The sequence below is a fragment of the Taudactylus pleione genome, unplaced genomic scaffold (genome assembly GCF_031769625.1).
Source record: "Taudactylus pleione unplaced genomic scaffold, aTauple2 ptg000683l, whole genome shotgun sequence".
NCBI classification, from domain to species: domain Eukaryota; kingdom Metazoa; phylum Chordata; class Amphibia; order Anura; family Myobatrachidae; genus Taudactylus; species Taudactylus pleione.
In genome coordinates this window covers 2322103-2466281 of record NW_028285085.1, presented here as the reverse complement: position 1 = coordinate 2466281, position 144179 = coordinate 2322103, and the positions used below count along the sequence as shown (strand labels likewise).

General features: G+C 43.5%; 3 protein-coding genes across 4 annotated transcripts in view; 2 read left to right on the top strand and 1 right to left on the bottom strand.

The window, feature by feature from the left end:
• Nucleotides 1–37787: 37787 nt before the first annotated feature.
• SIDT2 (SID1 transmembrane family member 2) lies at nt 37788–98766 on the top strand. Of its 2 annotated transcripts, XM_088456003.1 has the most exons (28): nt 37788–38031; nt 39445–39752; nt 47957–48078; nt 48289–48447; nt 48539–48584; nt 52216–52317; nt 53912–53995; nt 56904–57003; nt 57095–57160; nt 57243–57336; nt 61287–61345; nt 62503–62514; nt 63894–63944; nt 70896–70976; nt 81090–81208; nt 84197–84270; nt 85747–85813; nt 85899–85972; nt 87728–87851; nt 87974–88091; nt 88450–88586; nt 89169–89277; nt 89369–89445; nt 90347–90393; nt 91420–91525; nt 91927–92037; nt 92372–92485; nt 94548–98766. In XM_088456003.1, the coding sequence occupies exons 2-28, from the start codon at nt 39579–39581 to the stop codon at nt 94608–94610; spliced, it is 2490 nt and encodes an 829-aa protein (XP_088312129.1). In that variant the 5' UTR covers nt 37788–38031; nt 39445–39578; the 3' UTR covers nt 94611–98766. The 2 variants fall into 2 exon arrangements, with proteins under 2 accessions (XP_088312129.1, XP_088312130.1); XM_088456004.1 differs by lacking the exon at nt 62503–62514.
• Nucleotides 98767–121794: 23028 nt separating this feature from the next.
• TAGLN (transgelin) lies at nt 121795–135263 on the top strand. Its single transcript, XM_088455975.1, has 5 exons — nt 121795–121931; nt 124229–124423; nt 125898–126075; nt 134743–134845; nt 134948–135263. Exons 2-5 carry the CDS (start codon nt 124241–124243, stop codon nt 135090–135092), a joined length of 609 nt encoding a protein of 202 aa, XP_088312101.1. The 5' UTR covers nt 121795–121931; nt 124229–124240; the 3' UTR covers nt 135093–135263.
• A 2553-nt stretch (nt 135264–137816) lies between these two features.
• PCSK7 (proprotein convertase subtilisin/kexin type 7) overlaps nt 137817–144179 on the bottom strand; it is an 86885-nt gene continuing 80522 nt past the window's right edge. Inside the window, 1 exon segment of the mRNA XM_088456007.1 lies at nt 137817–141047. Within this exon segment, the coding sequence (XP_088312133.1) occupies nt 140622–141047 (426 nt within the window). The 3' untranslated portion in view covers nt 137817–140621.

Genomic DNA, 144179 nt, shown 5'->3' with positions numbered 1-144179 from the left:
ACAGAGTGGATCAGCAGACACTGAGCGTTTGGTGAGAAAGATCAACCTCGCAGCTGCATTCAAAATGCATTGTAGCGGGGAGACCAATAAGGAGACTATTGCAATAGTCAATGTGGGAAATAATGAGTGCGTAGAGTTTTTGCAGTGTCTTGCATAAGATATGGTCGAATTTTGCCTATGTTTTTTTATATGTATGTAACAGGATTTAGAGACAGATTGAATGTGGGGAACAAAAGACAGTTCAGAGTCAAGGATGACACCTAGGCAGCGAGCTTGTGGGGTGGGGTTGATTGTCGAGTTGTCAACAGTAATAGAGTTATCAGGTTGGTAACTACTATTGGCCGGTGGAAATATAATAAATTCTGTTTTGGATATATTAAGTTTGAGGTGGTGAGATGACATTCAAGATAACATGGCAGATAGACATTCAGTGACACGGACCAGCACAGATGGTGACAAATCTGGGGAGGATAGGTAAATTTGAGTATCGTCCGCATACAGATGATACTGAAAACCAAAAGAGCTGATTAGTTTGCCAAGAGAGGAGGTATAGATTGAGAATAACAGAGGCCCTAAGACAGAGCCTTGTGGTACTCCAACTGATAGAGGTAGCGAAGTGGAGGTAGAATCAGAAAAGCAAACAGTGAAAGAGCAATTATATAGGCAGGATGAGAACCAAGAAAGGGCAGTGTCTTGAAGACCTAGGGATTGTAGTGTTTGTATGAGAAGAGAGTGGTCAACAGTGTCAAAGGCAGCAGAGAGATCTAGAAGAATTAGAAGTGAATAATGGCCTTTAGCCTTTGCAGTGACCAGATAATTTACTACCTTATTCAGTGCTGTCTCAGTGGAGTGCAGGGAATGAAAGCCTGACTGAAGTGGGTCCAATAAGTTGTGGGTGTTAAGAAAGTGTGTGAGGCAAGTGTACGCAAGTCTCTCCAGTAGCTTGGAGAGGCAACGTAGCTGGGAGATGGGACAGTAATTTGAGAGAGAGTTAGGGTCAGAATTTTTTTTTTTTAAATGGGAGTGATCACTGCATGCTTGAACAGTGATGGAAAGATACCAGTAGAGAAAGAGAGATTACAGATTTTAGTTAAGTGTGGAAGGAGAACAGGAGACAGCTTTACTGATTTGTGAGGGTATAGGATCAAGTGGAGAGGTAGTAGAGTAGGAGGATGAGAAGAGTGTATATACTTCATCTTCATTAGTGGAGTCAAATAATGAGAACGTGCCACTGGGTTCAGGTAGGGAATTGAACAAGACCCTGGCTGAGGAAGTGCATTCCATTTCATTTCGGATATTATCAATCTTGTTCTTGAAATAGGAAGCAAGATCTTGTGTACTGATAGTAGCAGGTGGGTTGGGTGATGGAGGGGTAAGAAGTGATTTAAATGTATTAAAAAGTCACTTGGGGTTAGACGCTTGGGCAGAGATAACAGATTGGAAATATGTCTGTTTGGCATTATTCAGTGCATTATGATAAGAGTGGTAGACCGTCTTATATGTGAGGAAGTCACTTGGGGTATGAGACTTTCGTCACTAACATTCTACTTTACGTGAGAGTTTTTGTAGGTGTCTTGTGAATTTGGAATGCCACGGTTGATGTCTAAGTCTACTCGGAATGTGATGGGTAGCTGGAGCTACTTCATCAAGGGTTAGTTCTAGGGTCTGAATCTTTATGTATCTACAAAGTAGGCACTTTGCTCAAACAATAGCCCCCGCTTTGCCTGTTGCCACAAATGGTGACTCTGATAATATATTGTCTGTCTTGTAGCCGTACCAATACATTTAGGCTTCTTTATTTATACCCATCTTTACTTAAAAAAAAAAAACAGTGCCCTTTGGCTGGTATACTGAAAAATTGGGTCACTGATATCCCTTCCCTGGAGACTTCTGAGGTGCTGATACAGCATTGTTCCACTTTTTTGAAATACTTACACTCAATGGGTCTACAGAAGGTTCACCTAAAAGTTCATCACAGAGCATATGTCTAACAAGCACATAGAAAACACATGGTCCAGAGTGAATCTGTTACTGTCCAAAATGTGGTGCGATGGATGCTTCATTCTTCCACAATTTCTGGGAATGCTGCAAAATAAGGCGTTTTTGGGATAAGGTAGTAGCATTTAAAAACCAAGTCTTTTCTATCAATCTGATCAAACTTCCTATTCCCTGTCTGTTTCTAGATTATGCACATTGGAACTTGGGTTCTAATTTTATACATATAGTTTTTAGCCTGGGGGGCAAATGCATGCAGGCGGCCCTGGCAGAGAAGTAGCGTGTAGACAGGGTACCCGAGGAACGTGCGTGCTACGGTGCCCCCTCCCCTCAAGTGTTCCAGGGAGAAGGCAGGTCCATATGGGATTAATGTAAAGTAAAAATAAAGATTAGGGACAGCCCTGTCGTGGTGCCCATATGCAGTGCCCCCTTATGCAGGCCTCCAGTAGTGCCCCCAGTAGTGATCCCCCCTATGCAGTGCCCCTTATACAGTGCCCCCAGTAGTGGTCCCCCATGTGCAGTGCCCCTTGTGCCCCCAGTAGTAAGCCCCTTATATAGTGCCCCCAGTAGTGGTACCCCCTATGCAGTGCTCCTTATATAGTGCCCCCAGTAGCAGTCCACACCCCATGCAGTGCCCCCAATAGTGGTAACCCTTATGCAGTGCCCCTTAAATAGTGGCCCCAGTTGTAGTCTCCCCCCTATGCAGTACCCCCAGTATTGCCCTTTTTATAGAGCCCCAAGCAGTGGTCCCTCGATGCAGTTCCCCCAGTGGTAGCCCCCTTTCCCCTATGTAGTGCCCCTAGTAGTAGTCCCCTCCCCCCTATGCAGTGCCCCTAGTAGTTGTCCCCTCCCCTTGTAGTGCCCCTAGTAGTAGTAGTCCCACCCTTGTAGTGCCCCAGTAGTAGCCCCCCCTAGTAGTAGTCCCCCCCTTGTAGTGCCCCCAGTAGTAGTCCCCCCTTTAAAGTGCCCCCAGTTATAATCCCTAGTAGTGCCCCCCTGTAGTGTCCCCAGTAGTGATCTCCCCCTTGTAGTACCCCCAGTAGTGGTCTCCCTCTTGTAGTGCCCCCAGTAGTAGTCCCTCCCACTCGTAGTGCCCCCAGTAGTGGTTCCTCCCTCTTGTAGTGCCCCCAGTAGTGGTTCCCCCATTGTAGTGCCCCCAGTAGTCCCCCCCCTGTAGTGCCCCCAGTAGTAGTAGTCCCCCCCTTGTCTTGCCCCCATTAGTAGTAGTCCCCCCCTTGCAGTGCCTCCAGTAGTGGTTCCCCCCTTGTGGTGCCCCCAGTAGTGGTCTCCCCCTTGTAGTGCCAGCCTCCCCAGCCCAGTAGACACATGTAGTAAAAAAAAAAAAACACTTACCTGAATCCCCGCTCCCGCTGTCGCCATCTGCTCCTCCGTCTGTCCTTCCCGGGCCGGGCCACTCTGCATTATGGGAGAGACGTCATATAACGTCATGACACCTCTCCCATTGCCCACTGCGGGAGCCGGAAGATGGAGCGGCTCCTGCAGTGGGCGCAGCAGCAGCTAATGAGAGTCTGTCAGACTCTCATTGGCTGCTGATCAAAACAAACACACAGCTGCCGGTGCCGGCGGCTGTGTGTTTGTCACTTGTGTAGCACTGACCGAACTCCTTCGGTCAACGCTACACACGCGGTGCAGTCTGTGTCAAAGTGACACAGACTGCCCGCGGCCCGAGGCCCGCATGATGCTGCAGCCCTGGGGGCAGATGGCACCCTGCCCCCCGGCCCAGCCCGCCACTGGTTCCGGCACTCTCTGTTATTTTAATGGTGGCTCAAAAGATGATTTTGATGCATTGGATTAAAAATAAAAAACCTCCTTTACTTGCTGAGGTTAAGGCTGTAGTGCTAAAACTGATCTATTATGATCGCCGGGCCGCATTGCCGGAGATTGAGATGAGGGTGAATCATTTCTATAAAAAGTGGGAAACATATTGTTAAGTTAGACCCTACTGTTTGTCGAAGCTGGATAATTGGCTGAGACAGAATCAGTTTAAAATTAGATTGGAACGACGCCATCTTGCGAATGGCCGCAAGATACCATCTTAAAAATGAGATCTGCACGACGCCATTTTGCGAATGGCCGCCAAGCGCCATTTTAGAGAAACTCACACTTAAGTACATACGGCGATGCTATTATTAGCATCATGCGATCGCATATTTCACCATACCCCATACACACATTAAAATATGCACATTAGCGAATGCATAATATCCCGCATTCGAACGCTGTTTATTAGCTTCATTCGTACGCTTCTGCCCCAAGTTAAAAGTCCTCACTACATAAATCTAACTAGCATCTTTTCCCAAACCCCTAATACTTACACACTGCACACTCACATAAAAGGTTCCATAGCTTCAAAGTGTAATATTCAAGGTTTATTCATTTATTACTAATGTTGTGAAATAAAGACTATTTGATATCTAAGGTTTAGTACATAATAAGCAAACCGTGTTTGGTGTTGTACTGATCTACTCTGTCTCAACAGCTTTCCGGTGTCATTGGTGAGAAGATCGCAACATGCGTTCGCAACTTATGGACTGTAGAGAGTTAAAACACTAAAATGTACTATGTAATGTTCGCAGCTTAGATTTGCATGCGGCGGGAAAAAGGAGACAAAAGGCTGTTAGAGGCTGACCTGTGTCCATTTGAATCGACCTGTTAAATGTCCTGTAACAGGAGCACCGTGACGGATAACCAATGGAATCATGCCAAACTTGCCTATTGTATTGCTTATCCCTGTAAGGGTATATATGTGCATTCAGACCCCAATCTGGAGTCTTCTTGCTGATGCTGTTGACGGAGGTTTTTTGTTGATGCCAGCAACTGGTCCCAGACTGTGTGTGTATTTAATAACTGTACCTTGGGTCTGTATGATTTCTTTTTGCGCTAAATTGTCTTTAGATCACAGCGTGTAACCTAATGTTTTTATGTTGAACAATAACCTTTTTGCGTTGGAAACACATTTCAAAGTCTGAAGGCATTTATTTACTGTATGACTGCATACGCAAATAGCGACAATTCTAGAAGGTATAGGCAGGATTTAGAAGGTATAGGCGGGAGCGTACAGAGGTTTAAATCCAGTATCGTTAGTTGGGGGCTCGCAGTGTTAATCACGCAACCAGTCTGTAACACTCGGTATCAAACTCTCAGTAAAAGGGTGGAGGCGCCTGACAGGAGAACGCATTGTGCGTTCGGAATCTGTTACTACCATTGTTGCTGAGAGTGCGCTACCAGTTACTGTGACTTTAGGAGCGCTGATTGAGAATCCAGGGACGGAGGAGGAAAAAGTTTGTTTTCCTTCGTCGATAGGTTGTTTTTCCGTTTTTATTTTGTGTGTTAAAAGGGGGTGTCGCATTATTGCGTACGCGCTGGGTCGCATTTTTGCGTATGTAGCTAAGTGTAAGAGTCATAAAACAGTTGTGTAATAATTGCATTATTGTGTATGCGACTAGTCGCACAATAGCGTATACGTATTTCCGGTCTTGCTGCCACATGTTTTTAACAAAGCTGTTGAGATTACATTATCAATTGTTGCCAATAACTGGGTTAACGGGTATTTTTTCTGCGCATGAAAAAAGTGTGTAACTGTGAGTATTTGTTTAGGGTGTAACACGGGACCTAAATGTTAAGGGTATCGTAGGATCCTTAAGTGCTAGGTGTAACGAATGGCCTAGTAACTCAGTAGCAGCTTACCGTTTACTTTACACAAGGCAGGTGTATGGGTTATTATTTTTGTTAGGGTTCGGCTCCCAGTGTGATTATAGTATTCAGTAATCGGTTAGGCTTATTTCAGCACTATAATTGAACCGCATAGTTTTGGGCTAAACTGTGATTGTGAACTGGTGAGAGGGTGGACAAAATCAACTGGAAAACAAAGGGTATATATTGCCTCCTAGTGGTTGAAACGTAGTCAAAAAGGGATTTCTGCATGGGAGCAGCTTTTCTTCCATAGGTGAGTGGAGGCGTCTAGAGGTCTTCTATAGGGTTTGTGGATACACCCTTTTTCCAAGACGTCCACAGGTAAGTGAAAGTATCTTGACTGTCTTTCACCAGTTTAAATCTTTATTGAAAAACGTAGGATTTTTCCGAGGATGGGAGCCACGCAAACAATAGAGATGTTAGACAATGATGTGCTGCTAATGGAAGCGCCTCTTGGATCGGCACGTCGTATTATGCATACTAAGTATGGTGTTTATACAATTAGGTACTGTGATATATGGTTTAAGATGACGATAAAGAGTGTAAGGCCGTTTCCCAGAATTGGTAGTTTTGATAAGGATGTATTGAACAATGTCCGAGATCACATCAGTCTGGTGTGTTCTCGAGTGAAAAAGGTAAAATATAACAAATGTTTAAAATTATGGCAGCATGAAGGGGATGTGTGGCTTAAAAGTGTGCAAGCGACGCAAACTACTGTTGCGAACACATTACCAGAAAGTACACCCTAAATTGCAATGCGTGCGAGCCGCGAAATGGCGCGCAAGTGCAGCAAGGTAGCGTTGTGGAAGGTATTGCCAGTGGTTCACGCGCACCACCACCGCCCTATGCGGACGGGGGTGCAGGTACAGTTGTTGAAAAAACCCATACAAATGTAACAAGTAATTTCTACCCTCTCTTTAGTAACCATAAGGAAAATGTTTATGATGTGGATGATGAGCCTATTGTTATGTCTGCCATTTCCCATGCTGTACACATGTTAGATGCTCCACCACAATCACAAGTGGTGTAGCCATCTCCATCAGTGATAGTACAAGAAGTGTTAACATCCACTGCACCCGTAGAGGAAGTTGTTACCCTATACGTTGCAGTAACAGACTAAACCCCCAGCCAGGTAATAAGGTCAAAAGCAGCAGTGCGGCCAGTCTGCATCCTATCCGGACAATAAATGTTCCGAATGGGAATGTAGATGCGAACAGAGTAGTGCCCACAAGGGAAGGAGTAATGCATTGTCCATGGACAAGAGCAGAACTAAATTCCATAATAAATGATTTCCCCGATCCAAAAAAAGAATTAGCCAAATGTCAAAGATATTTGAGAAATTTGGGTAGTTCTCATGAGCCAACCAACAAAGATTGGTGAGTGGTGTTAAGGGCCTGTCTACCACGCAATACCAACGTGACAAAATTTATCACGGATTGTGTATTGGATGGAGATGTTCCCTCAACAGACAAAATTAATCAAGGTAACATTTCCCGCATTGTAACTCAATTGGGTGTATATTTTCCAGTAGTAGTTAACTGGACCAAAATCTTCACCATAAAACAAAAAGAGGGTGAATCTGCAGAAGATTATTGTGACCGGGCTCTGCAGGCTATCACCCAGTACACTGGGTTAGAAGATATTAAAGATAGCACTCACCACAGGGGAATGATTGTCACTGTACTCATGGATGGTCTTAAAGAGAACCTAAAGACCCGGGTTCAGACCTCACAGCCTGGCTGGAGGGGAGTCACAGTAGACACCCTCATAGAATCCGCAATTGAACATGACAAGAACATCTCTAAAAAGAGAGAGACCCAGAGCGAGAAACTAATGGCTGTCAGTATTCAAGCTCTAGAAGGAATGACGGTAACATCACAGCCAGCAGACACACCTGCATCCACACCTGCACCTGCACCTGAACAGTTACACGTCCTCACTAGTCCTACACCACCGCAAATGCAGCCCTACCCCACTTATCACACACAGCCACAATTCCCATGCTATCCACAAACCCCATATCTCCCACAATATCCTCTCCCTCAATAACCTTACCCATACCCACCACCTTTCCCTCCTGCTCAACCCACACAACAATCCTTTCATCCACCCCACCCACAAAAGTGTTTTAATTGCAACCAGCCAGGACATCTAAGTAAGAACTGTACGGCAAAGAGGGTAGGACCCCCTAACCAGGGAGTACCTGGATATCCTCATAAAGGATATACACAGAGACCAGCAAATGTCTAACAGGCACCAGCTCCAATTGTGGCCGTTAATGGTTTATTGGAGAGTGGGAGCCAATGCTAGGGGTCAGGTCATACTTGTAGTCTATAGATAGTCAGGTTAACCGCGAAGTACTAGGGAAGAGCCGGTAATGATGGTTGATGTAGCTGGTACTAAATATCCTTTTTCTTGTAGACACAGGGGCAACCAGGTCAGTGATAAAATCTCCCGTTAATTTACAGGTGACCAACGAGACAGTACCAACAATGGGTGTAACAGGTAAAGTGCAACATTATCCTTTAACAAAGTCCACAGAGGTTACTATTGGGCCATTGCATACCGGGCATTCTTTCCTCCTGGCAGCAGCAGCTCCTACTAACCTACTGGGAAGGGATTTGTTATGTAAGATGGGATGTGTCATATATTGTACCCCTAATGGTGTATTTTTAGACATCCCAGAGAGAGTTACACACGAGGTGAGGGATATGTTGGACACACCCCCAAAGGATAATGTATCACTCTACCGGTTTAAGTGAAAATCCATCTCAAGTAGATCGAATGTTATCCCAAATTCCAGATTCACTTTGAACCAAGGATGGACAGGACACTGGATTAATGGCAAACGTAAGCCCCGTAATAGTAAATTTAAAAGGCGGTAGGCAAGCTCCAAAAATTCCCCAGTACCCACTAAAACAGGAGGTAGAATTAGGGGTTCATCCCATATTTGAGCGATTGTTGCAACAGGGAATTTTAGATCATATAGCTAGTGTAGCCAACAGTCCCATCTTTCCAGTAAAGAAGAGTGATGGGAGGGGTTATAGGCTGGTACAAGACCTTAGAGGTGTTAATAAGGTGGTAGAGAGCCAATTTCCCGTAGTGCCAAATCCAGCTGTCATTCTCATGCAGATCCCACCAAATGCAACCCATTTCACTGTCATTGACCTCTGTTCTGCTTTCCTCTATGTGCCTCTTCATCCTGATTGTCAGTACTTATTCGCTTTCACATACAGGGGTGTACAATACACATGGACACAATTGCCCCACGGTTTCATAGACAGCCCCAGTATCTTTTTCCAGGCCTTGCACGACTGTTTACAATCTTTTCAACCTACCAATGGGTCTGTTCTAATACAATATGTAGACGATTTATTGCTATGTTCGGATTCGTATACTAAACTTTTGTTGCTTCATCTCTCGCAAACAGGACACAAGGTTGCTAAGGACAAACTACAGCCATGCCAAGCCAGAGTAAAATACTTGGGACATTGCCTAACCCAGGGGTTACGACATCTAACTACTGATCGAATCCAGGCCATATAGAACATGACACTGCCGCAGAACCAATAGCAAATTCGCACCTTCTTGGGAATGTGTGGATACTGCAGAATGTGGATCCCAGGTTTTTCTATTTTGGCCTTGCCATTACAGAACTTAGGACCTCATTCATTCATTTTTTCAACTGCGCATGCGCACACATGGCAGGGCAAATGCGCAAGCCTGGCTTTCAGACCGCAATCCTCTTGTTCGCTAGTCACTATGAGGTCGTAGCTGTGATTGACATTTCGTGCCGTTTGTGGGTGGTTACAGGGGAAGGTGCTTGGGAACGGGAGTGTGGTGGCACGAACGCAGGCGTGGTTGACCTTAGAAAGGGCATTTTAAGGACATGCATATATTACTGAGCGAGTCATCACACACGTCATCTCGTTAAAATAACAATGCTACTGCTCGCAGTGCTAAAGGTAGCCCAGGGTCTACCTTGAGCATTGTGAGTGCAGGCGATGGTTTCTGCCTCAACCGATGTCTGTAGGCAATTAACAATGTAACAGGTGTTAATCTTGCTGGCGTAGGTTGCCGCCTGCGACAGACTCTGAATTAGCACGTAGAGATAGGAGGTGTGCTTTCATTGTTGTGGGTGTTTCCGTGCTTACGATGTGCACTGCGATTGAGCACTCGCTTTGCATATTCTCGATCACTTTGGGTGCGACCGATCGCTCCCGAGCGACCGCCTCTGAATTAGGTCCTTAGTCTCTTCCTCAAAACCCGACCGTGTCATACACACAGAGGAATCAGAGCAGGCTTTCCTTAATCTTAAGGATAGTCTGACAATAGCACCTGCATTGGGAATACCTGATTATGAAAAACTGATGGTTGCTCAGCAGGTGTCCTCACACAAAAACATGGTGATGCCATTAGGCCCGTAGCATACTACAGTGCACAATTGGACACTGTGGCAAGATCACTCCCAACGTGTTTAAGAAGTGTAGCAGCAACTGCTCTATTGGTCAGTAAAAGTGAGGATGTGGTACTAGGTCATGATATGATTGTCTATACTCCCCATGCTGTATCTGCTCTGCTGAACTCTGCCCAAACCAGACACATCTCTTTGGCTAGATTTACCAAGTGGGAACTAGCTCTAATAGCCCCTCCAAACATCACTGTTAAACGATGCAGTACGTTAAACCCAGCAACGTATTTACCATATGTGCAACATGATGCACAAAGGGTGGAGGGAGACAGGTTGCTGGGAGTTCAGCGGACATAGTGATGCGCATGATTGTATGGAATAACCTGACATACGTGACACACCTTTAGAGAATGTGGATGTGACATTTTACATGGACGGGAGTTGTCATGAACAAACAGACAGAGGTGAATTATGTACAGGTTATGCTGTTGTAAATGACACAGACATCATAGAAGCTGAATCCCTTGGTCCTCCTCACTCAGCCCAGGTGGTGGAGATAGTAGCACTAAAAAGAGCATGTGAATTGGCAGCAGGCAGATCTGCTAACATTTACACTGACTCTAGGTATGCGTTTGGCGTGGTACACGATTTCGGAGCTCTATGGCGTCTGAGAAATTTTAAGACAGCAGCAGGCACACCAGTTGCACGTTCCAGACATATAAAACAATTACAAAAAAGAAATTCAACTGCCCAAAACGGTGGCAGTAATTAAGTGTAAAGCCCATACATGTGAGGATGATCAGGTGTCACTGGGCAACAACAGAGCAGATGAAGCTGCAAAATGGGCAGCAGGGTTAAAAATGTTTTCTCCAACTGAAACAATTATGTCATTCCAAACTATTGATATGCTGAAATTAATTGAGATGCAAAATTTGTGTTCAATTCAGGAAAAATCCATTTGGAAGTCCAAGGGATGTGGGCCAGAGTCCTCTGGACTCTGGAGGGATGGACAAGGTAAGCGAGTAGGTCCCAAGGCATATTACTCCAGCCTGGCTGAGGCAGCGCACGGTCTGACACTTGGGAAAGCAAGGTATGTGCAAATTGGTGAGAGCATACTGGTGCGCACCGGGTTTCTCTTCTCAAGTAGAAAAGAGAGCAATGTCCTGTTTGACCTGCTTGAGGAAAAACATTGGGAAAATGATCCCTACCGAACCATCCCACATTCCACTGACTGACGGACCTTTCCAGGTAATACAAATTGATTTCATCCAATTACCACCCTGCAGGAATCTCAAGTATGTATTAGTGTGCACTGACGTGTTTTCCAATTGGGTTGAGGCAAACCCAGCGGCCACTAATACTGTTGCGTTTACTGCCAAGAAAATTGTACAGGAGTTTGTATGCAGATACGGTATCCCTAAAATTATCGAGAGTGACAGGGGTACTAATTTCACAGGTGATGTTTTTCAAAATCTGTGTAAACTGATGGGTATTAATAGTCAACTTCACTCCTCCTACTGACCGCAAGCCAGTGCCAAGGTAGAGAGGATGAATGGGACTATTAAAAATAAATTAAGTAAAATCATGGTAGAGACTGGACTAGGATGGCCAGAAGCATTACCGTTGGTCCTACATAGCATAAGGACCACTACTAGACCCCTCTAAATCTGTCCCCCTTTGAAATACTGTTTGGTAGACAACCTCATTTGATTATAAGTCCACAAGAAGACTTGAAGGGTAACAACGAGGTAACTGTAATGTATCTTATATCAATGAGTAAACAGTTAAAACAGCAACAGCAGAAACTGAAATTGTTGTCACATGATATGCCTGAAACTAACTGTCATGATGTTGAACCTGGAGAATATGTTATGATCAGAAATTTCTTGCATTCAGGTTGTTTGACTGATCGTTGGGAAGGTCCGTATCAGGTGTTGCTGACAAGTACCACGTCTTTGAAGGTGACTGAGAGTGATATCTGGGTCCATTCCACTCACTGCAAAAAGGTCAACCAACCGGTGGAGAAACAAGGTGGAGACAAGGCTGATAACATGGACCTGTCCATCGCGAGCTTGTTCTGCGAGGATTAAAAGGTTGTAGTGAGATACCTGAGCTAAAGAAATTTGCAGGTCCTTGATGTGGCAGTGGACTGGTCTGTGGTCATTTTTATATTCTCTTCCAGAGTTTCCATCATCCTGGTTTGTCCGGGAATATCTGGTTTCTGTGACGGGGGACCGATAGAGGAGATGGGAGCTGATGGCAGTGCTGATGGAGTGAAGTCAAGAGGAGGAGTGCTATGCCAATTAGGGGAGTGTCTGACCAATCTTAGTACTGTAATTGTTAAGAGATCTGCTATTCCGGATACTCGGAGACGGTGTGGAAGTTTATCGTCTGAAGATTCCTGTATTTGTGAACTTTGTGGGTCCCTAGTTGATGAGAAATGTATCCAATGGTGCCAGCCTAAATATAACCCGTACTGGGGTGGGTATCCTTTAGAGGATTATCATAGCATGGTAGGCAAAATTTTAAATCAGACTGATTGTTGGGTGTGCTCACACGTGCCACAGGGACAGCATAATGTAGGGTTGGTGCCATTTCCGCTGAATATTATGGAAATTTTAGAACTGCAAAAAGGGAAAACGTTGGATGGAAAATTTCTCTCATCCAAAACCGCCTCATTTCAAACTCCATCAATTCCAAGTAGATAGATCACTTTTGTGTTTAAACCTAACCAACCCCAATAAACCAGGGAGTTGGGAAGTGACGGGGAATAACCAGACGATGACCTTCTCACTGAGAGCTGATAATGAGCCTATGAATTATGATCTGTTACGCTCAATTAGATCTAATGGGAGACACTTTAGGTATCGGTATACACTAAGTTCCACCAAAGAAATGATTGGTAAAGTACCAGACGGATATTGTGCTAAGATAATACAACCAGAAACTTGCATGTACCAGATGGGAGAACCTGAGATAGGATTATTTGCAAGGGAAATGTGTTTAATGATAATGATGCATACTATTCCTTATGTTCTCCCTGGTGATGTATATTTTATATGTGGAAGGAAAGCGTATAAGTGGCTCTCCCCGAGTTCCAAAGGTTTGTGTTACCTGGTAAGAGTAATCCCAGAGGTTATGACCCTCACACATGTTGAAATGCTTTGTATTCATAAAAACACACCATCACCATATCTTCACACGCAGTATGAACATAGAGGCAAAAGAAATATGATACCTGGTGATGTGCGTAAAGCCACTCAGTTAATTAGTGAGACAACTGGCTTTCAAGTTTTAGTAGCACTGGATCCCACCAGGATCACTCGGGGTACACTAAATTTTAGATATATCCAAGATCTTTGCTAAATTGATAGATAATATCACCGAGATGTATGATGACACCTTCAGGTATACAGGCAGGGAATTGTAAGCGTATAAGAAAGAACTGGTGCAAGACAGACTAGTGTTTAATTACTTAACAGCTGTCACTGGAGGGTACTGCATAACTATGGCCACCCAATTTGAAGTGAAGTGTTGCACTTATGTCACGAATGATACCAGCGACCCTAAGGAGGTGATAGACCGGAAGATGGATGAAATTCTGCAGCTAAAATGGGAATTTTGAAAGAACCATAATGCTTCAGTGGCTGAAGTGGAGGAGAAGGTAGATGAATGGGTTTCATGGTTGAACCCAGGAAAATGGTTCTCAGGTCTAGGAGAGTGGGTCCAGAAAATGATCACAAGCATAGGTAAACTCCTGATCCTCATACTGGTTGTCATCATAGTAATTGGCATATGTGTCAAGTGTGTTCCTACTGTCTTGAAGTGTAGAAGATGTAAAAATAAGGTAAACTGGAAGAACAAAATTATGATAGTGGTCAGTAGTGACAATATGAATACTGAGGTAAATGTAGAACTGCATTACAACCCTGAACTAGGAAATACCATCATGTAATGTATTATATTTAGACATACACAAAATGTATTATTAAAATGTTACTTTAAAATACCTCAAATAATGTAAGTCCCTATTCCCCCTCAAGACTTCCTTTATAGGATTGGTGCATCCCCACATCTCTCCCATGATCTTCCAAGATCCGCGGTGTGCGTATAATGGTAGTTTTATGTCCCCTCTTAGAGACCCATTATTGATGGATTAAGAACCACTTTGTGCCATCCCATAATAACATTAAATAATATGTCAAAATGTAAGCCTAAAAATTAAATGTAAGATCAGTGTATGATAGCATGTTGGTTGCAATAAAAGGGTGGACTGTCGAAGCTGGATAATTGGCTGAGACAGAATCAGTTTAAAATTAGATTGGAACGACGCCATCTTGCAAATGGCCACAAGACACCATCTTAAACATGAGATCTTCACAACGCCATTTTGCGAATGGCCGCCCAGCGCCATTTTAGAGAAACTCACACTTAAGTACATACGGCGATGCTATTATTAGCATCATGTGATCGCATATTTCACCATACCTCATACACACATTAAATTACGCACATTAGCGAATGCATAATACCCCGCATGCAAACGCTGTTTATTAGCTTCATTTGTACGCATCTGCCCCAAGTTAAAAGTCCTCACTACATAAATCTAACTAGCGTCTTTTCCCAAACCCCTAATACTTACACACTGCACACTCACATAAAAGGTTCCATAGCTTCAAAGTGTAATATTCAAGGTTTATTCATTTATTACTAATGTTGTGAAATAAAGACTATTTGATATCTAAGGTTTAGTACATGATAAGCAAACCGTGTTTGGTGTTGTACTGATCTACTCTGTCTCAACAGCTTTCCAATGTCATTGGTGAGAAGATCGCAACATGCGTTCGCAACTTATGGACTGTAGAGAGTTAAAACACTAAAATGTACTATGTAATGTTAGCAGCTTAGATTTGCATGCGGCGGGAAAAAGGAGACAAAAGGCTGTTAGAGGCTGACCTGTGTCCATTTGAATCGACCTGTTAAATGTCCTGTAACAGAAGCACCGTGACGGAGAACCAATGGAATCATGCCAAACTTGCCTATTGTATTGCTTATAGGGTATATATGTGCATTCAGACCCCAATCTGGAGTCTTCTTCCTGATGCTGTTGACGGAGGTTTCTTGTTGATGCCGGTAACTGGTCCCAGAGCGCGTATGTATTTAATAACTGTACCTTGGGTCTGTATGATTTATTTGCGCTAAATTGTCTTTAGATCACAGCGTGTAACCTACTGTTTATATGTTGAATAATAACCTTTGTGCATTGGAAACACATTTCAAAGTCTAAAGGCATTTATTTACTGTATGACTGCATACGCAAATAGCGACAATTCTAGAAGGTAAAGGCAGGATTTAGAAGGTATAGGCAGGAGCGTATAGAGGTTTAAATCCAGTATCGTTAGTTTGAATACACCACTTGGTACCTTTTCAGACAGGTCTCATGATTATTTATGCTTCAGTTTGCAGTACATTTTTTATTTTTTTTCTCTTTTTAAGCACCTTATTACATTAGACATCTAGTTAATGGAAATCATATGCTTTAAGCTAAGACCCTTTGTCTTGTCTCCCCTCTTCCCCATTTCCCCCTTTATTGCCTACATCTTTCTATGTTATTTTTATTATCTTTTGATGGTGCTGCTGGTATTGGTTTGTGTTATATGGGTCGTTAAAACTTGTGTCTCACATACAGAGCCGGATTAACAATCGGGCGGGTGGAGCTTCACCTAACGCCCCGCTCACTTGAGCCGCCAACTCCTCCTCCCCTCACCTCTGAGCCAACGCGCCTACCCAGGTTTCAAATATCTTACTTACTGGGCATTATACAATGGCAGCGCAGTATAAGGCGTCATAGACCCTCCCTGAGTTGCGCATGTGCCTTCTCTGCGCTGTGTGACGTCACGCAGCGCAGCCGCTCCACAGTGCCCAACAGCCGGAAAGGAAAGCCTCAGCCCTGTGAAGGCTGCCCTTATGATTGTGACAGGGCTGTTACTGCTGAGGGAGATGACCTGCTGGCTGCTGCTAATCCTGCAGCCTGAATCTCCATGCTGTTCCTGATAAAAAGGTATGTTCCTTCTTATCAAAGATTTTAATAATTATATTGTTTAATATATGTGTATATGTATATATATATATATATATATTTATTAGAGATGAGCGGGTTCAGATTTACTCAGTTCTTTTCGCCTCATTAACGCAAGTTCGGATTAGTTTGGATTTATTTTATTGGCTATCCAAAACACGTGATAGCCGATAGACAATAAAATGCTGTTTTGAGATCCGAGTAAATCCGAGTAAGTCTGAACCGCTCATCTCTAATATATATATATACATATATATATATATATATATATATATATATATATAATCTGTGGTGTGTATGTGTGTATATATATATATATATATATATATATACACACACAGTCAGGTGCATAAATATTGGGACATTGACAGCATTTTCATATTTTGGCCTCTATTCACCACTACAATGGCTTTGAAATGAAACAAACACGATTTGCTTTAACTGCAGACTTTCAGTTTTAATTTGAGGGCAATTACATCCAAATCAGGTGAACGGTGTAGGAATTACAACGGTTTCTATATGTGCCTCCCACTTTTTAAGGGGCCAAAAGTAATGGGACTATCAACTCAAAATCTATTTCATGGACAGGTGTGGGATATTCCCTAGTTATTTCATTATCAATTAAGCAGGTAAAAGGTCTGGAATTGATTCTAGGTGTGACATTTGCATTTGGAATCAGTTGCTGTCGACTCTCAATATGAGATCCAAAGACCTGTCACTATCAGTGAAGCAAGCCATCATTAGGCTGAAAATCAAAACAAACCCATCAGAGAGATAGCAAAAACATAAGGTGTGGCCAAATCAACTGTTTGGAACATTCTTAAAAAGAAAGAACGCACCGGGGAGCTCAGCAACACCAAAAGACCCGGAAGACCACGGAAACAACTGTGGTTGATGACAGAAGAATTATTTCCCTGGTGAAGAAAAACCCCTTCACAACAGTTGGCCAAATCAAGAACACTCTCCAGGCGGTAGGTGTATAAGAGTGTATATAGAGGGTTCACCACAAGATGTAAACCATTGGTGAGCCTCAAAAACAGGAAGACCAGATTAGAGTTTGCCAAACAACATCTAAAAAAGCCATGACACATGAGACAAAGATCAACTTGTACCAGAGTGATGGGAAGAGAAGAGTATGGAGGAAAGGAACTGCTCATGATCCAAAACATACCACCTCATCAGTGAAGCATGGTGGTGGTAGTGTCATGGCGTGGGCATGTATGGCTGCCAATGGAACTGGTTCCCTTGTATTTATTGATTATGTGACTGCTGACAAAGCAGCAGAATGAATTCTGAAGTGTTTCTGGCAATATTATATGCTCATATTCAGTCAAATGCTTCAGAACTCATTGGACAGTGCTTCACAGTACAGATGGACAATGACCCAAAGCATACTGCAAAAGCAACCAAAGAGTTTTTAAAGGCTAAAAAGTGGAATGTTATGCAATGGCCAAGTCAATCCCCTGACCTGAATCCGATTGAGCATGCATTTCACTTGATGAAGACAAAACTGAAGGGAAAATGCCCCAAGAACAAGCAGGAACTGAAGACATTTGCAGTAGAGGCCTGGCAGAGCATCACCAGTGATGAAACCCAGCATCTGGTGATGTCTATGCATTCCAGACTTCAGGCTGTAATTACCTGCAAAGGATTTGCAACAAAGTATTAAAAAGTGAAAGTTAGATTTAGGATTGTTTAGTTTGACCCATTACTTTTGGCCCCTTAAAAAGTGTGAGGCACATATAGAAACCGTTGTAATTCCTACACCGTTCACCTGATTTGGATGTAATTACCCTCAAATTAAATCTGAAAGTCTGCAGTTAAAGCACATCTTGTTTGTTTCATTTCAAAGCCATTGTGGTGGTGAATGAGGCCAAAATATGAAAACTCTGTCAATGTCCCAATATTTATGCACCTGACTGTATATATATGTATAATGGGATCTCATTTGTGAGCCATAGTTTACCCTATAATTACAGTAGGTTTGAGGACTCACTTTTATATAACGAGTGGATCCATACCTATCTGTGACCGTGGCCAATCTCTGTCACCCCATGACACGCTGCACCTTATACTAGCATGCCGCCACGTCTCACCCTCCAATAGCTGGCAGTAAGTCAGCACTTGCTTAGACTATAAGAAGCAGAGGAGGTGGCTTGCGCTTCTCAGTCTCTTCAGCATCACCTGTGCAGATAGATCAGCCATGGCTTCACTAGCGCAAGGAGCGGGAGAAGAGACTTTCACCTCCAGCTGCTGGCAGCATATGACTGCCTGCACCTTAGCATTTCTACTATTCTGCAATAGTCATGTAAAGGCTGGAAAAATAAAACTGATGTGTACAGTAAATACTGTTCTTTTGGGGGGGGGAAAGCAGAGTGTGCTGCCTGTCGCGTTTCATATACAGTTTATGGGGCACCTTTTTACTTATAAGTTAACTGACCACAACCCCTTCTTAATGTAAGCCAAAGCGTCCCCCAAAAAGGATTTGTGTGTATAGCATACACTAGCATGTAGTATATAGCATATGCTATATGTATTAAAACAGCCATAGACCGATACTCCAAATGCTTTGATGTCAGTAATTTGCACCCAGTGCCCTCCTGATTACCTTTCCTTGCAGGGAGAGGAGAAAACATATAGCAGAAATAGGCAGCACTCCTGGCATCTTAAGAAATTAAACCATATACTCGCAGAGTTATTTCTCTCATATTATCTATCAGATAGAAATTACTCTGCGAGTGAATGGTTTATTTCCTAAGGCGCCGGGAGTGCCGCCTGTTTCTGCTATATATTTATTATATACACACATTTATGCGCAAGAGTGGGTTAAACATACATATATATGTATATATACACACACTAGTATGTGCCAGGTAAATTCAGTCCACAACTCCCTTCCACCCGGTCCCGCCTCCCCACAACCCTTTAGTCATCCCCCTCTCTGCTGCTCTGCCCCACAACTTCTGATCTAATATCTTCTCAGAATAGCTATTAATAAGGAAAGGTCTTGTTTTTAATATATAGAAATATTTCACATTCATGACATCACTAAGTGACCTATAGACACTTTAGTAAATGGGTTTTACATTTAAATAAACATTCTCTTTATTAATTTGTAGATTCTCACATTATACTATTGATAAAAGGGAAGAGGGGAGGGAGATTGAGGTTTTCAAGGTAGGCGTTAGTCACTCACCTTGGCACAGGCCACACCCCATTTGCAGACCACCCCCCACAACTTCAACCACACACCCCGCATCACTAGTCACACCACCACAGCGCTAGTCACATCACCTGTGGTGGCACACAATAGGCCCTTCATAAATTTCAGTTCCAGGCCCATTTGGACCTTAATCTGGCACTGCTCACATATACAGTATTGCTTCCTCATATCATAATCCTGTGTTATGCTTCAGCCCATGCTACTGCAGGAACACCATAGTATTTTCTTTTTGTTGTGACTTCTGCCTTATGGACCACGAAGACTTTTTTACTGATACATGAATGTGCCATGCGGAGTACTTTTGCCGTTTAACTGCTTCTTGAGTCATCCTTATGTTTGTACGCTGTATTATTCTTTCATTGTTTACCTGTTGATGACTAATTGTATGGTCCCAATGTCAATACATTCTGTTTTGTACTATTGAAAAATTAATAAAATGCTTTAAAAAAAAAAAAAAAAGAGCTGTATGTGCTCCCTGCTCTTTAATATTAGGTCAGATCATTTATCAGATGATGTTCTTACACTGTTACTGTGATTTGGTATTGTGACTGATTCTGCTATTCTGAGTTCCTTATATCTTGAGTTACTGATATCTTGAGTTACTGGTATTCTGTTCCTGCACACTTCAGTTTCTGGTGTTCCCAGTGTGAAATTCTGTGTTCATTGCATCCTGTTACCAGTGTGCAACCCTGAGTTCCTGACACTCAGGGTTCATGATGTTCTGCTACCCTAATGCGGGTTTGCTACCCATGTGCAGCTCAGATTCCCTGTCACTCTGCAACCAGTGTGCTACCCTGCAATCTTGTCACTCTGTTACCTTTGTGCAATACTGACTTTCTAACATTCTGCTATTTTTATACTCCTGATACTCTAATACCTATGAGCTGCTTGACCATAATCCTGAGTTCCTGACGCTCTGCAACCTGTGTACAAGCCTGAGTTCCTTACACTATGCTGCCCATGTGTAATCCTGGTATACCTCTCTGGGTCAAGAACTCCCAAACAATAACTCTTTTATAAAAAGAAAAGTAAGTGGGGATCAAAGACGATATACCTCAATCATAGCCAAGAACAGACAACATGGGTATAAGAAGTCCCAGAAAAAAAGATTGGAACTTAGGAAATTTCTTCTTTCTTTGATTTAAATTCCAGACCCCAATTCTGTTTTAGAATTTCAACTTAGTTTTTTTCAAACTGGAATTCCAGTTCTAGTCTCTTCATTAAATCATCCATTAACAAATTTCAATATAGGACATGGTGCCCTGTGATCTTCAGTCTATATAGCTCTGAGGAGCAGTCTAAGGACTTGAAAAGTGTTGAAGACATTTGGGCTTACCTGCTTCTTGTGGAAATAAGGAAACAAGCCACCATGGACAGGGGCTGGCTGGCAAATTTTAGCCTGGGGGCATGTACAAAGCACTGGCCCATGAGTAACAGCCTATTCTTAAAGTAACCCCCTTGAGAGTACCTATTTTTCATCCATCAACTATCAAGGTGGTACTCCCTGTTCTGGTAACACCATCCCCAGATGTGCTATCATAATAAAAAAAGAAAGCCACTGGTGCTCTCCCTGAATGCTGAGAAGGCCTTTGACCGGATCTGCTGGCCCTTCATGCTTTAACCTTTGAGGGCCTTTGGCTTAGGTGGTAATTTTCTCCAGGGCATCCAGGCCTTATACACTACCTCTTCAGCTAGGGTCTGCGTCAATGGTCTTCTCTCGTCCCCTTTACTTATAACCAATGGCACAAGACAGTGTACACCTGACAAATGTCTTATAGTGTGCCAGACATAGTTACATAAGTATTTATATCACTTCTATCACCATCTATTACGAGCCTATGACTCTTTTGGTTAAAAGGGTAGCGCTTGTGTCGGTTTTCCAATTTTTTTGGTTCAAAGTTTTATTAGTCTTTGGGGAGACTGAGAACTGACAAGAGCAGCTCTCCCATTAGGTGTAGCGCTGTAAAAGAATTCCCGTCTTTTTTTTTTTTTTCATTTTTCTAAAACTGAGTCTCTCGCACTCAATATATCACCTAGGGCCTTGGATCTCCTGCATCACAATTATAACTTTGCCTGGCGCCCCCTAAAATTAAATATTTAGGAGTTTATATAACAAACAGGTATGACACCCTATACTCCATGAATTACCCCCTATGCTTAAAAAAATTAAACTGGACCTCCTACAATGGTGAGGTCTAATCATTTCCTGGTTAGGTAGGATAATGGCAGTTAAAATGAACCTTATGCCTAGATTACTCTACCTCTTCCAGACCCTCCCTGTGCCTAAATCAACTTTATTGCAAATACACAGGTGGTTTGTCCAATTTGTATGGAAATCCAAGCCTCCCCGCATCAGTTTTCTGACTCTCCGTCGTCCCACCACCAATGGGGGCAATGGGTTTCCCGATGTCAACCTTTATTACTATGCTACTCATTTAAGTCAGGCAATAGCTTGGTTTGCATCTTCCCAGACACCCCAGTGGGTGGAAGTTGAAACTAACATGTGCAACATCTCCTTTATGTCTTCTATTGTAGGCTTGGCTACACCTGATAGGCCTCAATCTGCTCACTCACACCCGGTTATCACCTTTATATGCTCTATATGGGATTACTGTAAATCTAATTTTAACATTACCTCCTATTCATCCCCCATTACTCCTATATGGTCGAATCCAGCATTTACCCCCAGGTTTTAACCTTGCCCGCTATTCTTCATGGATTAAGGGTGGGGTTAGTGTGGTATTTGATGTGTTTGAGTCGGGTGGATGCACCTCTCTGGATTCCTTGCAGAATAAATTTGATGTATCTTCTGTCAACACTTTTGCTTATATTCAAATACGACACTTCATTAACTCTTTTCCCATGAATTCAATTGATAGATCTCTAACACCTTATGAGTCTTTGTGTCTCCGCAACCCTCTCATGAAAGGCATTATATCTGTCATTTATAACCTTTTACTGTATGTTCATTTACCAGATACACCAGGCCATGAACTTCAGTGGGAAAAGGATCCGGGGAGTCCACCTGATGAGGGCACTTGATCTGTGGTACGGGAGAGGGTATCCAAGTCTTCTATTTCCACCTTAATAAAGGAAAATGCCTACAAGGTATATTATAGATGGTACATGGTACTTGCCCGTCTGCATAGAATGTATCATCTAGCCTCTGACCGATGTTGGAGAGGTTGTGGCGAGATGGGCACCTACATACACATATGGTGGTCATGCCCTAAAATAGTAAATTTCTGGGATGAAGTACCACTGACTAAGTCTCCCTGGTCTTTCCTCCTTGGGTGTCCACTTGAGGGCCTTAACCCGCATTCTGATAAGCTCTCGTCACATATTTTAAATGCAGCTCAATACCTAATTGCAAGGCACCAGAAAGATATTGACCCTCCTCCTTGCCAACAACTTATAAATAAAATCTGGCACGTGGCGGCCATGGAGAAAATATCAGTTTATCTCCAACACCTCCCATAAGTTTCTCTTAGTTTGGGGTGACTGGTTTCTATATAATAACACCACACCACATGGTACCCTTCCCTCAGGCTTTTCGAACCTACTACTTTAGCGACCATAATTTATTTTTTTTTACTCTGCAATGGTCATTTTTTAAACAGCCTTTCCCAATATACAATATAAACCTGTGTGGACTTTGCTATAACTGTTGTCAATGATAGCACCCCCTACTAAGAATATATGAGAATACTCTATATGTAACATTAGGGGTTTATAGGAATACTCTCTATCTACAATTGACCTGTGCGGAATATATCTCCTCTATCCTTTTATACAATATAAACCTGGACTCGGTCTCCTCTTTACTTCCCCTGTCCCCCCAACATATTTTTCCCCTTCTTTTTCCTCTTTCCATTTTTCTCTTTCTCTCTCCATCTCCTAAGTGGATCTGTTTTCCACTTATATTTTCTCAATATCTTATATTTTGTATTGTTCTATACGATCTATTCTAATATGTGTTTTAGATTAGTTAGTTGATAAATGTGTCAAAATGATACCATGCTATTCTGTTTGTCTGTATATTCCAAATACCTCTTTTCTTGCTTATGCACGTATAATTGTATTATTTTACTTTTGTAAAATCTCAAAATAAACTTGTTAAAAAAAGAAAGCCATGGTCTGAGCAAAGTTTCTAGGCGTCCCAGGTGAAGTTACTGAACACTAACCCTGCTCCCCCCTACATTGTGAGAGGGGTCCCAGGGGTACTGTACTGTGTTCTGACATTTTCCTATTAAAATAATGATTTTATCTACCCTGGAGGTGCGAACTAAAAGCTTTCATTTACTTGTGTTAACATAAAGTGATTTTCTAATTGAATAACAAAAGGTTGTGGCTAATTGAATTTACCCAAAAATATAACATTAAAGTATAAAATGATCATTAAGGCCAATTAAAACCAGGCTGGGATTTAAATACTTGACAGGTATTTATAATACAAGCAGGAACAATACACAGTGATTAAAAAGACTGCTAAAAAAAAAAGAAAATATCATATAATGGCCTATTTATCAAATAATGGCCCTCATTCAGAGCCGCACGTTAACAACAGTACGCTCGTTGCGTTCCGATGTTGACTAACCGCGCATGCGTCGGTGTTACACTGCGCATGTGCGTACGGCAGATTGCGAGCTTTTTTTCTCTCGTTCCTAAAATAGCGTACAGGAAGTGACATGTCAAATGTGATTGACAGAACAGGGCGTTTTTGGGTGTTGACGGGGGTGGAGATGAAAAAACGCAGGCGTGGCGAGGCGTTTTTGGGGCGTACATACATTAGCAGATGCGAACGTCAAATGTGTTCGGACCGTCTCATACGTCACTGGAACATCCGCTTTCCCTTCAAAATGCTCGCACAGCTTAGGGTCAGGATTACTCGACCACATTGGCGATGGCCTTCTCCTCCGTCCCGGGACTCCACGATGGTGCAGCGATTAATCGCGGCTGGTCAGTAAAGTAATTAGTGTTGGATTGAAATCCGGCTTGGTATGTGTTTGGAAAGCAGTTTATTGGGATAGCACAAAAGCGTACGCAGGTGGAAATCAGAGCTGCTAATGTCATGATTACACAATCAATTAGCGTACATTTTTGGGGTTTTATTTTGGCCACAATTTGGTGGTTATGGCCTATTGTAACAATAATGTCATCATCTTTTAATTAGCTCCCCTTTTTTTTGGTTTACTGTGGAATTTGCATCGCTATGTGATTTTTTAAACGTTCCTTAAAGAGGCCTTTTTTTTTTTTTTAAGAGGGTCAGTTTTTGCGTTTAAGGCCAGGATTAAATGTAACCCATTTGTCCAATAATGTCACAATACAATGTCAGTGTTTTGTTTTTAATTTATTGTTTACACACAAACAAATTGGCCTAATATTGTATTGCCTTTTTTTGTGGCCAAGATATTTGATCCAAAAAAAACAAAAACATAACTGCTAACATAAGCGTAAATACAAAATTTAAAAACATTTCACAAGAAAGGAGAGGGAAGTTTTGACCAGAAAGGAATATGAGCCAAGCACAGAAGGAGTGTGGGAAAAGTCGCCATTGCTGTCACCGTTTTCTCGCCCGTTTGGCTGGGTGAGGGTGGGCGCCAGACCGGGTCCGGGATGCCATCGGGCTGGCCTGTCCAGAGGCAGATGTTGTGGCCTCTGGACTAGGCACAGGGCTAGGCACATTTGGAGGATTGCCTGATGTTGTGCCAGAGGTGGAGGATCCGGATGTTCCGGCAGGAAGGGAGGTCGGCTCCACCATGTGCTGGCGAACGAGCTGCTCCAGGGCATCGGCGATGCGGATGTTGGCCCTGGTATTTTCCGCCAGGGCCTGACCAATGGTCACGTTGGCCGCAGCATTTTGCTCCAGGGCCTCAGCCACCCGTATCAGACTGGCGTCCATCCTCTGCAGAATCTCCGTATGGCAATCCGATTTAAAATTGAGTTCTGTGAGGAGGCCCACTGCCTGCGAGGGGGCACGCCCTGGACTGGCTTCTGCAGGGTCCTCAGCCGGATGTACTGGTTCCTCCCCTGCAGAGTCAGCAGAAATTCTGCGGCCAAGGCTCCCCTCTGGAGCAGACTCATCCGCCTCTGTCTCTGTTAGGAAATTGGAGAAAAGACTCACATTAGAATCTACATATTGGCACAATAGCATTTCTGAGTTGGTGACATCACAAGACTTACCTTGGCCAACATGAGGAGCCGCAAAGTCTGGCATGTCCGTATCCATGTTGGACACGCCAAACACCTCCACAGCCTGCACACACCCCTGTGCCATCTCTTCTAAGTCTGTCAACTCCAATGACACAGGGGTGGGACCCCCACCTGTCCCCCTTGCATGCCTAGCCCTGTCGGCAAGTTTTTGTTTGAGACGATATTTGAAGTCTGCCCATCTGTGGAATGAATTTGGAACCATTATCCTTTTTTTTACAATGGGGTTTGTTTATAGGATGGGAAAGTGTTTACTTACCGCCGTTTGACATCCCGGGCTAGACGGACATAATCACCCACCCTATTGACAGCAACGGCGACCTCCTCCCACATTCTCCACTTCTGGCTTTGGCTCATATTCCTGGCTGCCTGGGGCAGGATGTCAACGCACTTCTGGATCAAAACCTCCATCTCCTTGCTTGTGAAATGTGGCTGCCTTTTTTTTTTGGCAGCTTTGGCGGGTTGACTGGGGCCAGCAGTCTCTTCCATGTCATCCTCCTCACCTATTTGGGTAAATATGCAGATTTAGCCACTTCACAACTTGCACAATATTATGTTTTAAAAGAATCATTGACACAAAATGCATGAAGGCCTTACCGCCGCAATTTTGACCATTGTTTCCCTGGTTTGAAGCCATGTCTCTGCTTCCAGCATGAAATCATCCAGAAATTCTATGTGATTTCGTGACGTATTTATACATGCGTCCTTAGTTTGCGGCCGCATCATTGATTGTGCGTCCCTATGATTCATCCTTAATTTGTGCGGGAAAATAAACACTATTTATGGCTTGGTGTGTGTGGATTCGAGGTGGGGTTGTTGGAGTGTTGTCGGTTAAGTGGTTTGGATTTGGTTGGTTGCGTTTGGAGGATTTTGCAGAGTTGTTTTTTTGTTTGTTTTTGCTACATTTCTTTGGTTTTTCCGTTCGCATTTTTTGCATTTTTTCAACATCCTTTCCTGATTTGGTAAGTTTTGTGCATTCAAATTTGTGGCCAATTGGTGTATTCTTCTGTTTTGTGGTTCGTTAATTTGTTTAACACTCATTTCATCTTTTTTAGTTTTTTTGGGTTTTCGGACCCAAAGAAGTTTTTTGTGGAAATCTTATATATTCGAGTTGGGTAAGTCCATTTTTTGTCTTGCATTTGCGAATTAATTACCGCATTTTTGACTGTTGGTGTAGTGACTTGCATTTGCGAATTAATTACCGCATTTTTGACTGTTGGTGTAGTGACTTGCATTTGCGAATTAATTACCGCATTTTTGACTGTTGGTGTAGTGACTTGCATTTGCGAATTAATTACCGCATTTTTGACTGTTGGTGTAGTGACTTGCATTTGCGAATTAATTACCGCATTTTTGACGGCTTATTCATCATATAATCCAGTTTTGCTTTTCCCTTTTCCATTTTTTGGGTCCATTTGAACCCTATTTGACGTACGGTGTGCAATGTAGTTTTCATCGATGGCCAAATGTGTTTTTCCGCTATTTTCTGTGTTGGCTTGCAACAATTTTTAAACAAAAAAAACACCCTCTAAATTTTTGAAGTCTCATTGTTGGCTTTTTTACAGTTTATACGTATCATGACAATACCCCGGCATGTAAGCAGCTATGGATGGTATCAGAAAGCTAAGTTGTTTTTTCTTACTTTTGGGGTGGGTCAAAAGCCTTAAATTGTAAACTTTGAATTTCAGGTAGATCTGGGGCGAATTGTTCTGGCCCTGCTCCCGGAAGACGACCAACCTCAAACTCGTCCCAGGCGTAGGCATCGTAGGCATGCAAGGCCCCAGATATTTCGAACACGTGTCACCCTTTTTGGAATGCCCGATGATGAGGTTTTAAGACGCTACCGTCTACCTCCCAAAATCATCATAGACACTCTCTCAATAATAGAAAGTGATCTTGAGCGGCAAATTGACAGTCCAACAGCAATACCACCACTGACGCAATTTATGGCGGTGTTACATTTCTGTGCCTCAGGATCGTTTCAAACAACGGTTGGAATAGTGGCGGGCATCTCCCAATCCTCCTTTTCCCGGATCCTGAGGGCAGTGATGGAGGCACTTTTCAAGCACCTCCATCATTTTATTAAAATGCCTTTGGATATGGGTGCCCTTAGTGTGGCCAAGGCCAATTTTTACCAAATAGCTGGCTTCCCACACATCATAGGGGTTGTGGATGGTACTCACATACCACTTCAGCCTCCAGCACGGCTGGAGGCAATATTTAGAAACAGGAAACACTATCACTCCCTGAATGTAATGGTGGTATGTGATGCCTCCCTCCAAATCCTGTCCCTGAATGCTAAATTACCCGGAAGTGCTCATGACTCCTTCGTCATCCGGCAATCAGGGATATGGCAGAAATTAACCAACCTACAAGCTGGTGATGCGTGGCTTCTGGGTAAGTGGAGACCTTTAGTACATAACAATGTTAAGCTTGATACACAGTGTTCCTGATGTGGTCTATTTTTGTTCACAGGAGACAGTGGATACCCTTGCATGTCCTGGCTGCTCACTCCTTATTTGGCTCCCACACCAGGGCCACAAAGTGCGTATAATTCCGCACTTACAGCCACCAGGCAAGTGGTGGAGCGCTGTATCGGCCTTTTAAAAGGCCGATTCAGATGCCTCCACCGCTCTGGTGGCGAGCTCATGTATGTGCCGGATATGGTGTCGAAAATTGTGGTCCTGTGTGGGATATTTCACAACATTGCCATAAGGAGTGGTGTCCCAATGCAGCCAGAGGATGCCTTACCTGAGGATGGCCCCCCCGAGGTTGGTCGAAGGTCAGTATGTGGGGGGGCCATACGCGATGATGTGGTGGCCAGATTTTTTAGGTAAGTTTGAACAAAACTCCAGTGTTTATACCTAATGTGTTTGTGTTTTTTGGCGAACATCTAATTTATTTTTAATTTTCTCACCATCTTCTGTTTGTTCACATAATCTTTGGCACTCCAACGCTCACTACTTCCTGCTACCCTTACCAAACCTGGATCTGTTCCTTTTGGGCATATATTCTTGAACCCATATCGCAACGCCATGTTTGTGGAATCATGTTGGCATGGTCCTTCGTCAACCAGTTCTTGATTTTGTGTTTTTATTTAATTATTTCTTGGTATGTGTTGTATTTGAATTTATCACTGTGTATTTTTTTTGGGAGTGACCACTTTGTTTTCTCTGTTATGTTGTCAATAAATGTTTGAAGAGTGAAATGGTCTTCCTTTTTTGGGACGTTAACAGCAAGTGTAACCAGGTTAACACAAGTTACATTTGACTAAGGGGTAAACCAGTACTGACGCCAGTTGAGCAAAACTGAAATATGTTTTCAGCTTCCCAATCCACACCAAAAGGAAGCCTGGCCCAACCTTGGGATTTGTAAGATTGGCCTAAGCAGCTTGCGCACCAAGTAGGAACCTGGAAAATGTAGAAATCTGAAATTGACACTACACCCAAAAAGGGAAATGACATTGTTACTGTTATGTGTTTCTGGTGTCTGTTTGACATACAAAGACAAAACACAATCTAACTTTTAAAAAAGGGAAATCCTTGCAGGAACTTATGTCAGGCTAAACTATCTTGGTTTTGGTTTTTAAAAATGATCCACAACGTATATTTGTCTTAATAAATTTATTTGGAAAATAGAAAAAAAAAAAAAAATCTAATGCCGAAGGAGGCCAGACAGCCGGTCGAGGGCCACCAGAAGGCCGATTACATGGTGGCGCATCTGCCCCACAACATCCGCCACCTCTTGCCGACGCCTCTGTTCCTCTGTGGGTGAGAAAAGTGTGTGGGTTAATACAACAATAGGGACTCCACAGAAAAACATTAAAAAAAAAACAAATCACTCCTAAACCCAAAAACAGAAATAAAAAGGGTGGGCTGGCAAAAATACAAGGCCTAGGTACAAATTCCCACAGGTATGATATGTGTATGCTTAAATCACCAGGAAGAGGTAAAGGCAAACCTTCACAATCAACAAAAGTCAAGCCACAAAAACACAAAGAAAGGCACGACACATGATTACATACAAACAGTTTGTGCTTTATAAAAAATAAATAAAAAACATACCGGGAAACAAATCGGGAGCTCCGGCCAAACCTCCATGATCCTCCTCGGAGGATCCGTCATTCCCCAAAGAATGGGGCGGAGTTATGCTGGACTCCGGGGAGGGGGTAATTGGAAGAGGGGTGGGTGGAGGAGAGGGGGAAGTGGGACGGAGGGGAAGGAGGCCCGACATTTCCGGGAGAGGGTCTGGGAAGGATGGGGAGGAGTGGGGAATAGGGGAAAGATTTGGGGTGGAGTGTTGGCTGGGGGTTGGGGAGAGTGGGCGGGAACGCCGACGTTGACGGCGGAGTCTTGGCTGTCCCCCTAAAATATGTCAAATAAATTGCGTTTAGTTTATGGACAAATCCGGGCAAACAAACAAAAAAAAATAAAAAAAAATAAAATAAAACCAAAAAAAAAAGCAGTAGAATTAAAAATTCAGAAAAAGAGGGGAAACATGCAGACGCAGATATGAGTACAAATAATAAATAGAACAGACAGGAAAACATGCACACGCAGATATGAGTACAAATAATAAATAGAACAGACAGGAAAACATGCAGACGCAGATATGAGTACAAATAATAAATAGAACAGACAGGAAAACATGCAGACGCAGATATGAGTACAAATAATAAATAGAACAGACAGGAAAACATGCAGACGCAGATATGAGTACAAATAATAAATAGAACAGACAGGAAAACATGCAGACGCAGATATGAGTACAAATAATAAATAGAACAGACAGGAAAACATGCACACGCAGATATGAGTACAAATAATAAATAGAACAGACAGGAAAACATGCAGACGCAGATATGAGTACAAATAATAAATAGAACAGACAGGAAAACATGCACACGCAGATATGAGTACAAATAATAAATAGAACAGACAGGAAAACATGCAGACGCAGATATGAGTACAAATAATAAATAGAACAGACAGGAAAACATGCACACGCAGTTTGCCCCACAAACACAAACATGAAAACCACAATACATAACACTTACTTGCCAGGATCTGCATGCGAAAGCATGCCAGCAAGCGGGGCGTTCGCCGTTGCAGGTCGGACCACCTGCGCTCCAGCTGCCCGATGTTTCGGCGTGAGCCGAAGGACCGCAGGCGGGACCGTACCTCCGCATACGCGGAGCGCTTCTGCCGGTTGGTCATGGGTTGAGGCTGGCTGGTGATCCGGCGATCCATGACCTCCGTAAGCACCAGCAGCTCACGCCTGGTGAATGCGGAGGCTCTCATGATGGCAATGGTGTTTTTCTTAAAAATCATTTTTGATAAAGTGTGTAAAAATTTTCTGATTGGCTAATGTATTTTGGAAATTAACAGGAGCAATTTTATTGGTTAGTGTATGAGTCATGTGTTCGACAGGGCCAGAAATCTCTGGAGAGTTAGGATAGGCTTGATGCAGTGACATGCGTAAGCAAATTTAAATAAAGAAATGAACCCAGGGAAATATGCGGGGATCCACAGCAATAGTACAATTGTTTAATTGTGGTTCACATGTTTTTTGAACAATAAAAGCGAATGTTTCATCCGTACGTATTCTGCGGGTAAACACAAACACGGACAAGAGTAAAGTTTCTTGCATTGTGTTGAAAAAAAAAAAACAATTAAGCTAATTGATACATTGATTGCCATGATACGATTGATGGAGGTAGGCAGAATAAAGGAGCAGGTAATCGACATCTGACAAGGCCACTTCCTGTTTATACGTGTGCGTGCGTTCCTTTCAAGCCATTTCGGGGATGTACGCTCGCTATTTCGTACGCTCGTTAGTTAGAGGAGGGGTCGTCAGAGTTTAGGGAGGAATTTTAGATGCGAACGAAAATACGAGCGAGCCATTGAATTTAAATATTTTTGTACGTACGCCTAACGTACGTGCGCCCGCTTGCGAGTGGGTCTGAATGAGGGCCAATATTAGGATCTTGTATGATGGAGGGACCGAAGCAGATATCTCCATACTTGCAGCAGTTTCTCCTTTACCAACAGCAGCCGCAAAACTGTCAGATTTCCCAAGGTTGACCCCGGCAGCTAACGGTGTCTAAATATGGCGTTGGCTGCTGTAGCCTATGGTCTGCACTCAGCATAAATTTCCGGGGAGAGGGTTCCACCAGAACTCTTCCCGGTAATGGGGGCTGCATATGTATGGTCAGCAATGGAAGTGAAATGATGGCTTTTACGATCATCACTTTTTACACATCACCAGAGGGTGCGAGCAGAAATCCGCTAGTTGTAGTTGCTAGTTGCAATCACAGCACAAGTTTTGAATACGTTTATTGTAAAATTATGGGGTTTGGGTCAGCTCCAAGTCCACTAGTACCCTGTGCAAGAAATTTCAGAGCGCCGTTTGCCTCCCCCCCCCAATCCAACTAGATCTACAATTAATACTATTATAATTATTAATAATAATAATACAGACACACATTTTGGCCCCTACAAGGAAAATAAACAAACATTGTCCCCCGCAGGGAAACGGGAAACAACACATTGACCTCCACAGGGAAACAAAAAATACATATGGGGCCCCCACAGGGAGAAAAAGACACAGAAAAATCAAACACTTTGGCCCCCATAGGGAAAAAAATATCAACTTGTCTGACCTGTCAGACTCGCACAGCAGAACTACTGGTTGCCGGCCCTTGTACCTGCAGATACTGAACCTGAGATGCAGTAGCAGAAGAGAGAGAGGAGCACCGGCACGCATCAGCCACAGTGCTAAGGGGTCTATATACTAATAATCACGGCACAGCCGCAAATATTATGTATCCATCTCGCTGGGAATATTTTCGTTTTTAATGAAAATATCCCCGCTATGTACCAAGGGGAACTCGCAGGGACAGCAGCTGCGGTAATCGCTGTCCCCGCGAGTTAAATCCATGTCATTTAGGAGAAGTCTTTCACAGAAGTGAAAGACTTCCCCGGGGGGAAGCTGAAACTGCGCATGCGCACAGCGTCAGCTTTCGCAACTGGCTGCGGGGGACAGATCGAAAGATCTCTCTCCTGCACCTGGAGCCCCCATAGGCTAATAGTGGTTTACACCATCTGACGATGGTGTAAACTAACGGGACTAAACTTTGAAAAGCTTTGCTTTTTGTAGTTTAGTACATAGGACTGATAATGGGGACTGCGATCTGACTACATAAGTACAAGAGTGTGTATATATATATATTAAACCATCCAGCCATAATGTCTCCACCAGAGGTGGTCCAGTTGACAAGATGTTTTGGGACTTGTAGTCTCAACACAGCTGGACAGCCAGTCCATGGCCTAGTAGCACCCATAGGACCCCTAGACAACTTACCTCTCTATGTAATCTCCAGGTGATCCGGTCTACCAGGGGAAGCTGCCGGACATCTGTGTCAGCACAGCCACTGCAGGGATCGCTTTAATTCTAACAGGCTGACAACACTGGTGGCAGTCTGGCAAACAGACCACGCGGTACAGCTGGGAAGGGGAGCAGAAGAGAAGGTGCCTCGTTCCCTCCCCTCACCCGATGGCGCACCGCCCACGTGTTAATCCGGTGGTCATGGTGAAAGATCTGCCCCTGATTCTTTGCTTGCAGTGGCCGCTGCCCGACTGTGCACACCGGGACCGAGGGTAATCCACTGCTAAGGGGTGGTCCTGTACACACCCTTGGTTTTGCCTAAGCTGCTCATCCCTGGAGTATGTAAAGCCGCTGTATGGGCTCGCACAGCAGCGGCTGCAGCGCAGCCATCACTGATGCCGGCCAGTGTAGAAGGACTGGAAGAGACAGCAGACTGGGGAGAAGAGAGGCATACACAGGGGCGGGGCAATGTTTATGCACTTGCAGCTGTACTTTGGACCAGGCAAACAATGGGTTTATGTTGCTCCCGGCTTCAACCGGCCCTCTGGTAATAAACAGGGCGCAATGTAATGCTGTCTACAGGTGCCAGAGGCCAGCCCACAGCACTGAAAATAGGACCGGCCCGGGGGCATCTGGCACCTTGCCCCGGCCCAGTCCGCCACTGACCGTGGACACCCTGGCAGTTTGCCTGAAGGGAGAAGGGAAGAATTCCAGATAACGCTCACATAAAACTCTATTCTAAACTTCTAGCCAGGTGCTAGTCACGGTACGGTTCCAACCTAATAGCACATTCATTATTTATATCTTTTGATATACCTTCTAATATTTATCCACATAATATGGCCGTTTAGTGGCCTAATGTTGTGAGTTTTTATGACATAATAAATCTTGCTTTGGATGTATTACACTATTGCTGTTTTAATTTCCATCTTCTTTGAGTGCCGATTGCTGTTTTTGGGAGATTAGATATTACATCATCGCTACACTGAAGATAAGATCCTCTTTGATCACTTATAGCAGGGGTGGGGAACCTTTTTTCTGCCGAGGGCCATTTTGATATACAGGTTGAGTCTCCCATATCCAAATATTCCGAAATACGGAATATTCTGAATTACGGAATATTTTTGGTATGACTGAGAATGTGAAACCTTTGCTTTCTGATGGTTCAATGTACACAAACTTGTTTTAAAGCACAATTTCAGTAAAATACAGTATACAATAACCTTCAGGCTGTGTGTATAAGGTGTATATGAAACATAAATTAATTTCATGTATGTACACAAACTTTTTTTGATGCTCAAAATTATAAAAAATATTGTATAAAATGAGCTGCAGGCTGTGTGTATAAGGTGTATATAGAACATAAATGCATTCTGTGTTTAGTTTTGGGTCCTATACCCAAGATATTTCATTATAGTATGCAATTATTCCAAAATACGGAATAATCCGATATACAAAATACCCCTGGTCCCGAGCATTTTGGATATGGGAGACTCAACCTGTATATATATAATTATTTGCGGGTCTGCTCTAGGCCATGCCCCCTCCACGTGATATCACATGGGGGTGGCCACAATCGCCGGTGATTACAGCAATGCCCGGAGCATCCTGAGGATGTTCCGGGGAGCAGTAAGGGCAGCGGTGTGACCGTCTGAAGCATCCTAAGGACGCTCCAGGTAGTCCTGCTGCATAGATTCTGGCTGCAGTGTGCCATTCTAGGCACCCTGCTAGCCAAATGAGGCTAGCAGAAAAAAGCTCTGAGGGCCAGACCAAATGATACTGAGGGCCTTTTAAGGTCCCCGGGCAGGAGGTTCCCCATCCCTGACGTACAGAATTTTTTCTTGGGATTGTTTGATATAATAGATGATCGACTGCAACATCGACAAGAACATTTTCGTTGTGCATAGACTTTTTCCCAGTAGCGCTTTTAGAGCCCCATTTATCAAGGATCATTTTTGCAATGCGATCAGGGCATGCCAGTAACGCCACTGATCGCATTGCAAAATGCGATCCTATCTGCTGTATGTATTATCTGGGACATGCAAGGAGACGGGCTCCGAAAGGAGCCCATCCCTGCGATGTCACCGGAGGGCAATCGGGGCTGCTGCGCATGCGCAGTCCCACGGACTGCACATGAGCGGCTCTCATTGCCGGTGGAGGGTTCGTGAGATACCTCCGCTGGCTAATTATGCGGTAAGTTGCCATAGACTACAGCGACTAACGCTATCTTCAGATGGCGTTAGCTGCTGGGGACAATATCGGGAATGCTTCGCATTCCCGATATTGATACATTTGGCAGCATCGCATCCCCCATAGAAACCTATGGGGGAGGCGGCTGCCAACAGCATGGGAGGGATCACAGCAGGTATCGGAGATACCTGCTGCGGTCCCTCCTTCATACATCCGGGGGATACTTAGTATTTGAGGTAAACCCCCGAAAACAGGTGTTTTCGGAGAATTTACCTCAAATTCACTTGATAAATGGGCCCCATAGTGTGTAACATATTTACTTATGATCACATAATCCCTCACTGCCCTGACAGTTGTTCTTAATCCAGATTGCGTGGTGGATACCCTTATTGTGTAGTTGTTAAAATCAACATTTGTATGATAGGTCTCTGTAATGATTGGGTCTTCAATTTATATAAAGGTGATATTCAGATAAATAATATGTGATATGTAACAGGTGCTAGTGAACACAAGATTAAAAAAAATTGGGGCAGAAAATAATTTTCAGCAATTACTCCACTAACTAACATTAATAAAAATGCTAAACATCTATGACCAAACGTTAATACAGATACCCACATAAAAGCATTATTTGATTTGTGCGTGCCCTGCACATACAAGGAGTGATTGAAAAGTTCATGGCCTAAAGGTATGAAATGTGCTAAACAGTTATCATTATTTTCACATAAAATGTAACTTCTTTTAGGATTACATAATAAGTTTCAAGTTAATAACTGTTGTTTTTCTTTTACGGACATTCGAAATGGACAGGATGACAGATTTAAAAAAAATGGACGTAATTGCTCATCGCATCGTCATTCACTAAAGCGTTTATCGCCCACAAAGATCCATGAGGACATGGTCATGACACTAAGGGAGACTGCTCCTTCTTACAGCGTGGTTAAGAAATGGGCAGCAGAATTCAAACGAGGAGGGGAGAGCCATGAAGACGATTCCTACCCCGAGAGGTCCATCACCGTCACCACACAATAAACTATTGACAAAATCCATGACATGACATTGGAAGATTGAAGAATAACACAGAGTTACATTGCCAGACATCTGTGTATCTCCCAGGAACGTGTTCATGCGGTTATTTACAACAAACTCCGAATGAGAAAGGTCTCAGCTCGATGGATCCCAAAACTTCTTAGCGGGAACGTCTCATTATGGCAAAGACCAATCGGGCTCTGTGTGATGCAGATCCTGAGGTTTCTTTAGCAATTTGTAACCATGGATGAGACTTGGGTGCATCACTTCCAACCTCAGACTAAAGAACAATCAAAACTGTGGAAGCATCAGGGATCTCCTGCTCCAAAGAAGGCAAAGTCAGCGCTGTCTGCTGGAAAGGTGATGTGCCTCCATCTTTCGGGACTACCTTGAAAAGGGTAAAACTGTCACCAGGATATAGTACGCTGATCTTTTGAAGCAGCTACAACAAAAAAAAATCAAGAAGAACCGACATGAGAAGTTGACAAGAGGGGTGCTCTTCCATCAAGACAATGCTCCAGCTCATAAGTCACTAGTGGCCATGACTGCCATCCAGAATTGTGGATTCCAACTGCTTGAACACCTGCCTTATTCACCTGATTTGGCACCCTCTGACTACTACCTCTTCCGTAAACTGAAGAAAGAGTGCGGTCGCCATTTTGCCATGGACGATGACGTCATTGAATCATTGATCAGCTTTTGAGGGTACAAGATGCTGACTTCTACAAGACAAGCATATGTATGCTCCACGACCGCTGCTCTAAGTGTGTACATCTACAAGGGGATTATGTTGAAACATAATGCAGTTAAATTGCCTACAAATAAATCCTTGTACCTTAGGCCATGACCTTTTCAATCACACCTCGTATGCCTTGAAGGCTATGGCAGGGCTTTACTGCACATGCCCAGAGGAGGTCTGCACAGGGCAATGCCTGGGCCCTTACACAAAGGATGCCTTGGGACCTGGCGATCCATGATCCGTTCCAACCCTGATGCCACGGTTTTTAATTCAAGCAGAGGGAACCAACAATTTCTGCAGAGCTGTCCACGTTCTTCCTTTGCTTGGCTGATAGTTCAGTTGTACCTGTATATCCAGTCCAGTAAAAACGAATGTGCGGCATTAACAGAGTGATGGGACTGAAACGTTACATTATTAGTCAATATTTACTACACATGAGACAAATAAACAACCCTCCTTGCTCTTCCTGACACTCCCAAGTGCAGTGATTCCCAACCTCGGTCCTCAAGGCACACTAACAGTCCTGGTTTTAGTGATATCCATGTTTCAGCACAGGTGGTTAAATCAAAATAACTGAGGTACTAATTGAGTCACCTGTGCTGAAATATGGCTATCCTTAAAACATGGACTGTTGGTGTGCCTTGAGGACCATGGTTGGGAACCCCTGCCCTACCTAGACGGTTGCTGCTATTTCCTAGTTGGAGAAAGGACCTTTGTGACGTATCCACCACGTGACCGCTACTGTCTAGGTGGCTGATCATGTGATCAATCCCCGATCTGCTGTAGAAATTGGGGGGTGACGTCACTGTACGGAACTGATCATGTGACCGACCTGCCTGGACGATGGAGGCCGACGTCATTGTACGGAGTTCTCTCCTCTTCCGGCTACACTGAGACAGCCAGTCAACGCTCTCTGTGGTGCCTGTCGTACTCGGAGACAGCTGGTGGGGGAACAGAGGGTACCGGCTGAGGTAGAGACACGGGTACCCGGAGAGGGACGTATGGGAGCTGGACGGGCAGGATGATGATCGTGGGAGTTATTCACAGGAAAGGGCGTAAGTGTCCACACAACCGTCCCTATATCCCAGTGTCTGTGTGTCATCCCCCAGTGCTGGGTCATGTTCCCCCGGGCACATGACTGTGTGTTGCCCTAATGCAGGTCTATGTGTGCTGGAACAGAGGTGGGCTCTGCCCCTCACCGGTAACCCTGGCACCTGCTGCCTGTCACTATAATCCATAGATAGGGACTGTAGTTGTCCGTTTGGTGACTCTGAGACAGGAGCTTTTTCCTCCCTTACAGGTGACCATGAGATGCCAGAATGTACTGTATTAGATATACGAATATCCCTATTATTCTTACTTATTTATTAGTATTATCTACCTTATGAAATAGTACTTAAAGTTAGTTCATTTGTGTATTATTATTATTATTATTATATACTTGGTTTGAGTCCGGAGCCCTTTCAGCTGCCGCCTCTTAGAGGGATATTCAATATGGGAACGAAAAGTCCGTACTGGACTTTTCGCTCCACATCAGAGATTTTCCTGGGATAAAGTATCGGGCGCGCGCCCGCTTTATCCCAGCATTCAATATAAAAGCTACGAAAACGGCAAACTGCGAAGTGGGATCTGCGTAAAAAACCGAATTTTTCCTTGAATAAATTGTAGGACCCCCCTAAAGTTGTAAAAACATGGGGGATCACTGTGTACCCCCGTTTTAGCCTGCAAATGAAAGTTGGGGATTTAATAGCCGCAGCAGGTGTTTTTACCCGACATTGAAGTAGTGTTGCAGAAGAGCACTTAGGTTATATTTTTCTTTTTTTTTAATTGGTCCCATCAAATTTGGGGTACACGAAAATGGGTACTAGCATATTTTTATGTCCCTAAAGTAAGTTTTAAAAAATTCTGCAACTATGCACCTGCCGCTAATAATCTATTCTAGAATACACCTGCCGCATATTTGCAGAATAGCCCTGAACCTATTTCCCTATTTTTAAACACTTTTTTTTTTTTTCCCTTTTGATTTTTTTTTTTCCACCCCAATTTTTTAATTAATTCTTTTGGGTCTCCCTATTTTTTTTTTTTACTTTTTTTGACACAGTTATTTTTAAAATCTTATTCCCAGGGGAGCAGGCTATTTTTTTTAAGCCTGCACCCCTAAACCCCAATCCTGCACTTTTTTCCCCACCTATTCAACCTATTCAGTGGTGAAAAGTTATCCCCGTTTTTTTTCAGACTTTTTGAACCTGCGAAAAGTATTTGAAATTGAATACAGTGTAAAACCAAAACCAGCGAAAAATGACGTCATTTTTTGCGAAATTATCGCAAAAAATGACTGTTCGCTCCATATTTAATACCCCTATTAGTGTATTAGTGTATGCATGTGATGTATTGTAGGATTTGTTTTTTTACCTTGCATTGTGCCATGAGTGTCTAATGGATGGATCCCCTCTATCTGTATTGTGCAGGTGCTAATCCGTCTGCTGGTGACTCAGACATGCAGCCCTGTGATTGCATAAGGTGTGGTGTGAAGTCCTGCTGATGTTGGAAGGTGCTCAGGACTGCAGGAACTCTGCGCTCCTCCACAGTAAGCCACAGGAAAATGTCACCCCTCTGCCTCTTACTGCTGCTGCTGTGTCCTGTGGAAGGGGTCAATGACGTTTCCGGCAAAACTATCCAGCAGTGGAATGCTGAATTCAACCGAGAATATGTTGACTCTGTAAACAATGAATTGCAAAACATTTACGCCTTCAATCACACCATGCTGAGGAACAAGGTAAGACGGACTCTGGGAGGATCTTTTACAAGCTGCCAAAAAAGGGCATACAGTGCTTTATACAGTGTTTTCATTATGTGTGTTTTATGCTTTACATTTGCGTAAATGTGTACTTGTCCACTGAGGTGGCCCTTGAAACTTGCAATTGTCTGTAGTAGTTAATAGGTCAGATAAGGAGAGGGCAGTATGTGAAACCCCAGAATACAGGGCTCAACTGGATTCTCCTGCAGACAAGAACATTGCCTGTTTCTGTGTGGATTCACCATTTTTTGTAAAGAAAACAATAAAAAAAAAAAAAAACCTTCTGTCCTGAACGCCTAGGCTGGAAGTCACAAAATCGGTGGAACAAAAAGCGTGGGTTCCCCCCAAAATTGCTACTAATAGCTGTAGGCTTTGGGCCTGATGCATTACAGATCGCAACTGCAATAGTGATTACGCACGTAGTCTCACTGCGATAGTATGCTAATCCAATGGGATTGCAATGCTGTCGCAGCATAATATAAGGACACCCACTTTACCTTACACATACAGTGATCGCAAATATGCGCTATAGCGCGTATTTTACCCGATATCGAGGGCCCGGGGACTCACTTTTTCGCAAAGGGTGGATGGACCTGCTCCGCTGCGGCCAATCCCTGCCTCTTTAAATGATTGGCTACCGCCAACAAAAAGCAGACAGACCTCTTTGGCGCCCCATGAGTGTCATGCTGCTGCACCACAGGGACTGACGTGATGACGATGGCCCCTGCACCCTTGAGTGAAGATATCATCCGGTAAGTGTAGGTGGGCAGTGGCTTAATTATGAGCGGGAGACTGGTGCTCCAGGACGGCTAGAGGAAGAGTGGCTGTACAAGCGTGCTATAGTGCACGCACCAGGCCGCCAGGAGTGTTGGGGAGGCCAGCTTATTATGTTTGCACCACGGAAGGGAGAGTTGCCCACATGTGTGCCTCTGCCCCAGCCCCTGCTACATGCCGTTTCCTGATACAGTGATGCAGTGACACAGCAGGGCAGGCTGCAGTGCAATGAATTTGAATCAATGTGTTTCATTTTTTTTTTTTTCGTGTGGGGGCCAATGTCATCTGCTACAGACTTCATGGGATGTAGCTGCTAGATTGTTAGATTTACAGAAAACCTTAATTTAGATGGGAACCAGAAAAGCAGTCAGGAACCCGATTTGTTTTTTTTTGTTTTTTTTAATTTATTTATTTTTTTTAACTAAAGGCTCCCTGGGACCCGCATTTTTTGCGGGCTCAGCGCGATGACACAGTAAATTTCTAAATGATCCATGTAGGTCCCATGATATAGGCTGGGCAAAAAAGACATAAATGACAGGAACGCACGCCTTTTTATCTCGCCTGCCTGATGCACCTCTGTTGTTTCTGTGATTTTTTTTATTTTTTTAAATCTGCTTTTTCTGTGACTTGAAAAATGTCACGTTATTACATCTGGCAACTTGTACCTTCAGCATTAAAAAAAAATAGGAACAGCAATATTTATAAAAAAAAAATGTGGGGTACCTCCTGATTTAGTGACTATTCACAGCCTGTAATGGCGATTTGCAGCACGCCAGAAAGCCATGTCTTTTGCAAAGTTGGAGGCTATTGCGTCCCAGCCAAGAAGTTATGAAACCCCTTCTCCAGTGTGCGTCTCACGCTCCTGTAGGCAGCACACAAAAAAAATAGCAGCCCATATTATCATGTCCAAAATATGTTTTGGTAATTTGAATCTACATAGATTGTAAAATGGTGGGGCTGGCAGGAACGCGGTCAAACATCGAGGCTTCGTAGTGTGATCAGATTTGTGTGTCTAAAGGGCACATCAGCAGCTGAAATTCATCGTCAACTTGTCGAGGTGTCCGGTGATAACGTCATGTCACGGAAACAGGTTTGACGATGAATTTCAGATGCAGAAATCTGATCACACTATGCACCTCAGTGTTTGACCATGTTTCCGCCAGCCCCGCCATCTTACAACTGATGTTGGGACCGTATGACTGATATGAGGAGCAGTCTAATGGCCGTGAGAAGAAGCAGTGGTCTTTCCCGCTCTGGCCTGGTGGGAAATTAGAATGAAATAGAGAACATTACACACGTGAGGGGTCTGGTTACCTTACTTATTGAACATCCCTCATAATATGCGGAAAGGCTTTGCCATTTCACAGTGACATTGGCTGACTAGTCACAAGCAAACATTGACTTAACACAGGCTGAATATTTTAATTGGTGGCTGCATTGTTCTCAGTGACCTTCTTTTCATAACTGATCATATCAACAGATATTGTAAGCTCTGCATATATTAGCCCAAACTCCTAGCAACTGCTTTGCTGAATCTGCTCTTGGCAAGCATTAAAGTGTATGGATGTGTATTAAAGCTTTGAGAAATTATAATCTGACAGCGCACTCAAGTCTCAAGACTTGATATATTTTATTAGATTAGACCCAACCCTTAGCAGAGCGTTATAAATTCACTTCCTCACTGCCTAGAACTGTTTAGTTAAACTTCACCTGTAAATGGCAGCACTGCAAATTCACCTCTGCTGCTAGCACACCTCGCAGACAGTTTGCAATAAGTAATCAAGCTTTGATACAAATTAACTATGGAGAAGTAGAGGAGAGCTTTATAACTGCTGCAGTCTTCATTTTATGGGCAGAGCTTCAATGCTCCAATCAAATATGCAAAGGAACTCCTATTGGAGTTCTATAACTAAGACAGATCCACACAAACTTATGGTGCAGCACACGGTCGGATCTGTCAGATGAACGATTTTACCAACGATTTCAGACAGTATTAAAATGAATGGAATCGTCCAAATCTGACTACAAACACATCAGATGTCAGATATCGTTCTCTGACAAACGGGAACGCTCATCGTTGCAGTCACACGTCAGATTTTGTTTCAGATATGAACGATTTTTACAGTCGTTATCGTTCAGAAGTGACAGAAAATCTGACCGTGTGTATGCGCCATTACAGTCGGGACTCTGCGCTGCTTCTCTGGAGCTGGCACCTGCCTAATGGTTCCACGATTGCCCTATGAATACCCTTAAATCTCTAGAGAAAAATAACCGCTGTCCAGACAATAATTGTGTTTCCAACGCACAAAAGTTCTTATTGTAATAAAAGAAAGTTACACGCTTTCATCTAGCACAATTAGCGCAAAGACAATAAAATACATAATACGATACAGCCCAATGCATACACTTGCGCACTGGTCCCAGGAAACAGTCATCAGTCCAGAAGCCTGTGGTCATCCAAGAAAGAATGGCTGTAGACTAGAACCAGTATGCAAGCTATATAGCCTCCCAGGACAAAGAAACTAGATAACTGGTTTCCATTGGGTCTTGCTCCTGGACATTCTGGTATGATGCAGGTCATTGGACAGTTAATATAGCATCACTAGGGGCATGTCCCAGTTCCAGTGTTGCTTTGTGTGGTTTTTCCGCCGAACTGGTTTAAACTAGTAAGCAAACACTTCATACAATTTCACATTCTAACCACTATATTCATATTGTTCATATCTTGCGAACGCATGATGCGATTTCCTTGCTTGTCGAACTGGAAATCTGCAAACAAACAGTGCTTTAGAATGGTGCCAAACATGATATGTTTACTAGCTTATATACCTTAAATATCTTGTACATTACATTTCACAACATAAGTATTCGCTAATATAACCTCTAATATTAAGCCATTAATGTGGAGGAATCTTTTTATAAGTTTCGGTATATGTAAGTGTAAGGATATTGCTTGGAGTCGCTAATATGCGTGGTGCGTTTATGTGTAGAGTGCTTTGATAAACGGCACAACTGTGCGTTGTACGTCTTGTATATTATATGTATGATTTAATGTGCGTGTGGGGTATGTTAGGACTTTTAACAATATGCGGTAGCAATGCAGTCGCACAATGTTAATAATAGCATATTAGCATCGCACACAATGGTTTCCTGCTGACGACGCAAGATGGCGTCGTCGGGCAACATAAGATGGCGTCGCCCAATATGAATTCTAAGATCTAGTCTCGGCCAATCATCCGCTTCGACAGCCCGACTACAATATACTTGCGGGTAGGAGCTGAAGCTCCCATTTCTACTGACCCAGGCGGAGGCCTGACAACTGGCATATCTCTCACACAGAGTATATAACCGACACTGTAGCATATATACCACCTTCTTTTGTATTTGCACTTTTCTATCATCCAGAGAGACTGCAGTATACAAGCTGATGAAGTATACAGTCCATTCAATACCTTTTTTATAAGCTTCAGTATACTACTAGCTATCACAATTTAGTTGTTTTTCCTGAAACTTTTAACAGATTTATAACTAGCTGTATGACATTTTACTACTGTTTTAAAAAGTGTTCAATATTTTTATATGTAAAGTCTATCATCATTACCAGGTTTACCCAAAATCTAATTAATATATATTTTTTCCATCAATAGTTTTTTATTAGAAATTTGTCCGTGAACTACAGAGGGGAAGGGGTACAGAAAGGAGAAAAGGAGGGGGGGAGGGAAGGGAATCAGGAAAAATTACAACATTTCCAATCATACAAACAGTATATAAAAAGCAAATAGTATTAACAACAGACTGATCTCATACCCCATAATTACATTGTAATAAAACAACATTGGGAGAAGAGACAGCAACAAACCTTTCAATAAGATAGGAAATTAAGGGGTTTCCAGGAGAAGTAGTGCTCCTTCCCCAGTTGTAGTAAACTTGGACCAACTGGACCAGTTCACTAAATGGGAAGAGATCGAAGAGGAATATGGTAACCCTACAGTTTCCATTAAAAAGGCAAAATTAATCTTACGGATTATTTTAGAAAGGGGGGGAGGAGATGAACTTTTCCAATTCTGAGCAATAGCTGCTCTTGTGGCAATGAATATATGTCCTAGAACGTAACAATCCGCCTTAGATAGACCCGAAGGGTATATATGTAACAGTGCCAAAGCAGGGGACTCCTGGAGGCATATCTGTAAAACTTTATAGGCTAATGTTAACAGTATCCATATGACATCGGGTATGCATCAAATCTAAAACTCTATAGACGCATACCCAAAGGTATCTTAGCCAAGAGCTGGAGTCGTCATACCAGTGTCTTTTAGATGACATTTCAGTCCGGGAGAATTCAATCTGAAGAGGTAGATTTAGTAGCTGATATAGGAATGTCCCAGTCTGCCAGAAGTTTGACTCCTGCTTCAATAGAAGAAATCACATATGTGGAGGACTCATATTGTATCACAATCTTGACAAGGAATCCCCAGCGATAAGAGATGTCGTTCTCTCGGAGAGCAGCAGTGATGGCGTGATATGAGCGCCTTTTAGCTAAAGTGTAGGGGGATAGATCTGGAAAAATTTGTAAGCCACCCAAAGCGTCAGAGCCTTCCGTTAATCTTGCCGCCTTTAGAATATTTTCCTTAACGTGGAAAAAATTAATCCTAATCAGGGTGTCTCTCGGAAAGTTAGAGGATCCCCCCCTTGGTCTTGGTAGGCGGTGTATTCGATCGATAAGCAGATCATGCTCAGAAGCTGATGGGAGTAGTTTCTGGAAGAGCTTGATCACGTATTCCTGAAGTTCACCAGGCGCGACAGAGTCTGGGATGCGTCTGATCTTTAGATTGTTTCTTATCGATCTGTCCTCGAGGTTTGCCTACTTATCTCTGGTCAGGGGCTGGCTGGCAACTTTTAGCCTGGGGGGCAAATGCATGCAGGCGGCGCTGGCAGAGGAGTAGCGTGTGTAGCCAGGGTGCCCGAAGAACGTGCGTGCTAAGGCGCCCCCCCCCCCCCCATGTGTTCCAGGGAGGAGGCTGGTCATATGGGATTAATGTAAAAATAAAGATTAGGGACAGCCCCGTCGTGGTGCCCATATGCAGTGCCCCAGGAGAGGACCCCCTTATGCAGGCCTCCAGTAGTGCCCCCAGTAGTGATCCCCCCTATGCAGTGCCCCTTATACAGTGCCCCCAGTAGTGGTCCCCCCTGTGCAGAGACCCTTGTGCCCCCAGTAGTAAGCCCTTTATATAGTGCCCCCAGTAGTGGTACCCCCTATGCAGTGCTCCTTATATAGTGCCCCCAGTAGCAGTCCACACCCCATGCAGTGCCCCCAATAGTGGTAACCCTTATGCAGTGCCCATTAAATAGTGTCCCCAGTTGTAATCTCCCCCCTATGCAGTACTCCCAGTATTGCCCTTTTTATAGAGCCCCCAGCAGTGGTCCCTCAATGTCCGTCAGCGCTACACATGCGGTGCAGTCTGTGACACAGACTGCCCGCGGCCGCATGACGCTGCGGCCCGGGGGGCACATGGCACCCTGCACCCCGGCCCAGCCTGCCACTGTCTCTGGTGGAAGTCATCTCGGTCTGTAGCTCAGAATGAGCTGTGAGAAGGTCATTGTGGGATTCCACCAACTCCTGCATCTTGCACTCCAAATGATCTGTACGTCCCGCAATTCCCACAAGATCTGCTCGGAGAGATTGGACTGATGTTTCCAAACCTGTGAGGATATCCGTACGAAAAGCAGTAAACAGCTGGAGCATTGTCTGGGTAGTGAGGGGAGCTGACGGGTCTAAATCCAGACTCACTCCTGCCTGTGAAGAGGATCCCATTGTTAAAGGCATTACCGCAGATCCTGAGGGTTTCACAGGAGTTGTGAGTGTTTCATTTTTGGATATAGCTGGTTTAGGGAATTGAATAGGGGCTGGCTGGCGGGGGGTTTTCCCCCCTTTCTTCGTCGGCATGGTATTCCAAAATCTAATTAATATTTAAATTAATGAGACTTTATATTTTCTGGGTGGAGTGCACACCACTCTTTTATCAGACGGCTGCACCAGTTCACTATTGCTCGTGCTGTTATACGGCTTTCCCCTGCCTTTCCATAGATACTTATCAAAGCTTGATTACTCATAGCAAACTGTCTGTGAGGTGTGCCAGCAGCAGAGGTGACTTTGCAGTGCTGTCATTTCTAGGTGAAGTTTATAGAAGCAGTTCTAGGCAATGAGGAAGAGAAAACAAATATCTCCTATGTGCTTACGATGTTTCTACTAAGGGTTGGCTGGCTTGACTGGTAGTTGTGTATAATTCTATTCCTTACAGATTCCTTTCTCATGGGTTTCTCAACAGGGTCAATATTGTCCATTGGGGTTGTTTTTGCGCTATAAATCCTGGGGTAACAGGCCATTTGCCCAGTAGTGGTTTAGATATTTTATCTTTCTGTTAATCCCCATATAGGCATTGTCAATGTTTATTTATGACGCTTTTTTTTTTTTTTTTTTTTAGATGCGCAAATGCATTTACTTGTTCTTTAGGCACATTTTCAAGGTGCACGCCCACTTCAGGGACCTCCCCTGAGGAAATATTCTGCGCCTATTTTTGCGGATGGTAACTAAGACTCCTTTATGGCATTTGCAAACTACTCACAGTTACTGATGCCCCACTGTGAGATCTGAATTCATTGGTTGCTTTGGACAAACCAAACTTTTTTTCATGGCACTAATTTGTTAAATGCAATTGGATATGCCCATAAATCAATTTTTTTTTTAATTAAAATGTATTGATTGCAAAGAAAAAAAAATATATATTTTTACTTTATTTTCTCAACTTCTTTTTTTTTTTTTTTTTTAAGTCTTAGCTATCTATTTCTCTGGCTATAGCCATTGGCTTGATCTAACGCCTACCAGAGCTTTAGGGACAAATTGTTTGGATTTAAAGCAAAAGGTGTGTTGAAGTCACTAATGTTTCAGAATAATATATATATATATATGTGTATGTGATTAATTTCAGCAAGAAAAGAAAAATAATCAGAAGGGAAGAAAGACTTTCACTACAAGTGGTGGAAATATAAACACTTTTTGTGCATGCCTAGCGCATCCTGCATACTCTTACATACAGCATACACATTACGGCAGGCTCTATTTTACATCTTCATTTTAGAGTTAATCTAGCTGGCACCCTCCTCACCCCTGTAAATCAGGCTGTGCATTTTACAGTCCGCACCCCCTTGTAGTGTTTTTTTTTTTTTTTTTTTTCCAAGAGCGTCTTTTACAGTTAGATGCAAATTTTACTGGGTGTAAATCAGTGTTTGGATTTGTGTTTGAATAACCTGAATGTGCCAATGTTGGCTGTTAGCTTGCAGAGTTGTACAGTTATTTTAAATCTCTAACTTTACCAATTACTATAACAGTGTCCTAACTGTTTTATTTTTAGACGGAAGGGGTGAGAGTGTCTGTTAAAGTATTGTCTGAACAGAAAGGAACGCCTTTGCTCTTTGTCGTTCGTCAGAAGGAGGCTGTGGTGTCCTTTCAAGTACCACTTATCCTAAGGGGGTTGTAAGTACTGTAGCTACAATTCTTCCTTTTATTTTACCCTGGTACATCTTCCAATTGCCAGGCTGTACTGGCACTGTACGATCACGCTGCAATGATCATTTTGTATTTGCTTTCCCTGTAAACTACTCTACAATGCTCTGCTTCACATTATTTCTCAATACACACCTAAGGAGACCTAATAATATTTACAAACATTCCTGTCTTCCTTAGGTACCAGCGTAATTACCAATACCAGGATGTTGGGCGCACCCTGTGCCAACCACCAACTAGGGCAGAGACTGAGTCCTTCTATGTGGATGTATCCACCCTGTCAGAAAAGAACACCACCTATGGTTTGCGTGTCACACATGTGGAGAGTTTTGTCCTGCGGTGAGAAGCCATGTCTTGGTATGATGCTTAGTATGTAGATACATGTGTTTTGTATCAGAGTGAATCTCATGAGGTTTTTTTATCTTTGTAGGACAACAGAACCATTCAATTTTAGTGCAACTCCCGCTCAGCCTCAGGTATAATGTTTAAGAGGTGGCAAGTGCATGTTGTTCTATTAGGTGAAGATGAGGTTTATGTCTGTGTTTGATGTTGTTGTCTATTTTCTGATGTATTGTGTTTGTGCATCTGGAAGTTAATGACTAGATGACTGTTAAAGACAAGAGGCACTTCTTTACACGCTCTGGATACAACCAGATGAGTGCCCACGGGTAATTAACATCTTATAGATGTCACTGTATGCAGCAGTTTTGCTGTTCTCTGTTAAACAGTTGACGCCTGATTTTACATTCTTTGGAAAATAGAGTATGTTTGTCAATGAACCTTTCAGGAGATGACTTACTTTTTTCAACATGGTTAGATCCCCATAGTTCATCTTACTCATGCAGTTATTGGTGCAAAGTTTAAATTAAATGTCCCCTGTATGATATAACTGGAAGGTAAATGAAATGCTGGCTGTCTGGATACTGGGGCTCAGAATGCCAGTGCCGAAATCCAGACACCAGTCAGAATCCAGGCACTGGCATCCCGAAGGTAAGTAGTGAGGCAAGGGGGAGGGTTAGGGTTAGGTACTAGGGGGGAGGTTAGGTTTAGGGTGCAGGGAGGGTTAGGTGTAGGGATTTGGTTGGGGTACTTACCGGCCGTTGTCAGTTTTTTTTTTTTTTTTAACCCTGTCGCGATGCTGGCGTTGTGATTCTGACTGCCGGGAGCCCAAGCGCCGGCATCCGGTACCCCCCACCTTCCCTCCCGCGGCTAACAGCTTACCTGGGCCGCTATACTTACAATCGGGATGCTGGCTGTCAGGATTCTGGCACCGCAATCTTGCCGGCCGCCAAGCCGATCGCAGGTAAACTGAATAACATATATGGACTTTTGCATGTGAAAGTTGTATGGTACTTGATGAAAGTGTGTGTGTGTATATATATCTCTATATCTCTATCTCTTTTTTTTACTTTTCTTTTAGTAGCCTTGATATTCTCACCCTGCATTGAGGCAGGGTGAGAACTCTGTCTGATACTGCAGCATTCTATAGGCAGCAGAGAACCTCGCCTTACTTCATTCCCGCACCTTTAGTTACCGGTTCCTCTACAGCAATTCCGTTTTATATCTTGAAATCTCTGTAGTAAGGTGGCTGATGGCTTTGGAGAAGCTGGGACATGACAGAGGAAATCTTTTACAATTGTGAAAAGCATGGGGGAGGGAGGCAGGGTTTGAAGTGCAATCAAGAAGTTTAAATGGAGGGGCTGAATGCCCAGAGCAGTACCCTGGTATTTCTCTTATTTGGGAATTCTCTGATGTTACAGAATTTAGTTTTATTAATGCAGCAGCTTTGGCTTGTGGGCAGCAGTTGGGTGGCCAGGAATACTGAGTAACAGATCCTGGGCACACCACTAGAACTTTGGGCAGTCCGCGATCAGCCACAGCTTGAAGTTTGCAGAGCTCAGAGACTTTGGCTTCTGTGGTATCCAATCTTCTTCCTATAAAGAAATGTTTTCTTTATTTTTTAAAGAAGGAAGGGGAAAATATCATGGGAAAGTGGGTACAGACATACAAAGCCAAGTGAGCATCACAGTCCACCTATGGCTATTAAAATACTCATTACAAACTCTAAACCGCTTTGAGTTAAGTTTGACTTGGAAGGAGAAAGACTAGTGCCATGATCTGCACCCAAAGGTGAAGGACATTTCCCTCCTATAGCATACTCATGTGGAATAGGTATGAATCACAATACCTACCCCGGAAGGCCGGCAGCTGAAGACCCCGACTAAGGTAAATAACACCCCTAACCCCTCCCTTATGGGTGCCTAACCCTAACCTCCCCCCAGGGGTGCCTAAACCTAACCACCCCCCCCCCCCCCCATTCCCCACAGCCTAAACCTAACCCTCCCGTGGGGGTGCCTAATCCTAACCTTCACCGAGGGGGGGGGGGGTGCCTAACCCTCACCCCTCCCCGCGGCAAAGCGCGCCCGGCTCACCTACGGTCGGTAATTTCGGTGTGTGGCTGATGATAGGCTTCGGTGTTTAGTCCCATGCCAGCTTCCAGACCACATCCCACTCATGCCACGGAAATCGGTTAACAATAGGGGAGAACCTGCAAGTAGCTTACAGTACGCCCATTGTCTCCATTGTAAAACTAAATTGGATTTTAGCAGCAATCTTAGAAAAGGGTAGGGGGAATAAGAACTTGTCTAGTTCCGAGCTATTGCAGCTCTAAAGGCTATAAAGAGATGAACCAAGGTAGTATTGGTGTTTTTATGAAGCTGAGAAGGATAACGGTGCAATAAAGCAACCATATGCATATGGGTGTTAATGTAATGATAAGAACAGAGCTCCATTTTAAGCTTTCTGAAGCTCCTGGGAAGTGTAGTCTTGCTGTCTTATAGGAGGACAATTAGCATCCTCTGCTTGCCTTGGCTCATTTCCTTCAGGGAGAAATCCGGTACAGGCGATGCCCACGGGCTGTGGCTGCAAGATCTGATTTCCTTTTGCTTCTTGCAGATCTGAGTAAGTTTTCTCTCCTTTTTGTGTCATCTCAGGGAAGGATGGAGGAAGGTTAAATTGAAACAGCCCCATGTTGTGTACTTGAACCATGCATGCCTGGATTGCCCTGTGTTACACATTACCTTCCTTAGAAAGTGTGCGCGCCTCCCTCCCTACCCTGTTGTACTGAAGGGTAGCATATGGGAATCCAGTACAGCAGAGTGGTGGCTATTTATTGTCTAGTTTAGCTCTGCATTTTGTGTAGTTGACTGGGGATGTAACAAGAAATAGTGCAGCTTATATCAATGATCGAAGTGAGAAAATAGCTTTCATACTGTGGAATAGAAGGTAGATTAATAGTGTGTTTAGAGACTTTAAGTATTAATTAGGCAATAGCGGGGCTAGGGATGAATTCTGCAATGCGAAACGCTTATAAGAATAGATCAGATTTCTAAATCTGTGGAACATGTACCCCAGGGCTACTTGACCGATTCAATGAGAACTTAAGTTTAATTCAACATATCGCTTTGCTGCATTACTGGGAGTTAAATCTATGTAAAATGTATGGTGTTGGCATTAAAAAAAAAAAAACATCAAGGGGTACAAATGAAAGTGTTACAGGCATTGACATTTGGGGTACCAGGTAAACACTGACATAAGGTATATGATGATGAAAAAAAGTGCAAGGAGGAATTGTCTATATTACAGAAAAGTGGCTCATGTATAGCTGACTGTACACCTAATCATCATATATGTTTTCTAGATATTTCCACTTTAATGATCGCTTATTTCTTATTGTTGGTGGACTGCTAATTACTTCCTGCTGCCATGTTACATATGAGTTGTGGCCTTGTTTCAATGTAATAGTTGAGGATATATTTATTAAATTCAATTAAAAGGAAAAAAAATTAGTCCAACTGTGAGTAAATATGATGAATTTTAAGAACTTTCTGTTGCCTTATTTTCCTTTTGCTAAGGAACGTATCCATCTGTGGGGAACAGATGTGTAAGAAGTGTCCCGATATTTGTATACTTTAGCTGTGAGCGTGTCCGTGTTTTGCACCTAAGGACGTATGTTTGTTTGTATGGAAAGATAGTTTGAAGGGTTGTGTTGCATATTAATGTCTGACCTCTATTTATTTTTTCCTGTTCCTTATTGTCCATTTGCAGTATTTTAAATATATTTTCCCAGCGGAAGTGGATTCCGTGATTGTAAAAGTCTCTTCTCCGTCCGCATTCCCCTGCTCTGTCATCTCTATACAGGATATTCAGGTTTGTATAAAATGGCTATGGTTTGGGTTATATTATGGAGTTGTGTGTTATGTTATGGGTTTATGACCTTATAGCTATTGGTTTCATATTTACATGCATTTTTACTGGTGGTTCTAAAGCTTTTCAAAGCATGTAATTGTTTCTAATGTCACCATTTCCACTCATGTTTGTACTTTTATTTAGGAGCCTTGCCGCGTAGCTTTTCAAACGCAATCTGGTCCGTGTTTTGCACTCGACAGAAGTTGAATTTTTTTTTTTCGCTGCACATGTTTCAATAAATGTCTTCAAATGTACTGTATGGGGCATATTCAATTGGTGGCAAGATTTTTGCTGCAAAAAATGTGGCTATCTCGCTCAATGTCTGATTACCGCTGCTATGCGTGTTCCAGATTCTCGAGCTATACAAGTGAAAAAAAATTGGGTGTGATAATTTATTTGCCAAAATGGGTGGAATAGCCTGTGCCCTAAAGAAAAAAAAAAAATCAAATGTTGGATAGCATTGTAGATGTTTATTATTTGTCGCCAATAAAAATATATAGGGGGGGGGGAGAAATGCCCGGAAATCAGCCCCGTTATCGCAGCCAGGGCGTTAAGGCGGATCCTATGTGTTTTCGCCACCCAAAATATATTTTTTTGGGTGGGAAAACTGGAACCATTTGAATAGGGCGTTGAATTCAAAATGGCTTATATGGCATATATGTGCATTTTTTAATAGCAGTGAAAAAATTTTATAAAGCATTTTTTTTTTCGTTAAAATAAATGCTGTAGGTAAATTTGGGGTGCATAAAAATGAGGAAAGCGGTTCAGTTTTAACTCTGTACTTTTCGCCAAATTAGTGTAAGATTGGATTTATTTTATTGGCTATCTAAAACACCTGAGAGCCGAATAGCCAATAAGATACTGTTTTTGAGATCCGAACATAGAGTAAAACCGAACTGTTCATCTCTAGTAAACATGGCAACAAGTTGATTGAGTCATTTGAAGCCACTTTAAATTTAAATTAAAAAAACACATGTAACTCTCACCTGCAGTGTTTAGAACACCTGTCCCATCCATACAACACCCCCATTATTCAGCACTTTACAGAATTTTACCCCAATAATGACATGTAATTATTGGCCTAATGGAGCTACGGTAGTTGAAAACTTCCGATTGCCTAAATAATTATTAGTGAGGTGTCCCAGGGGTTATGAACTAAGTGACGGCATTTTTTCCTGTAAAATAACGATTTATCCATCTTTGCAACTGCTACGAAGCTGCTGGAAAAAAAGCAGCGGTAATGTCTATAGGAACATTATTGTGCCTTGCTGAAATGCTTGCGGAAAATTGATTAGGAATAACATTGTGCCTGGCTGATATTGCATACGGCGCCGGGGTAAAATAAAAATTGCGGACAATTGAATATGCCCCTGTGTGTGATCTATGCAGGTGGAAGTACTGATGATGCCAAATTATAATGTTGTCCGTACTGAGTATTTGATGAACTATGTTACATGTTTTTGAGAAGCTATTGCCACGAAAAGTTACCTTTCAGATTTCAGAGATTACCCTTCAGAGTTAGGAGACCATTATCATATATTTTTTTTCTTTGCAGTGCCCAGTGTATGACCTTGATAACAATGTGGCTTTTACGGGCATGTATCAAACAATGACCAAGAAAGCTGCTATCACGGTTCAGGTGATTTATACCTTTTGCATTACATTACTTTTATGTTAACATTTTCAAGTGTCTCCATCTCCCTCCTCCCCCTCTGCCTGGGGCCCCCCTTCATCAAACAATTCCCCTCCCAGTTAATCTGCATATTCCAAATCCCCCCCCATCCCACCAGTCAGTAAGTGTATGGCCCCGCCCCGACCTGTTCCCCCCCCAAATCGAAAATTTTTAGATATATGGATATTACAGAGAAGGACTTAAGTCTACATTAACTGATGTGCCAGGTTTACCCCCCAAAATGGACTGCACCCGCCCCACCCCCAACCACCCAATTGTAACAGGTGAGTGTAGGTAAAAGCTGGAATCAGTAAAGGTGCTTGCCAGTGTAAGGAGGGGGGAGGGGTGTTGCCAGCCCAAAGCACCCTGACCATCCTCCACACTGGCAAGCGCCACAAACCCCACACCTGCACCGCCTTCCTCTTCCCCCAGTAAAATCAAAGGCAGCAGGCGCACCTCACCTTCTAACTTCTGAGCTCCCCCTTCTCTGTGTCACATCACACGCAGGCAGACAACACAGTGGAGAGCAGGAGAGGAGATGGAGCAGCACCTGGCACCTGTTCAGAATCAATGAGCTGACAGTCTGCCAGGGCCCGGAAGTAAAAAATACACACGGACACTCCAATGAACAACCCTGTCAACGCAGTGGCAGAACTCTTGAGTGGTGGGCCCAGGTGCAACAATATGCTTTCCTGCCCCCACTGCAAGCAAGGGACTATCTGCGCGCCAAAGGCGTGCAGGGGTGTGGTCTTGTGGGGAAGTCTCATATAATGCAGGGAGCGTCACAGTGAGCGCCATATAATGCAGGGAGCGTCACAGTGAGCGCCATATAATGCAGGGAGCGTCACAGTGAGCGCCATATAATGCAGGGAGCGTCACAGTGAGCGCCATATAATGCAGGGAGCGTCACAGTGAGCGCCATATAATGCAGGGAGCGTCACAGTGAGCGCCATATAATGCAGGGAGCGTCACAGTGAGCGCCATATAATGCAGGGAGCGTCACAGTGAGCGCCATATAATGCAGGGAGCGTCACAGTGAGCGCCATATAATGCAGGGAGCGTCACAGTGAGCGCCATATAATGCAGGGAGCGTCACAGTGAGCGCCATATAATGCAGGGAGCGTCACAGTGAGCGCCATATAATGCAGGGAGCGTCACAGTGAGCGCCATATAATGCAGAGAGCGTCAGTGAGCGCCATATAATGCAGAGAGCGTCAGTGAGCGCCATATAATGCAGAGAGCGTCAGTGAGCGCCCTATAATGCAGAGAGCATCACAGTAAATGCCATATAATGCAGAGAGCATCACTGCACGCCATATAATGCAGAGAACACTGGTGACCCACATATAAGTTATAAAACAGGTCATATGAATACATCTCCTACACACGCAGAAAATTAATACACCACCCCCACCATAGACAGAATTAAAATACATTCCTACCCCTCCCTATTACATGCATATACCACCCCCCTAGATGACACTGCCACTTACTTACCTCAGGATCTGTGTGACCCCCTGCTGGTCTCCAAGGCATAGAAAAGGAAGCAACTCAAGGAGAGAGACCATGGGCTAGACTAGAAAGGAAGGGGCAGGGTCTTGATGTTAGGGGGAATGGCCTTTGTTCAGTGATAGAAGCGTAACTTTAGAATAGACAGAGAGGACGCCAGGGACTCAGGGGAAGGGGCAGGGTCTTGTTGTTAGGGGACGTGGTCTCGGGCATCGTTCTGGGATAGGAGGGCCACTATAGAATAGACAGAGGAGGGGGTGGGGACTCAGGGGAAGGGGCTGGCTCATGGGCTGTCTAGTGACAGGCAGAGTGATAAGAATGGGTGGGACCCCCTCCTCTCCTCCACCCAGACCAGCTCCTCCTTCCTTGCGGTCAGCCACAGAATACTATAATAATGACTCAGTGTGACTCATTATTAGTACTGCCTGGCTGCCGGCCCCTACATTGCCGCGGGCCCCCTGGGACCCGCCTGGCTCTAAGTGCCCGCTTTGGTAGCCTAGCGGTAAATCTACTAGTGGGTGTAGTATAACTAGTTTGACACCAAGATGTTGACAGGTTTTGTATGTCTATGCATGCAACTACAAGTATCAGCATGGTAGCATCTTATTATATTTAAAATTAGGATGTGCAATCCAGCCCTCCTATTTTCCTTAGGCTCTGTATATCGACATGGTCGTTGGGTCGACAACCAATATGTGGACATACACTTAGGTTGACTTGCTTAAAATGACGACACGATCAGTTTGTCCACAGTTTAGGCTTGTTTTAGCCTAAACCTAACCCTAAAAAAATAAAAAAACATGTTGACATTCTGGTGTCAACCTGTTAAATGTTGACATTCTCATTGTGTCAATATTTTAACCATATCGACCTAAGTGTATGGTCTAGTGTTCATTCTAGCAACCTGCACCTGTGACAACCCGTGCAGTTCCTCTTTCCTGCCTGGGGTGTCACTCTCTGCTCTGGTGCTATCATACTCAGGTGATGCAACAAACTGCTGAGAACCAGACCAGAGTGTGCTAGAAGCACCAGAGAGCGACACCCCAGGCAGGAAAGAGGAACTGCACGGGTTGTCACAGGTGCAGATTGCTAGAATGAACACTTTTGGTTTGTCAACCTAACGTCCATGTCGACATTCTGAATTGCTGACTACCTGACCAGATACCTGATATATTTTAATTGTTTTGTATATCAGAGCCATGAGCCTAGGAACCTAAGAGCATACTGATATTGCTGGGACAGTTCCTATGAATCTGATTTCATGTATATGACTGACTAGTTCCTAAGCTCTGCACACAGACAGTTATTGTGTTTCTGTTTTTGTTTCTTTTTTTCTCTATTTGTACTTTTTAATACTGTCTTCCAGAGAAAGGATTTTTCAAAAGGTGGTTTTTACGTTGTGGTTGTTGTGAAGACTGAGGATGAAGCCTGTGGTGGGGGGCTGCCTTATTATCCAATAAATCCAGGTGATACTTTCACATCTTGCCCCAAGCATTAGCTGTCAGCCCCTGTCTACATGCTGTTGTTCCCTCTAATGCTTATGGCTGTGCCTTTTAGATACTCCTGCTGAGCATGGGAGTCGCCAGAAGACCCTGGAAGTCTTGGTCAGCCCAGCAATTAGCCGTATGTACACAATTTAGGGGATCATTTATTAGGTTTCTCTTTTTTTTTTCTTTGATCATGTCTTCTGTGTTTTGTTTCTCAGGGACTACGTATGTTGGAGGGATGCTGTTCTGTGCAGGCGTTTTCCTTTCTTTCTACCTGTTTGCATTAATGATATATTTCTGGAAGAAATGGAGGTAAGAGCTGACACAATCTGTTATGTTACATGTGACTACTAAAATAAGGGAAATCCGTAAAGAGGGATACAAGCTAACCATTATACACAAGTGTGGTTAGCAGTTAGCGTCTCATCACATTTTGGGGTCACTGCAATTACGAGCGAGCAAATGCGTGCGTATATCGCAGTTATGGAAGCCCCAAGATCGTCAATTTTTGTGCACAGCTCCATGGGGTGATTTCAGGGGTAAATTGAGGAAGAATGGCGTGATTTGTTGTGCCGTTGCTGGATTTTTCATACTATTGCATCTGCACGTCACGGGCATCGCCCGCAATTAAATTAAACCCTTAGGGGTCTATTCATGTAGTTTTTAGTGTAAATTAATTGTTACTTTTCACTATATATCACATCAGTTCGATGCAATGTATTGCTTTATTAAGTAGCAATTCATGTATACTTACCTTTCCGGCGATGTGATCCGGTATCCTGGGCTCCGGTGGTCCTGTCTTTAGCTGTGGTCCTCTCTGGAGTAGCGTATGTACTTTAGAATTTGTCACTTGGGCAGAGATTTAGTTAATCTCAATGTCCTTTAGGAGCCTTGCGCAATGTGGCTCCAGAATATTAGTGGTGTGATAATACGTGTAAGTGTGCACAGCAGCATATCACTTGAGACACTTCCAGGACATTGAGTATAACTGAATCTCCTCCTTAATGAGTGATATGGAAGCTGCTTGGCACCTTGTAGTCGCCCAACGTTCTGTGGGGTTGATGTATCAAACAGTGAAATGAGTGGACCAGTGGAGAAGTTGTCCAAAGAAACCAATCAGCTTCTACAGTACCTATCATTTTATAGAATGTACTTGATAAATGCAATTTCGAAGCTGGTTGCTTGCTATATGCTATACACCTATAGACTGGCTAGGAGGTTTATTGCAGTCTGTAAAGCCTTGGAGCTGCTTTCTGCTGAACACAGAGTGTGGGTTCACATAACATTCTGTTATGGAAACTGTAGAAGAGTGTAACACATCACCCGAAACATAACAGCCTAGGCGATGCAATTCCTATAGGCAAAGTATAATTTTGTACCTTTTCAACCCATGAAGTTCGTGGCAGTTAAAATCCATGAGACAGAGGATGCGCACAACAACTTCAGTTCTGACAACTAACCTCCAATATAGACATTTTGTGACATTTTCCACCATAGGCATTCTGCTATGGGCATGGTGGTGTATGCATGATCAGTTACTGGTATGGAAATTTACACTTCCTCAAATACATCTAATGAAAACATCAAAGATATTTTCCAGTGTGGATTAGATGTGTGCTCTTCCTCTTCTCAAGTAGTGTAGCCGATTTGTCTTCATATTTAGTCTTTTGTGGCACTTTGGGATTTTCTCAGTGTTGTCCTAAAGTCTGATCTATTTGTGCCTTGAAGGATCCATTCCTCAAGTAGCTTCCATTTAAGGTATATTCTGCTAACAATCACGTCTGTCCATTGAGTGGTAGGATTAAATTTCCTATTGTGTAAAGAACATCTATACGGTCAAGGTGGTTTTAGCACCTAATACTACTTTCCTACCTAAGGTATATTCCACTTTTCTTTCAATGGAAGTCTCCTAACTGCTTAGGGCTGAGGCCTCAGCTGACTATCTCTGCAAAGTAGCAAGGGGTGGTCATCACTTCACACCTTTCTCAGCATTGTCTTCTGAATGTGTCCTCTGTTGATTCTTAGTTTGGAGGTAGTTTTTCAAACTGCTATTCAATAAGAAATTACATTTTGCACTCTCACTGTTTAATATGATTGACTTTGATTTTTTTTCTTACGTATTTTTTTGTTTACGTCCCATTCATTTAGGGTTGCCATAGAGCAAAAAGGAAATTACAGCATTTATTTACAGTTAATTTAATTTCCTCAAAATACTCCATGATAGCCCAATTTTTAGGGATAGATTTATACAGGTGACTTTTGTCAGTTATCAGTAATATTGGTAATACCGTTTTCTATATTCAAAATGTAACCGTTGAGTAGTTTCATCACAGTATTACTCATCTGCAACTGTATATTAAATACATATTAGCAACAAATAGGTTTATTACATTCTGAATGTAGAATATTACCAGTATTATTGCTAACTGACATAGGTTTGCATACCCTGAGATATATAGATAGATATATAGATAGATATAGATAGATATATATATATATATAATATCTATCTCCTATCTATCTATCTATGTTTTTTTTATCTTTTATTTGTTTTACATGAAGAAAATAATTTTGTCAATTAGAATTCATATAATGGTCTAGCAAATCTTTATAGATGGCATACTGTCAGCCCTCCTTACTTGTGATCGTGTTGTTATATATTCTAGGCAGGTGGTTGCATAAAAAATTGTATTTTTTTTTTTTTTTTTTATTAAAAAAAAAAAAAAATCAAAAACTGATTTATTTGTTTTAAATAGGATTTGTTATAAAAAAAAATTTAAAGTAAACATTTTAAATTTTTAAACGTTTATTTAAAAAAATTTGAAATGAAAATAAATCCATTTTTTTTTTTTTTAAATCCAATTTTATGCAACCCTGAAATTTCTAGGTGCCCAGATAACCTTATTAGGAGGCTTAAGGTTTGAGATCTTTAAATTAACTTGGTTTTTAGTTTCATCATCATCGGTTTGGTGTGCACCCATTTATGATTTTATTTAGTCTGTATAAAAATCAATATACCATGATCAGTAACGCCTCATGGGTACACAATATAAATGAGAACCCTCGCCAAAAGACCATACAGTCTAGCTATGTAATGCCTTATAATGAGGTTTGTCTCTATTGGACCTTGGATTTGGCCATATATGTATATGAATGCAGTTTACTTATGAACTCTTCTGCGTTTGTCCCTGCTGATTGGGCGTGATAACATTGTCTGTAATGTCATTGTGTGGATTGGTTCCTCCCCTGATCCTGAGTGCCTCAGCACAGAGTGCCAGTATTAAGAGTTCTTGTGTGTGGGTGCTTTGCGGAGGGGAAAGTCCTCTTCTAGACAAGTCCATTTTTTTTCTTTGAATGGGAGCCATATCGGTTGTCTTGCAGATGCCACAGCACTCTGCTGGCGGTGCTTTATGATTTAACAGGAGATCCAACTTCTCTAGAATGGTCAAAGCCTGCTTCTCTCAATGCTTTAGGGGAGATATCAATGTTAATACATGTTAAAATTTGGAGCACTTGTCTTTACTCCTTTTGTCTTTTTCTCTTGTCCTCTGTTTTTGTTTTTAGGTTTTTTTTTTGGTTTTTAAAGGAGACTTTCACAAAATTATTAATGTATGACCGAAATAATTATAATTCGGAGGTTTTTTTTTTTTGTATTTATAGCAAATACTGACCGCATTAGTTTGTTGCAACAACTTTATTATTCATTTTGAAACCATTTTTAGAATTTCCGTTTAATGATTTCAAATGGTAGGAATGTTTTTTTTTTTAGTCCAACTTTAGTTCAACCAAAAATTACACTATCTTATATGTATGTGCTAAAGCTGGGTACACACTATGCGATGTAACAAACGACACGGCGGTCATTCCAATTTAGCAGAATCCACGATATAGAGCGTATACACATTTCAGTCTGCTGTATGACGGAAATATATATCTATATCTATGTCGGGATGGTGTACAGTTAATCGCTTTTCCTATAAACTAGGTGCGGTTGTGCGTACTCACTACACGATGTGTACTGCATCGTTTATCGCATCGTCCCATCCGACGTGCAGCACAGCAGATGATGCGATGAACAATGGCCGGAAACTACGGATTGGGCATGCACACTATACGATGTGTACGATATATCGTTCTGATCCGTATTTGAAAGATATATTAGACGATGTATAGATTGTATGGTGTATATCCATCTTAAGAAATGTCTTTCATTAATGATTGTATGTATCTAGTTATGTATTTATTTTTCCTTGTTTATACAGAAAGAACAAGAAAGAAGCCGGTTTGCTGAATTGTGTGGGAGCTCTAAATGATGAGACAGGTAGGAAGACATAGAAAGGAATGTGCACATGGATTAGTAATGTAATTGCCTTTTTAAAGATAGTGATAAATATACTGTAGTGATAATTTAAGGAGTCTATAGCTGTGTTACTGTGAGGAAAGGATGATATTACTAGCGGTAATGAAATAGGATTATTAGTACAGTACCTGCAGATTGAGTGTTGTGAATAAAGCATATATAGAGAGAATTCTGGAATATAAACCTCTTTTCAGTTCACCAATCTCACTATCACATCTGGGTATATCACTCCAGGCCTAAGGTGTCTAAGGCAAGCCATACACCACAAGATTAAGCACAAGATCTTACCAAACACTAATTAGGGGATGAGCGAATAAACGATTTTCCCGTATCTCCATACACTCTGATGTTTAGGCATGATGACGGTAATGGAAATGGAAGAACGACTGCCGGGGCGATCAAACATTTTTGATAATCAAATGATCCCGACTGGTTTTCAGTCGTTTTCATGTGTTGCACAATTGACATTCGTGTATATACACTAAACAATAATAGTTCAGAACTGTTATGCGTCTGCTGGGTCTGAACGATTATCCGTTTATTGTATGGCAGTATAAGCCGTGTAGGACTTGCGTTATTTTGAAATGGAAAACCAGTACACGCTTGTGACATGACAATTGTTTAAGCCACAAAATCCACATCTTTGAGGAATGAAGTCCAGCTTGTCCTGCTAATTTCTATTCATCAGTAGTATAAGATATGTGACGCAAAGTATAGTGTGTAAAAGGTAGATGGAGGAGTCTACTGGAAGAACCAGGACACTTGGGAAGACCTAGCTTTGACTGCCCTATGACTCAGGCTGCTATGGAACTAGATACACTACACAAATAAGGCAGTAGACAAGCATATAATTATGGACCTATAAAAGTCACGGCAGCAGTAGAAATGATGGAATCCTTTTAAAAAAAATCATTCTGCTGTAGTTCTTAGAAAGTTAAAAGACCAATTTTACCATTTAAGATTCGTATCTGAAAATTTGTATTTTTTTGGATCTTTAGAGGACAAAACAAACTTTAGAAGGTTGTTAATTACCTTGTATATGAACTGTAACTGCATTAGATTGTGCTACCAGTAGATTAATAATTTATTTTTCTGCTTTTAATGTTTACCGTCTCCAGCCTCACTGCTCGGTAAGATGCCTTCCGGGGCCCAGGTAGTACTGTGGGCAGCACTGCATGCAGTTTAGGTGCTTGGTAAAAGTCTTGGCAGACAGAGAAGACTACGTTACATACGGTTTCCTGAATTACTAATTATTTAATAATGCCAATTTAATACAAACTAATTTCTTGCATGGTTTTACGCCATAGTAAGTGTTTTTAACAGTATTCCAACTCTGTCTGTAGCATGTGCACACCTGATTTATTAATGACCAAATGATGTGGTTTTAAGTTGGCATAAGTCACGTCAGTTAGCGGAGAGGCTTCACCAAGTGTTGTGTTCTGAAACTAAACTGTAATGTTATCTCTTCTATGCTTCATGGGTCACCTGTTGTACTAAAAACTGGGGGATGTGAATAATTAAAGACAAAATAAGAGCACATTTTTAGAAGAAACTTCTAAATGTTTTATTTAAAAACAAAAACAAAAAAAAAACACCCTCTAGAAATGTGCACATAGTCAATAAAAGTAACAAATATTAAACATTCGAGAAAAAACCCTTATGCTGGGCATACACTATACAATTATCTGTTTTATATCTGTCCAATCTGGCTGGTTGGAATGAAAATCTGGTAATGTATGGCAGAAAATGATAATCGAACATTTGTTCACAAACACTGGAAAACAGACAAAAATTAACGCTCAGCCAAATTGGTTAAATAAAAAAAATTTAACCAATTTGAACAATCGTTTTTGTCTGTTTTCCAGTGTGTAAAACCATATAATCGATTGTCATTTGCTCCCATACATTACCAGGTTTTCATCCCAACCAGACAGATATCTGGCAGATAATTGCATAGTGTATGCCCAGCATTACAGGTTTTAAAATCTGTTATCAGTCATATTAAAAAATATATGCAATTTATTCTCTACTGACTATTCAATATTTACATATTTTGTCTTTAACTATCCGACATATGTTTTGTGTTGCCTTTTCCCTCCCTGTGTTTTTTTTTTTTTTTTACCTCTGAGCGTTCGGGCGTTGATGTAATAGAAGTGTATAGGAGAGTGTTTTCTGTGTACATACTGTGATTCCCCATCGGGAGAAGGCCATTTCCCCCCCCCCCCCCCCCCCCCTGCAAAGGGCAAGGCCACATGATCATCTGGGAGTGGCATATCTCCAGTGTGGCCTACCTAGTGCTTCTGCAATGCTAGGTCACCCTTAGTGCTTACCTCACCTAAGTATTCATCCTTGCATTGTGCATCTAAACAATCCATTAGAATTGAGACCAACTTACCTAAATTGTGACAGTTGGGAGGTATGTGTGTACGTTCGTACAAATACTTTATACGTAATCTACAATCCAGCTCACTCGCCCTCTTTCTTTCCTCTGATTCATCTCTCCTTTTAGGGAAGTCATCGGTGGCTCAGAGATATGATGGGTGTGCCTACGGGTCCCTGGGTAAGTGTTCGGTGACTAGATGCAAAAATATATCTGTAGTGTCTTGGATTCAGATTTTATCTGCTGACTTTTTTTGCAAGTGACAAATATATAAATGCCGTGTTTTGATGTCATACTGTACTGAGCTCCCCAGTTGGTTTCTAAAGAGGCCTCGGTGTGATCATGTAACCGCCTTGTAAAGGGCTGGCTGTGCTGTATTCTGTGACCACCTCACTGTTCGGGGCAGTATGTGAGTGTCTCTGCCTATTCCAGACATGTCATGGTGCCGGGACCAGTGAGGAGGTGAGAGGACCTGGCAGTCACATGGTCAGTACTAGAAGCTACGTTCTACAGACGTATGCCCGTGTCCAATGTTTTGTTTGGTTTTCAGCATTTTTTATTCACCAACAAGACTGAGAAAGAAACTTAGCATTTTATACCTGGTTTGCTGTCAGAAATACACATTGAGATTGCACAATCTATGTCAGATAGAGCTAGTAAGCATCTCCGTAAAATTAATGGGTCAAATCCTCGAACCTGATGAATGGGCTGCAAAGAGAAAAGGTCTCAGCACAAAAATCTAAACTGTCCAAAGAGTTATCTAAGGGGCATTTGCTGCAATATTTGTATACCTTTTATTCCTGTCATCCATATATAACCAGTAAATGCAAATTAGTGGCATTTGTTACGTGTTCTGTTTGTAATCGGACATAAATAAGGTTTGTACATGACTAGCATAAATATAAATACATGTGAGTACTGTAGTCTGTTCTGCTGGTGTTTTGTGTCACTGATTAAAATGTGTAAATGTGAGTCGAAACCTAAAAATATAATAATGTCAGTTTTCGCAGAGACTCCAACAAATGTCTCCACACTCCTCATCTAGCTCTGTACACTGCTCTGCCCTTCATCTGCAGGAAACCATTCTGTACGTCTGATACAAAATATCATAATTACAGTCTGTGTGGAGTTACTCGCTAAATCCTTCTCTGCTGTACTTAGGGCCTGATTCAGAGTTGTGCGCTCTTCTCATTGTTGCTGCGTCTTTGGACAATGAGAAAATATTCTAATGCTGCAGGAGGCGTCTGAGCTTTGTCAGGGGGGCTGCATATGCAGCTTCTGATCACCATCAGCTTCTGATCACCATCGTGGCTCAGACTGGCTGCCGGAACTGCTCATCTGGAGCCAGGAAGTTTACATCAGATGATACAGACCCTGGCCTCTGTACTGCCAGAAAACGGCTTAGAAGCACTGCGAGCGTACTAGCAGATAGAGACCTGCACATGCGTAGTGCGAATCACAGATCTCTAACAATCGGACTTGTACATAAGTTATCCAAACCATCAGGTTTGTGTACAAGTCTGAATTTGGCCCATAGTAACTAGCCCAAGCTACCAGTGTGTTAATGGTGACATTAAAGAAAGATCAGTGTGTGTATGTGTGTAGATAGAGATGGAGAGAGAGATATAGAAAGATAGATAGAGGGCCTGATTCACTACGGATCACAATTCTGTTTACACGCACGCAACGCAGTTGCTAATACCAGAGGTGATATGTAAATGTTTGCAATCGCATTGCGATCACAGCCTGACCTAAGGACGCCAACTTCCCCGTACTCACATCCGTATACTTTGTCAAAATAGCGAAACAATCAGTAACATCGGACCCAGATGTACAGTTCAGGAAGGTCAGACCTCACTCAGGAATTGCTTACTTCAGCGCAAGCTATGAGACCTCAGGCTACGTATGGTATTGCAGTGGCTAATTTATGCACGCCCCTGCAACGCTGTTGAAATTGAAACGTACTAGAACGCCCGTGTTCGCCCCGGCAACCCCCCTTGTCACCACCCACAAACGGCACTTCCTATCAATAACTCTGCCATGGGTCTGCAAACACACTACGATCTCATTCCCGAACGCAGTGACTAGTTCGCGCACCGCGATCCATGCGCAGTACGCACCAATTGGCCGATTGCGTGCATCTTGGCACTTGAGATCCTTGCTGAATCAGGCCCAGAGATCTACACATAGTTAGAGGTTCCACCGTTCTGAACTGGGCAAAGATTGGCCGTGAGAAAACAATTGAATTCCAACCCCCCCAGTTCAGCATATAGTAAGCAGAGCTGTATAGAATGGATGGACATTAATTTAGTCCTGAGAAAAAAATGTCGCTCATCATTCATACCTGTGTGTTTATATGAGGACGAAACAAACAGCCTAGTCCTCACCAAGTCCCAAAGTTTGCAGACTGCAATCTTGCAATACAAAGAACTGACAGATTTTACTTAGTCATTGTTTATTCAGCAAAAACAAATGAGAGAACCTGAAGAAGCGATGTGAGAAAATCAGACGTACACCCTTAAAGCTTCCATATCAAGGCATATAATAATGCTATGGAAGCTGTGATTGTGCTCTTCACAATTACTTCATTATGTGGTTATCGCGGAGTACCACCACCTCTGTATAAACGTTGAACCTTTGTCAGCTTGGTCTGGAGCATTCAGGATTATGTTAGTACTATACTAAGCAGCAGAGCCGTTGTGGGACTAAAAATAGGCCACAGCATTTGTCACCTCACGTCTGCATCTGGCTCCTGGCATAGACACCTCCCCTTAGTATTCCTGGCCCCTCCCACTTCTTAGTCTATGCTCTTACAAATATAATTAATATTAGAACAACATACAAGTACACATCATTCTCTGTATTAAAAATGTCATACCTACAACAAAGCTCATCCTGCAAGGGATTCAAACATGTGCTTTCGTACGATTAAACAGGGCGATATGAACGATAACGATATTGTTCATATCGTCCTGTTTTTTGGCCCTTCCAACCCCCAAACAACGGTCGATGCGCGGGCACAGATGATCATTTTCGACCAGGTTAGCCTGGTTATTATAGGGACCTGTGATCGCGGGTCGTTAGTCGTTTGGTGGTTGGTGCATGCGCTGGGTATTCGATATCGAACATGCAGGACGATCAGACAACGATATCTTTATAGTTGTCTGATCGCTCCATGTACACAGAGCACTAGTCAAACATTACTGGTGTAGGTCACACACAAAGAAAAGGCAAGACATTTTCCCATATGACCAATCGCCAGTTTAGCAGTTGTAGAAGATTAGATAGTGTTCACTGTAGGAATTTTTTTAGGGCAGGGGTGCGTAAAGCAGAGGACACATCTGTCATTTGCCAGAAGTGCCCCATGGCCATACATATTACCTCCGTGCACTACAAGTCGCGTTAAACATAACGCAAGAGCGCCATGCATCTTGGTAGCACCGAGCATCTTTTCGTGCAACTTTTTACCTTCGAATGTATCACATATGCAAAGTGATGTGAATATACTGTATAGCGCAAGCAACTTCTGTTGATTAAAATGATCTGCAGCATGCCTATATTCTCTGTGCATCTGCTGGTGTATCTGCATGCGAAATTCTACGTTACAGTGACACAGCCGCTTACACTGTAACATAGCATTTCACATGCAGATATACCTGCAGTTGCATACATAATATTGGTATGCCGCATATCATTTTTTTAATCAGCAGAAGTTGCGAATAAAATGCATCTTAAGGGAAAATGTCACGCTACCGAGTCACTTCACGGCAGGATGCGATTAGGAGGAAGTGTGGATACATCTGTATCTACAATGATCCAAGAGAAGCAATTGTAGCTCTGCTTCAGTCATGGTTTATAAAGCCATTTAAATTAAATTTTAAGTCCATCATTTTACGGTGAGACCGATCATTTACAAATGGATAAGATAGTAACCGTCATCACAGGGGTGAGCTTCCCAGCCACATCACACAAATATAAAATGCTCTGAGAGATTGTAAAGAATACAAGAGCTATATCCAGGTATCTACAGCCCTTGTTTAGATGTCTGACTTTACTGTCGGAAAAGTATTGAACTAAGTAGATCCATCATGGAAGGGTATTCTTCAGAAGGCCACACATATGCCCCAAACAGTGTAATATGGCTTGGGTTTTATTTTAAACCAAAAGACTTGTGGACTGACTAGACACAAGTGGATTTATTTGTTCTTAATGCACAGCATGTTTAAAGAACATTAAAAACAGTCCATCACCAGAAGGTCCTTCTGGCTATTAAGCACAGTGGTGGCAGCGAAGATTAATGGATGATTTGCATCCCCTGGGTGTGGAGTCCACTTTGCAACCTTAGGGGTCAATTCAGTTAGACGCAAGGGGGATGAGTTGCCATTGTAACGGTGAAGAAATGCTGCCGATAGCACCTCAATTTGCTCCCCTCGCGCCTTCTTGCGGGTAACTGAATTGATTCCATAGGGTCCATCTTGGTCTCAAATTTTATAGCAAAGTTTTGTACAGGAAACTGTCTGACAACTGAAGCTGGGGAAAATGTTGTGTTACACAGCCATTCCTATTCAACCACATGGCTGAAAGAGAATAGCATGACTCTTTTGTAATGGGCAAGAAGTAATATATAAAAAATAGCATATCGTGAACAGGAGAAAGAGACTGTATAGGACACACAGAGATGGACTAATACAGAGTGAATACAAACCTGAAAACATACTAAAGCAGAAAGCACTTTCACTATCCAAAAGAGAAGTATAGGAGAGTATAATAAATAACACAAGATGGGGAGGGGTTTAAGGAGGGGAGAAAATAAATGTGGAAATGGTGAGGAAACGGCTGCCCAGCTGAGTTTTTTTTTAATTTTTTTTTATTGATTTTGAATGATATATCTGCAGATCGAGTGATCTGTAGATATGTTTAGATCATGGGCGTTCATACACACTGAACGGCCATCATCTATCCGGCAGACCGCCGCCCGTACACACTTGCCGATGGACAGATATGTCTACAGACCGCCCGTACACACTTGCCGATGGACAGATATGTCTGCAGACCGCCCGTACACACTTGCCGATGGACAGATATGTCTGCAGACATATCTGTTGGCTGTGCAGCGCAGCCAATGCAATATGTCTGTGAATAACGCGGCTTACAAACATGTCGTCTGCACACACTGGCCGATGGCCAGTAGATATATTGTGTGTACCCAGCCTTACTCCTGGAGGAATACAGTTTCATGCGCTTCATTTAAAAGTTGGCGCAGTAGTTATTCTTCTAGTGATCTTGATCCTGTGCAATGGAACGAAAATGCTGGGTAGAAGTGTAGTGTCCCTAGGAATGTACTGACCCCAAGTGACCCTGAGTTACACATTACAGCAAACACCATTTCCTATCAGACTGACTTTTGCAGTGACCATAAATAAAAGCCACGGTCAAACCTTGGACTCTGGCATATACTGTATTAACCTTCTCTGGTATTTATTTAGTCATGGAAAACTGAATGTTGCCCTTTTCTGAATATAATCCTTTCAGCAAGTCAGAGTTTTACCAACTGGTGAACAGGATACACTAAAGCAAGGGGGACGAGTATTTACTCATAATGTCATTTACAAGGAAGTCTTTGCACAGTAACTCAGCATCACCAGACATATTGGGCATGTTTAACAAAAAGTGTTCCACGTCCTTTGCCTGGAGTGGACTCTTTACTTGTCTTCAGCACACACTACCGTCCTTCATCTAGTTCACTTTTTCTGTGCATTTTGTGTGCTTGTGTGAATTTGATGTTATTTATTATTATTATTATTATTATTATTCATATACAATAAAATGGATTTGCACCAGGTGGTTTGTCCAAGGAGCAATTTGCTCTTTTTTTTTTTTTCTTTCTTTTGCTCTTACTCCTAACTGTGAACCGGGCAATAAGTGAATGGTAAACTGCTTGATTTCCCATATTTGGAGAAAGGTAAATGTTCACAGATCCTAATACAGTTGTTATTCTGCTCCTGCTTATTTAAGCAGCAAAGCACCTGGTTGAATGGTACCTGTTCATATTAATCTCAGGAGGCATAATGAGAATACAGTGTTACATATGCATCTCACAATGGTTTCTACTCTCATGTGATTAAACACGTAACATAGCAGAGAAAGTGTAAATAAGTTCAGTGTGTGAAATCTCAGTACAAATAGGACCACTTCATAGACCTTGTCCAATTTGCAGTAACCGGAGTGGCCTCACCACTTTGTGTTAAGCCAGTGCACACTGCATAATGTATGCAGCAGTCCTAGATGTTGATCATCTGTTCCCTCCCTTAATGTACAAAGGATAAAGCTATTTATCGCCTGTCTTATTGCCTGATAGGGGTTTCTCTTGGTTACCAAAGGTTAGGACTTGGTGACAGATAATGTTGGGAGAGCAATGTACCTTTTACCATAATGATTTGACCACGGGATCACAGGTTACCTTAAAATCTGTGGATTGTCACTCACTGGACCTTAGCAATTAGACAAGTGATGTGTTTCCATTTGAATATTTACAGAAAAATCATGTGAAAATGAATCCTAATAATTGTGTTTAATGATTGAATCGATGTTTCAGTATAATAGAACGTTGCTCAGTTGGTTATCGCCTTCCAAGCGTTTGACACCTGCTCACGTTGAGTAATAAAAGCTCTTTTTTGCAATGTTTTTGCATTGTGACGCTGTGGTTACATTCTCTGTTGAAGTCTTTGAATGATGCAGATTTCCTGATAGCTGCCGGGAAAGGGATGTAGTTAGCTTGGCAGTTAAATTGTGGACCAGCAGCAGGGGGGCAGCGCTATATTGAACCGACTGATAGTACTAAGTTGTACCGCATCGTCTGTATTAGAAATCTATACATGATGGTAAAGCCTCAATGGTTAAATTGGTTAGGGCGACACGGTCCCGATGTTGCACTGCGCAGTTCTCTCATGCCAACATGTTGGGTGTTCATTCTGCTGTGCCCCCTTTGCTTATCGACATTCTAACTCAGTCAGCTTTACTATACCCGCTTTTAATAGTGCTAAAACATTTCTAACCTAGAAACTTTGATGTTTCTTCCCTCTATCTCCATTAATTTTCTCAATAATATATATTTTTCCCTCCATTGTACAGCTGAGAACAGTTCAGTTGCCAGTCCAGAGGATGGTACAGACAGTCTGGTGTCATCAGCCGAGGTTCCGTACAGTTATATGGGTAACTATGAGTGCATGTTCATGTGTGTCACGTCTGCGTTTGTATAATGGTTTTGTATTTACATGATCTGTATTGAAATAAAAGATAATATTTCTAATACGTGCAAGTACATTACAAGTCTCTTTTTACATACAGAAGTTGGTCAAAATGTACTTTAACGCAGTTTTTTTTTAAATAACTGGGTCCGTGATGAACCACTGGTTAAACAGTTCTCCTATAATTGGCCGACGGGGGCTCAAGTTAAACACAGCTATTCCTGGTACTGTACCATATTGGCTTACAATGGGGCAGATTTAATTGAACGCAAGACGCCATCAGCGGCAGATGTTGCGTGTTTCTCCACCTATTATGGAAGGGTGATTCTGCTCACACCTCCGTAGGCTGGCAGGAAAATTGGCCTCTGTTAGTTAACGCATGGAGGCCGGCATAGTAATAATGGAAACATAGAAACATGAATTTGACGGCAGGTAATAACCACTTGGCCCATCTAGTCTGCCCTTGGCATCACTTAGTCCATCAGTTCTCGACTGCTTCCACGTTTAAATATGCTCGTATGGATCTATATGGCGTTTTTGTAATTTCATTTTATTTTGTGTACATGATATATTAATACGATATTGTCCATATAAATTCCCCGGTAAAATTTTGTATTGTCAGGTTTAATCTGTCTAGTTTTTTCAACCTTATGTATATATGGTTTCATTTATGGAAATAAATCTGGTCTTGTTCGGGCTGCAATGGGATCATTATGTGTAGGGCAGACCACTAATGTACAGTATTATTTCTCATTCTCAAGGTCTGGAGCAGTTCAAACGCCGCTACCTGTCTGCTATCCAGCGGCCTATGAGTGGTATTTCATAGGATTCCAAAAATCTTTTATACCTAATAAAACTTCTGTGGTCACAGTCTTGAGAGAACCAGAGATTGTGTGTTTGTGTGTGTGTGTGTGTGCGCGCGCGCGCGCGGAATATTAGGTGTGGGGTGATATGTGCAAGACCATGGGGGTTGAATGACAGATGTTTTTGTAAAGTATTCAGGGTGGTCATTGGGAGGTTTGGGAACAATGTGTAATGTGTACATTTATTTTTTCATCTAGAACTCTGTGAATATGAATATATGGAGCTTAATTAGCAATAGGTTATAGGAAATAAATGGAAAGAATATCCTGGGTACATAAAGAGGGCCCCTGTCTATTTTGGGTTAGTGGGTTCCAGCCTCCTTGTGTAGAGACAGAGAAAAAGATATACTGCGCTCAGCTAGCAAACATTACTAACGTGCGGTATCTATGAACCAAGTATGGAGTTAATCTATGTTTAGCACGTATGATATGATAAGACAATATGTAACAAATACTTAGTAGACAATGTGGATATTATGTAATAAAAAATGATTTATTTTCAAAGTTGGCTAAACCATATAGAGTGGAAAACCTGCACATGCACACAAACAAACAATATCCTACCAGATCAGTTAGGAATGAAAACAAATCAGCATTGACTATTCAAGGACCATAGGATATGTGTGTCAGAATATGGTAAATGGATAGTGAATATCAGGCCAAGGGGTGATATTACTAAAAGTGATAAGGTGCACGATCCCAAATGAATCTGGATGCTTGATGTCAGTCTTTTAGTCAGAAAGCGGCGTCCCGCTGTAGTGGCAGCAAGAAGTGGTAAAAAGTACAGTCTGAGGTATGGTGCCCGGGATGATCTTCACGGGGACAAGAGTACGGTGTATATGCCGGGGAGCAGTAGCCTCCTGGTTTGCAGTGTGATCCGCTCACCGTGTCAGTATCGGAGTTTGCCTGAATGACCAAGCCGCCTCCGAACTGCAACACCGGGGATGACACTGTGTCCAACGGGAGACTGCCCGGCACCGCCGCTCACTTGAGTAGCGTGCCGTGCGTCTCCCCCTGTGTAACCGGTGACTTACCTGTCTCACCCTGGGATTCACCGCTCCTTCCCCTGCCGGCTATGTTCCTCCAGATGGTAGAGTTGCTAGTAGTCTCCTCCGTGATGTGATCACCTGATCGGTGGTCACGTGTGTTGAATGGGTAATTAATTCAGTGTGGATATTCTTAGTCTGCAGCGCACACTCGTACTGGTAGCCACAATAAAAACAGCAAATGCTTGGATGTGTGGGATAACTCCAACGCGTTTCTGCCTGGATGGCCTTTCTCAAGGAGTAATGTGTTCTGTTCCTGTCAGTGTTAAATAGCAGAGTTTCTTCTCTCTGATTGGTCACATGCACACTGGGAGGGTTTAGAGTGCTAATTAGCAATAGAATAGGCTTGCATCAGTGTAAATATACTCTACACCTAATTCAGTATACGTATTAATTAATAATATATAATGCTACGCCAGTATTCTACCAAAAAGAGTACCCCCATATTAGCAGATACTAGATGAAAATTATAGTAGTATCTGCTAATATGGGGGTACTCTTTTTGTTAGAATACTGGCGTAGCATTATATATTATTAATTAGGACATGTCTTCTGTATGATTATCATATGCATACCCAATTTATACTGTCCCAGTACTTAATGTAATAGATTCTTACCTTTGCTTTTATCTATAATGGACTTAATACGTATACTGCTGTGGATTAGGTGTAGAGTATATTTACACTGATGCAAGCCTATTCTATTGCTAATTAGCACTCTAAACCTTCCCAGTGTGCATGTGACCAATCAGAGAGAAGAAACTCTGCTATTTAACACTGACAGGAACAGAACACATTACTCCTTGAGAAAGGCCATCCAGGCAGAAACGCGTTGGAGTTATCCCACACATCCAAGCATTTGCTGTTTTTATTGTGGCTACCAGTACGAGTGTGCGCTGCAGACTAAGAATATCCACACTGAATTAATTACCCATTCAACACACGTGACCACCGATCAGGTGATCACATCACGGAGGAGACTACTAGCAACTCTACCATCTGGAGGAACATAGTCTGCAGGGGAAGGAGCGGTGAATCTCAGGGTGAGACAGGTAAGTCACCGGTTACACAGGGGGAGACGCACGGCACGCTACTCAAGTGAGCGGCGGTGCCGGGCAGTCTCCCGTTAGACACAGTGTCATCCCCGGTGTTGCAGTTCGGAGGTGGCTTGGTCATTCAGGCAACCTCCGATACTGACACGGTGAGCGGATCACACTGCAAACCAGGAGGCTACTGCTCCCCGGCATATACACCGTACTCTTGTCCCCGTGAAGATCATCCCGGGCACCATACCTCAGACTGTACTTTTTACCACTTCTTGCTGCCACTACAGCGGGACGCCGCTTTCTGACTAAAAGACTGACATCAAGCATCCAGATTCATTTGGGATCGTGCACGCCAGTGCACCTTATCACTTTTAGTAATATCACCCCTTGGCCTGATATTCACTATCCATTTACCATATCCTGACACATATATCCTATCGTCCTTGAATAGTCAATGCTGATTTGTTTTCATTCCTAACTGATCTGGTAGGATATTGTTTGTTTGTGTGCATGTGCAGGTTTTCCACTCTATATGGTTTAGCCAACTTTGAAAATAAATCATTTTTTATTACATAATATCCACATTGTCTACTAAGTATTTGTTACATATTGTCTTATCATATCATACGTGCTAAACATAGATTAACTTCATACTTGGTTCATAGATACCGCACGTTAGTAATGTTTGCTAGCTGAGCGCAGTATACCTTTTTCTCTTTCAATACTTAAGGATCTGGTCAGATATCCTATACAGCAGCTCGCTTGCATCCTATGCCCTCTAGAAATCTTGGTGCGCTACTATCCATTTGTTTTCTTCATAATCATTCCTTGTGTAGAGGTGTACAAGTCTGTATTGTGCAATGTAAACCCATAAGCACAGTAACATGTTTTTCCATATAGCGCTGATAGTGTTTCGCATTTTAGTATAATGTGGCGTTGTTTGCATAGTAATTGCCTATCTATCCACCACGTTTGCATTGGCATTGCCATAATACATATATTGTATGTATATGACTGATATTAAATCTGAAATGGTTTTAAAGTCTTTGTGTGAATCAGGGTAAATGTAAAAGAAGGACTGGAATATTAGAGAAGCGAGACTGTCCTCTGGTTCTCATTACAGACTGTCTAATCGTGCTGTCCGGTGCAGCAGTAATAATACCACACTATGTATGTGCCCCCTGATACTGGCAGAAGTGTCCATCAGACCCCAAATAGTTTAAAAATAAAAAAACTCAAAAAGGATGGTGTAAGGGGGCTGGGAGGAATCCAATGGTTGGCTTAGTCCAAACGGTAAGATTTCTGTGTACATTCCATCTGCAACAAACTAACATCCATCCATGACCTCTTTATTTCAACTAACCTCACCCTTCTGGCAATAACAGAAACATGGCTCACACAATCAGACACTGTCTCTCCTGCTGCACTTTCATATGGCAACCTACACTTCTCACACACCTCCAGGCCTGGTAATTGTAAAGGAGGTGGGGTAGGAATATTACTCTCCCAATCTGTTACATACACAGTTCTCCCACAGGTACCTTCACTCACATTTACATCATTTGAAGTACACTGTATCAGGACTTTCACCCCTTTCTCTGTGCGAGTTGCTGTTATCTATTGCCCACCTGGGCCACCTCAACAATTTCTGGAACATTTTTCTGCCTGACTTCCTATCATCAGACATCTCCACCAGCGTTATGGGTGATTTCAATATCCCCATTGACAGTTCACAATATCCTCATGCCTCCAGACTACTCTCTCTAACCTCTCCCAATGGACTGACTCCGCTACTCATCAGGAGGGCCACTGCCTTGATCTTGTATTCACTCGACTATGCTCAGTTTCTGATTTCACTAATGCTCCTTTCCCTCTCTCAGATCACAACCTTATCACCTCACACTCTCCTCCATTACATCAACGTCCTTGAAATTAACCAAACCTAAAACCCTCAGAAATATATTGATGCTATTAACTTTCAACAACTATCTACCTCTCTACAACAGCAACTCTCACCTATTTCTACATTCACTTCTCCTGAGACTGCGGCATCACACCTAAACCAGATTCTAGAAAAAGTTCTCGATGAAGTAGCTCCAGCTACCCATCACACACCACGTAGAGTTAGACGTCAACCGTGGCATTCTAACCTAACAAGGCATCTACAAAAACTCTCTTGTCAGCGTCAGTGGCGAAAGTCTCATACTCCAACTGACTTCCTCACATATAAGACTATGAACAACTGCTGCTCTGGACACTGCCAAACAAAGATATTTACAATCTCTTATCTCTGCTCAAGCCTCTAACCTCAAGCGACTTTTTAATACATTTAAACTGCTTCTTACCCCTCCTTCACCCAAACCACCTGCTACTATCTGTGCGCAAGATTTTGCTTCCTATTTTAGGGATAAGATTATTGAGATCCGAAATGAAATGGTATGCTCTTCTTCAGCTAGTGACTTGCTCAATTCCCTACCTGAATCCTCTGGCACATTCTCTTCATTTGATCTCACAAACGAAGATGAAGTATCTTCCCTCTTCTCATCCTCCTACTCTATTACCTCTACTCTAGATCCTTTACCCTCACAAATCAGTAAAGCTCTGTCTCTCTCTCTCTACTGGCAACTTTCCATCACTCTTCAAGTATGCTGTGATTACTCGTATTCTGAAAAAACAAAACTCTGGCCCCAACACTCTCTCAAATTACCGTCCTATCTCCCAGCTCCCTTGCCCCTCCAAGCTACTTGAGAGACTTGTCTACACCCGCCTCACACACTTTCTTAACTCCCATAACTTATTGGACCCACTTCAGTCCGGCTACCGTTCCCAACACTCCACAGAGAAAGCACTGACTAAGGTAGTAAATGATCTGGTCACTGCCAAGGCTAAAGGCCATTACTCACTCCTAATTCTTCTAGATCTCTCTGCTGCTTTTGACACTGTTGACCACTCTCTTCTCATACAAACACTACAATCCCTAGGTCTTAAGAACACAGCTCTTTCTTGGTTCTCTTCCTACCTATCTGATCGCTCTTTTACTGTTCGTTGTTCTGATTCTGCCTCCTCTTCACTACCTCTATCAGTTGGAGTACCACAAGGCTCTGTCTTAGGGCCTCTGTTATTCTCAATCTATACCTCCTCTCTTGGCAAACTAATCAGCTCTTTTGTATTTCAGTACCATCTGTATGCAGATGATACTCAAATCTACCTATCTTCCCCAGATTTATCACTATCTGTACTGGTCCGTGTCACTGAATGTCTTTCTCCACAATTTCATCTTGGATGTCATCTCGCCACCTGAAACTTAATATTTCTAAAACAGAATTAATTATATATCCACCAGCCAATAACCTTTACTAAACTGATCTCTCTATCACTGTTGACAACTCGACAATCCACCCTGCCCCACAAGCTCGCTACCTTGGTGTCATCCTTGACTCTGAACTGTCCTTTGTTCCCCACATTCAATCTGTCTCAAAATCATGTTACGTACATCTAAAAAAATATATCCAAAATTCGGCCATATCTCACACAAGACATTGCAAAAACTCTAATCCATGCACTTATTATTTCCCGTATTGACTATTGCAATAGCCTCCTTACTGGTCTTCCCAAAAACAGGCTATCTCCATTACAATCAATTATGAATGCAGCTGCAAGGCTTATCTTCCTTGCCAAACGTTCATCGTCTGCTGCCCCGCTCTGTCAGTCACTCCATTGGTTGCTGGTTTTCTACCGTATTCAATACAAAATACTCTTACTTACATAAGGTTATTAACCAAACCACACCAACATACATCTCTTCACTCATTTCTAAATATCTCCCTACCCGACCTCTCCGCTCAGCACAAGATCTGCGTCTCTCATCCCCACACATTACTTGCTCCCATTCACGGTTACAGGACTTTCTTCGAGCTGCACCCACTCTATGGAATGCCTTACCACGCACAATACGACTTTCCTCTAGTCTCCAATCCTACAAGCGATCCCTGAAAACTCACCTCTTCAGGCAAACGTATCAGATCCCAGAACCACCCACATAACCTTCATAGCCTCCATATGTAATTACATCCCCTTTCACAGTCCACACACAACCTCACACATCGTCTTTCTCCCACATCCTCATGACATTTGGCCGACATTCCGGTGTAAATGGATCATGCAGCCAACCAAGAAACTGTGCATTCTGGCTGGACCAAAATACAATATATAGCACCTATCCTTGTGTATCAATGCCTATTTCCCTATAGATTGTAAGCTTGCAAGCAGGGCCTTCCTACCTATATATCTGTCTGTTATTACCCAGTTTTGTTCTATTAATGGTTACAATTGTAAAGCGCAACGAAATATGCTGCGCGATATAAGAAACTGTTAATAAATAAATAAAAATAAATCTTCATCCATTTAAGTAGTGATATACTAAAAATAATATATATTAAGGAGCTAATGCAGAGAAGGCTGCAGGGGTAAAGTGCATCCACAAATATATAATGTAATTACATGCATATACAAAGCTTCTACTGTTGCAAGATGCATGCCGGTCAGCACAGGTAGCGTATCTGCCCTGTATATGCCAGGCGTGCCTCACATACACTTATGCCAATGATTTTAACCATATACTTTGCTAGCAAAATACTTGCTTACTTTTAGGCACCAATAAAATTCACAAAAACCTCTCTAACACAGCATGAATAACTGTCACATGTATGCTTAACACAATAACTTCTCTAACACAGCATGAATAACTGTCACATGTATGCTTAACACAATAACTTCTCTAACACAGCATGAATAACTCTGTAACGTGTGCTTAACACAATAACCTCTCTATCACAGCATGAATAGCTCTGTCACGTGTGCTTAAACACAATAACGAAAGCCTAATATATGCCTGAGCAGGTTGGGTTCAGGATGCCGGCACTCTGGATCATGCCAATCAGAATCTTGACACCGGCATCCCGACAGGGTTAGGATACCGACCCCTACCGGTAGGGTAACCTAACCCCCAGTCTCTAAACCTAACCCTCCCCTCTCTAATCCCACTACTTACTGTTGGGATTCTGAATGGGTGTCGGGATTCTGGCACCAGCATTCTGGGCACCGATAACCCGCGCACTCCGATTATCACTACATCCTGCCTGAGCAATAAGTAAATCCTCTATCTTCATCAGCGGGTCACTTGCTATCGGCCAATAACAGCAGTTCGCTATTGCTGACAACCATCATTCTCTTCACTACCTGTGCATTCTGACCACCCGCAAATAATACGCCTATCTCAGATGCATATGGTCTGTGTTTTGGTCAGCATGTGTCTGCTATTGTGCCTTTCCCTCCTCCATTCTACTTCTCCAAGTGCAAGTGGTCATAAGAGCCAGAATCACGTGAGTTATCATAGGCCTATATGTGCGTATTTCCATTTCTGGGCATGCTGTAATCCATTTCACATAAGATATGGGCCCTCATTCAGAGCCGTACGCTCTGAGCAGAGCGCACGCTCTGAATGAGGGCTGCCCTCCATAATTATGGAGCGTCCTCCTGGACGCTCGTATAGCTGTGGGTCACCACCCACAGCCTATACGAGCGTGCAGTTTGATGGCCGCGATGGTCTTGACCATCGCGACCATCGCCACTGCGTGCTGGAGCCTGCGGTTGAGTTTTTCAACCGCAAGGCCCGGAGTGATTTTGGCTCTATCAGAGCCAAAATCACTCCCACTGGCATCACTAGTGATGTCAGTGGGCCGGCTTCTGACGGTAGGCGTTCCCTTGGGAACGCCCCCATCAGGGAGGCACGCCCCCGGCACGCCCACCAAAGGGGGCGTGCTGTCAATCAACATCGACAGCACGCCCCCTTTGATCAGACACAACGAGCGAAGGAAAGTCCTTCGCTCGTCGCGTCTGGCGCATGCGCATGACGGAGCTCCCGCCGTCGTGCGCATGCGCAGTGCACAACATCGACCCACTTGCGAGCGGACAGCCGCTTGCGAGTGGGTCTGAATCAGGCCCATGGTACATAATCTTACATAGTACTCCCTCTGCATCAGCCCCGAGGTGTATAGTATTGTAACTGTAATTATATAGTAGCATCATATTGGATGAGTTTTATGTCGATATTCAGGAGACAAACTGACATAGTGTAATGCAGCCAAGATCTATGTGTGATTCAAAAGAGCAACTGTAGGTGAGGAACGGGACTATATTGATAGTATAGAAGTAAGGTCAGTGATGCACACTTTTGCCATAGCTATCTCAGGGCACCCAAATTCCATCTTCAATTCATGCTCTAATTTGGTTAATTGGATGATCACCAGCCTTTAAAATATTGTTACTGTCTGAAAGGGAGTTTTGGAATATTGAAGTGAAGTGACAGGATGGATAAATGATGTAATGTACTGAACAGGGGGTACAGACAAGAGTGGTGTAGATGCAGAAACACTTTTGTGACCTCTCTACAAGGTTGATCAGTAAGTTTAGGCAAGAAGTTCACTGAGTACATTCTTCATATTTCACATTTATTGTAAATTCTAGAAGCTAACAAAGCATTTACCTATGTAATAATTCTACAGCAAATGTTTTGTTTTTTAGTTTTCTATTAGAAAGCATCGTGTAGGTCTCTTTGTCTGGAAAGATCCTGTGTGGCTGTCTGATCTATGTTATCCTGCTATATATTAGCGCTATACCCAGTACTGGGCTAAAACGGCCAAAGCTCACTATATGCACATCATATGATTACACAGAGCAGAATAGGCATGTATTCATGGGGGGGCGATGGCTTTCAGGTGGGCCAAGTTCTTTACATCATGTGATTCTACAACAATATTTCTCAGTCCTGCTCTTCCAGGCCCTAGTACAGTACATGTTTTCCACATATACTGTGTAGAGTTCAGGTGCATTAGTGACAGATTAATTTTAAAACGTCCAATGCTAGCTACTTCCCCAGTGATCCTGCGGGGAAGCCTGGAAAACATGCTCAGAAATGAGGGACACTGGGCTGAACCAATCTCCCTCTAGTGTAAGCAGTGAAAGGAATATAGGAGTGAATGTGAGTGGCAGTAGTGCGTTTCCTGTGTGCGACACGTCCCTACGCTCTACAAAAAGAGATGGTAACTGGTGATTTCTCTCCACAGACAGATCTCTTGAAAATCTTGTGTCTCGTCCACGGTTGGAGTCGCTGAGTTCTGTAGAGGAGGATGATTACGACACACTGACTGACATAGAGTCTGATAAGAACGTCATCAGGACAAAGGTGAGCTGAGCAGGACCATGGTAAGAGAATTTATGGAATGAGCTCACATTAAGTGGCAAACCCTGCCAGCTATGTTCTCACAGGTTGCACTTATCTTGCAGTAAAAGCAGAAGTGCAGGTTCCTTTTTCAAAAAAGTGTATTGTGGGCGATTTAGAAAAAAATTTTCACTTAGGATATTTTTTTTATGGCTTAAGTTTTCAGTGCACTGTTTTAGTATTAAGATAAAAATGAAATAAATATGTTCTAAAAGAAAAAGGATTTCTGCTTACGGAAACCTGATTTGAATGCAGAGCATTTCTTTTTAATGCCTATAGCCGTATTTATTCAACCCCTCCCCCTAACAGCCGAAACACTGATATCCAAGTATAGCACCAAGGGGAATGAGGGGAGCGCACTAAAAGTGCCCTGTCTACCCTGTTATGTCTTCAACTAGCTTAGGGGTACCTCCATTTGAAAGACAATCCCCTCTGTAACTATGTGACCTTTTAGTGGCTATTGTCTGGTATCACCCAGTACTACAGAAATACTAACTGAGCCAAGGGATGGAGGTTAGTGCATGTAACGTACCCAATCGCTGCCATCTGGGCACCTACACACGCTTTGATACACTTGTTGGAAGGGGAGAGTCCTCTCTTTCAAACAATATTCCTCTAGTTGTTGTCTTATGGTCACCAGACAATGACACCCTACACTTTAAGTCTAGAGATGGGCGTTTCCATTGCTCAGATCTCCCCATCCTGACATCTGTACACACTGGGGACCCCTCATTTGATGCGGTACTAATTGATCGCTTTATATGTCTGGCCAGATATCACAACTGGGCAGGCTTTTTTAAATTTGCCCGACTAGTTGTGATGTCGTTATCGTTGGTTCCTGCTGCCAGCATAACTGGTTGGTTGGTCAGTCACTATACACACAGGCAGGTGTGCATGCTATGGTATACAATCGGGAAGCCGGCTGCCATATCCCGGCGAGGGATGAAATGCCGGGCATCTAGATGTAGACGCCTGACATTTCCCAGACGCCGGGAGACCGGCGCCCGGCATTCCGATCGAAGGGATGCCGGGCGCCGCGAGCGAACAGCCGCGGGGGGGAGGGTTAGGGTTAGGCACCCCCCCAGGAGGGTTAGGCTAGGTGGGATGGAGGGTTAGGGTTAGGCACCCCCCCGGGTGGGAGTTAGGGTTAGGCACCCCCCCCCCGGGGGACTTAGGTTTAGGCAGCGGGGAAGGGGGGATTAGGGTCAGGCACTTGGGGGGGGGAGATTAGGGTTAGGCACCCCTAAGGAGGGTTAGGGGGTTAGGTACTTACCTATCTACGATAGGGATTACCAGCGCTGTCGGGCTACCGTTGCCGGGAACTCTGCTGTTGTCGACCAGGCGTTGCCGGGAATCGAACCGGCGGTATTTCATACTGATTCCCATGCTATATCTTTCACATATATCACATCTGCTGTGCTGCACGGTCAACACAATATATCTGTTAACAACATTGTTCACAGATATCTTGTGTGTACGCATCCACAGATGCAGTGTATACCCACATTAGTAGTTGATTCAGAGAGATCAACCACTTGTTCCGGGAAGCTGTATATGTGTGTGATTCCAGAATGAGCACAGAACCTGACAGCGTTCTGATTTGGAGTTTGTTGGATAATGTTTGGCACAGAAACAGACAAATCTCAGGTGCACAACTCCAAATTACTGATAATATATTAATGCAATAACATTTTGCAATCAATAGAGGTTTTTAGCATAATCATGGCCAAGGTTATGGGCCTACCCACTATATCCAGGTAACCTCTTTAGGGTAGGTCCCTAACACGTTACCTGGATATGGTGGGTAGGCCCATAACCTTGGCCATGATTATGCTAAAAACCTCTATTGATTGCAAAATGTTATTGCATTAATACATTATCAGTAATTTGGAGTTGTGCACCTGAGATTTGTCTGTTTCTGTGCCTGCAATTAGTCTAATCAGGTAGCACCTCTGATTTATATATATATTCAGGTTGTGCAGTCCAGGAATCTTTCCTATATACTCCATTTAATGTGCTTTATTGCACACCTGAGGGAAAGGAGACGCCCTCAGTCTGGATTAGCACCCCTTCCTTATTGGTTTAAAAGCATGGAGTCTGTAATGTATATGCACTCTAGTATTAGGCACAATTCTAGGTAAGTCCTACATGTTATATACTGTAGTGCAACTTTGGTTCATTTTTGGGGAGTGGGTCCCCCTGGATTGCTTTGGTTGATCTGTTTCAGGGCACCGCATATAACACATTTTTCTTTAATAACACATTTTTAACCCTTCACTGTTTGTTTATTAAACATGTACCTCACTTTTTTATTTTCATTCTTTATATGCAGCTGTGGCTGCTCTTAACTATCTCTTTTACAGTGCGCTTTTCTTACTATGGCGGTGCCCTGGGGCAACTTAGCTGGGATAGTTTGGGGGTGTCGTACGCTCTGGATTTGAAACCTAGTATGTTAGGGACCTACCCTAAAGAGGTTACCTGGATATGGTTGGTAGGCCCATAACCTTGGCCATGATTATGCTAAAAACCTCTATTGATTGCAAAATGTTATTGCATTAATATATTATCAGTAATTTGGAGCTGTGCACCTGAGATTTGTCTGTTTCTGTGCCTGCAATTAGTCTCATCAGGTAGCACCTCCCATTATATATATTCAGGGTGTGCAGTCCAGTAATCTTTCCCATATACTGGATAATGTTTGGACATGCTGGTGACCACTAGTGGTCTGAAATTATGGTCATCTGCTGACTGCGCTGACACAACCTTATGTGAACAAGCCACTATGCTCAAGTGTGTGCATTATGCATGATGAACAATTTGACTTCTAATAAAATGCGCAAATTATGGTATATTCCAGTTTTCCCAGACGGTGTCTTATCTGTGAGCTATGTATATTTCCTATGGTTATTAAACTTACTGCCATAGCTTCAAATTCCCATTTTATCTTTTTAGAAGTATTTATGTGTTGCTGACCTAGCCAGGAAAGACAAGCGTGTGATCCGAAAGAAGTACCAAATCTATTTCTGGTGAGAGACATCATATATATATATGTACAAGATCATGGTGTATGTGTTAAATACGTTTTGGCAGTCATGGGGAAAATGAGCTGCAGTTACAAGTTCCCAATGCTTGAAGTGATTGCCAAGTAATGACTTCTATACCAATGCACCATTTAAGCCTACTGCTTTGTGGTCTTCCCTAATAACCTTTGTATAATTTCCCAATTGTATAAACTAATCTACCTAGATCATGGGCAGACTCCACTTTTGCTAGTAATGGATGTCCTAAGTGCTTGGAATCCCTGGTGTCTCTTACTGTACAAGTATAGAAACAAATTTGTGGTGTAAACTAAATCTATCTATCCTTTGGCCTGTGTGCATGTTATATTTACTATACGATATGTCCGATTTCCTCAGCTGTATCATATTTATTGAAAAAACATTATTCTAATTTAGAAAAATCAATTTTGAAACTAGCACATCAGTTACTTGGGAATAGGTCATTGTAGTTGTTATTGATGATAGATAGAGATAGAGATATAGATATATATATATAAATATAATCACAAATTACGTTTAAAGGAAGGTGCCCAAAAATATATTATATCACAACAGGTGTCTTTTTATTTGCTTACTCCATTGTTAGATAAATATTGTCGTTTTATGTGGGTTTGTACTGTAATACATGTATTAATACTGTAATAAATGTCATTTACTTTTATGTTGTGTTTGTCATTAGCCTATTTATTTCACAGTTCTTTATTTTTTCAAGTCTCAAATGTTTTTAGCCATTAATATTTACACTAGAACAATATTTTTAAGGGGATAGTTGTACTGATCTTGTTAGAGACAGTAACTTATCATAGTAGCACATGTTATATCGTGGTAAGGGAATAGAGGTACGTAAGCATAAATCACAGACTAAGGGGTACATTTCATTAAAGGGGGGTGAGACAGCACTATATGTAACAAGTCAGTTTTTTACTAGTACAGATTAAAACTAGGGATGTGCAGGTTCGGATTAGTTCGTATTTTCCCGCCAAATTCTGATTTTTCCCGCCAAAAATCAGGTCTCAGAAAGAGGCAAAACATCATCTTTCGTGGACAAACATCATCTTTCATGGACTTTTGTCCAGGAATAATGATGTTTGTCCATGATAGATGGCGGGAAAATCTGAACTAATCCGTGCCTGCACAACCCTAATTAAAACATTAAAGCAAATCAATGTTGCTTTGAGGGCCAGATATTGTACCAGTCCTTGTGCACAGTTTTTATACAATAGTGTTTTATCAGAAATGACCACATTTTGCTTTATGTTCCATGTAGCCTATTATGCACTTATGTAAGCATGCGTGTTAGCTTGCTGAGAATCCTAACTAGAGAACATCCAGTTTCCTAAGGCCTTACATGTTAGCAACCCAGATAGTGGGATTCTATGTCCTCATTCCTTTCCATCTTCTTCTGCCTGTGCACATCCTAATCTTCCTTTTTCTCTTGTGCAGGAATATCTCCACAATAGCGGTGTTCTACGCCCTGCCTGTTATACAGCTTGTTATAACTTACCAGACGGTGAGAGAATATAACCACATTTATATCGGTATTATTAGTGTATCGGTGCATCTGAATGTCACATTAATTCTCTGCTTCTCTGCAGGTGGTGAATGTAACCGGGAATCAGGACATCTGCTATTATAATTTCCTGTGTGCTCATCCCCTCGGATCTCTCAGGTACTCTGCTCTGTGGGAATTGCGGCACCTTGGCCAGTAGGCACCTGGAGCCATTTAGAGTTGCACACAAGTCTGTTATGCGGACAGATCTTGCAATGGTTTTCACACTGTGCATGCTCTATAGTCCAAGAATATGCAACTAATGAATATTCAGAGCTGGGTGTAATTGGCAGCGGGAACATAAGTGTCCAGAGGGCGTGACGTGGGTGTGTAGGTGGAATTGCAGGCTATTCAGAGATGAGTTTATGCAGAGATTTCTCTGATTTCCGAGGTACAGCTGGTGCAAATGATAATGAACACAGTTACTTCCACAAGCACAATTATAGGGGTGGGCCGTGTGCATAGATGCAATGCAACTCTGCATGCAAGCGAAGCTCCACATGTATTTCTGAGCATGCAAAGTGGATCAGGACCTTTGCTAGCAATCAGTCTGGTCAGCCGGATTGTATAAGCACTAACTGTGTGGGCTATCAATAATATTTAAATGGTACCGTAATAAGGTAGGTATAAATGATGATAAATACTAAAACTTATTGCTATAATATGTAGAAATACAGGCATAGATCCTAATCTATCTCTAGCTATTAGTATCAGGGATGGCAAGTCTGAGTGTAGCTATGAGTAGGGAGAACTAAATGTATCATAGAGAATGACCTAATCCCATATGTGACTTGGTGATTTATAAAGAGATGATGAAGTTTCAGTAGTAGCGAAACGCATCAGAGTGTTCACCCAGCACTATTGTATTTATTTTGGACCTTGTTGATACCACGTTGCTTTATCTGGCCTATGAAGGGCTTTTACGTCACTACTCGTCACTAGCAGTCCACAGTGAGCGAGTGATCTTCGCCATCAGAGAGCTTCCTTCATTGTGTGTACGCGCTGAATGCCCATACAGGACTCTGGAGCCATACAAGGATGGTATTTACAATAAGGTTTCGTGTATATTCAGATCCTTATATAAAGGAGTATTGCACCTGGGAATACTTTCCACCTACATTATTTCCATCTATTTCAGGCTCCATTGATTAGTCCGTGCAGGTAGCACTTATACAGTCTGGCTGACAATACTAATTGGTGCCTTTTTATATTCTGCGATCTACATCTAGCTACATTTTATATTTTTATTTACATTTTTATCATTTAATTGAAACTGTCTACTTGTGCAATACATTTGTGTACAATTTTACATATCGATCCGTATTTGGTATTTCTACACGTTTCCTTTATACTATAATACATTATAAATACTTAGAGGGCATCTCCATTTAGCCCCAGTTAATTTTCTACTTGGTCCTTCTGCATACCTATCACTGGTATACCTGGTTACCTAGCAGCTTGATGCCATGTATAAAGAGTTTTATTAGTGAAAATGACATTATATATATATTTATTTACTTTTTTTTATTTTTTTCACATCCATTTACTAATTATACAATTTATATGGTGCTTCATAGACCGAGGGGGCATATAGTGCCGAGGGGACATATGTTTGTTTTTTCCTTTTGTTGGTTATGGTTTAACTTCCAAAATATTCCCCACTTTGTTGCAGGGTGTAGGGGGCTGTAGACCACCTAATCAGTCTGGTGAAGTCATTATAAACAATTTAAAGTACAGATTGGACAAAATGTTAATTTAGATGTCGACTAAAAGACTGACACAGACTAAAATGTGGCCCATTCTTAGCATATACATCCTTTCTTGCCCGGTTACTCTTTATTCTTACTTCTTGTACCATTTGTTCTCTTTTTTCAGTGCATTTAACAACATTCTGAGCAACCTGGGGTACATCATGTTGGGGTTGCTGTTCCTCATCATTGTTCTACAGAGAGAACTCTGTTATAACCGCAGCCGCATGTACACCAGGGGGCAGATGGAGGTAAGAGCTGCCCATAATAGGAAAACATTGTAGGTAAAGATGACGTGTTTCATCTTATCTTATGGAAATATGGAAATGTCCCTCTGTGAGTCCTCATCAAGTCCTTTCACTTCCATGCACAGGAATGTGGGATCCCTAAGCACTTTGGTGTGTACTACGCCATGGGCACTGCTCTTATGATGGAGGGACTTCTCAGCGCATGTTACCATGTGTGCCCAAACTACACCAACTTCCAGTTCGGTAAGCGGCCACCCATTCACCCTCCCCCATTCGCCCTCCCACATACCACTCATTCACCTTCCCCCTACACCATATAACTTCCCCATCCCCCCCCCACCGTTCCGCCAATTCAACTTCATTCCGCCCCCGTTCTGCCCATTCACCTGCCCCCTTCTGCTCAGTCACCCCCCCATTCCGCCTGTTCACCACCTCCATTCCGCCCATTCACTTCCCCCCCCCCATATACCTTCCCCCAATTCCATCCATTCAAACTCATTACATCTTTCTTCAAACTCCTTCAGCCATTTAACATTCTCCTGTTTATTTCCTTGTAATCCTACATTATTCATCTCTTCCTCTTGTCCTCTTTCTCTTGTAGACACCTCCTTCATGTATATGATTGCTGGCCTGTGTATGTTGAAGTTGTATCAGAAAAGGCACCCAGATATTAATGCCAGTGCTTACAGCGCCTATGCCTGCCTAGCCATCATCATCTTTTTCTCCGTCCTCGGTGTGGTGAGTATATATCTCTTCATTGATGAGTGAGCAGTCCGCGATTCATCATAAACGGTCTAAGACTTAGGAATATGTGCCAGAATGAATGAATACTACTATACATTGTACTGCAGGTCCCCTCCAGGATCCGTGTGTTCTCCCTTTCCCCATTGGTTGGTGCCAGTGTTCCCAGATTGGCACTTTTCTCTCACAACTCAATGACCGCCATAACTTATAGGTTAACTCCTTATCGAGGTAGAGACAGAAAAAGAACACCCCCTCCCCAAGAAGGTGCTATATATAATGTGACTCCTCCATCTTTATGATTGAGGCAGGTAGTGTTAATGTAGTGCTTGGTAAGTTCGAACGAACTGGTTTCCCTTTTCCCTGGCAAGTCCAGGTGGTCCCAGAGAAACTTCTCAGAAAAGGGCATGGACACGAGGCTGCAGAAGTAATGTTCTCACTCTATAAGGAGGGATCATTTATTTTTGTAGGTGATTTTTTACACTGTCAGTTTGGCCCTCTGGTTGTTATCTGTATCTCTGTACCGCTCGTATATTTCCCTAAATCCCTCCCTCTCCCTGTCCAATCTTCTCCTGCCAGGTGTTTGGGAAAGGAAATACCATTTTCTGGATTGTGTTCTCTGTGATTCACATACTGTTTACTCTGCTCCTGAGCACGCAGCTGTATTACATGGGTCGCTGGAGACTAGGTAATGGTTGTGTTACATCTCTCCAACACCTTTTATCACCTTGGAACTTCTTCCCAGATGTATTCTTTGCTCAATCTCCATTTACCTACAGACTCTGGGATCATACGCCGGATACTGCAGGTTCTGTACACAGACTGTGTGAGGCAGTGCAGCCCCCCAATGTATGTGGTGAGTTACTTCCTATGTTTAAAACCACTTCTGTATGTTTGAGGATTACGTATAGGTATCTTATTATGTATCATCATTTATATACTAGTAAAATGGGCCCGACATATTCCAGGTAACCTCAGTCTCTGTATCCCCCACACACACACACACACTAGGCCCCACCCCCTCTATTGTTCCCCACACACATCTCCCCACTCAATCCGTTGTGACTCAGTCCCGACTCCTCCAGCTTCCATACTTACTCCGACAGCCGGTACTTCTCTCAGAACTCTGTCCCAACAGACCTTCTAAAATTAACATATAGAGATAAAGCGGAAGAGTGAAAAAAAAATTGGCATGTAATGACCATTAGTATAACCCCCTGACACCTCCCATTAGCGTCAGTGTTGACACTTTTTGAGACACACATCTACAGTCTCCAAACACTTCCATTCGCACTTTATACCACCAGGGCCGTAACTAGAGGTGTGCAACCAGTGCCTCAGTGCAGGGCTTTGTGGGCGGCACCAACACTGTCCCACAGCCCTTGCTACTGACTAGCAGGGTTCCTTTTTGTCTATGAAATATACCTATTGTATATACCAGTAGTGGCTTGTATTCTTCTATTCCAAAATTATTTTCTGCAATGTTCTGTTCTACAGCAGAACAGGCAAAATGCTAAGTACAACTCCCTATATTAAACTTGATTAAGAAGGGAAAAAAACAAAACATTTTAGTTTCTATTATTTGGGAGACATTTTGTATTTGCGTTAATGTACTAGTGTAGCCCTTTGGGGTTAGGGTCACAAGACAGATGTTGCTTTTTACTTGTTTTCTCTCTCTCTCCCTTTTTCTTTCTCTCCCTCTGCCCCACTTTATCATTTCATAATCTAACTTGGTTCTACTTGTTTGATATTTCCAGGACCGCATGGTGCTACTTGTGATGGGAAACATCATAAACTGGTCTTTGTAAGTAAATGGAACATTGTGTCCAAATTCGTCATGAACCCCTTTCACGATACTAGAAAAACCATTCGGGAGTGGATGAAATTGTCGCACTTGGTGATCCGCATAGAACAGACTATTCGTAAGGGCAGGTGCAGGCAATAGCAGCTTTATTGGACACTTAAGGAACATCTGGAGGGAGATTACAATGGTTGTGATATCATATTTAACAAAGATATATATTGTGCTGCCTCCAACCGCAATGCAAGAAGGGAAGGACCACATGCTAGATAGTATAAATTGATCCTCTGCATTCACCTATGACCATTTTAATGGAATTCTATATAATGTCATTACAAAGGCCTTAGGCGAGCGCAGAGGCCCCATGTTTTCCTACATTAGGAAATTGGCACAGTATTAGCTCTTACAGGCCCCCATGGCAGGTAGGCCACCCTCGCTCCTATAGGCACAACGTTGTCAGTCTACAACCTGCTACTGATGAGCAGGAATAGCCCCCCCTAACTACAGCAGATGTCAGGACCCTTTAGATCGGGTGGATTGCAAGACACATGTAAGCAACACTTATTAGCCTTATATTTATTAATGGCATCTTCACTCAAACAAGTTTGGTTTGTGAGAGACAACAAAAAAAAGTGTGTACTTCCCTTCCTTATGCCTCATGGCTGACACTCATTGTGGTCACTGTAGCGGAGCATGGGCATAGTAACTGATTACAAACCAAACTCTACTGTGGGATCTCCCAGTATTCTGTATGCCAGTGGCTGCTGCTCATATAATATCCGAAGATGCCACAAGTGTTTCTCAATTTGGTTGGTCAAAAATTATCTTTGAGTGGAGGCACCTTTTAACTTATGGGAACGTATTCAGTAGAGTAATCCATAAATGGTTTGGTGTGTGCAGTGCACATATGTGAAATGTTTCCTCTCTCTAGTTCTTGCTATTTGCACCCTAACTGAGGCTTTGTGTTGTTCCTACTTTCCTACTCCGTTTGCCTATGCTCGAAGCCTCATGTGCTTACTTTGTCTACAGGGCAGCATATGGCCTAATCAAACGACCTAATGATTTTGCCTCCTATCTCCTTGCCATTGGGCTCTGCAACCTGCTGTTGTACTTTGCTTTCTACATCATCATGAAGGTGAGACATTGGGAAGTATTTTATATAGCGCATAAATATTCCGCAGCACTTTACAGAGAATATTCCCTGTCTGCCGCAGTGGAGTCTATAATACCTACCACTTTTACAGAAGTACACATAAGGGTTCATTTGTTTGTCTGAGGCTAATTAACTTACCAGTATGTTTTTGAAGTGTAATAGAGAACGTGAATAAATACTGGGAGCACATACAAACTCCACACAGGTATAGCCTTGGTCTGGAATTGAACTCATGACCTCAGTGCTGTGAAGGTAGTATTACTAACCACTATGTCACCGTGCTGCCCTAGAAGTTTGGGGATGTTTGTGTATAGGTTCTCATTATACAGTTATCCAGAATTACAATGTCTCCTTGTATCTTTCACTTTTCCCCTCCACCATAGTTGCGCAGTGGAGAGCGCATACTTCCAGTTCCGCTTCTTTGCATCGCCTGCACATCTGTGGTTTGGGGATTTGCTCTGTTCTTCTTCTTCCATGGGCTCAGCACCTGGCAGGTAAGGGTGGGAGATGTTCACTGTAGCTCCTTCCAGTGAAGTGTGGGAGTTCAGGTGTCCTGCTGCACAAGAATATAATGTAGTGGTACAAAGCTCGGCAGCCATCTTGTCTGTTTCTCAGGAAATGGCCGCCTATAATATAATCTATTTCTCAAAGATTGCAGACCTAGGTAATCCTTTGTAGTGATCAACGTGGCCATCGCTGCTTTGCAGTTTAAATGGGGATTTGTGACTAACCCATGATATTGAGTGCAGAGTTTATCCTTGTGGTGCTCTGCTTTGTGTATGGGCTGTCTGATCTTGTACAATTTCTGACCATCTGTTCTGTGTCCAGAAAACTCCAGCTGAATCCCGAGAGCACAACAGAGACTGTATATTGCTTGGATTCTTCGATGACCATGATATTTGGCATTTTCTCTCCTCCATCGCAATGTTCGGATCTTTCCTTGTGAGTATGACTCTGCCTTACATGGTTACGTTATTCTTAATATGTCAGAATTTATGGGCACTATTTTATTATGTAATATAATTAATACTACTTTACATTTTCCTGTCTGCAAAGGTTTGTTAACACAGAAGCTCATTTCATAGGTGTCCTCACTTCCTGTAAGGCTGCCCACAGTCTGGACTACAGTGTGTCCGGGGTGTTATTTACTGTTGTCCTGCTGTTTGATTAGCAGCCTCACCTTATACAGCTAGTGCACAGGTCACATTTATTTGTGATATACGAATTCAATGTTTGATTTAAAATGGTTTGCCTTTGTAGTAAATCACCTAAAGGAACACATATATGTTCATATCGCTGTTGTAGCTTGAAAACACTGAATATGTTGGTGCTTGGGCACCAGCTGATATTGAAGGTCTTAACTTGAGGTAACCTATAGAAGTAGCACTTTGGACATGGATTGTCACAATATGACTGATCGATGTGATCTATAAGACATGGAAAAAATCTGTGGAATGGAGGTGGGGACTTTGGGGCAACTGGTAAAACATGTGAAACTAGTCTCCCTTATCCTACAAGGTTTATACCTAGAAACTGTAGAATCCATTGCATAATAAGATAAAGGACGAGAGACTGTCTACCATCAATGGAAGTGGCAGATTTGTAGGGTATAGGGAAGAGCTTATACAAAAACTGTGGAATAGGGTCTATACCATTTTAATACATGTTGCCTGTTATATGTGATTTGGACATTGCTAAAATACTTCTGTGAGGACCAGATCTCACCTAAGACTGTTGTGACACCTATGACAAAGGGTTCATCAAAAACAACCACCTGGTTTGTCTAAAAATAATTAAAATCTCACTTTCTGTTCATACCAATAATATTACCTTTGCCACCACCATTAAGATTTGAATCAAGTGCTCGCCCTTAGGGAGTTCCTCAGTTTTCCCTCTACTTCACCATATACTTCCAAAATGTACTTAAATCAGAGATAATGTTACCCAAGCACTTTCCTCTGTTGGTATTATATAATGTTAAATATATAAATATATATATATATATATCAAGCAAGAATTAGACACATGCACTATAACAACACAGACTCGGGACTTACTAAATTTAATACAGAAAAATAACCACAATGCTTAAGTACAAAAACAGTGATCGCAAATTGAAATACAAGAATATACAGTGTACAAGGTTCTTTTAAATAAACTATTAAGGATAAAATACAAAAAACTATCGCACACAAAAGAACTTGTTTCTGCTGGCTGGGGTTGCAGTGAAGTGAAAATCAAATCCCAATATTCCATTTACCCCCATAGGATATGACAAAGTCCTGTGAATCTGACATGGCATTTTATCGGGCTTCACCCCCTTCTCTTGTATTTGCTGGTTATTGTAAATGCAAATTAGCCATGACTGCCTTTTCTTAGGAAACTGCGTGTTTAATACCTGAATTCTTAAAACGACATAATTCTTCCCCCATTTATGATACAACCATATGAGACTCCTTTTGCACAATATGCCATATAATTGTCTGTAACAGGTCCAATTATGCGTATGTAATAATAATAATGTTTTATCAAACTGAGTATTTATAATGACTGGCTGGAATGGTAGAGTGGATCTTCGCTAAACTTAGAGGCTTTGTAACAATCACCAGATACCAGTATTCACAGGTCTGAGTGAAATGACTTAAGAGCTCCACTTAGCTATTAAGAAGGTTCTAGGTATTTATGACAAACCATCATTTTTCCAGTATCTATCCTTCTGATTAAGCTGGCCGTCAGTGGAGTATGCATGAATCTCTCTGCCGCCTCCTGAAATGCCATCCTCTCCTCCTCCAGCACTGATCACTCTTCCTCTTGGTACATTTACAGTTCACTCTGAAGTTATCATAACTTATTCATTAAACATGAACAATGGTGTAATGCTGCACAATGTCGTGATCAGTAACCTATTCATGGAAACGTCTATATCCTGTTCTGCAAAACAACATGGTTTATTTATGTATTGTTTCCTCGTAATACTTTTGACAGATTTTTACGCTCTCCACAGGTTCTGCTGTGTCTGGATGATGATCTGGATGATGTTCAGAGAGAGAAGATTTATGCATTTTAAACTACGCTTTGAAGGACACTGAAAACAGTGCAGGACGCTAGCTCTGAACAGCCGCGGATAGGGCACCGGAGACATAACTATCTCCACAGTTGTGACAAACCTAGAATGAGTGTCCAGTGTCCGTCCAGTCATTTGTACTGTACTTACAGATGGTTTCCCATTGACTAAACAAGGAGGCCTATAACTCAGAATAAAAAATGTGCCACCACTTTGTGCTACATTTATAACTAAAGGGACATGAAGGCCTTTTTTTTGTGTGGACGCTATTCCCCCCATTGACCACAAGGTGCCAGTGTTGCGCTTTTGGTTGCCAAACTGAGCTTATTGTGGGCCCAGCATCTCAGCCATTATATGGCTTTTTGCTACGTTGTCACCTAAAGAAAATGAAGTAGTAAGCAAGCTGTGTCATGTGATCAGCTGGAAACAGAGCTGAGTGTAATAGTCGGTGACGTGGGGACATTGCCACTGACTTGTGTCTCGTCACTGGAAGAATGCCAATGTTCTCATGCTGCCGTGCCATAGTAGATGATTGTAAACACGTCCAAGTTTTATGTCGGGTTTGTGTTTATTCCTGCGATATTGTTTGAATCTGCTGGAGATTATTTTTATACACAGACTTTACATGGCTTTGGCATTAAATGCTTTTGAGAAGTTATAAACTGTGGGATATCTTTTTTTCTTAAAGGAAACTAACTTTTCTGGGCGCCTTTTTTTTTTTTAACAGGCTAAACCTGAAGGTCTATTTTGCAAATAATAATCATCTAGTTATTTCCTAGATACTCTTTAGGAGAGTGTATCTTGCCCTTACTAGTCCCGGAGCTTGTACCTTCAGTGAACCAACACTGTGTGGTCTTGAAAGTGTCCTGTGGCTTAAATTGAGTACTGCCAAAAGCTGTTGAGGTCTGTTTTTGCACATTTATTCCCGAGTCCAAGAAAGCAAACTTGGCCTAGAACATGTAAGGAAAAACTCCTATAGCTGAGTGTACGGCAAAGTTGTAATCCATACATTATTTGAATTATAACCTTGTACAGATATGGCCATATTCAATTAGGCTGCGAAACCCCGTTATCGGCGATACTTTTTCACCGATGACATTTTCGCCATTTTCACTTTTCCCCCTATTCAATTTCAAAGACTTTTCGCAGGTGTGAAAAGTCTTTGCCAAAATCCAGGGATAAGTTTTCACCATAGAATAGGTGGCAAAAAAAAGTGCAGAATTGGGGTTTTGGGGTACAAAGTAAAAAAAAAAAAAAAAGTACCCTGCACCCCTTGGACTGTCCCCCAAAGGTATTTGGTGTCAAAAAAATATTTAAAAAGTTCAACAGGACACCCCAAAAAATGTATTTTTGTTTTGGGGGCAGAAGAAAAAAATTGGGTGACAAACTCCTAAACTAGTGAAATAGACTCAGGAGGGGTCCCCAAGTATGTGGCAGGTGTTTTTTGGATTGCAGGTGGTTGCGGCAGGTGGATTTTTCACGATTTTTAAAACGTCACATTAGCCACTTTTAAAATGCTGACCCCCATTTTCATGTACCCCAAATTTGATGGGAGACCTTATTTTTCCCCATAAAAATTGGTAAATGCTATTCTTCACTATCCCAAAGATGCTATACAGCACCAATTGAGACCGTTTAAAGATCCTACATACCTTTAGCAGGGCTATTCGGGGGTACCCATAGGGATCCCCTATGTCATAGCATCTTTTGGGGGGTGTCGGGCTGATTTCCCAAAAAATTACAGGACTTTTCGAAATGAAATTGAATATGGAGAATAGCGGGGACGAGCGCGATACTTTATCGCTGTCAAAACCTTCGATGATGGCGAAAAGTCCAGCAACGGACTTTTCGCCTCAAATTGAATATGGCACATAGTCTTAAATTAGCTTAGAGTTTTGGGACATTATAAATATAATAAGAAAGCGTAAAATCCCATCCAATACTAGTAACATTCACAAATATTTGAAGTTTCAGAATGATGTCAGACAGTAAAGATGTTTCCCTTTTAGTGTGTGAGGCTGTGTATATCTATATGCACACCAGACCTACTGTTGGGTTCTTGCCAATCCCTCACACAGAGAGAGAAGAAGATCCAATCATGGAGAATGGCACTTCTCTAACGAGATTGAAGATGCCAATTATGTAGCTTTTATGTTTGTAATTTTTATATATGTAAACGTTACAGGCCTATCGTTTTATAAATGTATTAATGTATTGTAAGTTTGTTTATCGTTTATTCCAAATGCATTTTCAAGGATTTATTTTAGCCCTTGGGATATTCAGCAAAAAATAATTGTTTTGATGGCCTCTGTGTGTTATTTATTATTAGTATTGTGTCCTAAGTAGTATTAATACTACTTTACTATAATGGTGGTCTAGCACTCCCGTCAAATGTGACTGTAGGGAATTATCGCATCAGACCTGTTTGCAACCAAAGGTTCCATATTGAATTGCATATGATTGTCGTTGCCTGTTGAAAAAGAGCCGTCATGACCTCAAAAAATGTGATACTATAACTGCTGGAGTTTGTTTTATGAAAACTCCCTATGATTGCTTAAATTCCAAACTCTCCAAAGTTGTCTGGGTAATGCTGCCCATCCACTACTAGATGCGGGGACGACTGCACGATTACGACATCATAATCGTGCCGTCGTCCCGCTAGGGGTGATGTGCATACACTGAACGTTGACGTTTAGTGCATGCAGATCAATCATTCCCAAACATAGCAACCTGACGGCGTTCGTCAGGTTGACCGTCATGATAGATGTTAAAAACGACCAGCGGGCACGCGCATCGCTGGTCGTTTTTAACATTTTACTGCCCAATTTGCGGGCGATCACCAAGCAATTGAGCGATAACGACTATGTAGACAAAAGTGATTGGACACTGACCGCAAATAGATCAACGAGATGTTATTGAGGTCAGTACTTTGTAGGGCCACCACATTCAGTGGTTACTGCAGACACCCTTCTTGGCAAACTGTCCACAAGTTCCTGGACAGCAGCAGGCGGTATGTTTTGCCATTCCGCCTTACGTACAGTGACCAACTGTGACACTGAAGAAGGCCGAGTCAGCCTAGAGTGCACCCGTTGCTCCAGTTCGTCCCAGAGGTTCTCAATGGGGTTAAGATCTGGACTCTTGAGCTGGCCAGTCCATCCGCTTTACCACATTTTCTGTATATCAGTCCAGCATCGCCCTGGAAACATGGCAGGGGTAATTGTCGTCCTGATATAAAAAAACATTAATTGTTTCCGTAGAACTGCAGGTGCATGGGCCTCCCTACAAAGTGTCGAAACCACCACATTATTGGCCATTTGGAACTCTTGTGCAATGCGTGGGGGTGTCCAATCACTTTTGCCTACGTAGTGTACCTTTAACTATAATAGGGAGGGAGAAACGGCTGTAATGCATATTACTTATCCTATTGATGTATATTGGCACTGTAATCCACATAAATTAGGAAGAGCTTTTAAAAGTTGATGCATTTATTTGGCTTTATCTTGCTTGTTCCTTATCATTTCACTAACCCACAGGTTCTCAAACTCGGTCCTCAGGACCCCAAACACTGCATGTTTTCCAGACTTCCTCACAGAATCACAAGGGAAATAATTGGCTCCACCTGTGGATTTTTCAAAATGTGTCCGTGAGTATTGAATACACCTGTGCTCCTGCTGGGTGACCTGGAAAACGTGACCTGTCTGTGGTCCTGAGGACCGAGTTTGAGAACCACTGCTCTAACTTGACTATGGAAGTTCCTTGGTTTCTCTTTCCAACCAGAAGATTTCCTTTCCCAGAAGATACATGCTCAGATGCAGCTGACTGATACCTATTGTAGATTGAATAGGTCTTTCTGTTTTCCATTTGCTTGATCTAAATTTACTGGCATTGAACTAATGCATTAACATGTGTTATAGGCACAGACCTCCTTGCAGCATATAAAGAAAAGGTATATCAGTTGGACAATGGGATTCTTGTGCCAACATGATGCCTTTGATGCAAACTTTTCAGTGCAAAGTACCACATCTGTTATAAGCACATGAACCTCCCTGTTATGTATCCATCCCATCTGTGGCACTGCTAGTGTCAATGACTTCTCATTTTTGTGTTTTGTTTTATACAGCTGAAATAAAGAAATTAAATATATATATTAAAAAAAAAAAAGTGGTTAATAAGATTGTCTGCAGAGATCTTGTTTTTCTATTACTGTCTCTTCATCTTAGGAGAAGGCTACAGTAGACTAGGTGGGAGATGATTAGTGCGTGGATGAGAGTTTTGGTGGCCTCAAGGGAGGGGAAGGGCTGGATCTGAGAGAGATGGTGAGAGAGCCTGTGGGCCTGATTTGGAGCTGCAACCACTGCCAATGTTCACTTAGTTGAACGATTTGTTGATGCTGCGCGTGCACCAAATCCTGTACACCGGGTGTAGGCACAAAGGCTCTTTTGCAAGTGAGACGCAAGGTATCGCTGGTCTTGGAAAGTGCTAGGCGTTCTGGGGAGGTGGCTTGGCACACACACTGATGTAATCCGTCTTATGGGAGTGTCCTAGGCCTGTTGGTGAAATTGGTTACATCCACAGACGCTCATCCGCTCCAAAACATTTTTAGGTTATGCTGTGACATAAATAGAGAGATGTCTAGAGATTGACAGCGCTTCTGATGGCTTTTTTTCTTTGGTTAGTCTTTATTTTGGGGGGAGCTTCAGGTTTTCTCCTTTGGGTGATTAGAAGCAGCAGTCTTCATTGATATTGATGAAGTACCGATTAATTGCCATTTGTCTCATTCAGGAGGTTTAGCGCTTTGTTTTTCTCGTTTGTCCGCTCACAAAAGTGGCCATACACGGACGGAGAAGCTGCCCCTGCCACAGAGCTTAGTGCAAGTTATGTTGGTGTGTCTAAAGACGCAGCAATCAGTATCTCGGCGCTGACCGTGGGCATCTCAGTCCTTGCATTTTCGGAAGCATGGGTGGCAGAAACGAACAAGAGAAAGCGCTCAGCTTGAGACAGTTGATGAGGCCAAAAAGATATCCGCACCTAAGTTACATCAGCAGTAGAGAGTGGTAGATAAAGGACATTTGTACATAAACAGACACCACTTAATAAGAATGATGCAAAAAAGACAGGGATGAGTCCGCACAAGTAAAGAAATCTACATTGGTAGCTATATAAGATAGCTATAGAATAATCAAAACACTAGAAAAGACCAACATGCTGATATATCACTTTGGAGAATCCTGGATAATTTAGAGTTGGTGGTGCACCCATAGACTTTGTGCTGTACACATGCAAAAAAAAAAAGTGCCTTTGCTCTAGGCAAAGACGGGGAAAGACAAATTTTGTCTATACTGGAGCACTCTTAAGTAAAGTGTAATGAAATATAATAGAAGAGATAATAACAGAATAAAAAATGAACTTTTATTTATGAACCTTAAAAAAAAATGGCGTACAACAAATGAATGACGTACACATATAACCGCTAATAAACATACAAATCATCCAACCCGGAAGAACATCCAATCCGGATTAATAAGAGTAGATAGATGATACCTGGCGTAAACAGAGTTTCTTAATGAAGATTATTTTTAACAAATTATAGTCACAGAAAAACATCTGTTATGACATATATATTGACTGTCGCACAACATATATCAATATACATCATATGGCGAAAATATCTATTATATGCGGCCCTCTGTTGATAAATTATATTCGATAATGGAGAAATAGCACACACAAAATGAATATATAGTGCAATAAATGCAAAAACAAATACATCCACTAAAATACAATATTTGGCACTGCCTGGTTAATGTAATTTAAATCTGTAGATAGTGTTAGGAAATAAATAAATAAGATGGATGATGCTGTAGCTACATGCTGGGAACTCAACTTACAGAAGAAAGTAAGGCCTGGGATATAATTGCACACATACTTCTACTGTCACCTGTCTAAATCAAACCGGATGAGAGAGTGTGTGATACGTTAGTCCCAGGTGAAGAAGAAGGCAATGCTTCTACTTTCTGGGATATCCAATATATCTCTCCTCTGGTACAGATTGTATTGCAGTGGAGATGAAAAGAGGGAACCCAGATGAGAGAGCTTGATGGAGGAATACAAAAGGGTGTAGGATTGAGTGTGCTAAGGAGATATCTACCAAGATTATGTGTAATAAAGCATGTGCAGAAGTCATGGCTCCTATTTGTAAAAAAAGAGATACACAGATGTATGGAAAATTATTATTAAACGTTTGTCAAGAGTGTAGAAAGTAAGGAAGAAAAGTAAGTCCTGTGATCCACAGAAACCAGAAACTCCCCTCTAATCTACCCCGTCTAAATCAAACTGGGGATGCAGGAGGAGTGGCAGCGTGGTTCACAGGGCAAAGAAAAAGTGACGCTGATGGAAACTGAGATGTGACCAAGCCCAGCGGGGAAATGCGTCCTCTCTCTGCTACTCCAGTAGCGTGCTTGCTGCTCTCCACACACACCCACCGCATGCTGCTTCCTTGGACCTCAGGTACTGCACTTTCCCTCTACACCGCGCTCCTGTACTGAGTACATCAGCGGGTGACTCTCCCTGCAATGCCGTTTGGCAACAGGGCTGAGACACAGCTGACATCTCAGTTTCCATCAGCGTTACTTTTTCTTGCCAAATATTGTATTTTAGTGGATGATATTTGTATTTTGCATTGACACGGGCTCCGAAAGGAACCCATCCCTGCGATGTCTCCGGAGAGCTGCCGACCAGTGCAGGGGGTTGTGTGTATGTGCAGTCCCGTGGACTGCACATGCACAGCCACCATAACCGGGGAGGGTTCCGGGGGATCTCTCCACCGGCTAATTATGCGCGGTGTAGCCCATAGGCCACAGCAGCTAACGTCCTCTTCAGATGGCGTTAGCTGCGGGGGCCAATATCTGGAACGCATCGCATTCCGGATATTGGTAAATTTGGCAGCATCACATCCCCATCAGAAACCTATGGGGGAGGCGGCTGCCAGCGGTAATGGAGGGATCGCAGCAGGTCCCTCCTTAATACATCCAGGGGATACTTAATAACAGGTGTTTTCGGGGATTATACCTCAAATACACTTTGATAAATGGGCGCCTTAGTGGCTTACAGGAGATGTATTGAATAAAGGACCTGATTCAGAGTTGGGAATAGAGAGAGAGATAGCACTTAACTGTGTACCTGGACAAACCATGTTGCAATGCAAGGGGTGTAAATACATATTTTTTTTTTTGCATGTAAAATTATGCTAATTAATACAATTGCAAAGCCGTCGCACAGCCAGCATAGAGACGCCCACTACCATTATCTCACATCCGTAATACCTTGCAGTCCTGCGCACTCATCGGTGACATCGGCCCCTCACGCAGAAATACAGCAGGTCTGATCTTACTCAGAAATTGCTAACCTTGTTGTACGCACAGGGCCGGTTCTAGACATTGTGGAGCTCAGGGCGGAAGTTCACAGTTGCGCCCCGCCCCCCCCCCCCAAAAAAAAGATAAAACAAACAACTTTTCGTAGATGACGTTCCTCTGCACGCGCTGAAAGCTCACGCGCTTCCGGAAATTGGGCGTGTCCTTGCGGAACACCCCCAATTCATCAAACTGTGGGGCGTGCCCAGCACTTATGAAGGTGCTGGGCTTCCCCCAAGCTCTCCCCTCGTGGCGAATAATTGCCATGTGCAGTAATGCGCCTTACATAGTAATGCCCTTTATAAATACATTATGCCACATGCAGTAATGCCCTGTATAACACATTATGCCACACGCAGTAATGCCCTGTGTAACACATGCCACATGCAGTAATGCCCTGTATAACACATTATGCCACACGCAGTAATGGCCTTTATAACACATTATGCCACACGCAGTAATGCCCTGTATAACACATTATGCCACATGCAGTAATGGCTTTTATAACACATGCCACATGCAGTAATGTCCTGTATAACAAATTATGCCACATGCAGTAATGCCCTGTATAGCACATTATGCCACATGCAGTAATTCCCTTTTTAATACAGTATCCCCAATTCAAATTACGCCACACATTAGTCCCTTATTCATTTTTATTTTATTAACAGTTTCTTATATAGCGCAACATATTCCGTTGCGCTTTACAATTGGACACACAGTGGTGCCCCTTTTACACAATGCCCAAATTAGTGCCCCTTATACACAAGGCCCACAGTACTGAGTAGTAGTGCCCCAGTAATGATGCCCCCTATAGTAGTGCCCACAGTAGGAATGCCCCCTATAGTAGTGCCCGAAGTTGGAATGCCCCCATGTTTTTTGTTTGTTTTTTATTATGGGATTATTATTTTTTTTTACCTCCTGGGGACTCAGTGGCACCCTCTAGAACCGCCACTGTGTACGCAGTAAGTACTCAGGCTGTGTATGCCGTCGCAGTGGCTAACTTATGCATGCCCATGCAACAGCGCTCAAATGGACTGGTACGCTTGCGTTTCTCTGACTGCCCCCACATCACCACCCCCCAAACGCTGACCACCTGTCACTCACTGTGTGAATGAACGTAGAGCGATTGCAATGCTAACTCGCACACGCGCACTGCGATGCATGCCCATTAGTCACCATCGACCGATCTGCATACGCTGTTGCGATCCGTGATAAATCAGGCCCTATATAACAAGCCAAGCTTGCTCATGCGCTTAGATCGGGGGATCCAGAAAACAGAGAAGACCAACCGTATACTAAGAATTTCAGACTCCATGAAGGAGAAGATGTTGCAATGTTCTGGGGTTGCTCCAGAGTACACATTGAGCACTATTTTTTGGCAGTCAGTGGAGCTCAGGCATTCACCTTATTACAAGCTCTGTAGAATAGTTTGGTATAAAACTAACCTTGTCTGTGTGGATTATGTGTGGGTATATACTTTTGCATAAATTTTAAGGTCAACGTTTAGGAGCGTAAGTAGTCTAGAATGTGAGAATGGGATAGGCTCTTAGTTTAGGAATAATCAGAATATTAGTTTATTTTGTTGCACCTTTTAAAGTGAGTCCTCTCACCACTTTTTTTTTTTTTTTTTTATAGAAATCTCTCAAAACCTGTTAAAAATCTCTGAAATGTTAATTGTAGTTTTGCAGAGACCATCTCTGAGGACAGGAGCTGAGGATGATTTAAGGAATTTAATTGCTGTGTTGGTCGTTGCTGTGAGCTATATAAATATTCAAAAAGCATTGTGCTCTGCTGTCTCCATAGGGAGTAACCTGTATAGATAAGGGTTGTGTGTCCAGCGCTAACCTTATGAATCTGTAGTATTGGAAACAAGGGATGTAGTGCGATATGAATGTACAATGAGCGGGTTATGTTAAAACAATAATTATTTACTGGAATTAAATAATGGATTGATAGGTAAATTATATGGAGTCTCATGGGAAATGTCCAAATGTCCAGTATCTACAACGGTACATCTATGGAAGAACGGCTTTTGATGTGTTGAATACACAGATAAGAGAGCTCCATTAGAGTGCCTCTTTCCGTAGGTCACCAATGGGTGTCTACGTGACCCTGCGGCCAAGCTGGGTGATGCCCCTGCGATGTAGGGAATACCTCTGAGTGAGGTTACATAAGGAGACCCTTTTAGGGGGTCCCTTTCCGTATGGCACTTAGGGCCTAAACATCGACCCGCTTGCGAGCGGGTCTGAATCAGGTCCTGCTCACGTTCAGCGGCCACATTGCGCGTGCGCAAGCCCCGGAACGAGAGAGAAATTCTCTCACTCCGGAGCTCACTACAAAAGGGGCGGCTGTCGATGGTGATCGACAGCTCGTCCCGTTTTGTAGGCGTGGCGGGGGGGTGGTTTCACAAACGGAGGCGTTCCTTAAGGAACGCTTGCCGTTTTGTGGGCGGCTGCACTGACATCAGCAGTGATGTCAGTGGGGAGCTGCCTGCTCGATAAGAGCAGGAAGCTCCCTGGGGCTTGCGGCTGCCGAGACCCAACCTTAGGGTCTCGTCGCAAGTCGCGATGGTCTTGACCATCGCGACCATCAACCTGGCCGGACGCTAAAGCTGTGGGTGGTAACCCACAGCTTAGCTAGCGACCAGGAGGCTGCACTTGAAAACACAAGCGGCCGCCCACATTCAGAGCGACCGCTCGCATTTTGCGAGCGCCTCTGAATGAGGGCCTTAGTGCCTACGTCTCCCTCTTATCACTATTGTGACAACCCGTTTGTCCGTGGAACTAAATGCAGTCTCCAGTAAGTGTGTAATAAAGGAGAATGCTGTCCTGTGTGAATTAGTGAAGGGTGTGGGTATGCCCTAGAAGAGGGCGTACCTACCGTATGAGAGTATCGTACCTCCCCTTACTAATGGGTATTGACACTACAAGGTAAGTGCATGCAGGTGACAGTAGATTAATTATCATCATGTTTTTAATCACGTTTATCAGACCAGCTGCCGGCATTTTTTTTAGTTGGAGTTCATTTGCCAATGTTGAATCTGCTTTGACATAAAAACATTGCTAGAGTTTCTTCAACATGACAACAGCTTTATGGGAGAGTAAAGTGTTTAACTGGCCTTTTGTGGGCATTGATCTGACTAAGGAGATGATCAGAAGGAGAGTTTGTTGCGTGAGGAAGGTCATCATTTGATTGCTATTTTACAGGCTGTGTTTGAAAAATGACAGGAGCTGATTGATTGGTACTTTATCCCTCTCCACGTTATCTCTCTCCAAGGTTTGATACATCTCCCCCATTGGGGCCTATGCATCATGACATAATTATCACTAGTGTTAATTATGTTTTAAACTCGCCGCAAGTTTAAAAGATGCTTTGGAGGCATTCATCATGCCTCATTCATCATCTGGCCCCCTAACAAAAGTATCACTTCCGAAAAGATGCTCTTTTTGTGGAGTCAGCCTTCGGAAAAATTATACTTTTCCCCATACAGCTAAGGTCTCCACAAGGATTTCCTCACTGCTGCATGGCTCACCCCCCCCCCCCCTCTAATTCCCCAGCTGGCTCATCCCCTTCCCCCCCGCAGCACTTCTGGTGTCCGATCCGTTCCCCCTCCCGCGGGTGCCCGATGCCCGCCCGCCCCCCATGGAAAAAATAAGTGATGATGATTAGGCCCCTTTGTGTGTACTGGTTAATTCAGATAGTTATTTCTAGTGTCACTTCAGTTAGTGCTTCCTTGATCTCTTGGAACGTAGTCTGATTAAGTAATAGCCATCTAGGTGCCATCGGCGGCTACAGAATGAAGATGGGATAGTAAATCTAGTAAAACATATACTCCACATGATAAGTCAAAAGAAGAGGCTAATACAGGCAGCAGTGTACTATGGGCCTGATTCAGACCCGGTCGCAAGCGCTGAGCGCTCGCAACCGGGTCAATGTTTGCCCACGACGAAGCCGGCTCCGTCGCGCGCATGCGCGATACCCGGCTAGCGTCTGGTGCTCGGTCGCTCCGGGTCTCGCGCCAAAGGGGGCGAGCTGCCGATGGTGAATGAACGCTTGCCATTTGGAACGCTTGCCACATTTGGGGGCGGCCCCACTGACATCACCAGTAATGTCAGTGGGAGAGCTTCCGCCTCTGTTAGAGCCGAAAGCTCTCTGGGGCTTGCGGCCATGAGACCCTACCACAAGGGTCTCGTCGCAAGCCCGATGGTCTTGACCATCGCGATCATCAACCTGGCCGCTCGCTATAGCTTTGGGTGGTCACCCACAGCTATGCGAGCGGCCAGGAGGCTGCTCCAAAAAAAACGCCCTGATTCAGAGTGAGCGCTCTTTCAGAGCGTCCGTCTCTGAATCAGGCCCTATGTGTACAAGGGATTGTGAAACAAAAAACATGCATGTGCGAGAAGGATTGGGTTCGGGATACTGGCAACCGGGATGCCAACTGTCAAAAAGACCGAGAGGGGAATCCCGATGCTCAGAATCCTGACAGGGGCAAGGAAAGTATCCTAACCCTCCCCCCTTCACCCCCTAACACTAACCCTCCCTGGCTGCATCCTAACCCTCCCTACTCTGCATCCTAACCCTCCCGGTTATTGCCCAAACCTAACCCTCTCCTCTTAGTGCCTAACCCGGCCCGCTATACTTACGATCGGGATGCCTGTTGTTAGGATTCCGGTGTCGTTCTGCCCACGCATTGGGATTCCAGCGCCGGGATTTTGACCGCCATCATCCCATTCGTAGGTAAATTGACTACATCCCGTATGAGAATCCACACACTGTTGAGCCTGGGTGAAATCTTTAGCAGTCAAATGCTTGAGACACCATGTATCATAGAGATCAAGCTGTTTAAGAAGACATTGGAATCATTTAGGGAGTGCTGACCATTTTGGAATGAATGAATGAATTAATGAATGAATGAATGAATGAATCTCCTCCAATAATTAAATGTCCCTGTGCGACTTGTTGATTGCAGTTGAAGGTATTTTCAAAGAATAATCCTGTGCCTTGGATGGCAGCATAAAGTGAAGGAAAAGTACCAGCACCAATCAATACACAAACATCTGGGTCAATATAAGCACTTGATACTGTGAAAAGAATCTGGTTGTTTAATAAAATTACAACGCCCCATTTTTTACAGGAGTCAAAGCCAAAACAGATTTGTTTAAATTTCTTATCTGGAAGCTGCATGTGAGAGCCCGTGAGGTTGGCCTCTTGTAGAATCACTTTATTGCAGAGATTTGCACTAGATTGGTTTTAGAGATAGCCATGGTTGAGCACAGGCAGGGCCGATGCTCCCATTAGGCACCTGCCTAGGGGCGCCGGCCACTGGAGGGTGCCGCTGACTCTATGGAAAAAAGGATGTTTCTTTCAGTCCCAGACAGGTTGGTTTAGTTGTGTATGGGGGTGGTTTTATTGAATGCTGACAGTGTATGTATGTGTAGGTTTAATGAGTGCTGGCAGGGTAAGTGTGTGTATGTGGAGGGGTACAGTAATGGGTACTGACATATATTGGAGCACAGATGTTTGTCAGAAATATATTGGGGCATGGATATGTGGCATAATGTATTTGGGGGCACAGCTTTATGGTATATAAAAATTTGGGGCAAATGTGTGGCATATGTACTAAGGGCATTGTTTGGTATAATTCATGGCTATGTGCAAAACAATAACTTTGGTGCACAGCTGTGTGGCACATTTATTAGGGGCACAAATGTGTGGCATATGTATTGGGGGCACAAATGTGTGACATATTATGTATTGGGGGCACAAATGTGTGGCATATGTATTGGGGTAGGAATGTGTGGCATATTATGTATTGGAGACATGAGTGTGTGGCATATTATGTATTGGAGACATGAGTGTGTGGCATATTATGTATTGGAGGCATTGATGTGTAGCATAATTATGAATTGGGGATACAGCTGTGTGGCATCCTGCATAATAAATTGTGGAAAACAACATTAAGAATTTGGGGCAGTGTTATGAGGAACAGTATGAATTTGGGGCTCTGCTGTGTGGCATATTATATATATATATATATATATATATATTATAGTATAAACTGGAGGGAGCAGAGGGCGGTGGGTGAAATGTTGCCTAGGGTGCCCAGATGCCTTGCACCGGCCCTGAGCACAGGTGACTTAATTGGTACCTCAGTCAATTTAATTAAACCACCTGTGCTCACCCATGGATATCTCTAAAACCTAAACTGCTGGGGAGCCTTGAAGTCCTTGTTTGGGAACCTCTGGTCTACAGGCCTATTTATTATGAAGACTCAATAGCTCCCCTGCTAATTAGCTAATCAACTCACCACAAGTTGTGACGGTGCATACCAAAGTACCAGAGCAATTCATTATTGCTCCAGTTCCGGGACAGCAGCTATAAAAAGTAGCTGTCCCTTGATCCCTAGCATTGCCATATTCACTGCTAATAAGCTGGTCTAAGTAAAGGCATTGTAAGTGAGCGTGTATGAGCGAAGTTCACGCATGTACCGAGAGACTTGAAGTACCGCTCTACGCACTCCGGAACGCCATTCTACCAGGGCCATAGCATGTTGGAACAGACGCGCTGGCCGCCAGGACTGGTAGGTTGTGGCATCTAGGACATATTTTTTGTTAACAGACCACCAGGGAAGGAAACTAGCCCTAGTAGTTCCCAATCAGATGACACCTTGCTGTTGTATCACATGACTGTTGTAGTCACATGGTTCACACGATACATGGACACTACTGCTGTTCCAGGTCCTGTGTAGCTGACACCCCTGCAGGAAATAAGGTATGTAAAAGTCTAATGAGAGGACTCCATTGCTGTGCAGGGGTGGACATTTTGGTGTGAAGGGGGCAGTGTTGGTGGGTTGGGGTCATGGTGGTGTGCAGGAAAAATGTTAGTATACTGAGGAGGCATGTCGAAGTACATGAAGAGTATATTGGTGTGCAGGAGGAGTAGGTTGCTATATTGGGGGCATATTGGTGTGCAAGGGTGGTATGTTGGTGTGCAGTTGGAGTGATAGTGAGAAGGTAATTACAGTGGGAGAGGTATTGAGTCAGGGAGTGATAATGAGTGAGATATTTGTGTTGGTGAAATATAGGGTCAGGGAGCGATGGTGAATTATGGGAATTACAGTGGGTAAAGATTGGGATTATTTTGTAATATATAATTCAAAAAATGCAGTTGCACAGTTATGCAGTACTTCAAATGTTTAGTTAAAACATACCTATTGTACTATATACAGAGCCGTAGCAAAGGCAGCATGATATGTGACACCAGCAAGGGTGACTTCTAAAATAGAAGGGAGCGGTGGTGTTAAGCCATAGCATGCACTTGCTCTGGGCGCCATGGCTCCACACTACAATACCTCTGCTTCCTATAGGAAAGAGGCAGGGCTCTGGGAACTAACACCATCTAAAGTTGGCATCCGTTTCCTTAAGCAAACTGAAGTTTTCTGAGCTTGATGAATATGCGGCACCTACTTCAGGCTCCTAATGATAAATGGGCCTGTTACTTAAAAACCACATGGGGGACTACTGTTTCCGAATGTGTAATGCGTCTGTTCACCTTAATGAATGGGAGCTTGTTTCACAGAGTTTAGTAAGCCAGTAAAATGCTAAGTAAACAGATTACATTATGATGTGTGAAAACGTAAATGTTCCTTGCTGTATTATTTTTCTCTTTTATCGTCTGGTACTTGTTAGCTTTCCCTTAGATGTCTATGGGGATGGGAGATGACTGAATATGATGCATAAGTATGTCTCAGTAACTTTCTCAATAGGCCCATACCCAGAATTCTGATTTGTGACTCTGAATGCTCATATAATAAGAATAAACTTAAATATGTTGAAAAAAATATATACAAATGCAAGGGAGGGATTTACTAACTCATATCAGCTTAATGACTTTGCACAGGTGCTTGTAATGGGCGGGGTTTACACTGAACCACAGAAAAAAAAAAAAAAGATTCCCTCCAGCACACTGGAGCAATATCAACAAAAACAAAAAATACTTAAATCCTACATGATTTGCAAATATATGAATAAGCGCCAGGCCATCGTCAAGGCTCCTCTATACTGGCGTTCCCAACATTAAGTGGTTCACGTCCGAGAAGCAAGGTACCAAAAAAAATTCCAGCCAAGGACCATCCCCAGGGAATCGCACAAAATCGGGAAAAAAATGTGATAGTAGGTGTGTAAAGATAAATCAATAAGTGTTAATGAAATGAGAAAGAATTAAAATGACATAAATAATAAACAAACAATTAGAAAAGTGATAAAAAAAAATCTATGTAATTAAGTGGTGATGCCCTGAAAAAGGTCCAGCCAGAGCAACTCCGGGGGCCCCACTCCCAAATGCTCACCCCAAAATAATTATTGCTACATAATAGTAGCACCCACTCTGGGTCATATAATTACAAAACAAGAGATAGGGTAAGAACTTACCTTTGTTATGTCTGTTTCTACAAAGTCCATAGGGTCCACAGGGTGACCTTGGGGTATAGCTGGATCCTGGATCCTCTGGCACCACGGAGTTAAAGCTTTTAGCTGCTCCCAGGATGCTCTTGGGTCCATCCTCCTCTATACCCCGCCCCCGAGCCACAGGCACCTCAGTTGGTAAGCAGCCAAGGCCGGAGGAGGAGACAAAACAGAGAGAAGAAAGACTGGAACACACAAGAACCATACTCACAGAAATGGGAGACGGAAAACCGGTGACCAGTCACAGAGCCCATATGAAGCCAGGTGCGTCAGGGCCATATCTCTTGTTTTCTACTTCAGGGTCCATAGGGGTCCACAGGGTGACCTTGGGGATGTCCCAAAGCAGTCCAACTAAGGGCGGGGATGCTCCTGTGCTGATAGGAGAACCCGGCGCCCAAAGGATGCATCCTGAGAGGCAAAGGTGTCAAACGCATAGAACCTCAAAAAGGTCTGAATGGAAGACCAGGTGGCCGCCTTACACAGCTGAACAGCAGAGGCGCCATGGCTAGCAGCCCAAGAAGGGCCCACAGACCGAGTGGAATGAGCCTTAACAGAGGCTGGAACAGGTAAACCCTCCTGCATATAAGCCTCAATAATAACAGAACGAAGCCAACGGGCTAGAGTCAACCCCTCTTGTGAAAACCAAAGAGGATAAACAAAGAATCCGACTTCCTCACAGAACTAGTCCGGTCCACATAAACCTGGAGTGCACGGACAACGTCTAAGGAAGCCTCCCCAGCCGAAAGATCAGGCTACTAAAAGGCTGGTACAACAATTTCCTGATTAATGTGGAACCTGGAAACCACCTTAGGCAGGAAATCAGGACGAGTGCGAAGCACCGCTCTGTCCTGATGAAAAACCAGAAAAGGAGGACTTGAAAGCGCCCCCAAATCCGAAACCCTCCTGGCAGAAGCAATTGCCAAGAGAAAAACCGTCTTAAAAGTTAGCCTCTTGAGCTCCACTGACTCCAAGGGCTCAAAAGGAGGACCCTGTAAGGCCCGAAGAACCACCGCCAAATCCCACGGGGCCACAGGTGGCACAAAGGGATGCTGGATTCTTAAAACACCCTGGAAAAAGTTGTGCATAGCAGCAATCCTGCGCTGGAACCACACCGACAGAGCAGACACGTGCACCTTCAGTGAGGAAAGACGTAATCCTAAATCCAAACCCGACTGAAGGAAAGCCAGAATACGCGAAACCCGGAACACCTGGGGATCATATTTTCTGGCCTCGCACCACTGAAAGTAAGTGTGCCAAACTCTGTGGTAGATTCTCGCGGAAGCAGGCTTGCGCGCCCTCAGCATGGTGGTAATAACGGAGCTAGAAAAGCCCCGAGACCTCAGGACGGCTGTCTCAAGAGCCACGCCGTCAAAGATAGTCAACCCAGATCTGGGTGAAGACAGGGCCCCTGAGACAACAGGTCCCGCTGTTGAGGTAGGAGGTACGGAGCGTACCACGGCCTTCTGGCCCACGCTGGGGCCACCAGGATCAGTGTGCCTCCATCCTGCTTGAACTTGCGCATGACCCGAGGCAGCAGAGATATCGGAGGGAACAAGTAAGCCAGGTGAAACAGCCATTTCACCGACAGCGCATCTATCAGACTTGCGCCTGCGTCCCTTGTCCTTGACCCGTACACGGGCAGCTTGTGATTGTGACTGGATGCCATCAGGTCCAGCTCTGGCAGCCCCCACTTGTCCACGAGTAGTTGGAATACCTCTGGATGAAGCGACCATTCCCCAGGATGCACGTCGTAACGGCTGAGGAAGTCTGCCTCCCAATTGAGAACTCCCGGGATGAAGACTGCCGAGAGAGCTGGAAGATAGCGCTCTGCCCAAGCCAGGACGCGGGACACCACCGACATTGCAGCTCGACTGCGAGTCCCTCCCTGGTGATTGATGTACGCCACCGTGGTGGCATTGTCTGACTGCACCAGAACGTCCCTTCCGTGAAGAGCGGTGCCGGACAACTGCAGGGCTCTGTACACTGCCCGCAGTTCCAGGATGTTGATGGGAAGAATCGCTTCCTCCGCCGACCAACGACCCTGAAGTGACAAGGACCCTGTCACCACCCCCCAACCCCGGAGACTGGCATCTGTCATGAGCAGAACCCATTCCGGGATCCAAAAGGGGCGCCCCTCGAGGAGATGAGCCGTCTGTAGCCACCAGGCCAGGGACAGACGCACCTCCGAGGACAACACCAGCATCTGAGAGCGGATCCTGTGTGGCAATCCGTTCCATTGCAAAATAATCAGCCTCTGCAGGGGCCTGGAATGGAACTGGGCAAACTCCACCATGTCGAATGCCGACACCATGGACCCCAAAACTCTCATCGCTGAGTGCACCGACACTCTGCCACTGCTCAGACAACTGTGAATCCGCAGCTGTAAGGAGGAGACCTTCTCTGGAGTCAGAAAAATCTGTTGCTGACGAGAGTCCAGCAGGGCCCCCAAATGAACCATCCGCTGTGATGGGATGAGGGAGGACTTCTTCCAGTTGATCAACCACCCGTGCACCTGTAGACAAGCGACCGTCAGGTGGAGATGCTGGATCAGTACCTCCGGAGAGCTTGCCAGCAAGAGGAGGTCGTCTAGATACAGTAGCAACCGTATCCCCTGGCTCCGAAGGTGACCCACCATGACCGCCATCACCTTGGTAAATACCCTTGGTGCCGTGGAGAGGCCAAAGGGTAGAGCCTTGAATTGGTAGTGGTTGTGGAGAATAGCAAACCACAGAAACTGTTGGTGCAATGTTGCTATAGGCACATGGAGGTAGGCATCCTGGATATCCAGGGGGAGCCTTTTAATCCCCCGGTTCCATCGCCAGAATGATGGAACGCAAAGTTTCCATCCTTAATTTGGGAACCCTGAGAAACCTGTTCAGGGACTTCAAATTGAGGATGGGGCGATGAGAGCCATTGGGTTTCTGCACCAGAAACAGTGTAGAGTAATACCCCATCCCACGTTGAGACTGTGGTACGGGTATAATGACCCCCGCTGTCAGCAAGGCCTCTATGGCTTCCTGAACCTGCAAGGCCTTGGTTTTTTCCTGAGAAGGACTCGTGCAAAAAAACTGGCGAGGCGGCCTGTGCCGAAAAGACAGGGCGTACCCATGGGAGACCACTTCTCGCACCCAGGCATCCGTGGTGGTACTGTGCCAGCACTGGGTGAATTGAAGAAGTCGGCCTCCCACTCTGGGGTCCCCCAGAGGGAGGCCCATCCCATCATGCAGAAGGCTTATCTTCTTGCTTGGAAGAAGGGCGCCTAGCACTCCAGGCTTGCTTCTTTGGCTTTGAGGCGGTCTTGGTTGCGGACTGCCTCAGGAAGGACTGACCCTTTGCCTTGCCCTGAACCCGAAAGGAGCGAAAGGCCGAGCTCCGGACCTTAGCAGGTGTCGTAGCTGAAGGGAGGAAGGCTGACTTGGATTTTGCCAGGGTATCTACTATTTTGTCCAGGTCCAGACCAAATAGTAACTCTCCATTAAAAGGTAAGGCCTCCAAGCCTTTCTTTGAATCAGCATCTGCTCTCCAAGACCTCAACCACAAGGATCTGCGAGCAGACACTGCTGCCGCCGAAACCCTAGAGGTCAGCAGGCTAGCATCCAAAGATGCTTCTCCAATGTAGGAAGCGGCATCTCTCAGTTGTCCTAACAACGCCCTCTGGACATCCGGAGCTTCATCCGTAAACGTATCCTCCAAGGCGTTTGCCCAACCCACAATGGCCTTGGCCACCCAGGAGATGGCCATGGACGGCCGGGCTACCGCCCCTGAGAGTAAATAGACTTTAGACAAGTCTCCACCTTCCTGTCCGTAGGATCCTTCAGCGAGGATATAGACGGCAATGGCAAAGTAGCACTCCTGATGAGGCGTGTTACATGGGAATCGACTGCAGGCGGAGTTTCCCATTCTTACAATGCGCCTCCGGAAACGGATAATTGGTGCCAACCGCTTCTGTGGCAGGAATCGCTTACTGGGCGTCTGCCAGGCCACCGCCATGTGATCCGTCAACTGATCAGACAAGGGGAACGCTGCAGAAGTAACCTTAGCTTTTTTAAAACTAGGATACCTCGACTTGGGAGTGGGTGCCTCATCCTCAATCAGAAGAATGGCCCGCACCGCCCTAACCAGAGCCCGCACATTGATGGAAGACTTAGTGTCTACCTCCTGGACTGAGGCATCTGAGGCTGAGTCATCCTGCACCTCACCATCATCCGAGGACCCCTCAGAGTCCGAAAAATGCGCAGCCAGCGCCATAACTGTGCGTTTAGAAGCCCTGGAGGGCACGTCACTGCGCAACATCGACTGAAAAGCCGAAGATGCTGCCACCAAATCTTGGACAGTGTGGGAAAGCGCATCCACCCAGGGTGGAGGAGCTGCCACAGGAGCCTGAAACGGCACCACAGCCTGCTGCGCCACAGGGGTGGATTGTATATACATTGGCAACCCCGCATAGGGACCAACAGGCTGAGACCCCGGGGGAGTCTGCAATAATTGTGGGACACCCGGGGAATGGGGGATGGTAGGCTGGGGCAACGCCCTAGTAGGGACGGCAGTTGGGACCGACAGACAGTCCGCGATGGACACCAGCACCTGGAAAACATCGCCCATGATGGCTCCTGCGACATAGGAGGCTTAGACGTACCAGGGACCGCCTGGCACCATCCGCACAGGCCGTCCTGTGACAAATCCTCCCTATCCACTCCTGCAGAACAGCGCCTGCAGGAGAACAATACTGGAGCCATGGAGTGCTCAATCTCCTCCTCAGACATGACAGACTATATAATTAAATATACAGTTATGACATAGGAAGAAAATGTGCGCACTCACCAGTGTGCTGGACAACAGCCCACAATATGGCCCTGTGTAGCACACAACTGTATGTGACGGACCTCACAAATACGTGATCTATATAAGTGAGGTCAGTAGAAATACCCTTCCCCCGCACACCTGTAGGGCTTGTAGCAGAAGGAAAGGGATAGGTATAAGCTGACAGTAAGTAGAAATTAGCACAGACAGGCAGCACTAGCAAAAGTCACATACCATGCAGAGAAGATATACTCACTGCACCTTTCCACTACAATCAACCTGCCCAGATTCAGTGTCTGGGAGGGCTATAGTGCTGTGTACACTGTCCTTTTGCAGGGGAGAGGTACACAGAGGGACCGGTCCTTGAGAGTATCTGCGCCGCCACTGGAGAAAATGGCTGCTGGAGACCTCAGAGAAGGAGTGGCCGAGTATCTGCAGCTCAGCAACGCCAGACTACTAGCTGAAAGGTGCGCTGAGCTGAGGGGAGGAGCCGCTAGACAGGGAAGGCTTCCTCCCCTGGCTAGCAAATTAACCCATAGGCAAACGCAGGGAGGGTTACCGTCTGCTTGGAAACCCCCCTCCCCAGCACACACCATAGAGATAGTAATATAATAGAATGTTACTAGTGCTGCATGTTCTTCTCAGTATCACAAATGAAATGATTAGCACCACCTGTGGATCTTTTAAAATGTGTCAGCCAGTAATAAATATAACTGTGCACCAACGAGGAGATGTGGAAAACAAGCACTGTTAGGGGTGCACTGTTATAGACCATCAATAGGGTTAATTATTAATACTGTATAATAATACACTATCAAGTACATGAGGAGACCAATATGTACATATATGTCCAGGGCAGTGCTAGTTTCTTCTGCTCCTACCCCAGACTCCCGGACTAGCTCCAATGCTCTGGAATGGTGCCCACATCTGAAAGAAAACATTCAGCTCAGACAGGATGGACCTTCTGCCACATCTAATGGCATACTGTGATCACTGGTCCTGTATATGCTGGAATTATGCACAATATACTTTGTATGTAACATATTAAAGCTGGATAAGTACTAATTCTGCCCTCTTCATGGACTGGCCACACTCACTCTAAAACTAAGCATTTGGAACCCCCCCTCTAGAAATCCTGCGTTTGCCACTGTAACCCCCGGGTTGCCGGCATCCCGCTTGCCGCGTTATTCACCCTGGTGGTCTAGTGGTCTGGCGGGGTATGCCTCCAATGGAAGGGGAGCCCGCCGCCACCGCTAGCGCCCCCGGTCTGTCCCCTAGACCGGGGGCATGGGACTGCGTTTAAAAGGAAACCGCGCACCGCCGCTAATCAGCGGTGCGCGGCTTACCTTGATTTCCCTAGCATTCCCGTCAGCAGTCCCAGGGGAAACCAGAGTCCGGCTAGTACAGACTCTTGCTTCCCCCGCCGCGGTCCCCAGTTCAGTACTGGCATCGCGGCGCCAGCAGGGAGAAGGAGCGGCAGCGTGGGCGTCTGTACAGACAGCCCATCGCTGCCGCTCTGGAGAAAAAAACTGTAGTTAAAAAAAAATAAATGTAACTAAGTTTTTGGCGTATGTTCTCCTGATGCAGGGGCGTGTTAAGAGAGGAGGGGGCCCATGTGCAGCCTCCATTTGGGCCCCCTCCTCTCTGTCAGCGCATTAGATTCTGGCTTAATGCCAGAATCTACTGTGCATGCACGAGGTTCTGGGAAAATGGTACTGCCCCTTTTTCCCAGGGACATATTATCTGCACACGCGTGAGTGACCTGGAAAATGGCAGTGCAATTTTTCGTGATATATTGTGCAGGGGGAGGGGGGGAGTGTTAGGTTTAGGCACTAATGTGGAGGGTTAGGTTTAGGCACCAAGAAATTAGGGTTAGGGGGAGAAGGGGGGAGGGTAAGTATACTTATCCGGCCCCTGTCGGGATACCAACCATCAGGAGGCTGCTGTCTGTATTTTGACAGGAGGCATCCTGACTGCCGGTATTACATACCCATTCCGACCAGCACATATGCCTCAGAGCCTTCACATATGGGCCCTGCTTCCTCCTGCCTTATTGCCAGATTTGTTTATTCCATTCCCCGCTTGTTGTTCATGCACCTCTGAACGTGACGCTGGTGAATCATTCATACACCGCAGCCTGACCGGAGCCTAACCAGGAGTGTCCGGCTACGCGCTGTCTATGGTCCGCAGCCTAATCCCTGTGGCATAATTCCATCTACATTACAGCCTGACGGGAGCCAGAACACCAACACAGGGACCTACACTGCAGTATTGCTGTCCCGCGTATCGACTAAGAGCTCTGACAGTCTCTCATCAGGCGGCCACGAGTGCACTCGTGTAAGGCCTCATCCTGGACGGCCGGCGGCTGTGGAATACATTCATTGGACACTGAGGTACCTCATTACTATTATTGTTATCTCCACATTTGCCGCACCTACCACTGGCTCCGGAGTGTCTTTTTGTCAGGATACTGCCCATATATTGAACCTGTATCTTATTGGGACCCCAAATACAGACAAGAATCGGGACTTTGTTAGCGGTGCTACAGGGATATACTCCCGGCATTTGTTCATGTGCATAAGGTGTACACCTGTTTTCCGACCAAATTGTTACCAATGGTGGTTATAATCACCACTTGCAGTGTCTCTTGACATATACTGACAACTTTGTTGCAGTTTACTGCTAGTGTGTTACAACTCAGTTGCCAATCAAGGCATTTTTCTATGTAGATACAGGTCTCCAAGTTGTTTTCAGCAAGCTTCTTTATGATTTTATTGCAATATCAATTTGTTGGTTTCAAGCCACTAATTGTGCATCATCACTATATCACTACAATTGATGTGTATTTAATCCCATGTGGTTTTGAATTGTATTATTTTTCTTTTTTTCTGTGTATGTTCATTCAATTTTTTTGTGTTTCTTATTAAATTTCTATATTTTTTATTTTGTGTTCATGGTATTGTCCATCTATGATTAGTTCAGTTCCAACCTTGATATTAGATATCATCACACTGATTTTTGAAGTCCTCAGGGACAGCGCTTCCAGTTTTTTTTTGTTTATTAGAGCTTGTACTATTCATTTCAATGCTGGCTACTGTGTTATTATTACAGATAGGTTTTTCCTTTTTTTTCATAAAATATATTGTTTTAATTTATTACTGAGACTAAGCTTAATGTGGGGTCCCTGAGGTGAATCAGGTTGCCTGTTGCTATACTACCATCTCTATGAAATCCATATCTATATTACTGTGGGCTCTATTCAGCAATCACATTTCTATTTAAATAATGCACATTTTTTAAGTATTCCCGCGATGCAGCAAAACGAGAAGATAATGCAATTAAAACATATGTATACATTTAAATGTATCCTGGTGTATGGTTATAGTAAATAAATAAATAAATAAATATATATATATATATATATATATATATATATATATATATATATATACAAAATCTATAGAAAACGTAATAAATAAATGATAACAAAAATATCATTTTATTTGCAGTGTTATGCAACTTTATTTTGATCACAAAAAGTATGGTGGTCACTCACATCAGCTTAATGACTTTGCGCAGGTGCTTGTAAGGGGCGGGGTTTACACTGAACTACAGAAAAAAAAGGGATTTTCCCTCCAGCACACTGCAGCAATATCAACAAAAATACTTGAATCCTACATAATAATAGAAATTCAGAGGTATTAGTTACATACTGTACATTTGCAAATATATGACTAAGCATCAGGTTAGCGTCAGGGCTCCTCTATACTGGCATCCCTAACATAATGGGGTTCACATCCGAGGCGCAGGGAACCCCAAAAGAATCTAGCCAAGGACCATCCCCAGGGCATCACATGAAAAAAGGTGATAGTGATGTGTAAAGATAAATCAATAAGTGTTAATATAATGAGAAAGAGTTAAAATTACATAAATAATAGACAAACAAATAGAAAGGTGATGAAAAAATATCTGTGTGAATTAAGTGGTGATGCCCTGAAAAAGGCCCAACCAGAGCAACTCTGGGGGCCCCACGCCCAAATGCTCACCCCAAAATAATTATTGCTACCTAATAGTAGCACCCACTCTGTGTCATATAATTACAACTGAATGTACTGCATAATAACAGCACATGTATAAGCCGAGAGCTGACTCACCTAGGAGGTATCCCAGAAACCTCCAAATGGCACTATATGGACCAGCACACCCTCCCAATGCTGGCTCCTTTCATGCCTCTCAGAACTGTAAACAAAAAGTATGGTGGTTGCTCACATCAGCTTAATGATATTGCACAGGTGCTTGTAAAGGGCGGGGTTTACACTGAACTACAGGAAAAAAAAGGGATTTTCCCTCCAGCACACTGCAGCAATATCAACAAAAATACTTGAATCCTACATAATAATAGAAATTCAGAGGTATTAGTTACATACTGAACATTTGCAAATATATGAATAAGCATCAAGTTAGCGTCAGGGCTCCTCTATACTGGCATCCCTAACATAATGGGGTTCACATCTGAGGCGCAGGGAACCCCAAAAGAATCTAGCCAAGGACCATCCCCAGGGCATCACACGAAAAAAGGTGATAGTGAAGTGTAAAGTATAGATGTGTAAAGATAAATCAATAAGTGTTAATATAATGAGAAAGAGTTAAAATTACATAAATAATAGACAAACAAATATAAAAGTGATGAAAAAATATATATGTGAATTAAGTGGTGATGCCCTGAAAAAGGCCCAACCAGAGCAACTCTGGGGGCCCCACGCCCAAATGCTCACCCCAAAATAATTAATGCTACCTAATAGCAGCACCCACTCTGGGTCATATAATTACAAATTAATGTACTACATGATAACAGCACATGTATAAGCCTCTGAATCTCTATTATTATGTAGGATTCAGGTATTTTTGTTGATATTGCTGCAGTGTGCTGGAGTGCAAATCCCCTTTTTTTCTGTAACTTTATTTTGATGTTTAAAAAATAGAAAAATAAACAAAAAAATATGTGATAAATGCATGTTGCGCAAACGTCTTGCATACTGTAAGGCTATATTTACTAAAGTGAGAGTTTTTAGAAGTGGAGATGTTGCCCTTAGCAACCAATCAGATTCTAGCTATTATCTTCTCGAAGGTTGCTACTTAAATGTTAAGTAGAATCTGATTGGTTGCTATGGGCAACATCTCCACTTCTAAAAACTCCCTCTTTAGTAAATATACAGCAATGTACATGCACAATAGGGATGTTGCACAAGCGCAGTGCTCTGTTGCCCATTGCTGGCATCATTTAGCTTCGGGACCTTTGCAGGCACAGAGTGTTCATACAACTTCAGTCCCTACTAAGTTTAATGCTGAATAGCTGGGGGGAAAAATAATAAAAAAAAAAAAAAATACTGTGTCGATGTTGTCTGAAAGTACTTGGGACAATATAGACCCTATTGCTGAATAGAGCCCTAAAGCTGCTTACACACTAGATGATATTTTGAACGATAACGATATCGGTATCGTTCAATTATTCAAACTATTGGCTAATGAGTGCGAAAAATGACCGGCAATGCGCACTCCCGCTGGTCGTTTCCGATAACCCCAGTCGGCTGTACATGCAGCCCAATCTGGGGTTACCGTGAGCGATGCCATGCTGCTGAATACAGCATGGCCCCGCTCCCCCCCACCCACCGTCATCCATCGCTGGTCGGCATCGGCAAGTGTGTAATCACTTGCCACTGCTGGCAATCCCACCGGGCCCATACACACATGGTTGCATTGTAGTCACAGATAAACTGGGTATACAAAGTCGACATTCATCATGTTATATGTATGAAATGTTGACATGCAGCACTACGACATGGTTAGCATGTCAACATTATTCATGTGGACATTGCTGAAATGTCAACATGATCGGTGGTCTAACAGTGACTTACCTGGTCCCGGCAGCGGACGTTTCAGCGCAGACATCTGACGAACGTCATTCCGGTGAGTATTCTCCCCCTAGTGCCTAACCCTAAGCCCCCCTCCGTAGTGCCTTACCTTAGCCCTCCCATCCCGCAGCCTAAACTAATGTTGCCATTCTGTGAATTATAGGATGTCGACATTCTGAGGCTGTTGACATGTCGACATCATAACTGTCTATTGTGAATGATGGCCTTATGAGCGCATCCCAGATACTATCATAGACATTTTCTTTTATTAAAAAAATATGTTTTATATAGCTTTCATTTTTAATAAAATACATATATATATAATATATATATATATATGTCATTTCAGCAGTGCCTCATCCCCACTATCCCTGAAGCCCCCTCCCCCCCCCCCCCCCCAAATGTAAGGGGTTTATCTGGGAACTGTTGCCCCCAAATTGAGTCTATAAAAGGCTCTGCTGGAGGGAGATCTCCCCCCTCCCATCCAGCCATAGTCTCTGCCCCCTTCTCGCATCCTTTAGGTATCCAGAGAATGTGCTCAGACCCCAAACCCCGCATTTCGGTCAGACCTTCCCCTAATATGGAGTTGGGAAGATTAGACAGCGGAGGGGGGAGAAGGTGGGCTGATACTCTCCCCATTACATGGAGCCAGGACAGGACTTTTATCTCCCCATCCTTCCCCACTCCCAGTCAGTGCTCTGCAACCTGGAGACGGAGACCATCGCCCAGTAGCGACCTGTGAGTTGGGATTTGGGGAGGGGGGTTTAGCATCTGAGCGCTGCAGATAAATTGGTGCCCATGTCAGCTGTTCCGCAGGCGAGATCAGGGTGTATGTATGTAGACGCGTAGTGACAGGTAATAGAGACGTGTGAGCACTTACAGCTCCTGCAACTGGGGAATCACAGGCGGTTACAGCGGAGTCACTCTGGGTTTCTTAGCAGACAGGGCTGAGGGGTTTCCGAATTGGCAGCGATTTGTTTTTAGATACAATGATCAGAAGATGTTTAGTTTAGATACCTGTAATAAGTGTAGATACCTAATAATAGATCTAATAAGTATAGTTACCTGTGTGTAATAAGTATTTTTACCTGTGTGTAATAAGTGTAGATACCTGCTGTAATAAGTATAGATACATGTGTGTAATAAGTATAGTTACCTACTGTAATAAGTATAGTTACCTGTGTGTAATAAGTGTAGATACCTGCTGTAATAAGTATAGGATGTGAGTCGAGCTTTTGGGTATCATCTGTAATATTGAGCCCCCCCCCCCCCCCCTCAATGCTCAGAGACAGGTGTATGTAGTGAGATACAGATGGTCAGAGGTCTCCTGGTGGTCAGACATGTAGAACCTGGATGTGCACCAGATCTGTAATACTGAGCCTCCCCCAATGCTCAGAGACAGGTGTAGTGAGATACAGATGGTCAGAGGTCTCCTGGTAGTCAGACATGTAGAACGCTGGATGTGCACCAGATCTGTAATACTGAGCCTCCCCCAATGCTCAGAGACAGGTGTAGTGAGATACAGATGGTCAGAGGTCTCCTGGTGGTCAGACATGTAGAATGCTGGTTGTGCACCAGATCTGTAGGATGTCAGAATATTGATGCATCCCCAAATGAGAAAGTACATTAATTTGCTTATGTCCCTAATCAGCAGTAAGTAAAGCCTACGCTGTTTTGGGATTACAGAATTCTCTTTGGTGAACTACATCATCCCTATCATCCCTAGAATATGTTATTGTTTTTTATGGGTATAATCTTTTTAACTAAAGATGCAAAGTTGAAAAGAACAAATTCATCTTATTATAGCCCTATAGCTATGATCAGTGACCATGACATGCTGGGATTGTAATAGAACAATGTTTTATTTATGTCTATCCCTGGAGCCAAGATCTTATTTCTTGTCTCATTTATTATAACCTCCTCCTGACTGCCCCCTCCCCCCCTCCTTTCTTCATCCATGACTATCCTCTTCTACCTATAATGCTGTAGAAATATTTATCTTCCTCTTGTTGCTCCACTTCTACCATCCCTACACTGGCTCTTTCCCATATAGGGTCCAACCTAACTCCTCATCTTCACCTACAATAGCCCTCAGCCACTCCTCTCCTCCATACATATCCAACCTCATTTCTGGTAACATCACCTCATTTCCACTTCAAAGACTTCTCCTGTGCTGCCTCTAGAATGGAGGGGGGATGTGTATCAGAGATGTTGGAGGAGTTAGGTGGTGGGTATTTGATGATACAAGGGGTGGATGGTACGCTGTCCCTTGTACCATTGAAGACCCACATATTCATGAAAACCATCGCCTAACCCCCTCCCCCATCTCTCATATACACCCAATCTTTTGCAGATAAATTGGTGCCTTATCCCCATTATATTATAAGCAAGTCATGAGCAGGGCCCTTTAGCCTCATATGCATCTGCCCTAACTTGCCATGATCTAGCTCTTAGTTATGCCCATGCACAGAGGTATGCTCCATCCCTCAAGCCTGCTGCTGTATATCACCATGTAGCCTACCTTCTGTTATCCATGTGCTACCCCAGTTGTGCCTTTTATGGTTGTGTTATGTCATGCCACTTGTTGTTTACCCGTCTTGTCCAACCTACTGTAGCAGCAGAATGTCCCTGGAAATTTTGCTTTATTGTAGGAAAATATACGTTGTGCAGATGTTGCTGTGATCTCAGTCTACACTTGTGTTATAATATTGATACATTATTATTTTATTGTTAAGAAAACAATTGCTCGCCCATATCTTTCCTGGCAGGTTCTCAGTGCCCTGGTATCTCATTCTGTGCCGCATTGCTGCATTAGAGAGGAATTAGGGCTGTAGAGGTTATTAGTATACACAAGAGAGCTGACAATGGCGTCTGGGCCAGTCGCTGTGCTCAGAAATCACAGGCGCATTGGATAATGCTATCCTGGATCTGACAACCATGATGATTGTGCAGGGACAGGCAGCCCCTTCTCATTGCAGGGATGAAGTGTGTATGATTTTTATTATGTAATGATCTAATGTTCGTCACATGTCCAGGTCCAAGCAGCCATGGCCAACAAAGGACCATCCTATGGAATGAGCCGGGACATTCTGTCTCGCATAGAGAAGAAGTACGATGAGGAGCTGGAAGCACACTTATTACAATGGATTAAGTTGCAGTGTGGCGGAGACGTGGGTGAGCCACCCGAGCAAGGAAGATATGGATTCCAGCAGTGGCTGAAGAATGGAATGGTGAGGCAGAGATGCCCACTGTGCTGCATCCATTGTCAGACAGAAGTTGACCATCCAGGGTGGTAAAGTGTAGCCAATGTGTTGCTACCCTTGGGTCATGCTGTTCCCTGATTTTATTCTCTATCATACAATTTCATATGCTGGTCTGGGATGTCGTCTATTACTCTACTGTGCTCTGTCATACGATAGATTCTTGTTGAGTAAAGGGGCCTTTAAATTTCCTAATCACTGATGGATGTGATGCAATATGCAGCCCTGCTGGAATAATAAACTGTCTTATTATGGGATTCTGGTTTAAAGCCGGAAGAAGCTGCCGAAACCTCAGCATAAAGCAGTTTCTCCCTGCATCATCATATAACATCCTGCAGTTTATAATGTTCCACAACATATGTGAGGGCATGCTGGTCTCTTAGCGACCTCAGGCTAGGAGCATATACAAGTGGAATCTAACCAATAGTGGAATTAGAGCCAGACCTCTGGTATTGTAAACTCATGTAAGCATTTACTATAATCATGTAATCCTGGGTGCAGGATATATAAACATTTATGTCCAGTTACCATATAATCCAAACAACAAAATACTGAGGACGGGAGACTGCACAGATTTCAGATAGAAAGTGAATTAATATATCGAGGTAGATCTGCTAAAGCTTCTAAAACAGACAAGTGGCGGCATTGCATTACCTTCTACATTACACGGTCGGACTTGCAGCGTTGGGATTTATCAGCCACCGGTATTTCATACCCAACCCGTTTGCATAACACTACTGCATGTCACAGCAGACACTAAGGGGCACATTTACTAAAACAGACAAGTGGTAATGTTTCCCATCGTAACCAATCAGATTCTGTCTACCATGTAATCTAGAATGCAATAGAGAAATAAAAGTTGCTATGGGCAACGCCATCACTTGTCTGTTGTAGAAGCTTTAGCATATCTACCCCTATGGGTTGGGTATGAATTACCGGTGACTGACTAGCTGCTGGTTCAAATCCTGACGCTGCAAGTCCGACGGTACAGAATCCCGACAAGTGAAGGTAAGTAACCTACCCTTCCCCTCTCCCTCCCCTAACCCTCCCTTAGTGGTGCCTTACCCTAACCTTCCCCCGGTGGTGCCTAACCTTCATTTCCTTCCGGGGGACCCTAAACCTAACCCCTCCCTTTCCCGGGCTAACGAGAATACTTACCCGGGTCCTACTTTCGGGATTCTGCCAGTAGGGATGCCATCCGCCGGCATATTCACTACATTCCATGCATACTATCATATATGGTCCCCTTTGTCACTTGCCCACACCTAGTAAGTATTGGGAGTGGTAGACCCAGGTTACATTAGTTCCAAGGAGCAATAATTCACCATAATTTCATAGTTTTCATAGAAGACAGAAGGCTGGGGATAACCTATAATCCATAGAGCCTGCTGTCTGTGTGACTATATCCTGAAATTCTCAAGATCAGTCTTTACCTTTATTTCAGATCCTTTCCAAACTGATAAACAGCCTGTACCCCAAAGGGTCGCAGCCTGTGAGGATCCCTGATCCTCCTCCCAGCATGGTATTCAAGCAGATGGAGCAGGTGGCGCTGTTCCTGAAGGCAGCTGAGAATTACGGAGTGGTGAAAACAGACATCTTCCAAACCGTAGATCTGTATGAAGGTAAAGTCTGTGTGGGCCACAGCTCAGTGATCCTGGTGTACACGCTCTATAAGTAGGCTTGCCATAATATCCCTTTACTCTGGGACACACATGGATTACACAGATTCTATGGCTGCCTAAATTCAAGCCTGGATTTCACCTGGTTTTAATTTAGCCACAGAACCTGTGTAAATCATGTGTCCAGGATGAAAGGGATACGATGGCAAGCATATATATATAAGTAGGCCTTCTGGCCAGTAATAATAAGAATGGTTATTTTAACAAAGGACAGATGGCTTAAGGTAACTGCGTATATTATAGTTTTGTCATACAAATGGATTAACTTTGATTAAAGTACAGAAAGTTGTGTGTAATCAAATTAACCAAAATAATAAAATCAGATTGTGTAGAGTTCAGATTGGCTGAGCTGAGGACATACGCTAGGGTCAGGTAACATGTGACTACAAACGGAGAAGGTGGTTCAATAATTATCCTATCAAAAGCAATACTATAATTCTATATTCTAATTCTATCTGCCTGTATGTATAGTCATATTCCCATGGTACTAATAGGCTGCAGTGATGACAGCCCGAGAGCCAAGTAGCTACTTGTCCACTTTGACAACCCATGAGTGAATAGGCCTGTGTGTATCTTTACATTTAGATTATATATTAATGTAACCAGATTGCTGTGTGTGCTGTCATTCTACAACTGATCGCTGCAGTGCGCATGTTCTGCTAAGTACACAGGCAAATGTCATTCTGATCTCATAAAATATCAGTGAACTGTATGCTACTAACTAAGGCCCTGATTCAGACCCACTCGTGAGCGGCTGTCCGCTCGCAAGTGGGTCGATGGTCTGCACTGCGCATGCGCACAACGGAGGGAGCTCCGTCGTGCGCATGTGCGAGATGCGACGAGCGAAGGACTTTCCTTCGCTCGTAGTGTCTGATCAAAGGGGGCGTGCTGTCGATGTTGATTGACAGCACGCCCCCTTTGGTGGGCATGCCGGGGGTGTGCCTGCCAGACGGAGGCGTTCCCAAGGGAACGCCTACCGTCAGAAGCCGGCCCCACTGACATCACTAGTGATGTCAGTGGGAGTGATTTTGGCTCTGATAGAGCCAAAATCACTCCTGGCCTTGCGGTTGAGAAACTCAACCGCAGGCTTCTGCTCGCAGTGGCGATGGTCACGATGGTCAAGACCATCGCGACCATCATCCTGCACGCTCGTATATGCTGTGGGTGGTGACCCACAGCTATACGAGCGTCCAGGAGGACGCTCCATATTTATGGAGGTGGGCCCTGATTCAGAGCGAGCGCTCTGGTCAGAGCGTCCGGCTCTGAATCAGGGCCTAAGCGTATATATTTGTGTTACACCCAAGGTGCCTCTTTATGAGTGTTGTCCAAAATTCCACTCACACTTGGCTGAGTGGAATTTTGCACAACACTCATATACACACACACCTTGGTTATAGCTACAAAGGGTATAACCGCTACATTTACTACTGGGAGCTTGGTTACCTCCATATCAAAGCAGCTCCAGATCCACGGATGTGGACACACTCGTAGCCCATACAATCCACATAAAAGTTAGGCATTAGTTTGTTGAAACGATGTAGCGTGTGTGGAGCTTTATACTCAGGAGTAGTTGCAGAACTGACCTAATTATCACTTACAGTATATAGAGATAGTCTAACAAACGGCTGCTTTAATGTATCCTTCCACGGTATTTAACTAAGACTACACATAGCAATTACGTTTCCCCTGAGAGCCCTGCAGTGAATCGGAACTAAACTTAGAATTCTCAGTCCATCAAACACAGGAAACTGGTTTCCCTAAAAACCAATGTGTCTGCGTATACAGTGAGAAGACCGGCAATCGTTCCAACTTTCCAGACGATTTCCTTTGAGCCCAGAACTAGCGAAATTGAGCGTATGCACACTGCAGTTTTGCAAACAGCCGAACAATATATTGTATTATTTGGTTGTATATGATTTATCATTGCTCCTGAACACACTAGTACAACCATCTCTAAGGTCACTGGCTGGGAATGCCAAGAGGTGATGTCTTCGAAGGCCAAATCGGAACATTATTTCTACTTCAGGGTCCACAGGAAACCTTGGGGTATAGGTGATGATGTAGACATCTGGGCACCATGCAGTTACATTTTCTCTCCCAGGATGCAACAGGGCCTCCCTCTATACCTCGACCCCGGTCCGAAGGCTCCTCAGATTCGTTTGGTGCCCGGCTGGAGTCAGGTCACTGTATTGCAGTGGGGCTGTTACTAACAGCCCTGAAAATTTTTATTTTTTTCTAAGTGCGGTCAGCGTGAACAGTCCAGTGGAAGTTCACACAGCCGCATCATCACCCCGCTGGTGCTGAGATGCCAGTACTGATCCGTGCCTCTCGGCTGGCCTCAGGGGTCTTGGCTAGCAGGGACCCTGGAGGATTCCTAGACTGCGGCTGGATGCTACGGGGTGCAGGTAAGGGTCACACACTGCGGTGGTGCGTGCCAAGATGCAGTCTTTTTCCACCAAGGTTGGGGGGACACCCTGGGGATGACAACAAGTGTGGCACCTGCGTCCACACTAAGCCGCCTGGGACTTGGGACTGGAATTCTGCAGAACACTCCAGCATCCAAGGGGTTAAACGCTGGCCAGGGGAGGCAGCCTTCCCTGTTTAACAGCCGGCTCCTCCCCGCTGCTGAACATGCCTTTTCACTGTGGTCTGGCTTGATCTGTGACAGCTTCCTGTTTCTGGCTCTGCCTCCCCATGAGTTCTTTGCCGGTCATTCTCCTGGCTGTGTCTCGTTGATCTCAACAGGCAGTGCGGAGTACGGGTCCCCCCTACATACCTCTCCTGTGGTTGATGGTCAGTGTATGTAGCACTTTTGTCCTACTAGACGCTAAGTCACTGTAGTTGACTTAAGGAAGTGCCATTAAGTGCAGGTATTGTTATTTTCTGCATTTGTTTGCAACTGTATGCTAGCTCTGTCTGTTTTCTTTGCTAAAAACTATAAAATTCTTTTGTTGCTATCCCTGTACCTATTCTGCTATTCTGGGGCATAAGCACAGGTGTGGTGCGGGTGTGGCACAAGTCACAGTTGAGACTCAGTCTCTGATTAATTGATCCTCTGTGAACTGCTCTGTAAAAAATGTACTGCAGTGTTAGGGGCAGGGGACATAGCCTCTGAGGAGTTATGTTTCCGGTGTTACACTGCCCCGCGTCCTTCTGAGGTTTAGCAGGAGCCGCCCTGGGAGTGCTTTGCAAAAGCACTAACAAACATTGCAGGGCAGTTAGCAGGCCCTCCTATGAGTCCACAGTTCAGTTTTCAACAACAGCACCTTTTGCCAGCGCAAAACCTGCTGCAACCTCCTACACCTTCATAGGTGTTGGCCCCTCAGTGGGTTAATATAGTTCCTGCTATATTGCAGGGTGTGACTGAGGTACGCCAGCAGGACGCACCTATCAGCAGACCAGCTAAAAGGGTCTTGCTATCGTCACAATCTACTGTATGGGATGATGATGATGATGTGTCATCTGATGATGGACTGCTTCTAGAGGAGTCTGACTCTGAGCTACCTCCTCTGGCGGCGGTGGTAAAGTCTAAAATATATATTCCAGGGCTAATACAAGCTGTAAAAGCAGCCCTGATCATTGAGGATGAGCCTCCTGCGCCTAAATCCAGGTATGCATATTTCATGGAAGAAAATGTTACTGAAGCTACATTTCCATTGTCTGACCAATTGGTGAATCACTTGGAAGTAGCTTGGAAAATGCCTGGAAAGCGGTATCAACCGCAGAAGCGTCTAGTCTCTGCTTACCTTTTTGCTGAGAATTATTTTTCCAAATGGGAGACTCCTCCGGTGGTGGATTCCCATATCACACACTTGGTAAGAAGCACAATGCTTCCTATGCCTTCCATGTCGTCCCTGAAGGATGTTACAGATAGGAAGGTAGAGGTATGCCTTAAATCTGTTTATTCCCTTTTGGGGGCTGCGTGGAGTCCAGCTATGGGCATTTGCTGGGTGGCTCGGGCCATGGAATGTTGGGCTAATAGCATTAGAGGCTAAGGATGTTTCAAAGCTACCAGGGAACAGCTGAATCTGTTGGGCAATCTCAGAGATTCGGCTACCTATATAAATGAGGCAGCTTTCGATATTGGCCTACTAAATGCCAGGATTTTTTCGGTGGCCATTACGGCTCACCATTCTCTGTGGCTCCGTTCTTGGAGAGCTGATGCAGAATCCAAGAAGGGGTTGGAATTTTTGCCTTATGACAGTAAAGTCTTGTTTGGCCCTTATCTGGACAAGATTGTGAATACCTTAGCAGCAGCTAAGTCGGCTTGTCTGCCTTCTGCTCTGGCCTCTTCGGGAGTTCGGACTCTGGCTCTGACAGAGCGCTCTCTCTGAATCAGGGCCGTCCCTCCTACCTTTTGGACCGGCCTCCTGGCTGTTCGCATAGCTGTGGGTGACCACCCACAGCTATAATGAGTGGCCAAAATGATGGTCGCGATGGTCAAGACCATCGCGACCACCAGGCTTGTGATGAGACCCTTGCGGTAGGGTCTCGCTGCCGCAAGCCCTGGAGTGCTTTTGGCTTTATCAGAGCCAAAAGCACTCCCATTGACATCACTAGTGATGTCAGTGGGGCCGGCCCCAGACGGTAGGCATTCCCATGGGAACACCTCTGTCTGGGCAGCCACGCCCCCAACACACCCACCAAAGGGGGCGTGCTGTCAATCACCATCGACAGCACGCCCCCTTTGGTGCGAGACCCATAACGACGGCTTGGCTATCGTTATTCGGGTCTCGCGCATGCGCACAACGGAGCCGGCTCCCTCATGCGCATGCGCACTTGGGCAACATCGACCCGCTTGCGAGCGCTCAGTGCTCGCGAGTGGGTCTGAATCAGGCCCTCTGTCCTTTCGGACCTATCAGGCCCCAGGTAAGGCTAGAACTCAGTCCTGTTCCAGGCCATCCACCACCAAGAAACTTGCCAGGCCTAAGAAGCAGCCCTGGAGTACCAGCCATCCTGATGACAAGCCCTCTGCTTGACGGGGCGGGCCTCCTCCTGGGGGACCCCAGGGTGGGAGGCCGACTTCTTCAATTCGCCCAGTACTGGTGTCAAACCACCACGGATTCCTGGGTGAAGGAAGTAGTCTCTCTGGAGTATGCCCTCTCTTTCCACAGAAGGCCTCCCCATCAATTCTTTTGCACAGAACTTCCGAAAAACTCGGACAAGGCTGTGGCTATTTAAGAGGTGGTACAATCCATGCTGCAGAGAGGGGTCATTGTACCGGTCCAGTTGTCCCAAAGGGGAACGGGTTATTATTCCAGCCTTTTTCTAGTCCTGAAACCAAACGGTTCTTACCGTCCTATTCTCAATCTCAGGTCCCTGAACAAATTCCTCAGGGTACCCAGGTTCAGAATGGAGACTCTATGCTCAGTTATACTGGCTATGGAACCTGGAGATACCTGCATATTCCAATTGTTTCAGCTCACCAATGTTTTCCTCAGTTCGCTGTGTCACAACAACATTTTGAGTTTCAGGCTCTGCAGTTTGGCCTTGCAACTGCACCATGGGTGTTTACAAAAGTAATGGCAGCCCATCTGCAGCTGCAGGGGATCCGCCTGTTACCATACCTGGACGACCACTTGCTACTAGCAGGGTCCTCAGAGGTACTTCACCACCACCTGCAGCTAACAATATTTGTGCTCCAGGTACACGGGTGGTTGATGAATTGAAAAAGTCCTCACTGATTCCGTCTCAGAGGATGCTCCATCTGGTAGCCCTGTTGGATTCACAACAGCAAAGGATTTTTCTGACAGCAGAAAAGATCTCCACTTTGCAGACGCATGTACCCAGATGCCTTCACAATCGCCGAGTGTCAGTCCACTTAGCAATGCAGTTACTGGGATCCATGGTATCGACATTCGACATGGTGGAGAAAGCCCAGTTTCATTCCTGGCCTCTGCAGCTATTTATCCTCTCTAAGTGGGACGGATTTCCCCATCATATACGGACTGAAATGATGGTACTCTCTCTGGAGGTACGCCTGTTGCTGACCTGGCTACAGACGGCTCACCTCACCAAGGGGCGTCCCTTTTGGGATCTCGGACTGGGTCCTTCTGACGATGGATGCTAGTCTTCGGGGCTGGGGCACAGTGACAGGTCCACACTCCTTTCAGGGAAGGTGGACCACAGAGGAATCTGCACTTTCAATTAATATATGCGGGCAGTCTTCAGGGCTCTGCAGCAAGCCAGGCTGTTGCTTCACGGAAAACGCATGCAAGTACAGTCAGACAGTGCCACAACAGTGGCTTATCGAAACAGTCAAGGAGGAACTCAAAGTCAGGCGGCAATGACAAAGGTGTCATGCATTCTGACATGGGCGGGAGGCCATCTACCAGCCATATCGGCGGTGTTCATTCCAGGAGTGCTGAATTGGGAAGCGGACTTCCTCAGCCATCACAACGTGCATCCAGGGGAATGGTCTCTTCACCAAGAAGTGTTACAACTCCTAGTGGACATATGGATCATTCCAGACGTGGACCTCATGGCCTCTCGACTAAATCACAAGCTGCTTCAGTACAGGTCCAGTGCTCTCTTGGTGGACGCTCTGTCAGTCAAGTGGACTTTCCAATTTGTGTACCTGTTTCCTCCAATCTCCCTCCTTCCTCGAGTAATTCGGAAGTTCAATCAAGAGGGAGGCATGGTCCTGCTGGTGACTCCAGCGTGGTCCCGACGTCCATGGTACTCAGATCTTCGGAGTCTCTCCATCGACACTCCGTGGCTGTTGCCTCAATGTCCGGACCTGTTGTCTCAGGGTCCTTGCCTCTACCCAGATCTGGGTCATCGGTCTTTGATGGCGTGACTCTTGAGACATCCCTCTAAAGGTCCAAGGGTTTTTCTGGCTCTGTGGTTAACACCATGCTCAGAGCACGTAAACCTGCTTCTGCTAGAATTTACCACAGGGTATGGCATACCTATTTTGAATGGTGTCGTCCAAAAAGTCATGACCCCCAGATGTTTAGGATACCCAGAGTGTTGGCTTTCCCGCAAGCGGGTTTAGACCTTGGTCTCCGCCATGCTACACTGAATGTCCATATCTCGCCCCTTTCAGTGTGGTTTCAGCGAAGGATTGCTCTGCTTCCTGACATCCGCACTTTTCAGCAGGGGTCCTTCGTATCCAGCCTCCTTTTGTCTGTCCTGTAGCACCTTGAGATTTGGCTGTTGTCTTAAAGGCTCTCCAGAGCCCTCCATTTGAACCAGTGGGGTAAGTGGATCTCAAATGGCTTACTGCAAAGACTGTTTTTCTTCTGGCCATTGCTTCTGCCAGAAGAGTTTCTGATTTAGGGGCTCTCTCATCGTTCCCCATTTTTAGTTTTTCATAGGAACAGGGCAGTGCTTCGAACTTGCTCTGGGTTCCTTCCTAAGTGGTTTCTAGTTTCCACATTAATGAGGAAATTATTGTGCCGGCCTTTAATTCCTCAGACCTCTTGGCAGGGAAGGCCTCATTTGATGTGGTACGTGTCCTCAGGATTTATGTGGATCGTACCAGTTGTCTTCGTCGGAAATCGGACTCCTTGTTTGTTCTTTATAGTTTCCACGAGAGGATGGCCAGCCAATAAACAAACTTTGGCTAGATGGCTTCGTATGAATATCTCTGAGGCTTACATTTATTAGGTCCATCCAGTTCCGCCCTCTGTTACTGCTCATTCTACTGTCTGTAGGCCCTTCATGGGCAGCTAGTCGTGGTGCTTCGGCTGTACAGCTTTGTAAGGCGGCCACATGGTCTTCTAGCCAGACTTTTTTTGAGGTATTATGCCTTTGAAACTTTTGCCACTCAGGATGCTTCCTTCGGGTGGCAGATTCTCCTTTCTGCACAGGAGCGTCCCCGCCCTTGAAGCTACTGCTTTGGGACATCCCCAAGGTTTCCTGTGGACAGTCTATGTACCCTGAAGTAGAAAAGTAGAGATATGGTAAGACCTTACCTTTTATTATATCTTTTTCTACAAGGTCCACAGGGCGCCCGCCCTGCCACACCTGTGCTTCAGATGGGCTTCGCTCTGGTCACCGGTTTTCCGTCTCCTTCTGTGTGAGAATGTGATTCTTAAGTGTTCCAGACTTTCTTCTCTCTTTTGTCCTCCTCTGGCCTTTGGCTTGCTACGTAACTGAGGAGCCTGCAGTCTGGTGGTGGGGTATAGAGGGAGGTCCCGTTGCATCCTGGGAGAAAAAATTTAACTGCATGGTGCCCAGATGTCTACGTCATCACCTATACCCCAAAGTTTCCTGTGGACTGCGTACAAAAAGAGATAACAATGGTTGTGACTTTATCTCCATCCAAGCCTTTGTAAATAGATCCTTAAGACTTTTAACCATGATTCCAAGGGTTCTTTTCAACAGTGTCTATATCACCGCTATTTATGACAATTGTGTGCCAGGTGAAATGGTTCATGAATGTCCATTTACGGTAATGTGTCTGGTTATGGTAATGTCCTAATAATTTGGCAGGTGACAAGCATTGGTATTTGTCTAGGAGTCCATACAGAATTGCAGCTCGCACTTTCTTTTATCCCTTATACCGATTATTATAATATATAATACAATGTTTGAAATGAGAATAAATCATTTTCTCATAGCTTATGCTGCCTACACGTTATGTGGTTTCCATCTTCTCTGTAGGCAAGGACCTGGCTGCTGTACAGAGGACAATACTGGCTCTTGGGAGTATCGCAGTCACCAAAAATGATGGACAATACCAAGGAGACCCTTCCTGGTTCATGAAGTGAGTGACAAAAGAGACATTTCTGGAGACTAATAACCCCTTTCCCGACCATCTATAATTCCATAAATATCACTCAACCACACTTTATATCTGTTCCCACAGGAAAGCCCAGGAGCACAAGCGGGATTTCAGCGCAGATAAACTGAAGGAAGGAAAGAATGTAATTGGTTTGCAGATGGGAAGCAACCAAGGCGCCACCCAGTCTGGCATGACGGGCTACGGCCGCCCAAGGCAGATCATTGGTTAAACTTTAGGCAATAATGATTAACCTCTTCACTGCTGGAAGAGTCCCTGAGCAACATGAAGCAGTGAAAGGGTGAAACACCGCGCATAGTAGCTCTATTACTAGTCCCATTATGTCCATGTCAGGAGGTACTCCATTACAGCCCGGCCAATCACAGGTATCTGCAGCATTTGGGATTAATAATGAAACAAGTTCCTTCCTGTAAAGTCGTTCCAGGTCATGTAGCTGAATGTACAGTATTACCGAATGAGAGCTGTACTGTATAACAGGATCACTTCCTATTGTCCAACACTCCCGTTCCTGGATTAGGGTTTGTGAACACCTCTGCTACCACATTGGGCTGATGTAGAGGTTATCCCAACACTAATGTCTGGACAATCATGTTCTCAAGAATTGCTCAGCCAACCATTGAAGGTGTAGTTCCCAAATCACGGACGTCCCAAAATGATCCATGTATGGTCTATGCCTTCTATCCCTCTAACCTTAGTGGAATACTGTGTATGTCACATGGCCTTCTCTTTTCTATCCAACAGCACCATAATAAACACACTACCCTACAGCAGTAAAAGGGTTCATCTACTTAAGTCTTAAATAAAAAAATAAAAAAAAATTCAACATTAAAATGTTTAAATAAGATGATTTTTTTTACTTTTATTTTTTTGGTCAAAATAAAAAAAGAAACTTTAAATCATTAAAATTGTTAATTATTTCATAAAAAATAATTGTGTCAGCAACACCACGTCTACAATTATATATGAGATTTTGTCGCCAAATGCAAGAAGCCTGTGATCTGCGGGCATCGGCAGTGTGATTTCAGTGAGATCGCCGCAAGATTTAAAGCAACAATTAGTTTTAAAGGTAAAACCAACCTCGTTTTGCCTTTGTAACTAACTGTTGCTTTAAATCTAGCGGCTATCATGCCAAAATCGCGCAGCCAATGCTTGCAAATTGCAGCCTATTCCATTAGGCCCTTTGTGTTTAAAGCGATACACTATACAGTGCACTGTAAAGCAATCACATCAACCTAATATCAATTTTGCCCATAGCAACCAGATAGTACTTATCATTTATCTAGTACCTTCTAGAAGATAATACCTAGAATCCGATTGGTTATTATGGGCAACATGTCCACTTCTAAAAACCCGCACCTTAGTAAATATACCCCTTACTCTGTCAGTATGATATGCCAACTTACCACAGTCTGTGGTCTAGGGGCCTGATTCAGACTTGTACGCTTTGACGATATTTACGGTAGGTGAGCGATCGGTAAACTGCGCATGCGTTTAAGTCAACAAATAATGCGTCATGGTGCATTACCGAGGTCCAGGTGCATTTGGTGGATAAGGGGGGAGTGGCAGCAAAAACGCAGCTGTGTCGCGACCGTTTTGGGGGCATGTTACAGGCTGCGTCTGCGATCCCCTGTGTAGTAGACATGGCGCCCATTCTGTGTGACCTTAGGACTGTGGGCGTCTCAATTCATGTCAAAGCGTCTGCAACATTTGCATAGTATCAATTCGCAGCTGCAGCGGCATTAGCGTACATCTCTATAGGTAGCCAGACTACACCACTCTTAGTACAGATGACAGGTGGCTGAATGACCCATGTAATATATCGCTATTAAACAATAATGTCTGCCATCCCTATACACATATTGTGCTATAATAGAACATTTGATGACCACTTTGGGCCCAGTCTCATTGTGTTCTGTTGTGTCTTTGAAATGATCAGCAGAGTTATCATGTTATCAGGGCATTTGTGGAAAGCTGGAATGAATATAAAATGTCTAGGGTTATTTTCAGGGCCAAATCAGCGGCAGAAATAGGTTTGGATCTGTTTCACCCATAAAACACACAAATGTAACATTCTACCATACATTATCCTCAGTCACTTCATTAGAAAGGAAACAGACAGTTCTTCATGTAAAACCTTTTATTGCTCTTAAAATAAAATTTACAACAAGATAACCAGCTTCATCAAAACACCCAAAATCCCCTCTCCCAGTATTAAATAAATTAACTCCACCGTGTAAAGCCGAGAGTGCAGATTATGTTGCAGGATTTGTGTATATTGTAAACTTAATACAAGTAATTTATACACATAGAGGAACTGAATTATGTAAGGGGGGGCCAATACATATGCAACTGATTGCCGCAATTCTCCAATCACCGGATCTGGGCATGTTTGATTTCCCTCATTTGCCAATTCCAAACAAAAAAGTGATGAAGATTGGTAAATTTGGGAATTTTAACATGCAGAATTTCCCCAATTCCCCGACGGATCGGCAAATGTAAACGTTACAGCATCTCTGAATGTCGTACTACAGCATTTGGTTTAGATTAAGGTTTCTTAACCAGGTATACCCCATAAATTATTCTAAATGTTTACAAATGACCTCTTGAAGCATATAAATGTTTTCCATGAGTGCAAAATGTTAATCGGTAAATGTACTTTAGATTTTATCTTGCTTATACAGTAAAACTTTTTTGGACTTCAAATTTAACAGGCTTCATTATCCATCAATCCAAGTTGCTGTATTGTTTAACCTGCCCCAGGTATAAAGCTGAATTTCCACTTACATTGAGATTTACCCGCTGTTCAGTGGACAGATATGTTCACCACTTTATCACAACCATAGAGGGGATGTGAGAAAAAGGATCAGTAAAAAAATCTTCGTGATTGCGGCTGCTTTTTGGTCTGTGCGGCTTTCGGTTAAAACTAGGAAACAAATGGTGATGCCCTGGAAAAACAGCTAAATGGAGAAAACTCAAAGCCTTCAGAGACTGGGGCATCAGGTCACACTGTACAGTGCAGCTTTAAGCTCTGGCCTATGCATTGTTCTAGCACTGTATTCTGAATGGGACATTCCTGCAGGAATATATTGACGTCAATTTTTACAATTTTGGATCTGCAACTTTCATGAGAAAGTATTTTAAGGGACAAAGCTCATTATTCTCTCCGACCACAAAATAGGATCTCTTAGTCTGCCACAGCGGGGGCTCTCTACATCTCAGCCAGCAGTGTAATAAATAGCTTTATAAACAGATATTTTGCACAAGCCCATTCCCAAGCAGCACTGGGTAACAGGAAAGTAATGACAAAAAACTCATATACACTGCACCAACATTAGTTACTGCAGTAAGAATGCAGCAGTTTCATATAATTCCAATGGTATTAATCAGGACATCTTCATATCATACATTCCTAGACCATACCACCTGCTGCACAATTGTCTTTTCCTGTTTTATCCATTTATTTGTAAATTGCCATAACCTTGGCTGAATTCAAGGTGTTTCTATTTACGTTACTTGTAACATTTAGCCCAGGTCACATCTGAAGGTATGACGACACACCGCCTAGATTTTATCAAAACATTGGGCTTCATAGTATAATTAGATGCTTTAGTAAAGGATTATGTGGAGGGGATGGTGCATTGTGTTTCAGACAATTACCTACATTAAGGCGATTAACATCATCAATGACCCACATAATTACGCCCATCAGTCCCCATTTACGCAGACAGACCTGATCTGAGGGCTCTCTCCCACTGGTCTGAGAATTGGGAAGTAGGTCTCATTCACTGCTGCTGTATACAGTAGAACAGAGCTCAATGGCTGTTGTGCAGACATGTTTGGGGGTGGGTGTAATTACACTGTGACCGTACACTTTGTCCCCGTTCCCAGCACTCTAGGGTTTGGAGGTATGCACAGAAAGCTGTACTAATGTAATGATTGCTCACATCCCATGTACTTTTCCATCACATACAAAGATAACTTCCTAAAATCCCTTCACAGTGCTGCACTTCTAAAACGATATATTTTAAAGAATACATATCAATGATACATGGCCATAGTACCAATCTTTGCAATTTACACGTCTGCATCATATTTCACATAATTCTGCTAAACTATTAAGCAATTCCCTTTGGCATAATCGATTGGGCTCCACCCAGCAGCAATTTGAAAGGAACATTAATGGTCAAAAATGTTTACTCTAAAGCATGACTTACTAATCTAACACTCTGCCTAGCGTTATATTTTTGTCTTTATTACAGAGCGTCCAACATTACCAGTAATTTTTCTTGTACAAAACCAGTGTTGTCCATTAATGGAGAATTTGTTTATGAGATTTAGCTTTTTTTTAAATGCCATAAAAACACATTACAGGGAAATTTGGTAAAAAGATTCTCATTCATATAAAAAAGTGTTTTTGAAGTTAAATATCCTTTTAAACTGCTTATGGTTATCACCCGTATAAAAGTAAAATCATAAAAATAAAGTATTCTTAAGATTTACTGTCCCTTTAAACTGCTTAAAAATGATCACCCGTATTAAAAGCAAACTCATAAATACCCAGATAAAATGTATATATCGTTATACTGTATCAAACCTTCAACACCGCACTTGGAGACTTGTTTAGAATCTACAGACAGATGGTCATTATACATTAGAGGACAGCGAGCCTGCACATCTGCAGTCAAAAGATCGCTGTATACATGGAAGCCCAATGCTGCTTTGCCCTATGCCAGTTCAGTCATGTCGCCCAGCACGTGACTGAAATAAGGGCAGTATCAGCATGTACTTTACTTTCTATGTGATAAAATCCTCGTTTAACAGGACATGTGACGGTGTCACACAGACGCTTATTCAGCTTCACAAGCACTAATGCCTAATATTTATCACAGCTAGAATAGAGCAGCTTGTACCAAACACTCTGGGTTACAGGGTCCGCTCAAAAACAATGAATTTCAATCAGAGATCAGTGTTATTGAGCATTTAAAGCAGGGCTGGGGAACCTTTTTTTCTGCAGAGGGCCATTTTGATATATATAACATTATTTGCGGGCCTGATTTAGGCCATGCCCCCTCCGCGTTACATCACATGGGAGCGGGGCCACAATCGCCGGTGATTACAGCAATGCCCGAAGCATCCTGAGGATGCTCCGAGGAGCTGTAAGGGCAGCGGTGTGACCATCTGAAGCATCCTAAGGACACACCAGGTTGCACTGCTGCAGAGATTCTGGCTGCAGTGTGCCATTCTAGGCACCCTGCTAGCCAAATGAGGCTAGCAGAAAAAAGCTCTGCGGGCCAGACCAAATGATACCGGGGCCTTATAAGGCCCCCTGGCAGGAGGTTCCCCATCCCTGATTTAAAGTGTCCAAAGAGATGAAGAAAAAAAAAAAAAAAAAAAAGTTTGACTCAAAGCAATTCTATAAATTTACACCCTGTGTTTCAACGGAAAGTGAAAAGCGCCAGTGTGACACCACCTATAATGGTGATGAGAAAGGAAGGCAGAAAACCTAAAGCGAAATAGTTCTAAGTGCAATTTTTTTTTTTTTTTAATAAAAAACATGGGGGTAAATGTAATGAAAAGCGATCTGTCCAAATCGCAATTATTTTGTCTGCAGAATTAAAATCCTGTGGCAAAATCGCAGAAAATCAGCAATTTGGACACGTTGCTGTTTGTTACATCCCCCCTTTGTGTCCATTATTCTGTATCCTTTGCTTTCTTCTTGCTGCACAGATCAGTTCTACATTCATCCATCTTCCTTTAAGTCATAAAAGTCTGCATCAAGATCACGGGTATCAGGTCTCATTCTGTCCATGTGCAGCTGAAAGTCAGAGGCCAAGTTTTGCCTGTGTCCTGTAAGGTTCGTGCTTTGTTCTCTGATTTGTTTCGAGGAAGACGATGGATGCCTGTGCAGTGCTGAGTGCTCTACATTGTCCTCCTCTTCGTCATCCTCTAACACAGCATCCTGTAACCCGCAGAGGGGCAAGGACTCTGTCTCACTGCCTGCTTCTAGCTGGCGGGGGCTGGGACTTCCTCTGCGGCGGGACCACATGCACGGTGATCCTTCACAGCTCAGGTCCAGATCTTTACTACTGGAAATTCGGGAAAGGTACAGCTCCACGGTGTAATACAGGGACCAAAATACAGCAAAACAGCCAAGCAGCATGAGGGTCTGGGGAATTTAAATCAGATGGGGAAAGAGGGTCAATGGACAAAACAGTTACAATAAAATAAAGTTAAACATGAAAGAAGGAAGCAAAGAGGGAGAGAATTAAATCAGAATGTCCTCAATAAGTTTCTTGTCAGTGTGCAGTAACCAAATGTTAATACATTATAGGCTCAAATTTGGCAATGGAAGTATTTAGATAATAAACCTATATATTTTTTTTAGAAATATATATTAAAGTGCAGCTGTATAGGCAATGTATGTGATATTCCTTGCTGAGTACTACAAGTGCCAGAATCTGCATTAACCCCCATGCACCAGCAGCTGTATAGGCAATGTACTGTATGTGATATTGCTCGCCATCCTGCAAACTACAACTCCTAATCTATATTTGCACTAATGCAAAATTAGCTGGGTATTTAAAGTATGTGTATAATTTTGTACATGTTTGTAATTGGTTTTGTTTAAATGTATGGGAATCTTTTATGACTTGCTAGCAATAGTCATTACCTGTGTTTGGACGGGGATCACTGAAGCACAGTTTATAGTGTCATACTGTCTGTTTATTTAAACTTAGAGCAATGTATGTCCACTGATCAATTTGCATTTCAATCAACTGACCAATTGGCTCAGATGAGGCCAGTGTCTTAATCAGGCATACTATTTCTAAAGCTGCATACACACTTAAAGATTTTCTGTCCAACCATCCAGCTAGTTGATTGGTTGGAATGAAAATCTATTAATGTATGGGAGTAAATGATGATCAGCAATTTGCTCCTAAATGCCAGAAAACAGATGAAAATGGTCGGTCAGACAAGTTTGTTAAATGTTTGATCTAAACGATTTGTTCAAACAACAGTTTTTGTCCATTTTCTCGGTCGTTTAGGAGCAAATTGCTGATTGTCATTTGCTTTTATACCTTACCAGATTTTCAATCCAACCATTCAACTAGTTGGATGGTTGGACAGAAAATCTTTACTTGTGTATGCAGCTTTAACATTCAGTCTTAGGGCAGCTTGATGAGATCAGCCTGGTGTGGTAATGCATTAAGTGTGGTTAAAATCAAGTGTGCTTTCTGAATAGTTAAAAAAATACAATGCATCAAAAACTTCTATTTCTTATCTCACTACATGGAATCATCTCTAAGGCTACTACATCCTTTACTCTCCCTGCAGCTCATCTTTCTGTACATATTGCTGCCTCATTAATCTTCTCTCCTCTCACAAACACACATGAGCTTTTAACTTATCTATACACATTGACAATGACATCCACAACCTTTCGCCATAAAAATCTATCATACAAATCCCACCAATATATTTATATCTCTCTCCTTCTGCTTCTATTAGTTGGTGACATATCACCAAATCCAGGCCCCACACACATGCCACGCCCACAACGAGCTATAAATCCAGTTAACCTCAGAAACAGGAAATAAATAAATGATGATAATAAACATTGCATGCCTCCCTTCACCTTCCAAGTCACTAAAATGTGCCTTATGGAATGCACGCTCTGTCTGCAACAACTAACATCCATCCATGACCTCTTTATTTCAACTAACCTCAACCTTCTGGCAATAACAGAAACATGGCTAACACAATCAGACACTGTCTCTCTCCTGCTGCACTTTCACATGGTAACCTACACTTCTCACACACCTCCAGGCCTGGTAATTGTAAAAGAGGTGGGGTAGGAATATTACTCTCCCAATCTGTTACATACACAGTTCTCCCACAGGTACCTTCACTCACATTTACATCATTTGAAGTACACTGTATTAGGACTTTCACCCCTTTCTCTCTGAGAGTTCCTGTTATCGATCACCCACCTGGGCCACCTCAACAATTTCTGGAACATTTTTCTGCCTGGCTCCCTCACTTCCTATCATCAGACATCTCCACCATCGTTATGGGTGATTTCAATATCCCCATTGACAGTCCACAATCTCCTCATGCCTCCAGACTACTCTCTCTAACCTCATCTCTTGGCCTCTCCCAATGGACTGACTCCGCTACTCATCAGGAGGGCCACTGCCTTGATCTTGTATTCACTCGACTATGCTCAGTTTCTGATTTCACTAATGCTCCTTTCCCTCTCTCAGATCACAACCTTATCACCTGCACACTTCCCTCCATTACATCAACGTCATTGAAATTAACCAAACCTAAAACCCGCAAAAATATTGATGCTATTAACTTTCAACAACTATCTACCTCTCTACAACAACAACTCTCACCTATTTCTACATTCACTTCTCCTGAGACTGCGGCATCACACCTAAACCAGATTCTAGAAAAAGTTCTCGATGAAGTAAGCTCCAGCTACCCATCACACACCACGTAGAGTTAGACGTCAACCGTGGCGTTCTAACCTAAAAGGCATCTACAAAAACTCTCACGTAAAGTTGAACGTCAGTGGCGAAAGTCTCATACTCCAACTGACTTCCTCACATATAAGACGATCTACAACTCTTATCGTACTGCTCTGGATACTGCAAAACAAACATATTTCCAAACTCTTATATCTGCTCAAGCCTCTAACCCCAAGCGACTTTTTAATACATTTAAACTGCTTCTTAACCCTCCCTCACCCAAACCACCTGCTACTACCTGTGCGCAAGATTTTGCTTCCTATTTTAGGGACAAGATTGAGGAGATCCGAAATGAAATGGTATGCTTTTCCTCAGCTAGTGACCTGCTCAATTCCCTATCTGAATCCTCTGGCACATTCTCTTCATTTGATCTCACAAACGAAGATGAAGTATCTTCCCTCTTCTCCTCCTCCTACTCTATTACCTCTACTCTAGATCTTTTACCATCACAAATCAGTAAAGCTCTGTCTCCTGTGCTTATCCCAACCCTAACTAAAATCTGTAATCTCTCTCTCTCTAATGACAACTTTCCATCACTGTTCAAGCATGCAGTGATTACTCCTATTCTGAAAAAACAAAACTCTGACCCCAACACTCTCTCAAATTACCGTCCTATCTCCCAGCTCCCATGCCCCTCCAAGCTACTTGAGAGACTTGTCTACACCTGCCTCACACACTTTCTTAACTCACATAACTTATTGGACCCACTTCAGTCCGGCTTCCTTTCCCAACACTCCACAGAGACAGCACTGACTAAGGTAGTA

Bases quoted from the DNA above. Each gene is read 5' to 3' on its own strand.
- SIDT2 (XM_088456003.1), top strand. From the start codon at position 39,579: ATGTCACCCCTCTGCCTCTTACTGCTGCTGCTGTGTCCTGTGGAAGGG. The intron at 70,977-81,089 runs GTAACTATGAGT...TTCTCTCCACAG, and splicing joins GGTTCCGTACAGTTATATGG to ACAGATCTCTTGAAAATCTT. The intron at 88,092-88,449 runs GTAAGCGGCCAC...TTTCTCTTGTAG, and splicing joins CTACACCAACTTCCAGTTCG to ACACCTCCTTCATGTATATG.
- TAGLN (XM_088455975.1), top strand. From the start codon at position 124,241: ATGGCCAACAAAGGACCATCCTATGGAATGAGCCGGGACATTCTGTCT. The intron at 124,424-125,897 runs GTGAGGCAGAGA...CCTTTATTTCAG, and splicing joins AGTGGCTGAAGAATGGAATG to ATCCTTTCCAAACTGATAAA. The intron at 134,846-134,947 runs GTGAGTGACAAA...CTGTTCCCACAG, and splicing joins GACCCTTCCTGGTTCATGAA to GAAAGCCCAGGAGCACAAGC.